The sequence below is a fragment of the Pholcus phalangioides genome, unplaced genomic scaffold, assembly GCF_987345545.1.
Source record: "Pholcus phalangioides strain wild (caught in Gottingen) unplaced genomic scaffold, Ppha-v1.0 ptg000013l_1, whole genome shotgun sequence".
NCBI lineage: Eukaryota > Metazoa > Arthropoda > Arachnida > Araneae > Pholcidae > Pholcus > Pholcus phalangioides.
The window spans coordinates 6,520,430-6,634,627 of NW_028301606.1; the positions used below are offsets into that span (position 1 = coordinate 6,520,430).

The window sequence follows — 114,198 nt, forward strand, 5'->3', positions numbered from 1 at the left end:
CTTTTTAGTTATATCTTCTCAAGTATGAAAATTAATGTCTCCTTATTACCTTATAATATTCAACTGCATAAATTCATAGTTTTTTTAAAATTAATAATGGCTCATAAATTACATTGAACAACTAGTTGCGCAACTTTAATTGTACAGGCAGACAGATAACTGAACTTAAAAAAAAATCGCAATATTTAGCGGCCATCACAATGAAAAAAAAACTCGAATTCATTTCTACATTTTTAAATTTATATTTGTTTCAATCTTTCATGAGGTGCGGGGGAAATCGCCATGTTGGTTACCTTGGATACGGTTTGTATGATATGTCCCTTCAAAGAAAGATGGAAATATCACGTGATCCAAAAAGCCTCATTTGATAGGTGGCAGCAGGGTCACATATTTTTTGTGATAGATATTTTTGCATAGAAGATAAATGCGAATAAATATTTTCTACCATTTTAAACTCAATCGCAGAATTTCTATCACTTTCGGATACTGTATAATAGGCTCATATAATGTATACATAGTTTTCGGACTTTTCATGAAAACTAAGAAGTATTTTTCTCCTCTTTTTCCGTTAATTACGTCAAGATATAATATTTTGTACCACGTCGGGCATCCGTTCGAAAAAATATAGGCCCAGTCAAAATTTTTACATAGACCGAACATGTCGGGCAATAGATTTGTCCAGCCCTGGGTTAGACCGCTCGATTGATTTTTTCATTTGGAGAATCATTCGGTGACGAGCTTGAGCTTCTGGATGTCTTCTCTTGTTGCTTATGGACTCTCATGCAAGATGACTCCTCGTGCTTGTAAAGGTAACTCTTCAGAGCGAATGCTTTACCACATCTTTCGCATAGATAAGGTTTGCTGTTCGAATGAGTCTGGATATGGGCTCGTAGATTAGATTTGTCAGCGAAGGCTTTGTGGCAAACATTACAGGAGAACGGTTTCTCACCAGTGTGGACTCTAATGTGCCCCTGCAATAGCCAGGCCCTGCTGAAACATTTTCCGCAGTACGGACACTGGCAACCTTGGCTGTGCGTACGCACGTGCATGCTGTACGCGGGCATCGACACGTATATCTTGTCGCAGTGAGGACACTTCCTGGCTTTCTTGTCCGTGACGCTGCGATGCGTCTGGCGGTGTCTGGCCAAGTTGCTGGAAGTGCTGTACCGCTTGCCGCACTCCGGACAGACGTGTATGTCGCGGCTGTGGTTCGACGGCAACACCTGAACCCCACCGGCGATCTTTTCTGTCTTTGGCCGTATCGCGGGAGTAGTTGATGGCGTTCGGATCTTTTTCAGGGTTGGGTTCTGTCGCATTAGTTGCTGGATGACGGCCATCAGATCGGCGTTTGTGTAGCAGCAACTGATTAAACATGGTTGAGATACTACCGGTGCTTGAGCTGGAGTTGTAGAAGACAGTACATACGGGATTGTAGTTGCAGAAACTGCGCACTGATTTGAAGGAGACGAAGTCCGATTGGTGTCAGTCAAATTGGTGGCATTTTTCTTCGGTGTTTCATTCGTTTCATGGGCCGGAGATTTCGGACTCGATGGTTGATACTCATTGTCATCGAAATCATCGGAGGAATCTTCATCGTTGTCGATATACAAACGTCTTTCGGCCAAAGACACTTCTCTTTCTGGACTGCTATCTGCAAGGAAATCAAAATTATCATTAAAAAATGGTTACGTTTTCATAAATTCTTCTCAGGAATAATTAAACGTAGTCCAAAATGCAGTGGCACCCCGACTTACGTCAATAATTTTTTCAATATTAACGACATAAGCCGAGGTGAATTTTTATGCTGATACAGTACACATTGTGGTAAAGGAAAACCGTAGCACACATTTTACTGGCAATCCGTAGATCATGGAAACTCACTTCCAGTTAGAAAAAGTATTTAAATAACGAGTACATTTAAGATACGCCATTCATATAGCGAGGGCTTGCATGGTTATTAAAATACAAAAAATAACTTTTTATTTGGAAACCCTGTCCTCAAAAATCCAATTTCTCTGTCTCTCCTGATGTCAAAAAAAAAAAAAAAAAAAATCCACGAAAACTTCGATATTGTCACAACAGAGTTAGACTGTATGTCTTAAGCCAAAGCCCATACATGATCAACCCATGGTCAGTGGGTCAAATGTGGCCGCGACCTCAAACTCATTTTAAAAAAAGAACTGAGCAGTGCGTACACGGATCCCTTGAGTGACTCGCGGTGTAGTTGTATATCACGTAAGTGGCCAGCGGGATATTTAAAGATCACCTAAGTGAACCGCGGCACAATTCCAGAGCACTTAAGCAGCTCGCAGCAAATTTACAGATCACTCAAGTCAAGTGTGCTGCTCAACCTTGAGGAGAGAGCTGGTCACTTTATAGGTTTGAAACGTACCGCTTAACTGATCTGAAACAGCGCCGCAGGTCACTTGAGTGATCTGTAAGTGTGCCGTGGGTCACTTTAGTGATCTGGAAATATGCCGCGGGCCGCTTGAGTGATCTGTAACTGTGTGCCGCGTGTAACTTAAGTGATATGGAATTGCATCGCGGACCGCTTAAATGCCCTCTGGAACTGTGCCACACATCATTTAAGTGATATGCACTGTAAATATGCCACGGATCACTTAGGTACAGTGGAGTACGTGGGATCGACCTTCGACCTTTTGAGTTGGCCCAAAAGGTTTGAGGGCATAAAAATTCTCTTCCCGAAATATTTTGAGTTACTCCCTTCCAAAATAATTTATATCAACAGAAATTGGTTAATATAGCATATAAAGGGCATTCTCTTTCGATATTTCCACTTTTCACCGAAATATTAATTTCTTTTTCTAATTTTTGGTTGGTTTGGAGGAGGCACGGGACCCCTGAGCACCCCCCCCCCTGCGTACCCCATTTGTTTATGTGATATGGGAATATGCTGTTGCCCACACTTAATGTTGCCCTTTTTACTACTAATGTTGCCCACTTATGCTGTTGTCCTTTTTACTACTAATGTTGCCCACTTATGCTGTTGCCCTTTTACAAAGGGGACCCCAGTATCGATTGGTGAGGGACAATGCAAGATTATGGTGTCGCAGGGAATTTTTCTCTAATAGGGTTGTTAATAAGTGGAATAGCCTACCCCCGGAGGTAGTAAATTGTAACACAATTGACACGTTTAAAATGAAATACGATAAACATGTTGGGGTAAATCGAGAAGTTATCCATTCTTAGAATAAGACAACCATAAGTATTCTTTATGGGCGTTGTATAATATTTTATCATGTGTATATATTGTTTATAATTTGTGTTAATTGCATTTTTAATTGGGTTGCTGTATTTTTGAAATATATGACATCCATATTTTTATGAGCACCTTTTTCTCAGCTACCTCGTTGGGTATTTTGCCTGTTGTGACGTTGTATTTGTATTTAAGTTATTTGAAACTGCACTGTGAGCCACTTAAGTGATTTGTAAATGTGCTGCGGGCCACTTAAATGATCTCGAATAATGCCACACATCACTGAAGTGATCTACAAGTGTGTGACGTGGATCGCATTAGTGATCTGGAAATATGCCGCAAGCCTTCTAAGTGTTCTGGAAAACAGCACTGCGAGCCACTTAAGTGATTTGTAAATGTCCTGCTGGCTCCTTAAGTGATCTGTGAATATACTGCTGGTCCCTTCAAGTGATCTGGATATGTGCTGAAGGCTCCTTAAGCGATGTAAATCTGCACCACGGGTCACTCAAATTGATCTGCGGATATGATGTGGGTTCCTTAAGTATTCTAGAAATTCCACTTTGTTCTTTGTGTTACAAAAAAAATTTTAGATTTGAAATCGTGGTCCACATCAAATGACTCGGAGGGTCATAGGGTGAGCATGTATGAGTTAATGGATCCGCGGCACATTTATAAATCACGTGACTGAACCGCGTCACGTTTTTGAAGTAATAAAGTAGTCCACACTCTCGCGAAGGTTGGGCACTCTTGCCAAAATAGGTGGTCAAAAATAAAAGCCTAAAGTTTCATTTTTCTATCGAACTAAACATTGGAAAAAAAATGTCCAGGGTGATGTTAAATGTTGTTGCTGAAATAGGAGCGACAGTGAATTAGACAAGCTTCAAGTGAGTAGAGAGGGTAAAGCAAACTATATTTTTCCGCGTGAAATTCTATCTGCCTTGTCTCATTTCGAACGATGACGATGATAATGTGATATACTCTGTCTTCTTTACATCACAACCCATTTTCTCCTTGAATTCTACGGAATTCGTGATGTTATTTTTCCCGAATTACAAGTAAGTGATAAATCATGATGAATGTCGTTCTTTACGTGTTAAACAAAAAAAAAAAAAAAGGAAATTACGAAAAATGATAATCAAAAGAATTTTTTGTCATAAAAATTTCGTGGAAAAAATATATATTTTATTTAGCACTCCTTGATTCATCGTCTTTAATGAGAATTCAATCGTTGCATCAAAAAAAAGATAAGAAAAATCATCACATATTTCACCCAATCAGAGTCGTATTTATGGGAGGCGGGCTTAGCGGGCTTATATTTCAGGGCGGCAAGTTCGAAGGTGCGGCATATTTAAGGTATGAGTGGTCAAGGAAATTGATAAAATGTCAGAAGGGCAGCAAAATTTGCATTGCCCGCAGGCGGTAAAATCAATCGAATGACCTAAGGCACGGATGCACAACTTTTTCATTCTGCAGGTCAGAAACGTGTACACAGGGTGTCCTAGTGCTAATGCGGCCTTTATCTCATCATCCGTCTGTCTTAAAGGTATGGTTTCAGTTTAAAAAATGCTCAAAAGGCGTTCATAAATTATCCTGTACCAGTTTTGAGAGTGAAAATACAGTTTTGTGCCACAAAATAAAAAATAAGATACATTTTTTTTATACGATCTATTTGTCCTTTAACTTCCAATTAGAAAGTCGTTTGCTGCCTGTATTTCCTAAGGCCAACCAGAACTGTTCCATATTTCTTAGTGGAATACAAATACAAATACAACGCCACAACAGGCAAAATGCCCAACGAGGTGGCCGATAAAAAGATGCCCATAAAAATATGGATGTCATATATTTCAAAAATATAGCAACCCAATTAAAAATGCAATTAACAAAAATTGTAAATCCATATATACACGTGATAAAATATTATACAATGCCCATAAAGAATACTTATGGTTGTCTTATTCTAAGTATGGATAGCTTCTCGATTTACCCCAACATCACCCCACTAAGATATTTAAATTCAAAAAGCGGAGAAAAGCTATGAAAGAACGGGGCAACAACTTTCAACAAGAGAGGGGGATCGTATACAAATTTAAATTTTTTATTTTGACACTGTATTTTCGTTTTCAAAACTGGTGGTATTTTTTGAACGTCTTTTGAGTATTTTTCAAATTGAAATCATAGCTCTACGATGGACGGTTGATGAGATAAAGGCTGCATTAGCACTTATAGGGCACCCTGTATATAGAGAATTATGGCCGTACGGGACATTCTCGTTAATTTTACTGTCCATACTTTTCTTTTAAAATGTCCCGTTTTTTTCCCTTATTTTCAGCAATTTTTTTTTGTTGGCTGTAATTGACTTTACATACCTTTAACATTTTTCTGGCTGTAATTGGCAACTTAACTTGCCTTTCATAACGTTTTTGGTGATATCCCGTATTTTTATGAAAGAAACGTGGTCAGCCTAGGTATTTATTGTATGAATTATTATGAACCTCTTCGCTGTCCGTATTTGACTCGTGAGCATGAGTTTGTGCAATCCTGATCTAAAGAGTTTGCAAGTATGTGAGTGACCGAAACGGTGTGCAAGCACGGATGTGTGACATATAAATCAAGGACCAGGCCAGTGAGCGATCAAAAGAGTGACTTACAAAGTGTGTGAGTTTGGGAGTGATCAGAAAAGTTTCACACAACAAGGGACTAGGTGAGTGAGCGACAAATAGAGTGGCATAGAGTCTGTGAGAGCATGAAAGTGACCAAAAGTGTGACCTAGAGAGTGTGGAAGCATCTGAGTGAACAAAACGGTGTGCAAGCTCGTAAATGAATAAAAGTCGACCCAGAGAGCATGGGACCAGGCCAGTGAGTGACTAAACGAATGACGTAAAGAGTATTCAAGTGTGTAAGTGTCCAAAACAGTGTATAAGCACGTGAGTAACCATAAGAGCGTAAGCTTTTTAAGTCATTCGTTTAGTCACTCACTGACCTGGTCCCTTGCTCTCTGGGTCGCCTTTTGGTCGCCTACAAGGGACCAGGTCAGTGAATGATCAAAAGAGTGAGCTAGAGTATGTGGAAGCATGAAAGTGAACAAGAGAATGACCTTCACAGTGTTAAAGCAGGGAACTTACCAAAACAGTGACACAGAGAGTCAGGGACCAGGTCAACGAGCGACCAAACGAGTGACCTAGGGAGTATGCAAGCATGTGAGTGACCAAAAGAATTTACACGCATGTAAATGGTCAAAAGAGTTTACACGCATATGAATGACCAAAAGAGTTTACACGCATATGAATGGCCAAAAGAGTTTACACGCATATGAATGACCAAAACAGTGGCCTAGAGAAGGATCTCTATATCTTTAAGAGATCTAAAACAACGTCCCAAGACACTTGAGTGATCTGTAAATGTACCGTGAACCAATTGAATGAAGTAAGAATGTGTGCCTTGAGCGTGCGCCATACATACAACGTATAAAAAAAATTAGGGCTATTCCGATCAATCACGATTAAAAAAAGTTTCAGTCGAGTTAATCAACTCAATTAATCCAAGATCAAAATTTTACCACTTAATTTGCGAATTCACTTGCTTCGTGTTTGACAAAATCGATTTGAGCGATTCAAATTATTTTCCTCTCTGTAGTATTTGCCGTAAGGGTGCTCTTCTTTTGATGATGGGTACGGGCAGTTCCCGCGACTAGAAAACGGTTGAACGGTCTTCACCCGGAAAGTGAAAAGACGTGGGTTCGATTCTCCTCAGGGGCACAGTTGGATTTTAATACAAATACAATACAAATACAAATACAACGCCACAACAGGCAAATTGCCCAACGAGGTGGCTGACTTAAGAACATCATGGATCCCCGAGCCATTTTTCGGAGGCCCTATCTACTACTGCTACACCACACATGCACCCCCCCCCCCCGCCGAACCCTCCAACGAATCGGTACATGCGGGGATGTGTGTGTACGTGTAATGCAACCTGACGTAAAGTTTGTTTCTGTGTAATGCTTGTTATGTGTAGTGCTGTCATCTGCCCCCAGTTTTTCTAACTATGAGTGTTATGGTTGAATGATTTACCGTTGTAGGACTGTTGCTCTCTGTGGCGAGACTTTTCAACTGGGAGATCGGCTCGCATTTGCGCCTTGACGTTGGGAACCACAGAAAACCAACATCAGCCGACCACCACTGTGGGGTTCGAACCCGGATCCTCGCATCACGAGTCCGGCACTACTTTTCTCTCTTTCCTAAATATACCTTCGCATCAGCCAGCTGTTTAAAACCTTTGTAAAGTTTTTTAGTTCATCTGTAAGATTTAATAAAAACTACAGCACCAAATATTCTGAAATTTTGCAGAAATGTTTATTCAAACACAATGGCCATAAGAGGCGAACCGCCCGACGAGGTGGCTGAAAAAAGATGCCCATAAAAAATATGGATGCCAAATGTAACCAAAGTACAGCAACTTAATGTAAAAACATATATCACGAAAGAAAAAACGAATAAATAAAAATATAATACACTGCCCATCAAAAAGACAATGGTTGTCTTATCTAACTATGGATAGCTTCTTGATTTATCCCACTGTGTATATCGTATTTCTTTTCTAAATGCATCAATTGGGTTAGTATTCATGACCCCCGAAGGGGACCTATTCCATTTATTGACAACCCTATTAAAGAAAAACTCCCAGTGACATCACAACCTGTAGTTGTCCCTTACTAACCGATACTACTTTACCGCACACCAGCTCCAGCCATATATCACCATGCAGCAATTTCCAACCAGGTGGGAAATGAAAGCTCTATCCATCGGTGGTCGCCCCCGGCTCGGTAGGTAAAGAACTTGCTTCTAACGTTCTACGTCAGGATTCGAACCCATGGACCTTGACGGTAACCTTCATAGTGGAAGACGAGCATCTTACCACGGTGCCACTTACTAACCGATACTGTCTCCCTGTCGAAGCAGTGACGGTGTATCAATAACTCGTGGTCCATCCTATCCATCCCGTTGAAAATATTAAACACTTCTATTATATCCCCCTCCCCGACACCTTCGTTCCTCCAATGTAAACATATTCAAGAAATCAAGTCTTTCTTTATAGCTAAAGCCTTGTATGAGAACAAGAACACGCGTAGCTCTTCTCTGCACCACCTCAACCAAGTCTATGTCTCTCTGTAGTTATGTGGTCTCCAAAAGCTTACAGCAGGGATGTCCAACCTTTTTCGAATCGCGAGCACTACCTGTACCCATCATCAAAAGAAGAGCACTCTTACCGCAAGTTTGACAAACCCATACATGAAATCAGGGATTTCAATCCTTCAATGCGATTTGTACCAGGTGTTTACTTGATAAAGTGCTCGCGAGCACGAAATCAGACACGAGCATCGAGCACCGTGGTGCTCGCGAGCAACGGGTTGAAGATGCCTGCCTCACGGCATACTCCAGTCCAGGGCGAACTAAGCCTCGGAAAAGCGGAAGAATGACTTTAAGAGAACGTGAAGAGACTTTTTGAGAATGAAACCGAGACATGTTAGTAAAATGAACCTTGAATTTGAACCTGTCGGTCAAATTCAAGAAAAATGTTCGTTAAAATTTTATGAATTTGTAAAGTTTAAAAAATATAAAATTTGGAAAGTTTGAATTCAACATTTTGTTTTTTGAAAATACTTCTCATAGGTCAATTATTAAATCCGATGTGCATTTCACTAACACATGTCGAGTGAGCATTTCTGCAAAATTTCACAATTTTTGGTGCAGTAGTTCCTTTTAATCTTACGTACGAGTTGAAAAACTACAATCAGGAAAATCGCGTTCAAAAGTGTTTCTTCTTGTATAAATTTACACTATAATACTTCTTCTTTATATTTCGAAAGAACAAATTAACCGATTGACTCGAAGTTTTTTGCATTTGATTTGCAACTAATTGAAATATTTTTATAGTCATTTTTGAAAAAATTTAGGAGTAGTGCACCCCCTTAATCGGCTCGGCTAATTGCAATCAAAATGGAAAGGGTTGAAGTTTTGTTTTCCCGCTTACAGGCCGATTGCTCTCAGTATAATTTCCGTCATCATTGTAGGAGATGAAGTGGATAGGGGGAGGGGGAGGGAGGAAGAATTTCAAAACTTCTTAAATGCTATTTAAGTAATCAATAATCATATATGTGCAAAAACTTATGTGCAATTTTTGGTTAAGAAATTGGAAGAGCGATCAACAATGTGCCGATACATGTGCCAGAGAAAAAAAGTTTTTACTAGCGTCCTCTGCTGACTTTCGCTCTTCCAATTTCTTAACCACAAATTTCACATAAGTTTTTGAATAATTTAATAAGTTTTTTTTGCATTAATTTCTGAATTGAAAATATAATAAAATTATTTTATCTCTTTTTTCAGAAATATTTATGTTGTAAGTTATTATTTTTTAACTACATTTATTACAGATAAACTTAATTATAGAGAAATTCTCGGTGCTGACATATATCGGTTAATAAATTTTTAATCAATTTGTTTTTATAAATAAAGTTTTTTTTTTAAAAAAATTCACGTTTCGGTTTTAAAACGTGTTGAAATTAATCAGTTTTGTTTTCTAAAGCATCATCTATTTTGACTTTGAATATCATTTCTAATTTTACACGTATTTTGACTAATTTTGTTCACTCTACTTATCGTTTCCTTTGTCCGAGAAATGAATTTTCAATAATTTGCAAAATCATCGATTAATTTGGCAAGTTGTATGTTATAAAATAATTTAACGCAGTGAAATATCGGTTGATACGGTATTTCTTCCGCCTTAATGAAATAGAATCATTAACCCCTTCTCTCTCACGCCCTCTATTTCTCGTGCCCGTGATATTTCCGGGCTCGAATGTTCAAAAGTAACGCACCGAAAAGATCAATCTATTTCTTATACCCGGAAATTTTTTTACTTCTTATTTTACATACCATATATGGCAGTACCAGACTATTTGTAATGTTATCTACTGTCCATACAAATGATGACAGGTAGATGTACAGTGCCATAGCAAAGTTGTGAAAAAACCTACAGTTGTAACAGATTACAACAAAGATATTGGAGCAGTAGATGTTTTAGACCAATATCTTGGACATTACTTTATTGCTCGAAAAAGGGGTAAGAAATATTATAAAAAAATATTTTTCATGTGCTAGATCAAACTATTTGAAATTCCTATCTTATTTACAAAAAAACAAGGTGGGGGAAAAATACCATTTGATGTTTCGTTTGTCTTTAGCAGATGAACTTATTGAAACGTATCGGTCATCAGACACCGTTCCAAAATGAGGCCGGCCAAGCTTGGAGGATAACCCTAACCGTTTGAGTGAAAGTCATTTTCTTAGACAAATACCTCCATCTGATAAGAAAAGGTAACCATCAAGATAATGCAAAGTTCGTTGTTCGAGAAGAGATGCAAACAATAAGAGATGTAAGGAAGGAAACTCTGTACAGAGTTTAAAATGAAGAGATTTCTGTATAGAGTTTAGAATTAAAAATGAATACATATATTGTTCATACACTTATTTTTATATAATTTCCTTGAATAAAAAAATAGGCACTTTTATTACGGTTTTCCTGAAAATTGTGCGATCTCCAAGGAGTTAAAAAAACTTTAAAAATTTGTTGGTTATTACAATGTACGCGTATTTCGTAGTGTTTATCTATGTATGTGTAGCGTTACCTACGTAATGTACGTATTTCGTAATGTTTATATAGCACGTATGTGTGTGCTCTATTCTATGCGAATATCTAGTTTCAGACCGATCGTCGCCAAATTTCGCATACATATACTAAACGGGACCAACTAAAAAAAAGGTGACTCTAAAGTTCGTCAGATCTCCGCAAATGCAGGGAATGGGTGAAAAACTGTTGGAACAACAATGATTAATGGGCCTCAACAATGACTTTCAGAATGTTAATTTGGTTATAACGTGATTCCCAAACGATGTGTACTAGATATGTTTACTCCTTTAAAATGGTTTATAACTTCTTGAATTCTCCCAATATAAGCAGAAAACCCGAGATTTTTGCTAGTTTATTATGTTTCAATGTAGCAACCAGTGGAAGGTACGCAGGTTGCCTTTGTAGCATAGTGGTGTAGCACGCTTATTTCCCGCAACGGCAGTTAAATTTTCTTTCCTGAATTCATCTTTGTATTAGCCAGGTGTTGAAACCTTCGTAATGATCAGCGAACAGTGACATAATCTTCAGATATAAAGAATTAATTAAAGGATGTCATTGATGTAGTGTTTACGTCATCAAAACAGCAGTGCCGTTTTGAGGCTCTAGAATCGAGCAACGAGGATATAAATTAATGAAGCTCTGGACTCAGGGGTAAAATGTCACGCCTTGTGAGGTGTCGTTTGATTCGTTTCAGGAAATTCTTCAATTATACAATGAAGAAAAAATAGAATACATGTAAAACTTGTGGTAAGAGAAAATACTCTGAAATATTTTACCTCCATAAACCTGAACATGTGGCTAATAGATGGCTTCAGAACTGTCGAAATCACACTCAAATTATATTGGCTTGTGAAAATTCCACAATGTCCAAAAAAATTGATCATGGACTTCTCAAGCATCCAAGAAGGTCAGGGTTCTCGAGGTTAGTTTAGTGCCACACACACACACACACACACACACACACACACACTAGCGACCCCAGCATGTACTACCAAATGGTGTATACGCAGTGGGAACTCATGGTTGTGGTCCTGACACGGGGGTACGACAGAAACGGTGACATGAACACATAAAAAGATTGCTACCGACTTGACGTTGAGGGGTTAGCGCACCACCCTTTCGGTGAGTGTAAAACAGGCTGCCGTTCGGAAGCGGAAATAAATTGTAGCTCCCCAGTCTAATTAGCCCTCGTGAGCAGAAAATACCCATAGTGAGACAAAAATTACCAAATGACATCCCTGCGATCATGAAAAAAAAAAGAAGCTTTAGTTCAATCTATCAGAAACATGTGAGAGAAGTTTCTATATATGATTACATTCACAGCAGCCGGAACCTGGAGGCTTTTGCTGCTCGATCCCTCCTGCCAATGAACTTTATAAGAGGGATTGAATATCCCAATAATTTATTGACGATTTTTGTCTCACCGCGTTTATTTTCTGCAACAAGGGCTAACTAGACTGGGACCTACAATTTATTGCCGATTCCGAACCGCAGTCTTTTTTACACTCACCGAGGGGTTGTTGCGCTAGCCCCTCGATATGGGACTCCCTACAGTTGCAATATTTTTCTGTGTTCATGTCGCCGTTTCTGTTGTGCCCCTGTGTCAGGAAAGTTTCTGACAATGATGAACCGGGTATCGAACTCGCGACACCTCTATACATCCTTTGGTACTTTAGGCGTGTACCTTATCTACCTGGGGTATCGAACTCGCGACACCTCTATACATCTTTCGGTACTTTAGGCGTGTACCTTATCCACATGGGCTACCACGCCCTCAATAATTCATGAACATACAATGCAACGCACGTGTTCTCTACATATGTTCTTAAAACGAAATTGAATTGTTACTTATTCACGTAAAGCTGTAATCTAAATAATCAATTGCAAAAGAATCACATGCATGAAAATGACAATATGATGTCGATAATATAAGGTGGAAAATAAAATCACCCACGAGGTAATAAAATATACACCAACTTCAAGAGATCATTTCTGAACCAGAAACGGCTTCGCGTGAAATTTTTATGTGCCAATCTCTGAGTAAGGTTGTCATCTAAGCGTGCTAAAATATACAACATCTAGCTCCAAAGCTGAAATATTAGACAAAGCAAAATACTCGCTGTCCTCGAATGAGGACAATGGGTGGGTGGTGAAAACGGGTTAATATACATCTATTTTTCAATATTTCAAATTTATTCATCCAATAAAATTTAAATTTTTTCTAATGGATCATTTAATTTCATTTGGTTGAACAAATACTTTTATAGCAATTACGTTGATAGAATATTACGATTAATAATTGAAAAATATTGAAAGGTGATAATATTCATCTTGACTCACCCTTAGACGTCCAGCTGATTTCATCATCATCCACGACGGAGCTGTACCTTTTATTGGTAATAAGGAATGCTCTAGGCATCTTCAATCAATGTTTTTTTTATCACAGTTTCTTACGGATTAACACATCTCAAAATACTTCACAAAATACGTCGATAGTACATTCACGTTTACTTGACATTGACAGATATCTCAAAATTCAAAGCGGTGAGAATCTCAATTTTCTTCATGGATCCACGGGGAATCAGTTAGTTACCATCTCGTAGGTGAACACACACACACGCGCGCGCGTTTACGACACTTATGTTGATGTTGCCAAGACAGTGGACTAAGCTAATCTGTGGAGCGTGTTGTTCCAAATAAAGAAAAGTATTATATGTATTAAAAAAACATACACACACACACATACACCGTGGGGGTATATCTCCTCGCAGAGGCTCTGGTAGGGTCGTAGACACGTGGATCGTTGCTCGCAAAATCCTCCTCCTTTTCTCTTCCTGCAGAGAATCTTTTCCAAGATTCTTTTTTATATTTCTTAATATATCTTCTTCTCTACCTTCTAGTAAACATCCACTGCCATCGACTTCCTCTCTCTCTCTCTCTTCACATTTTTATACGTATTATTTCTTCTAACAACACGTGTTGCTGATTATAATGCACGTATCAACGGGTAAGAAGTTGGCGTAACATCAAAATCCTAGAGGAAGTCGCGGATATGTGGACATATGTTACCAAATGTCATCACGGATAGTACTGCTATGAGTTTAGTGACACATGAGGAGCTCGAGGTATGTGACACATGTTGATGGTAGAAGAGAAGGATACTCTCGAAATATCGATTTCATATAAGATTTGATAACAGTTAGCAATTAATGGGCACTGACGGTGCTGTAGAATCAACTTGGAATTTAAACCACCTGAGGATTTTCAAGAACGTGATAAAATGAACATTTTAGTCGTAGGAAATTCGTGGATGGAACTCGAAGATCCGGCGTGTTGTTGACAGCCCAAGAGAGAAATCTTGAAGTTCCAATTTCATAAAAGATTTGATTTTTTGGAGTTTGATAATAGCCAATACTGGGCACCGGTGGAGCTGTAGAATCAATCAACTTGAAGCCCAAACCACCTGAGGATTTTCAATGACGTAATAAAATCAACATTTAAATCGTAGGAAGTCCCTTCCAATCATTCATGGATGAAATTGTAAGTCCGTTTGCATCAAGAAAACAAGCAATTTAATAACTATTACATCTTCAACCTCTAAAGGTCAATTTCCAATGAATATGGTTGCTGCTGTTGCTGGTTGTCACAAGGTGAGAGAGAGAGAGAGAGAATACTGCTATGAGTTTAGTGACGTATAAGGAGCTCGAGGTATGTGAGACATGCTGATGTCATAAGAGATAGAAGTCTTGAAATGTCAATTCCATAAAAGAATCGACTTTTTGGAGCTCGATAATAATCAGCAATGGATATCGATGGGGCTAGTAGAATCAACTTGAAGTCAGTCCGAATCACCGGAGGATTGATTCAATAACGTGATAAAACCAACGGAAGTTGCTTCAAATCATTCATGGACGAAACTCCAAATTCTACGTATGCATCAAGAAAACGACAGTTTAACAACTAAACATCTTCAACCTCTCAAGGGAAATTTCCAAAGAATACGGCTGGCTGCTGTTGCTGGTTGCAACAAGGCAAGAGTGAGAGTGATAGGAAAAATCTTACAAGTATTTTTCTGCTCACCGGTGGATTGCGATTTTGGGATGGCAGCCAACTTACTTAACACTACTTTTGTATATACGGAGAAGATGACGATGACTCTCTTCAAGAAAGCTACTAGAGTCAAAAACTTTTCCTCTCTCTCTCTCGGCAGATGAAGAAGAGGATGATGGGAGAGGCAAAGAATAAGATGCTTTTTTGAAGAGTGAGAGAGTCTTTGCGGACCAATAGCTGTTTTGGGAATAAGAAAGCAAGAGAGAGACAGCATTGGGATTTAAAAATAACTTTTTTTGCTAGCGAATGATGACATCTGGCACTTTGCAGGAGCCTTTAAAATCATATCGAGTTTATATATATTTTTTTTTTGCTTATCCTTCGACTACATGTTTCTTCCCTTGAGCAATAAAATTGATGTAATATAGGATTTGAAAACTTGCGACGATTGATTGAGATGAAATACCTCACTAAATTCTCATAAATATCTCGAGAAAAATCTTGAGAATGACTTGCAATTAAAAGAAACAATCGGACTCTCACTAAGTGGTTTACCACAAGTACTTCAAGGACTGCCCTTACTAGACGCGGGGCCCGGTGCGAAAATAATAGCGGGGACCCTTAGCTCCGATTTCCTTCTTCTGTGGTTGGGGAATCGAAAATATTCAGAAAATCATTAAAATTCACAATAAATGCAAGAAATAATTTCACATGAAAATTTGGACTCCCAGAATCGAAAGTTCAGAATTCCAGAATTGATAATTAAAAAAAAAGAATTAGAATATTAGAATCATTTGAAAAATAATTCCAGACATGGTGGAAATTCAGAATTTACGAAAGAAATAATTCTGGAAGATTTACTTAGGGAGGTTCGATTTAATTAGGAAGATGAGATTAGATTTAATTAGGGAGATGAGATTAGATTTAATTAGGGAGATGAGATTAGATTTAATTAGGGAGATGAGATTAGATTTAATTAGGGAGATGAGATTAGATTTAATTAGGGAGATGAGATTAGATTTAATTAGGGAGATGAGATTAGATTTAATTAGGGAGATGAGATTAGATTTAATTAGAGAGATAATTTCTAAAAATTCAGAGTTCCAGAATGATTTGTTTATGAAAATGCAGAGTTCCAGAATTATTTCTTTCTAGATTCGCACCCCAGAGCACCGCAGCAACTCCTGTTTTAAGGAATTTCTAACACATCGATGCATGCCGGAATATGCGTTTTAGGGGTATGTGTGGCCTAAACGTACTCCAGAGGTATCCAGTTCGTGTGGACAATGAGCCGATATTGCCATATGGCGATGTGGCCTGGGCATCTTTCGGTTTGACGGCCTAAACGTACTTGTGTCGTCGAAATTATGTGTAGGACTACCAGACGTCCTCCTTTTTGATGTAATTTCAAGTGTCCTCCTACATTTCGGAAAATTCTCCCTTTTGTCCTCCTCTCTCTTTTTAGGTTTCCAGAACTATTATTATTTTTATATTCCTTTGAAATATTTTTTTTTCATCTCTTCATCGATATGAGAGTTTTGTATGTGTGGTCTTTTCCAAGCGTTTTTCACACGCTTTGACGAATCGCTGTCGAAATTCCCAGAGTACAAGAACCCAAGTTGCCTCCAAGCAGAGCAGATACTATTTTAAGCACGACCCATCTTACCATAGGTCGGTGTTTCTCAACCTATAGTCCGCCGCCAGAGGTGGTCCATGACGATGGCGTGGGTGGTCCGCCGGCAGACTTGATAATTTAATTTCAACTGAATGAAACATTATTCAACCGTTGTGATTGATACAGTCGAGTCCCGTTATAACAAACTCCAAGAGACCGGAGAAATCACTTCGTTATAACGAAATTTCGTTATAAAGGAGCTCCAGGTTTTTGCATTGTTCCTATATAAACTCATCTGGGGGTACTAGAAAAGTGTTCGTTAATACGAGATTTTCGCTATAACGGTATTCGTTAAAACGGGATCCGACTGTATTAATAATTACGGTATGGGCTCAAAAAAAATATTACACCTTCATACTTACTTTCACCATAAACCATCGAGGAAAATCCGATCATAAATACGGGATATCACTAAATTTTGCCAAAATACTATTGCCTTAAATGCAATTCGATAATTATTGCTGGTAAAATTGCTGAAGAGAGATGAAGGGCTGCAACAAATCGCAGTAAAAAATGTATTTCACGAAAAAAATATTCAATTGTTGAGATTACCATATTTTATTCAGAAAAATACGTTGAATTGGGATCTTAAATAGGATAATATAGATAATATTGCCAATTGTGATAAAAAAAAAGTAGTCAGAAGTAGGCACCATATCACCAACTGTTATTATTTATTAAGATTGCTGAAAAATTGCAAAAAAAAAAAAAACGCTAAACCTGACAAATATCTGAGATGAATATTTGTATTTTTTGCCATAATAGTATAATATAATTTATATGTTATGAAAACGCTTTGTACTCACAACTTTAGTAAACATTAAAAATTCAGATAAACTGGAAAAACGGGACAAATACATAAAAAACATCGGAACAAACAAAATTACAGGAATGTCCCGTATTACAGGGACACAAGTGATCCGTCAATTTGTTTCAGACCTTTTGCTGGTCCTTGGGTACAGAAAGGTTGGGAAAAACACTGCCCTAGGTTAATATGAAAAAAACAGTCCGAAAAACAGCTCCGGAGAAAGAAAACGGCCCGAACGAACCATGAATGTCATGGTTCGCTCACCAGCAGCCATAACCTGAAGTTGTGAGGGAGAGGGTGTTACCTGCTTCCATTCAGAAATAAAGGAAATATGCAAACAACATTCAATGCTGGTTCCTACGTCAAATCGTCTCTGTGCAAAAATGTAACGCTCCCAAGAGGTAAAAGATAATATTCTCACGGGTAAAGCTTGAAGAGGCTGGTCCGCGGTTTGGATTGGACTTATATGCAAATACAAATACAAATACAACGCCACAACAGGCAAATTGCCCAACGAGGTGGCTGACTTAAGAACATCATGGATCCCCGAGCCCCTACCTACTTCTGCTACACCACACATGCACCCCCCCCCGTGGAACCCCCCAACGAATCGGTACATGCGGGAATGTGCGTGTACGTGTAGTGCAACCTGACGTAAAGTTTGTTTCTGTGTAATGCTTGTTATGTGTAGTGCTGTCATCTGCCCCCATTTTTACTAACTATGAGTGAAGTGTTATGGTTGAATGATTTACCGTTGCAGGACTGTTGCTCTCTGTGGCGAGACTTTTTAACGGGGAGATCGGCTCGCATTTGCGCCTTGAAGTTGGGAACCACAGAAAACCAACTTCAGCCGACCACCACTGTGGGGTTCGAACCCGGATCCTCGCATCACGAGTCCGGCACTATATGGCTCGGAGAAAGGTGATAAAATGTCTCAGATTGACACAAACTGCAAAATCCCTCCGGCAACCCCCACAAGCCGGCTGGAAGTACTGGAGAGTCTCGGTGGTCAGCATCAAAGAAGTAGATGGTTTGTGATTCGTAGAACAGACTCAACAAGGCCATGAAAGCTTTCAGAAATGTCAATAAAGTAACAGGACAAGGTTCTATGAAAGCCAAGGAAAACCTCTCCATGCTCCAGGCAAAGGTCACAATGCAATAAAACTGACCAAACGGTATGAACAATTCATGATAATCGAAGGGAGATTGATTGATTGTTGACCGCTCACGCCTACAGCTGTTGAATCGAAGGGAGAGATGGATCAGTTATTTTTACAACAGGAACACTATTTGGTGGTTTTTTTTGTTATGTTTTAACTTTGCCGCACCGTCAAATTGGGAAAAATTACGTCACCAAAAGTTTATGTGCAGCAAATTGCCCTGTTTTCTCAGTTTTCGAATATGGTACCCTAATTAAGTGTATTTCATGTTCTAATGGTGCTGCCATCTTTCATTCATATTTTTGAAGTGAAATATAGAAAGGGCTTGAAATTTCATGAAATGTAAGTACCGTGTCCAAGGCCTGCCCCCTGCGGAGAGACTTTCCCAATAAGAGAGACCAACTCACATTCGTTTCTCGAAGTTAGAAAACAACTTCAGTCACCTCTATATTTCAGATTTCAGCGAAGTGATATGATTGAATATTCGTACCGTTTGTAGGCCCGTTGTTCTCGGTGGCGAGACATTTTAACAGGCTCGCATTTGCTCCTCGAAGTTGGGAACCACAGACAGGACCGGACTTAGGCAGGTGCGAAGGGTGCAGTCGCACCGGACCGCTAAATTTTAGGGGCCGCAAAATGAATTGAAAACACTTTGATTACATAGAGCAAAGTAGTTTGATAAAGATACTTTGATTACATGGAGTGACTTCTTAACAAAGCAATAGCTTACAATTCGGTTCAAGATAAGGGACCCTCGAGGTCTAGGATTTTGACAACCCCCTCCCAAACCCAGAACCTGTTTCTCATAAGTGCGGGCCCTGGGCAAATATTAATTTTTTTGGTGGGGGGGGGGGCACCCTTATACATAGGTTCTTTTGAGGCAGAGGCGTGGGGAGGGATCCGTACCTACAATGCAAAATGCAGCCAATTTCAGTGGCCTAAATAATCTGTGGGCAAGTGTCCCATTTACCCATGTGTGGAAACAGGCTCTGCCCAAGCCGAGTGCACGTGTGTTTGTAGCCCCGGGCACTAGACAAAAAAGAGCACCCTAACTACGTACTGTATTTAAAACTACACGGGGGTGGCAAAATGCATGCTTGCCACAGCTAAAAGAGTATTTAGTTGTAACTTCGGGTTGTCTAGCCCTCACAGCCCTTCCATTGTGTGGTGCACTGTGTACAGTTATTGTAGACATGGCACCCACATTTTCAGCAGAGTCTCTAGCATAGGCACTGAAAACCCCTGGGGGGTCTGAGACCATTTCATTCAAGTGGGTACTTAAGGATCGGAAAAAATTATTTCGGAGGTCTGCAAAGCTGTTTTCGCACTGTGCCGCAAAACTCTTAAGCCCGTCCCTGACCACAGAAAACCAACTTCAGCCGGCCAATGTGGCGCCGGTAGGTTTCAAACCAGGGCCCTCGCGATGCGGATCTGTCACCATGACTACTCGACCACCACAGCGGCACTAGTACTTATAACCGAGTTTGACTGTATTGAGTGGGGGGAAAGGCCTAATAAAAACACATTTTTGTTTCACGTTTCACAGTGCAATTTATTTTTCGCAGGAAGAAAAGGATAAATTTCCGAAAATGGGACAAAAAGGGAAATTACAAGAACGTCTGAAGACGCTTAAATGACATGAAAATCAGGATGTATGTTAACCCTAGTTAGCGGTTGCTTAAAAATTAGTGGCTTAAATTTGCCGCATTCCCCCTTCAACACGTAAGTAGTGTGGCCATCTATCGAGATCTATAAGAAACATTTTTCTTTATCCCTCGATGGATGAAAGACATGTTAACGAAGTTGCTATTTTGTTGACAGATGGCAGCACGTATTCAAAAATTCTAAATTTTGATTTTTTTTTAAATCTGAAATTCTCTACCTGAATTTTCATTGATTCCAAAAATTATTTCTCTCAATGATTCTTAATTTTCACATCAATTTTAAAATTATTCCTTCCATTTATTTTCTAAAATCTCTTCTTTTATCAATTTTGATTCTCATTAATTCTAAAATTATACTTTATTTCCTCCAAAATGATTTCTTTCAAAACTTCTTTCATAAATTCTGAGTTTTCACTAATTCTAAAATGATAAATTTTCATTAATTCCAAATTTTCATTAATTTCAAATTTTCATTATTTCCAAAATTATAAATTTTCATTTATTTTAAAATTTTTATTATTTATTTAATTAATTCTAAAACTCTGAATTTTTATTAATTTAATTTTTTTTTTGTTTATTTCAAAATTTTCATTAACCAAATATAGTTTCTTTCAAAACTTCCGAAATTATTTTGCTCATCAATTTAGCACTTTTTTCCGACGTTTCTAAGATTATTTCTTTCATCAAAAATCAGTTCACTCCTAAATCACTTCCTTATCTCCAAATTTCCACAAAATTATTTGTGCCTTTCATATAAATTTATGTAATTCCTACCCCTACCAATTATTTGTTTAATCGGGGCTCACGAACTTGTCAATACGTCCCTGATAACACCGAACACCCTTTCCGGACTGAATATATAGTGCACCTTCTCCATATACAGTTAAACTCGGTTAGAACGACATCGAAGATTCCGGGGGTATTTTGTTGTTAGTGTCGTTACAACCAAGGTTGACGTTTTAACGACATTTTAGGTATTAAAAATATAATAAGATTCTTTCAAAGAGAGAGTAGTGTGCGTGAAGTTCTCTTGTTTTTCAGTGAAATTTCGATAGAACGATACTCTTCGGACCAGGAAAAAAATAGTGTTGAAGACGGATCATTGTTATATCGAAGAGCATAAATTTAACATTAAATTATATGCATTTCCAAACAAGACTTAAAACATTATCACTGCAGAGGGATTTATCGTTATATCTATAAATATCACCAATTCTCGGCTTAATCGCGAACTATTTCTAATACGTAGAGCCCGAAAGTTCAGGCAAAATGCCATAAATGTTTTTTTTGTTTTTTTTTGGCTATTTTCAAACTTTTTTTTGGTAAAAATGCCTTTTTTTAAGTTTTCCTGTCATAACTGCCTATTTTAACATATTTTTAAGTTTATTAGTGAATTTCAGAGGCAATAATCTATAAAACTTGAATATTCCGAGCATTGAAAACAGAAGAATTACAAATACAACGCCACAACAGGCAAATTGCCCAACGAGGTGGCTGACTTAAGAACATCATGGATCCCCGAGCCCCTACCTACTACTGCTACACCACACGTGCACCTCCCCGGAACCCCCCAACGAATCGGTACATGCGGGAATGTGCGTGTACGTGTAGTGCAACCTGACGTAAAGTTTGTTTCTGTGTAATGCTTGTTATGTGTAGTGCTGCCATCTGCCCCCAGTTTTACTAACTATGAGTGAAGTGTTATGGTTGAATGATTTACCGTTGTAGGACTGTTGCTCTCTGTGGCGAGACTTTTTAACGGGGAGATCGGCTCGCATTTGCGCCTTGAAGTTGGGAACCACAGAAAACCAACTTCAGCCGACCACCACTGTGGGGTTCGAACCCGGATCCTCGCATCACGAGTCCGGCACTATAACCACTCGACCACCACAGCGGCGTCTCTTTTTAAAATTTTCCAACTCTCTCGGTACTAATTATCATCGGAAAGCCCCACCCCTTCCAGCCTCATTTAAACGCGAATAAGTGATTTTCTCTACGGGCTCCGAGTCTGGTAATTGTGGTCCTAGAATTGACCTATAATTAGGGTCTATTGAAATTTTATTTTGGGCTTGAAATTAATTTAACTTGCATTATATAATGCAGTTATTTAAACCATAATTACAGCAGCAGAGGGACTGCTTAAATGAAAACAATTTTTCCAGCTATAGTCTTTAGATCCTTAATACCTTTTAGTTTAAAGTCATTTTTCCCCTTTTCCATAAATTATAAATGCCTTTTTTTTTTTTGCCTTAATTTCCGGGCTCTGCTTATAAGTAACTCTTGGCAAGAATTGCCATGCTCTACTGCAGTGATTGAAAATATATTTCCCGGGGAAAAATATTTGAAAACGGAATCACAGGCCCTCGGGTAAAGTGATTTTTCTCCGCCGCCATACCTCTCAAAAATGCCTGCTACTCAATTTACATACTCACTGCCGAAAATCTGACCAGTTCTCATTTTCATGAGGCCCATTTTTAGGTCCTTCATGAACTAGTCCCCCCGTCCTGCCGTGAACGAGTAAGCCCAGTGACGGCAGTGAACACGGCAAATGTGTGAGATTAATATTGATATTTATTGATATTAATATTTTAGGTCACTGTAATATAATATATAGATTAAGCAAATTATCTTCATCCCCAATTTTAGCAAGGATTGTGAATTAAAGTAAGTTTCGTTGAGGGGGGGGGGGGCTTTCTATGAGAGGGATAAATTACGAATTGTTCCGAAAACATATCTTATTATGAAAATAATGTATAATTATTAATAAATTAATTATGAGAGAGAAAGAGAGAGAGAGAGGGAGGTAAATAATACGGAAAAGCGACAAAAAATGTGCCGTTATATCTGAGTACGTCGCTTTTCATTGACGCCATGCGCGAGGTTTGCTAACATTATTCTCAGTGGGGGAGGATTATATACAGTGAAACCTCCCATAACGGACACTTTTCTGATCCCCGGGGTCCCGTGGAATACTGCTTTAATGTATAATTCTAATCCCGTTTTGGTAAATATGAAAAATCGTCAGTCATCATCCATTTTCAATCATCCGTACAGGCATCACAGCCTCTGGATGATAAATATGGTTTTTTTTAACTAATCTAAATCTCTGTATGTTGAAATGAATAAATTTGATTTGAAAAAAAAAAACTAAATTAACTGAGCATAACTATAGTTATGTTCCATACATATATTTTAAACAACTATAATTTATGGACCGCATATGGTCCAGGGTGGTGACTTTGAATGGTACAGTAATGTTGGTTTTGTTTGTGGAATACACATGTGAAGAGCCCCAACATTACAAGACAGGTAATGTTGAGATATCAATGTTTTTATCTCTTCTCTTCACACTTCTTTTAATGTAATTTAATTTTTGTTGCAAACAACGTGTAGTGCGTGCACAGATCGCGTGAGGGCAAAAATAATTCATCTGTTTAATGAAGAGAAGAAAAGTTATAATTTTTTTCATATTCATAAAAATTTCCATCTTTATTTGGGAGATATGCATAATTATGAAAGAATGACGTCACTCTCCGCTATCATACGAAGGTTTCTAACAACTATCTGTTGCGAAGATGAATTTTTGGAAAGAGAGAAAATTTAACTGCCTTTTGCGGGGAATCGAACCACCGCCCTAGACCAGCGGTTCTCAACCGGTGCTCCGTGTGCACTTCCCAGGGGCTCCGCGGCCACTCGAGAATAATAAAATAAATCAATAAATTTGATAAACAAAAAAAAGAGGCCCAAATTGTACCGCCATATAAATAATATACTAAAAAGGGCGCCGCCATAGACATTATTCACTGAAAAGGGCTCCGCGAGTCAGAAAAGGTTGAGAAACGCTGCCCTAGACCACTAGACTGCAAAGGCAACGAATCTCTCAATCTTTCCTTGGAGCTCGTGTGCCCGCTGAAAGCTGTGCACGAGCTTGGCCCGAGTCAGGTCCGGCCGTCCGTGTACGGTCCCATTCAGTGTACACGAGCTACGAGGAGAGATTGAGAGATTCGTTGCCTTTGCAGTCTAGTGGTCTAGGGCGTTGGTTCGATTCCCCGCAAAGGCAGTTGAATTTTCTCTCTTTATAAAAATTTATCTCTTCGCGACACTCCAGTTGTTAAAAATCTTCATATGCATAAATGGCCGATTAGTGTTGTAATTAGGATGTCCGTTATCGAGAGGTTGCGAGTATCACCAATATCCAAGTTATAGCTGAAGTGCCGTTAAAACCGAGGCCGTTATGACCGAGTTCAAGCTGAAACATCCGTATCATTCTCAAATAAAAATAATTCGAAATAAGGGGGGGGGGCCTTCGGGAAATGGGGCTTTTTCTTTTTGTAGACAAATCCCAGACACCTTTTTCCTTCTGGGTATTTTGTTCCTGTATAAACCTCCCCCCACCCGTAATCTAAATTGTATACGTATGTTTATTGTGCGAATCTGCCAACAATCCGGGGCAGGGGCAAGAGGAACTTAAACTTGACGGTGGCACGTGGCGAACACGTGCCCCTTATCATCTATTTGTCTCTTCTCTGTTTGTCCAGTGAAAATAGTTTATAAGAACCACCGATGAGCGATAATTTCCGGTTTGGGAGTGGGAAAAACTGAGCAAAGAGCATCAAAAACGGAGAGATAACAGAGATATGAGATAACAAAGAAAAAATATCACACGTAGAAAAAATTTCTTCAAATTTTATTTACAAAATTTATTCAAGAAAACTCTCAAAAAAGTGTTTCGATAATTGAATTTTGCGTCATTCATTGACCTAATTTCTCTGTTTTGTTGGTGACGGATTTTACATGAACTTTCAATCATGATTCATGATCATGTGTACATGGAGGTCGAATATTTCATTTCTGTACAGGCGCGGATCCCGGGTAAAATATAACAACTTGAAGATGGTAAAGGTAATATGCCATGGTGACCAAATACGGGTCGTATTTTACGGGACAGAATCATTATTTCTCGTATTGTTTTTGGCTTCAAACTCTTGTGAAGACGTATATCATGTGCTTCTCTGGATCATCATCTCTCAAAAGTGTTTCATCAATTGAATTATCCGTCATCCATTGACTCCATTTTACTGGTGGCGGATTTTACTCAAATTGTAGATCATGATTCATGATTATGTGCACATGGAGGTCGAAAAACGGTAGACTATTTCATTTCTGTACAGGTAGGAATCCAGGGTAAAATTTAGCAACTTGAATAATGACCTAATAAGCGACTCGTATTTTGCAAGATAGAAGCACGATTTCTCCCATATCGTTTTTGGCCTTTAACTTTAGTGGAGACGTATCGTGTTTCTCAGGATTCACGCCAGTGGTAAAACAATCAATCAAATTTCCAATATCAAATTTAATTCAGAAATCTAGAATAAATACAGAATTTAATGATCCAAGTGAGTAGGGGTCCCTTTTTTTACTCGGGGTCCCATTGTCTTCCCTTCAAGACATCTCTGACCTTTATGCGTCCGATTTAAATATTTCCAATTCAATATGTACAAGTAACTTCCTAGATTGGATTTCATTACCATATTGCGGTACATTCATGATAACATGAATATCAATTTCATCTCATTTAATGGAATTATTCCAATATATTATGAGCAATAATCCTCCATGAGCAGAACTATAACAAGTAAATCAAACACGGACGTCAACATACAAGAAGCGTGTAACATTCAATTTCATTTATAACAATAAAAAATCATGTAACTCTATCGAAACGTCATGATTCATGGTGTCGTAAGTCGTTCGTTTTTTCATCGATGTTCAAATTATGATACAAATAATGAGACGGTTTCTTCATGAATGTTCAGATTCATGTTGGGGCCGCAACTAAGAGGATGCAGGCATTTCTGGTGCCTCAGTTGGCCGAAGAATTCATCATTCCCTCCCTCATTCAACATCACGAGGGGCCACCGAAATGCAGGGTTCAGGTCAACACACATTAGTACCCATGATCATCATGTCCTGCATAATATCTATACGCACGATAACACTCACAAGTATACTCATTGTTACTTCTTTAAAAAACATGAATATGTCTGAGCATTATGTTAAAAAAGCTTGCTTTTGAAGCGTTAAAATACTTGTTCATCGACACTTGGTTAATAAATAAAATGAAGTTAATGTAACGCCATGTCGCCAACGATTGTTGAGGAACGAGCGATGATTTATATGTCCATCGCATGTTCATCAAATGTGCAACCATTTACATGTATATTGAGCAGATGACGAAAATGGACTCGATGATTATTCGGATGGCTTCTTTTTTTAATCCGTCTCATAGAGCTGCGTCACCACTGGCCATCCTGTAGCCGTTTCTCTCGTTCAGGGGCTCCTTTTCTGGTTGCTCTTGGGGCCTTTTCCTCTTGAAAAATCCGAGCTGAAAAAAATAAAGCCCATAATGAATGGTAATTTCATTATCAATATTATGAAATAAGATCTGAAATTGAAAATTAATTGAATTAACACTAGACTGTGTGGTGGAAGCGGTCAAAGTAGTTTTGACCGCAAAACTACTTTGACATGCGATTACACCCAAAATGAATCATCTCGGTTGTTGAGAGAAACTCCACACACACACACACACACACACGACCATGCAGAAATGGACCATCTTCTTATGGGAGCATTAATATTGAGGGAGCAGATGTTCTATCATGGTGTTTGCTCTTCTCCTGTACCCTTGTGCAATTCATAGGTATACATTTGAAGAAGCTCGTCATCGTACGCTATTCAATTCAGTTAGCGCTTCTATGGATCTTTACGTTTTTACTGTCTTGCATTCGCTGGTAAAATGTCGCACGACCGAAGGAATCGTCATTTTTCACGATTTTACCCGTGGACAGAGCTCAAGCACGGGATCTGAGATCATTCTTATCATTTTTTGTTTCTTCGCACAATAAATTCACTACAGGAGAGGGGGGGGGGTCCACACCAAATATATCTCAGCCTAAGAGTCCTGTTGGATGATGTGAGGAACCATTATTTTACCACATGTTTTCGACATGGCAAAATAAATAATTCTACAGTTGGTAAGCAAAGAAAATCTAGGTCTTGAGTACCTTGCGCACACACAAATTGAAATCGCGGACAAAGGAAATTTCTGCCAGAAATTATGAAATTTTATTGCTCCACTTGTTATAACAATGAGTGTCATTGATGTTTCCGACAAAATCAACTCATTCATTGCCCAATGCGATCGGTATCGTGAAAAGCTGTATATATTTATTTTAAATTGCTCAGGATTTGGCAGCTGTTCACGGTTTTTTTATTTCTCACATGCAATCTCTTCGCAAATTTACAAGCATATTATTCAAACCTTATCAGTGAACTATCAAGTGAAAATGAAGTCACAAATTTCAAGATCTCAAAAAATCACAGTCAAACCTCTTTTTTAAAGTAAAAAACAAGGGAGATTGGAATAGCCTTTGTTATAGCAAGTCCTTTTGTCCGAAATTTGAAAAAAATTGGTACAAGAAGAAGAGTTTTTATTGCAAAAATAAGTCAAAGAGTCTGAACAGATACTGTTTTAAGAAATTTCGGTCAAGAAAAATAATTTATGTTGATTTTTTTTCCTATTGCGGTCAAAATGACCTCTCTCCATCGTTCTAGTGTTAAAAATGTATAACTATGAGTTAGTCTTCAGTATACATTCGAGCTGTCGATAACAATTGAAAAAGTTTGCTATTCGTTTTTTTTGCTATTCGTTCCCGAAAGTACATAGCCCAGTGGTTCTGGAACTTTTGTTGGCTTCCTTGCTCTTATGAACGAATATAATCGCGGCTTCTTCACCCAAACGATTAAATTTCCGGCTCCTTTGCTACCATGATCGAATAGACTAGAGCAGTGTTTCTCAACCTGTGGTCCGCGGACCACCTCTGGCCCGCAATGATGGTATAAGTGGTCCTCAAGTAGATTTTGTAAAATTAATTCTAATAAAACTTAATTCTAACTAATGAAAAATTATTCAACAGCTGTGATATTGATTATAATTATATCCATATATCGGTTCAAAAAAATTGTTCCTTCATACTAGGGTTCAACATACATCATTGCGGAAAATGTGAGGAATTGTGATTCTACGGGATGTGATAAATACGGGGGTATCGCTAAATTTAGTCAAAAAATGTAATTTGTACAGGCAAATTGCCCAACGAGGTGGCTGACTTAAGAACATCATGGATCCCCGAGCCATTTTTTGGAGGCCCTACCTACTACTGCTACACCGCGGAACCCCCAACGAATCGGTACATGCGGGAATGTGCGTGTACGTGTAGTGAAACCTGACGTGAAGTTTTTTTGTTTCTCTGTAATGCTTGTTATGTGTAGTGCTGCCATCTGCCACCAGTTTTTCTAACTATGAGTGAAGTGTTATGATTGAATGCTTTATCTTTGTAGGACTGTTACTCTCTGTGGCGAGACTTTTTAACGGGGAGATCGGCCTGCATTTGCGCCTTGAAGTTGGGAACCACAGAAAACCAACTTCAGTCGACCACTGACCAATTGCTGAAGGGTAAGGGCAATAAAGTACTGCTAGAAAAGTATGAGTACTTTATTGCCCTATCCGGCCGAATCATATCCCGGTCCGGCGAATCCCGGGTTATGATTACCCTGAAAAAATACATAATTTCAAACTAACAAAGAGGCTTAACAAAACCGGATCTGATGTATAGTCCTCCTACCACGAGATGAGATTTGGCTACGGCACGTCATGTCACGTCAAACGATTCAGTTTTATCCTACAAGGCCAATCGTGAAAGCTCAGTCACTGATGAACTTTTCTCGATGTGCAATCGTTTTACCAAAAAAAAAAAAAAATTGAATAAAATCATCCGACGTGACGTGACATGACGCAGCGAAAATTCATCTCGTGGTCGGAGGACTATATCAAGCATTGGACCAGGAAAGAGCGGGGGGTGCCGAATTCAGCATATCTTTTGACCAATATCCAAACATTATAGATAAGGGGAATCAAAATGGATGACTGCCTCTGGCTGATATTACATTTTTGTTTCCAGTTGCGTCCCGGCAAATATACATCCATATCTGAAATATCATAGCATTACCTTCCATAGAAGCAAGGCTAAAAGAAGAAGTAGGAGAAGGCCACAGCATATGGCAAGGACAATGATCCACCAGGGGATCATGTAAGGTTGTGCTCTAATGCCCTCAACGATCACTTTGGTTGGTATCTGAAACGAGATATAAATTATATATATTACGCATAATATGTTTAAATTATTGTCAAATTGTACATTTGTTGTAAATTTATATTTTAAAACAAAAATTTCAAGAAATTAATTGTTTGATTCGATTTCGACAAATGCTCATTATAAACCATTTAAGTTAAAATATAGAATTTAATCATCGCTGGATGTGTCCAAGACCCTAATTTGTCTTGAATGAGCCTTGGGCAAAAAAAAGGACATTCTTAAATTTTTACGACTATGTTTGAAGGTGATCAGTCAGCTGATATATTTAATGTTTAAATTTGAGGCCCTGTATAGGCAGCCAACCCCTTTTTGCCCTCACACAAATCGGGCCCAGGATACAACTTATAATATAACTTGTTTGTATCTGGAGTAAAACGAAATAAAACTTTATGTAGTAAAGGCTGACACAATATTGGATGGCTTTGATTGGGACTGCGACGAGAAAAAATCTCTCTCCTATACAACATACCCATAATATCGTTAATATGCTATGTACAGTCAAGCCAAGTAAAAGCGAAGTCGCACGATAAAGCGCAAAAATATTCGTAATATCCGAAATTCGTTATATTTACGCGGGTTCGAGCAAAATATAAAACCCATGTACCGAAGCCAGTCCTCAAATTGTGCGTCGCAGTTAAGTAGTCTTGGGGACTGTCACACGCAAGCTATCAATATTGGTGTGTGTGTGTGTGTGTGTGTGCCTGTTTATGGCTTTGATGTGGTTCTTTATTAAAGTATTCAAGATCACCGCGGGTGACAAAAGTTTAAGAACCACTGCTGTAAGTGACCAGTCAAACATTTACAGACCTAACGATATAAACTAAACTGTGGTTATGTCGATCCCATCTTCATCTGAGTAGTTCTAATGAGAATGAGCAGAGCCAGAGTTATCTATAGATATATGGCGCTCACAGAACACACCCATAGCCTTTCACGAAATAGTTAGTGTTTTACATTCAGACTTTGTTTCTGAAATATAAACTTCGATTTTATGGAACTTAATCCAATGAATAAAATTCCATTGTTGCCAAAAAATTCATTATATCCGATATTTATAACTATGACAATTCGTTATAAGCAATATTTGTAACATTACTTTTGTATTGCAGGCTAAGTCGGACGGAAAAAAATTCGTTATAACCGATACTTCGTAACAGCCGAGTTTCCTATAAGTGGGCTCGACTACCGGTTCAAACACATTTTGACTTTACTGTCCAACCTAACCAGATTTCCCTGTAATTATTAGAAAAAAAACTTGCCGTGTAGACTTTATATGGCAGATAACTCGGGTCTACTCCATACGGTAGAGAAGTAATCCTTGCGACAAGCTCCGAAGACGTTTGGACTTCACTTAGTCCGAACTGAGAATTAAAAAAAATTAAAACATTTACTCGTCATACGGTAACAAAATACAGTCTATACACTAGTACAGTATTTCTCAACCTTTTTCAGCTCGTGGCCTTTTGGTCCATTTTTTTTCCTTGTAGCCCTTTCTACTTATCGATTCAAATTTAATCAAAACTAAATTTGTAATAAACGAAAGTTTTATAAATAAGATAGATCTGTGAAACCCTGGGACCCAGAAGGTGGTTGATCATATCTCCCAACAGCCGAATTAAATGGGAAAAATAGGGCTGTATGAAAATATAACGAACGATCCAACGCGCGCGGGACCTACACAATGAATCGATCCTACCGACACATCACCCTGGGCTATAGGCGCCGGAACCTGAGGGCTGAGGCTATTCGTACCCCCCCCCCCCAATAATTCATGAATATGCGAATATGCAATAAAACGCACAATTCCACCTCCTGTGTGCGGACTTGAGCCCCGTACACTGGCCGAATGATGAATTTCAGCCCCCTCAATTTTTTCTTCAATTCACCTTCTTGTAGGGGGTTATATGCATGACAGTCTCAACATCATGCGTCCTCCGGCAAAGTTATGCTTTGGTGCCCCATACTTTGCTAAAAAGTAACAGCTTACATATTTACATACATTGCATTCAAAAATCACAGTGCAGATCTCACCGTGGAGGAACCCTTTGGTTATGAGGAACCTGAGGATCATGGTCCCCACATGGGGGAGGTTGACAGGGCTCCAGCCCTGGGGCCAGGGACGATTCTCATCATTTTTTTGTCTTTTCACGCTATAAATTCACTATAAAGGGGCCCGTGAAAAGTCTGGTCTGGGAGCCTGCCAAAGGTCCCATCCTAGGGGCCCTGCTCCAGGATGTGGGGGCCATGCTGAGGATCATACTTACAGGAGCCAACGGATTGAGGTAGGCCTGGTTTTATGGACAGCTTTTTTTGGATTCTGAAAAAGTAGTCAAATTTTTCTCCCACCATATTTCACTAGAAAGCTTTATTTCTTTCATAGACATGGAATAAATGATTTATTCTTTGTGTATGATTTCTTCACAGCTCCTTATGACCCATTCACCACTTGTGGCTCCCCTTTCATCTGATTTTCACCCTTGGCCCCCCTCCCCCAAGAATATCCCAGGACCGCAAGGGGACCATATGGCCCCAGGATGAGAACCACTGCACTAGTAGATAAGAAAATATGATCTGATATAACTCACTTACGACATTGAATGCAAAATTATTACAATTTTAAATTATTACAACGAAATTGCGATGTAATCGTTATGGTGGATTCATCCACTAAGAATTCACCCGCAAAAAATTCACACAGACATTAGTTCATTTAAACGCAGTTATATTTAGATAATCAGAAAAATTCATCGACAAGAAAATTTATCGACAGGAGTTCATCACAAAAAAAAAAGTGAACTATTTTCATCGAATGAAAAAGACAGCGAGTGAGTGACCTCACTGACTCGCTCTCCTAGTCACTCACTGTCTCTGTTTCAGTCTACCGGACATTTTTTTTACTAAGTCTTTTATTCTCTCGCTCGCTCGCTGTCTCGGTCACTCATTAAAGAATGCACGCGGTGAATCAAGAAAAATTCACTGATCGGCCGGAAAATGAATCAAAAAGAACGCGTAAACCAACACTACGCCTATTGTGAATAACTGAGACAGAGGATAATTGAATGAATGAGCAAGAAAGAGACTCTCTCTACTAACGACCAAGTGATCGAGTGTCTCACTCACTGGCTTATTCTCTAGATCAGTGATTTTTGACCCAGGGCCCCATGCCCCTTGCGGTCCTAGAAGATTCTAAGAAGATAACGGATGAAAATCATGGGAAAGGGGAGCCACCACAAGTGGTTAAGAAGACCAGAGAGAGCTGTGAGAGAAGAAATGAAGCAGTGAAGCAAAATATGGTGAGGGAAAGTATGCGATTACTTTTAGAATCCAGAAAAGCTACCCTTAGAACCTGAATCATCTTAACGAATGGGCCCATCCGGGTATGAAACAGTTTCTCACGTACACAGGAGATCTACAGAATTAGATCTGGTGTGGTATAATTTTCCATACTGTACGCATGTATCGTATGTAAGCTGTTACTTTCAGCTAAGTACGGGACCCTAAACATCACTTTGCCTTGAACTCATAATGTTGAGAAGGGCCCTGCATACAATCAGTACAGAAGGGAAGCCCGCTGAGCTCTAACCCAGGGTAGGCCTAGGTAGGAGGCCATGGATGAGACGGGGAGGGTCACGAGAAGAAAATAGGGTCCAAAGGGGAGCCATGGACTGAAAAAGGCTAGAAGCAAATTTTCTAGATTACTCACTCAGTCTCTCAGTCACTCATCTATATCACTTACTCATTCTGTCTGTCACTCACTCAATTGCTCGTTTTGTCTCGGTCACTAAAACTCTAGAATGCCAGAAGTGACGAGTTGTAGTGAGTTAATTTTCCTTCAAGTCAATTCGGTTGATGAATTAATTATTTTTCGGTGAATTTTCCTGTCGGTGAACTGTACGACCGTGAATTTTTGGAACATGAGACTGATCATTATTAATCACTATTGTCTATTCTTAAATCTACAAAAATCTCAATTACCTCGTTGTAAGTTTCTCGCCATAACCTCGCACGAATAGTGAATATAACTTGTTCGCTCTTCTCCAGGTTGCTTATTGTACAGTGTATTTGAGTGCACAGGGTAGGTCCACAAGACTGCAATTTAACATTTTAGATCGATTAGACTTTAAAAGGAAAAGTGTATGATAAATAAATATTTTCGTGTATAATTCTAAATTAAATTAAATTAATTTACCAATTTATCTTGAAAAGAGCCTCCTTCGTCGATGAGGTACCTGTCTTCGCTGTCATCTGATAGAAAGATTTCCTCTCGTTTTTTCCTGATCAATTTCTTGTGCTCTTTGTTCTGGATCATGTTGAGGAAACTGTATTTTCTCATCTCTTGGACATTGATGTCGTCCTTGTGTCTTGGCGCCCTCCTTATCGTCTTCAATGAAAAAGAAAAGAAAATTAGTTTAATTCGATTTTTTTAACAGAGCCGGAGAAAGAATTCTCAGTCTAGCACAGTGGCACAGTGGTTCCCGAGCGGTTTTCATGCTCGAGGTACGCCCGGGAAATGCATAGGAGCCACTCGTACCTATTGAAATGCGTAGGCGGCTTGCGTATCACTGAAATGAGTGGTAGTTGTGTATACGCCTAGAAATGTGTAGGGTGCTTGCGTACCTACTTTTATAACTCAACTTATTTTTTTCCACCATTGCTGATTTTTTCTCGTGCCCTTTACGGAGTATGTATCTACAAACTGTACGCAAACCACAGGTTGGGAGCCCTTGCTGTGTGATTGAAATTGTCAGTAATGCAAGATATTCCATACCTGAAGTCCTAAAGGATTAACGTTTTCCGCTGGATCGCATTTAGCGTTGCCTTTGATGTCCGGTTGTTCCATCAAGTACAGGAGAGGCTTTTCGTCCAGCGTGTAAGATGGCCACAGGATGTAGACTTCAGCTTCCCGAACTGAACTTGGCCCTCTGTTTCCAACCTTTTGAAAAATTACAATACCATTATAATTATGTACAGTGAAATCTCGGTAAGTCGAATGTGCAGCGGCCGACAAAAATCTTCGCGTTATCGTTAGTTCGACTTATCGTAAATTCCGATTGCAGAATGGGGAAAAAAAGAATGATTTATTGAGATAACAGCGCTATATATTTACGAATATCGTGTAAGTAAAACATGTCAAACTACTGGAGGTGAGTAAATTCGAAAAGATAAGTTATTTTAATTTAATCATATTTAATTATTGACTAAGAAGATTTAGAAATGATTACTATAGACCAGCGGTTCTCAACCGGTGCTCCGGCCACTCGAGAATAATAAAATAAATAAATTTGATAAACAAAAAAAAGGACTAAAGGGTACCGCCATATAAATATACTAAAAAGGGCTCCTCGAGTTGAGCAGGGCTCCGCCATGCAAATTATACACTGAGAAAGGGCTCCGCGAGTCCGAAATGGTTGAGAACTGCTGCTATAGACGTACAAACTGTATTGGTCATTTTGGTCATTTTTGTCGCACCACGGTCATTTTCTCCACACGAGGGCTAATTAGACTGGGACCTACAATTTATTGCCGATTCCGAATGGCAGCTATTTGTCCCCATAAAACCCATATGATTTCATCCCATTTCAGTCTCTCTTCTCCACCTCTCGTTTGTGTTTCCTCGTGACACGCAAATACAAGCTCCTCTGAGCTGTTTATGAACTGTATCTGTTGAATTTTTCACTCCAAGATCTTTCATAATTTCATGCATGGATTTTCTTTCGCGTAAACTTGTACTGCGTTACATACCATAACTAGGTTTTGGCTTTTGGGACACACGTTAGGTCAATACACGTCAGACACTTCATTTAGACCTGCTCAAAGCAATAGCAATGCTTTTTCCAATGCTTTCTATTTCCACTTTCAAATGAATTACTCGAAGTATTTCATCGTACAAAATATGCGACGACTTTTTCAATTTTTTTTTAATATGTAATTGTATATATAACTGTTAATATGTAATGAAAACCAATCCGACCGTTTACCACTTTTGTACTATCATGTATTATGATACACCATATAGACACAATATAGACACAAAGATCACTGTATATCAAAAAATATCACTAATGTGAATCATTGTAATTTTCGGTTTCCTCTTACCTCATAGACGTGTATGACCTCGGGGCCCACATCAGATTCACGGACTTTACTAGTTGGTATTTCCTCCGACATGTTGTAGGTGACTGTACCGGGGCGAGATATCCTTTAATTAAAATATTAAAAAATAGTCAAATGATGATAATTAAAAGATCATGAATGTAAATCATGTAAATACATGACTACGAGCGTATATCGGTAATTTCAATATATTTCTACAGCGGGGAATTTTTTTTAAAGAAAAGTGGTCTACATAAAATACTGTACCAACATAATTTTTATGGTCTCTCAAACAAATCATGTGCATGTTCTGATATTACTTAACAAATTAAGTATCTTCCCATAATCCTTACCCACTGACAGCAAGTGCAACTTCAACACGAACTGGAAGCTCGATGATCTCTTCGTTATTGTACATGTTTTCTTCAAGTTCTGCATTTGTACTGGAAATAATAATTAAAGTGTTCTCAAAATGACGATGACGATACAAAAATCTGTGTAAATCTTTATGTTAATTTGTGCCATAATAATTAATGATAATTGCAAAGAAGTCATAAACATATAATTTTTAAGAAAAAAAAATTATTTTTTTTACTTTTTTGGGTACATTTGGTTAGAATCTGAATGAATAAATTGAATAGGAAATAAATTTTTTGAATCTAAATTTTTTGAATTTAAATTTAATAATTGGTTTTTTTTCATTTAATCATTGATTTTTTTTTTTTTAATTTAATGTATTGCTTAACAATTGGGCTGATTGTCAAGATTTTGTGGCATGGCTGGTTCATATGGCTCCCTTGAGTCAGTGTTTGACAAAGTCCAGGTTCAGGGTGTTGCTCCTGGATTTTGGGGCCCCAATCAAGCGGGGGGGGGGAAGGTTGTGGAATTTTTCATACTGCGCAGTCCGTACCATTTCGGTTTCATAATGACACAGAGATCCACTACTTTTGATATAGTTCAAATAATATTCGATATCCCTATTTTTTCAGCCACCTCGTTGTGCATTTTGTTTGTTGTGGCCTTTGCATTTGTATTAGAAGATTACATATTTTATTCCTTCGAGCAGTGTTGGCCAAGTTATGTAACAAAATCTTTAGTTTTTAGAAAATATTAATAATAAATGCCAAATCTATCTTAGAACAAAAAAAAAAAAAAAAAAATTCATTCAAACTTTAGTGTTACCTATACAAGATTCATCGAAAGACTGGTTATTTGTGGAGATGAAGATTACAAGGAAGAAAATTCATCACTGCCCCCACGGGGACTCGAACCCCGGTCTCTCGCTTGCCGGACGAGTGCTTTCGTCAAGCGAGAGACCGGGGTTCGAGTCCCCGTGGGGGCAGTGATGAATTTTCTTCCTTGTAATCTTCATCTCCACAAATAACCAGTCTTTCGATGAATCTTGTATTGGCAAGTGAAGAGGACGTTTCTATATGCATTTAGTGTTACCTATTGGCAACCATCTTGAAGACGAGCTCGGTGACCGTCGAAACGATTCTTGATGGCGCTAAAATAATCCTGAAGTTCAGCTATGGAGGATAATATACAAAAATAAATATCCATCTAAAAAAAAATGACAACATGATAATTTTTTTTATTGTACATACAGTAAAACCTCTCTTTTGCGGTCACCGGTGGGAGAAAGAAAATCGCTCGTGAAAGTGGAGTGACCGTTAATCAGGGGTTCAAAATGCATGCTTTTATTATACAAGGGGAAAATCATTGTTTGACCGTAAAAGGGGGCTGATCGCATCTGCGTCGGTGTCCGTTAAGAAAGGTTTTACTGTAATAATGTGATAACTAAGTAAGTTTTCATGCAGTAATTTCTTGAAGAGCTTACCGTCTTGTTTGCTGGTAAAGGATTCCCGATGTCACAGATTAGTTCATTAACACCAGTAAATTCAGGCTGGGCACCACTACAGCTGATTGGGAATCCCTAGGACATATAAAAGCCGTTTACTAAATATAGTAATTATCACAGAAGATTTTGATATACGGGAGGTATTCATATACTGTATGTTATACTGATTTGAATTTTACCAGTTTGGTCTTGTTAATGTTTACGAAATTCACGTCAAGCGGCATCGATACATAAAGCATAGATTCGAAGGCGTCCTCCCCTTTATTGTGAATCATGATCTCGAGTTCAAGTCGCTTGTGGCTTCCAATAGAGAACTGATCCATGTTCCTGTAAATTGACGAGACTTCACATGGCGGAAAAATCAAAAATACGTTCAGTAGAAAATGATATTTATGTGCACGCAAATATATGTCACGGGAGGGCTAATGCCTACTACTACTATTAAACCAGACATGCACCTCGTCCATATTCCTCTGCGAACTTCTAACGAACTGGTACATGTTGGAATGTGTGCGCGTGTAGTGAACATTCCGTGAAGTTTGTTTCTGTGTAATGTTTGTTATGCTGCCATCTGCCATCAATTTTTCTAACTATGAATAAAATGTAATGATTGAATAGTATACCGTTGTAGGCCTGTTGCTCTCTGCGGAAAGACTTTTTAACAGGGAGATTAGCTCCCATTCGTGCCTCGAAGTTGGGAACCACAGAAAACCAACTTCAGCCGACCACCACTGTGGCGACGGCGGGGCTCGAACAGACGGCTAATGTCTGAAGTATGGCCTACCGGCGTGACTTGGCCGAATTCCAAAGAATGTGAAAAGCTGGACCAGTATTTCCTAATCTTTTTTCGGTAAGCCCCCCTTCGGACCGTATGTTTTCTCCCCTCCTCCTCCTCCTCCAACATCTTATTTAGGAACCCAAACCTCATCCGGGAGCGAGACCATTACTAGTTATTGAGTTCACTTTTTGAGTAAATTTAATGTGAACAAAGGCTTAAGTAAGGTCCCTCTTTGTTTGGACCCCTGGTCTAGAGTTAAGTGAGAGTTCATTTGTGAGTGTTTTATGCAAGGTCTGAGCTTCAGGCAAAGTGATGTTCTGGAGTCCTTCAGAATTTTTTGGAGGCCCATTAGATGGATCATTATGGAAGTGAGGTCCCCAGCATAGAGCTATGTTTCCCAACTTAGAGGCGGAAATGCGAGCCGATCTCCCCGTTAATGTCTCACCGCAGAGAGCAACAGGCCTACAACAGTACAATTATTCAATCATTACATTTACTCATAGTTAGAAAAATTGGTAGCAGGTGGCAGCACTACACATAACAAGCAATGCACAAAAACAAACTTCACAATTGTTAGGTCCACAACACGTGCGCTCACATTCTGACACGTACCAATTCAATAGAAATTCCATAGAGGAGTGTGTACGAGGTGCATGTACGGTTAAGTAGCAGTAATAGCATAGAACTGTCTTAACAGCCCCATGGTCTCCCCACGCAAGTTGGGTGTTCTGGGGTCCCCTCCTTCCGGGCTGGAAATTCCAGCCTAACAACTTGCATACTATGCCTCAGAAATTCATATTACCAGACAATCAGATCTCATTATAATGGGGACTCCTTATGGATCTTTCCAGCCTGGATGGGTCTATGCGTTAAGATGACTCTAGTACTAGGGGTAGTTTGCCAGATTCTGAAACAAGTCACACTTTTTCCCACCATATCTCACTTAAAAGATTTATTTCGTCACATTTGAGTATTTTTACAGCTCTCTGTGCCCCCTCCTCCTCTCCTAGTCACCTGTCATGGCTCCCCTTCCATTTGATTTTCACCCGTGGCCCACTCAGGATTTCTCAGTACCACAAGGAGGTCATATGGCCCCAGGTTGAGTACTTGTAGTAGCATAGAGCTGTCTTAACAGCCCCATGGTCTCCCCCACTCAAGTTGGTGCTCTGGGGTCCCCTCCTTCCAGGCTGGAAATTTCAGCCTAAAAACTTGCATAAACTGAGCTATGCTACTTCTTACTTTGGCTGATCAATTCACGTATTTGTCAGGCTTCGTACATTGATCACGAAATACATAGAAAAAAATTAATTGTTCTTAGAAACGCCTATAAATTTAAATCAGTCTGGATGTCATGGGATTATCAATGACATAAATTTGAAAAACTTACGCATTAGCTATGAGTTGCAGATCTGGTATGCAAATATTATCCTTCCCGCAATTCTTTTCGATATTCAACTAGACAAAAAAAATGTATTTTCATTTGTTATAGAAATTGAATGAATATCGAATAAGCCATTAAAGGAATGATTATATGACATTATAAAAGAATTAAACCTACTTCTTTAGAAGCGAAGCTTGGGATGTTTCCATTCATGATGGGCTTCAAAACGTACCGATAAGGCTCCAAATCGATCAGTTGATACTCGGCTTTGATTTTTATTGGAGTTAGCTTATCCCTGACGCCATTCTTCAAAACAATAATATTCAGTCACTTAATTGACATGTAAATTTTCTAAAATTATATTCGTTTTAAATTAATCTATCATAAATCCAAAGTAATATTTAATATATTATATATGTTACGGTAGTTGTGATAATTCCGGTTATTATACATAATCACCAACCATTTTGGAAAGTTTCATAAATTTCCCTAAATTTATCACTTTTACTGGCGATTATGTATGATCCCCAGCTCGTATCGGTAACTATGGAAAATTGTCAATTAATTATTTAAATTTTCCTGACAATATGCTCAAACTTCAGTCAAGGATAAGATTGGTGAATTCAATCTGTAGTGTTTAGTGTTGGTTATGTTTGTACATGTTGATAAATACGAAGACCAACATGAACAAGGCCGATGAATAAAATTATTTTTCTACCTTCTTCGCACTTATTTTCAGTTTAATACAATTTTTTATGGCAAAATATGATCAGTGCACGCATCACATTCGGGAAAAACTGTCAAGTGGTTGAAATAAAGTGATATTTTTGCATAATTGCTTCCATTTTTATCAAACATTCCTACTCCATTTGGGAATTATGCGTAATCGTCTTTAAAAGTGATAAATGAAATGAAAGTTATGAATAATTGAAATAAATATGTTTTGGATTTGGTGAAAAATCAGAATAAATGAAAGAAATAATTCCAGACCTGATGAAAATTCAGAATAGAATAAATGAAAGAATACTTCCACTGATGAAATTTCAGAATTGATGAAAATTGAGAATTCCCGAAAACTCAGAATTTACGAAAGAAATCATTACCGTAAGTGCGCCTCTCCCTCACAGAATAAATACGTAGGTATACACCTGTCACATACCAATAAGGGCGGCACTGTCAGTAATTACGCACAATAACCGGCGATTGTGCATAATTAATGATATTTTCTATCACATTTACCGTAACATATTCATCACAAAATATTCATTTGAGCAAATATTGTTCACCTGTATATATATTTCACTGGTATTACAATGGCGTCTGTTTTTCTGAAGTCTTATAGTTTGGCTTTGGACCGAGTTATCGTGATTTAAGAACAGCGCTCGGGATTTTTTCTGCTCGGCATCCAGTGAAATGTTGTACGAAATATCTAAAAATAATACAGTGTAATATAAAACAAATTCATAAGTATTATTATGATGCGATTTAAACATTTTAGACTATACCGTAAACTGGACACGTGGGGTAACTTTAGGACAAGAATTATTTTCATATTAAATTATCTTGCGGACTGAGTTTTTCTGCCATCGTTAAATTCATGATCTAGAATTGTTAACAACAATTAGTAGGATGCGTTGAGGTGCTTAAATATATTCTGAGTGATGCTTCTGGTTGTTGGCGACTTATTTCTTTCATTTAGGGATTATTATAACTTTGCGAAACCTCTTACAACTTTGTGAAAATCGTGCCTCAAGAAGTTCCCAATAAGAAATTATTCAATTCATAATTTTATAATTATTAGTTTACAGAAATTATTATTTCTGCATGTTAATTTTATATGCTTGACGAGGTAACATTAGGACATAGCTGTCTAAATTCTAGTAAGTATAGAAGTGTAAAATACGGAGGAAAATTCTACCGAAGTAAAATATCTGACATGGAATTTGAAGTTATTTTTTAATTTAATTGTATGCAGAAGGAAATACTTCAAGTTGCCAAAAGAAGAGTACAACCTTTGGTGTCCTGCAATGAATTTGATTTTTTTTTAAAATTCCTATACTCCAAAAAATTAAAGGTGATTTATTTCTAGTGAACATGAAGAAATAGGTTTAATTTAATTAATTAATATTTGTACAATTTTCACACATTTTTATGTTTCAATATTACGTTGTAAATAAAGGAAGAGTTTTCAATCTTCTACAACTTCCCATTACCTGTAATTCAAGAAAAAAGTACGTTAAAAGACTTGACTAATTATAATTATAATTATTCAGGTTTGTTCAAGTTTTTTTCATTATATTGTTGAAAGAAATGCATAAAAATTAAATTTCTAGTTCTCAAATTTTGAAAGAGCAGAAAAAAACTTTACTGGGGAATTTTTTTTTAATTGTTTTTAAAAAACAAACTAAATTTACAATTTTTTCATAGTAAAATTCCTCCTGCAGAATTTACACAGACTAGTATTTGAGGAGAAACAATCTGACAAGAATACTGGTATGGTTTTCAGAGTTAAACAAAAAAGGATTATTTTAAAATACTTCAGTACAATAGAATTATATCTTTCCCTATTTGTTTCATAATAATTTTAGACAAGCGGGCATGGGGTAAGCAAGCTATGAGGGTTATATTTATATTTTCTCCCAGGAATCATCTTATTAAAAATTACAATACGGATGCCACATTCAAAATAGTGTAATACTGGGCATAAAGTTACACCAGTTTACACAGTACGGTGCATAAAAAAAATTGTATAGCTTTATTGAGCAAGTTCATAAAAGAGGATATCATAGAGGAATTGAAAATCTATTAATTACTCAAGAAACGCTTACCGACTTCAGAACTCACACCGACTCCATTATATACCATGCATAATGTTGCTTTCAAGCTGAGTATAGAGGACAATAAATATATATTATTTTTTTGGAAATTTAAAAATATTTTTAAATTATGTAAATATAAATATTTTATTTATTATATCTTACCAAGTGACTCTCGAAGTGTTTTTCCTGAGATAACACGACTTATCATCCAGACTGATAACATCTGTGCTCAGGGTCATCGTTGACGTTATATTGACCACAGGTCGAGATCTAAAATACAAAATATCGTTTTTCATATCCTATAAATCTAAGTCTATACATGGCATATAACGAGATCATATTATTAATTAAATTTCTCTTGAAATGTAATTATATTTTTACTCACTTCATAAAAACGGCTCTATCCGAATGATATGCTCCAATCAAAATATCTATAAAAAAATGAAACATAAATAGATAAATATTTCATTCATGAAAAATGAGTCATTTTATAAAAAAAATCTAGATTTTGAGGAATTTCACCAAAAAAAGTTCTTTAGAGAATATTTAAAGTAACTGTAAAGTAGTGTGTGTGTGTGTTGATCCCCGCACCCTCTTCTCTTAATTCCTTTATAACGAAATTTCATTTTAACGAAGTGATTTCTCCGGTCTCTTGTGATTTCTCCGATCACTATAACGGGATTCGACTGTATATCTCCTCCTCCGAACCATATATATATATATATATATATATATATATATACACAGATCATGGCCGCCGCTCTTGCTCAATGAAGAGATATAAGCAGGTTTTCGAAAACCTTGGCCATGCTGGAAAATGTGCGTATATGTGTTGTGAACCTAACGTGAATTTTATGTCTATGTAATACTTGTTATAGTGCTGCCATCAATTTTTCTAATTTTGAGTGAAGTGTAATAATTGAATATCTGTTCCGTTGAGGCCTATTGCTCTTTGAGGCGAGACTATTTAACGGGGACATATGTAAAATACATATCAAATCATCTGCCAGAGGTAAGTGCGATTAGTCACGTCTCATTTTAAAGTGCGTTGTCACTTTACAATGTGTTAAACAACTTTCGTGGCTTTGTTTTCAATCGAAAGTTAATAACGTTAATATGAAATTCACCGATCTTTCTCACATGCCCTATTGGGAATGCTGACAAAAGCTGTGGTATGCTTTATTTTTAGTCTCAAAAATTGTCATAATTTTGTTCTTAGGTTTTGTAACTGTAACTCAACCCAAAATGATGTTAAAATGCAAAAAATGAATGCAAGAAGCAGATGTGTTCAGACACGTGTCTCATTTGAGAGGTCATAAGTCATCCATTTAATGGCAATAAAACTCATGGCTGTATAACTGGATATACCGAATTGACCACGCGTCACAAGATAGTATCGAGGAAAGTGCCCCTGGTGACGGTTTTTTAGAACTTCCTCAAGGTATTTTTTTTGTGAAAAAAACTACGAGAAATAGAAGAAAAATATTTCGATTTTACAAGTTTTAAAGCCCTACTCAGATATTATAGGTAGCTCATGAAATTCGTTGAAATTAATACGAGAATTTTTAATTTTTCCATCGCGATAGTGCAAATGGAACTCCTATAATTTTTTTTTCATTCAAATTATCAATTAGGTTCGATATGATATACTTACTCTATTAAGATATTTAAATAAGAAAATCACAAAATTTCAGTAAATATCGCAAGGATAAACAAATATACTAACCGGGATAATCATTCCCATCAATGTCCACACCACCGGCCACAGAAAATCCAAGCGTACTCAATCCGGTATCTGAGAAGTCACTTGGAGATATGATCTAAAGAACAGTGACAAATATCCCATGAGATTCCAAAATTTGTCAAAAAGATTTATCCACAATTTTTTTTTTTCAATTTCGATGCACTCATAATTGATACTGTTATCTTTAGTTCACTTCGACAAAAATATGACAGATTAATTTTTTTTTTCAAGTAAAAATTACTGAATTTTTCGAGGTAAACTGATTCATTGAGGTAGAGATATTTATTATAGTATTATCTTGGTCTATATACGGACATACCTGTGAAGGTTTTTCTCTGACCCCTAGAGAGCTTCCATGGTAAATATACAGGAGCCCTTTCTCGTCGTGTCCAGCATATGGTGCTCCTACAGCGAAATCTGTGAATTACAAATAGAATTTTAGCTGATATGAACTCTCTATATATTTAAATTAATCAAATTTTGTACTAAAATTTTTCTCACCGTAGTTATAGTTGTTTTAGTGATTTCGGAAAATGGTCCACTCACTAGAAAACTGTGGTTCCATATTAAATAGGCTCGTAGTTTGATCTAATACAGTGTTTCCCAAAGTGGGCGATAGAACGGTCCAGAGGGGTGATAGAAGTTAGTAGTATAACATAAGATCCTATGGGTTCGCTTGAGTCGGGGCGATGAGAGAAAAAACATTCTGAAGAAGGGGGCGATTAAAAAAAAAGTTTGGGAAACTAATGATCTAATATGTATGCTTCTATGGATACATCTTAACCAGTTATCTGACCAATTAATTGACCTCTATGCTACCATGACGGAATGACACGTCATGATGACTGGTTAAAAACTGTATAAGACAAGGGTGTTCAACCTTAAGCGAGTACGGATCACTCCACTGGTGTGAAAATGTGTCGCGGGCAACTAAAGTGATCCGTGAATGGGCCCCGGATCAATTTAGTGATCTGGAATTATGCCGCTGCCGCTTAAAAGCTCTTTAACTGTGCCGAGGGTCACACAAAAGATCTGTGGGTATGCCGCGTGTCTGTGTGACTTGGGGATGAAATGGTCTAGATGAGCCGCAGGCCACTTAAGTCCTGTGGAAATGTGGCGTGGTCCGCTTGAGTGATGTGAAACTGAACCGCGGGGCGATTAAGTCCTCTGGAACTGTGCCGCAGGTCCCTGAAGTGATCTGCAAAATATGTCACGGGTCACTTGAATTATCTGTTAATGTGTGGCGGATCACTTAAGTGATATACAAATGTGCCGCCTATAGTTCAGTATTACAAAATTGGGTTTGAAGTCACGGGTCACATCAGGTGATTCCGAGGGCCATATTTGGCCATGCATCAGGGCATGCATTGAGCATGTATGGTATAAGAGAACTACTATGGGGACTTAATTTTTATTTGAATATTTTTTTTTTTTATGCTACACAAAGATTTCGATCGCAGAAGTAAACTGAAAACAAATTTCTTCAGCAATACAGTCGACGCTCGCTATAACGACCTCATTTACAATTACAACGACCATTTCATTACAATGACCGGTACGATAAGTCCCAAATGTTTTCATATAATGACTATTATATATTTTCTTTTTTCGATATAACGATCCTCCCAATATAACGCCCGTTTTCGAAGAGACGAAGGAAGTCGTTATATCGAGCGTCGACTCTATATGCGTTCTGTGTTACATAAATACCTTCAAATCCATCTAGATTAATATCTTTCAGTGAAGCCAAGGATAAACCGAAGCGGCCTTTGACGAACTCTCCATCGATATGGCTCATGTCTTCGAAATTATGCTGGAAATAATCGTAATGAAAAAATTTAGTTTCAAAAGTTATCAACGACTGAAAATAGTCACAGAAAAAATATTTGTTAAATTAAAATTAAATTACCTCAGAATTTTGATACACGACGTAAACCCGACCTTCTTCATATTGACTTTCCTTGGAATCGAAATTGGTGAAGAGAGGTGCTCCGACTATTATGTCATCCAACCTGAGGACAACATGAGAAAATATTCACCAAATAAGATAGTCACACAATCTAGAAGTGATCAGCTACTTGATATTTGTGTTACATTACGGTAAGCTAAAGGTAATAAAATATAAAAACGCAGATTTATATATAAAGAAAAAAGAAAAAGAGACTCACTTGTCACCATTAACATCCGACACGCATATGGAATAGCCAAAGTAGGAGCCGAGCTGTTCTCCTGATATGTTCCGTAGATTGTACAGAGTTGCATTATACAGAACAACCTGCGGATGAATGGAAATTTTATATTACATTCATATTACAGTGAAACCTCGATATAACGATATTCTGCGGGCCAAGTAAAAATATCGTTGTAGAGAGATCATCGTTACACCGAGAGGTGATATTGCCGTCAAATTTATGATGTTGTAGACGTCTTTTCTAAATCTGCGTTGTTAGCATAATCAGAAATCACGCTTTAAAATATTTATTAGTCACGAAAAACATTAATTATTTATTATTATTTATTATTATTATTATTCAAGAAATTCATTCAGATGCATTGCCCCTGCAAAGAAGTTTAAAGTATCGCAGTTTTGTGTCTTACAGAGGAAGTGGCGATACCAACAGCTTTATCAACATTTTCGGTGATCATGTGGTGCAATACACCAATGTTATTAAACGTTCTTGGTAGAATGAAAACAAGTGGCGAAGTTAGAATCAAATGAAAGACGATTTTGAGCGAAATGTAAAAAAATATCGTTGTAGCACTATCGAGGTGTTTAACATTAAACTATAAGCAATTCCAAGCAAGATTTGAAAAAAAAAAAAATCGTTGCAGTGCCGTCTTAAAACATTGGCCCGCCCGAACACATCCCGGAAGCCTCAAGAGAAGAAGGGCCTCACAAAAATGAGATATAGTTGAAATTTTCGAGGAGTATGCAAGCAAATTTGCCTGATGAAAAATCACTTTTCCTGGAGGTTCATGGTGCAAGCTTAGAGAGAGAGAGAATCTTCACTTTTCTGAATATCATGTAATTCTTATATATTATAATTTGATCTTACTGCAAGCCCGACGAAATTGCAAAAAAATTAGGTACTAGCCAAATTTCTTAGGAATCAAACTCTTTCTATACAAAACTATAAAAACAATCAAATTAACGCAAAATTTAATGAAAATTTTAAATCGATGAAAATTCAGAACTAAAGAAAATTTTAAACTGATGAAATAAATAATTTCAAAACTAATGAAAAGTCATAATTAATAGAAAATATTTCCATAATTGATGAAAATTCAAAATTAATAAAAGAAATAACCCCAGAATTAGTGAAAATTCAAAATTATTTCGAGAAAAAATTCCAGAATCCATGGAATGTCATAATTAATAAAAGAAATCCCACAGAATATATATTAATTCAGAATTAAAGAAAAATTCAGAATTAAAGGAAAAATTTCACAACTAACGGGAATTCAGAATTAAAGGAAAAATTTCACAACTAACGGGAATTCAGAATTAAAGGAAAAATTTCACAACTAACGGGAATTCAGAATTATTGAGAGAAACAATTCCAGAATGGATGGAAAGTCAGAATTATTAAAAGAAATAATCCAAGATGAAATTCAGAACCAATTGAAAGAAAAATCCCAGAATTGATGGAAGTTTGTAATTAATGAAAGTGGTAATTAAATAATATTGATGAAAATTCCAGAATGAAAACAGGCCCCCCCCCCCCCGTATCTCCGCCCACGTGTCCCGCTAAGAAAATACAAACGCGTAGCGTGATTATGTAACACGCTTCTGCCGACGCGAAATGGTTCAATTGGGGGTTCTCTCTCCTCTCTCTCTCTCACACACACCGTGAAGCAAAAAATACAGGCATACAGGTACACAGGTATACATAAAAAAAGCCGTTTCGACACGACGCAGTGAAGACGTGTCCCTCGCTGCACAACTGCACAGCCCTCGCGTATACACAGCTTTAAAAATAAGCTGGAAAAAAAGAGCTTAATTTTTGATTTCTTACCTTTCCGTTCAGGTTTTCTCCTCTGGGCATTCCGACTACCACATCCATACTGTTATCTCCAGTGAATTCACCAGCAGCTGAGGCATAACCTTTTTCAGAGAGAGATTCAAGTAATGTTCAACAAACATTCACACGCATGGCATATGACAGAAATCTATGGAACCATAAAATGAATATAAATACTATTATATTTACCCAAGAAACTGTCATCGTATTGTGGTTGCGATTCGTAAGTTCGGTGCTCACTCTTGTCCCTCGATAGACTTTTCGAAAAAACTTGGCCTAAAAATGTAAATATTCGAACAATGAAAATTTTCAAAATAGAGTAGACTCTCGCTGATCCGGCACATATCAAACCAGGGTGTGCCGGATAACAGAAATACCTAGATAACTGGAAGTTAATTGAAAAATAAATTTAAATAATAACTTCTGCGCGCACAGACATTCAGTGACATAGTTAGAGAAAGATATTCTCTCCTCTACTAATACAATATATAACGAAAATTGTTTCTGTAAAAAGGTATTTTATGTTTAAGAAAAGAACACATTCATCTCTGCCCTCACGGGGACTCAAAACTGGTTCTCTCGTGCATATACGTCGCCATCTGGTGGCCAACGTGTCCCTTGCGAGCTATTAGCGGAATATTGCCGCCATCCATTGCATGGAGTCATTCAGTATATGGGCTATGTACGCTTCGAAGAGGGAATGCTCTATCTGCTTTCGTAGCTCAGTGGTAGAGCACTCATCCAGCAGAGAGACCGGGGTTCGAGTCCCCGTGAGGCAAAAGATAAATTTTCTTTTCAGAAACATAAAATATATGTTCACACAGCCAGTTTTCCGTATACGGCCGACACTCGTTATAACAACCACCTTCGTTCCATTTAAAACGGGCATGTCATTATATCGAACGTTTTAAAATAACGGAGTTTAGGTTCTCGGGAAAATTGCTTATTGTAATGTAACCCGCAATAATTAACAATATATTAATAATGTTATTATTAACAATAACGTAATTTAAAAAAATACTTCATTCCGTTATAATGTTGCAATGAAAATGTATCTGGCTGAAAAAAAAAAAAAACCTCAAAATTTAAACACATAATATAGTATGGATATTGTGCTTAAGGGCCCTACACACGTTCAGTTATGCCTGCACAGTTATACCTGTACAGGCATAACTGCGCAGGCATAACCGAACGGTTCGATGCATCCACACCATTCAGTTATACCTGTGCAGGCGAAGCTTCTGGAACCGGTTCTAGGCAATCTGTGGGGATATTTTCATTCTTCGATCTCTGTCTTCGCGGTCTTTTGATCAGTTCGGATTTTTTCAGTCTATAAAGTTCGGAATTTTCTAGTATGATTTCCACAGATGATGCTTTGGGTGCAGTTGGATTGGTTATGGCACTGAAAGTTATTAACTCAAAAAAAAAAAAAAAGCGGGTAACGTGGTACAAAGATTGGTTTAAAAAAAAGGCAACAATATTCGCACGTTAAATTATTAGAGGAATTGAGATTTGCACCAAAAGATTGGCATAATTTTCTCAGAATGGATCAAGGTACCTACTCAAAGCTTTTTTTTTCAATTCCTTTCGGAAATTGCTTCGCAAACTGTTTATTTTTTTAACAACACTGTCTCTTTTCGCTAGAGGATCTATTTCTCTCATTTTCCACACCAATCTCTCATAACTATCATCTTTCTTAATTTTGTTATGGCAATCTTTAGTTTTCACCTGCCACAAGCATTTCTTATTCCTATACACTTCAATGAATTCTTCCAAACATTCGCGCTGCCCGTTTCGAAGATCGCTCGTCATTATAAACCTCGAGTCGTGAAAACTAAACTGAACTCTGAACTAAACTCTGGTGGAGTGTTGAAATCGGTGTTTCCCAAAGTAGGACTATTCAGGCTATGAATGGACACAAGGGGGTGATGGGGGGACGAGAGGAAAACATCAGTTTTCGAAAACTCAGACCATTTTACCAAGGAAGCCTTTGTAAATATGGGCCTTGGGCAAAAAAAAAAAACTAATATTGCACACAGAAATTCGTACTTATTTCATCAGAGCTAAAGTGTTTTATTCTCCCTTTGAATGTGCGCTGTACATTCCAGATGTATTGTAACTGTAAATTGATCGGTAAAAAGCCTACTGTCACAGATCAACGGGGGCTGTTTTTACTAATGAATATTGTCATTATTCGAGCCATTTCCCCCCCCCCCCCAACCCCCACAAAGATGGGATTGGGATCAGGATTCTGGTTTCAGAGCCCGAGATGATTCCAATCATTCTTTTTTCCCACGTTAAAAAATTCACTATAGTGGCGGCTCGGCAAAGAGAATAGCCTCTGTGCACTGCGGCAGGATGTGGGTGAGAAGGGGCAGGGGGGTGACGCTCAAGAGCCGCGACGCACACTTTGAGGAAGACTGCTGTAACGGAAGATGTTTGTTGAATCTACACCATATAAGTACAATAATGCATTTTGATGTTACTAAAACCTCTCATAATGACCGATTTACATGACTTCAGTAAAAGGCACTACTGCCTACTCATGCTTATCAAGAATGCTATCCATATCTACAGTGATTATGACAATACGTATAGGCAATAAAAGAGAAATTTTGGTATTACAATCGACGCCCGATATAACGACCCCTTCGTCTCGTCGAGAATGGACGTTATATTTGGAGCAAGGTCGTAGCGAGGGGGAGACTTGGGGGTGTGATCGGGCCTGATTGGGACGGTCGTTATATAAGTAAAACATAAAACATTTGGGACTTACCCTACCAGTCTTTGTCGCTAGTGAAGTTCTCATAACGAGCGTCGACTTTATCTTCGAAAACAAGCATCGTTTCTCCTCTGAATATACAGATAGGGGATACATGCTCCTTCAGCATCGTATGATAGTATTTTCTTTTCGCGATAGCGTCGATTTAAAAAAAATAATTTTTTTGACTTGAAAATTTTTACGGTAGCTTACGTAGTGTTTTTCCTTGAAAGAAAACTGCATTTTCACGCGACCTCTTACGATTAATTCAACTCAATTAGAAATTGACTTCTTTTTAAGCATAGTATTTATATTAATAGTATTACTCAATGATATAATTATATTATTAATCGTATATCTCTCTCAAAGAATTTTTCGATTGTTTTCTTACGTTTAACTAGCGTAATTTCATCTGAATTTTTTTCTTTCAATGTTTGAGCTGAAAGTTGAAATTCGTTGCAATCTGACGAGATGTGTCCAAAAAACAAATTCAATGAGATTCATTAAGAATTATGTACATGTAAAAGAAAATAATAAATTGCAGTGATTTTTGTCCTGTTGATGCTTGCTGGTGTTCGGTCAAGAAAGGAGTAGGAATCCTGCGTTAGAAATTGCAAACAATTGCAAACATTAACTGACTCGTATAAACACGTGCTTGATTTCTAAAGGAACATGTGAAAGAATACTAAAATAATCTGATGTCACGGGGCCCCTAAAATCTCCAAGAACCCTGGTTAAAAACCTCTTCTCTAAATAATCAATGAACAATTAATAGTTATAGCACATTATTTGAATATAAAGTTTGTGTGTTTCGGTGCATAATTTCGGGCAAATTTATTGAAAAGAGTGATTTCAGAAACAAAATTGCGAATTTTAACAATGGTCGAAATATTTCTAAAATTTTATTTCGATTTTTTTTATTCGATATGAAATTGCAAGAAAATATCGTGAAAATTACGCCATTAGAAATATTTCTTCTAATTAAATGGAATCCCTCTCCAAAACAAGTTATTCAGTTGTTCTATTACATTATCAGTGAAAAAAGAAGAGGGAAGAAAGAAAGACAAGGGCGAATATAAGAAAGCGGGGAAAAAACTGCGCAGTTATACCTGATGGCCCATACAAACGCTCAGTTATACCTGCGCAGGCATAACTGCACAGTTATACCGAATCGAAAAACCATTCCCTTCAGGTCGCCTGTGCAGATCAACTGACGGCCCCTACACACGCTCAGTTATGCCTGCACAGTTGGCCTGTACAGGCATAACTGCGCAGGTATAACTGAGCGTGTGTAGGGGCCTTTACGGAAGTACTGTTTATTTGTCCAAAACCCCTACATTTATTTTTCTTTACATGCAACAAAATAGAGTAATAAGTTGACTTGCTTGTATGTTTTCCCATTGAGAAATTGCGCAATGAAATTTACAGACTTAATTAATGATAAAAAATCAATCACATGAGAAAATGCCAAAAAACGGCAAGGGCTGAGTCGAGTTCGGTCGTTGTAAGGGATTGGATGACATTTAATGGTCGTTGTATGGGATAAAAAAGTAACATGTCAGAAATATTAGAATATTGGACATAAGTAGTGAGCGTTATAATGGAATGCTCGTTCTAACGAGCGTAGACTCTATATTGAATGCAGTTTCATGTTTTCCTCTCTCAGATGGGACTCCAACAAAAACCAGCCTTAAAAACATTTTATGACTGGACGAGCCGGACTACCGCACGGCCGAGAGACTCAACTGTAACCTCATAAACAAATATGATAAAATTTCAATTATGAAATTAATTAACGCGTACGGGAGGATTCATTTTATTATAAGAGCGTACATACCTTGCCAATGATAGCTTCCTACGGCTCCAACGAAAAGCCTCTCTCCATCCTGATGAAGAAAAATTAATTAATTAATTATTGTCGGATTTCCCTAATGTAATTCTGTGATTCTTATAAACACTATTTATACAAGGAATTTAAATATATTTCTATGTTGTTTGATTCAAGCCTTTGTTTTTCGAATTGTAAAAACTTTTGTAAATTGCATTTTAAGGGGAAATTCATTATTCATGTTCTTTATTCAGGATTACCATCGTCCTCATTTTTTGATGTCATTTTGAGTGTCTTCATGCGGTTTTTTTTTAATTTGTCGCTTTTTTCCTCATTTTCAGGGGAAAAAATGCGCCTTGAACGAAAAATCTGTTCATCGGTATGAGTTTATTTGATTTTTGTTTTTTTAACCCAAGTATTCCTACACTCTTTGGGGAACCCAGGCCTGTATATACTTACCATCCATTCAAAGTACTCCCCTGAAAAAAATACGTACTGAATACATATTAAATGCATCTCTGTTTTATTTAGAAAACAATTTTTGTTATTTGATGATACAGAAACGCCATCTATTATGAAAATCCGTAAAAGTCATAGCCACAAGTGCATGCATGTGTCCTCATTCAAAAGTTTCAAATTTTGTAACCAGTGATCGTGACCTCGTTGAAAAAATTTTTCAATTTGACTAATCTCACCCCACCCACTAACATATTTCGCGAAATGTGCTGCCATCTAACGGTGAAATTACGTCGTCACGTGCACTGCAATTTTTTTTCAAAAAATTATTTTGTTTGATAAAACTCAAAATCCCCAAACGCCAAAAATTGTCAAGTGGACCAAATTTGGCAAATTTGTCCCACGAATACGGGGAAATTTTCCTTGAGTTATTATCACACTGTAATAACTTTGGGGAGAGGTCTAACTTTTTCTAGTTGCGAGCACTACCTATAACCATCATCAAAAGAAGAGCACCGTTAACGAAGTTTGGCGCATGTGTGCATGAAATTGGAAACATTTTAATCTTTGAATGCGGTTTGCACAAGTTCTTTCATTTTTAAATCTATGTGGTGCTCGCGAGCACAATATCAAACTTAAGCGTGTGCCGTCTTAACGCATGTGCCCACCCGGGCACGGCCCGGGGACCTCTAGAGAGGAAGAGCCTCACACTAATTAGAAGCGGCTGAAATTTTCAAAAATTTGTTAGGTAGGGCCTTAGAAAGATCACTTGGCCCGCGGCCCCATGATGCTCTTAAGACGGCCCTGGTCTAGCCCTGTGGGGGATTCAGGGACCACCGTTGTGCTCAGGAAGGAAAATTTGGTTGAAGATGCCTGCACTAGGTCAAAGGCCGGCAGAGAGATTGTTTAAAAAATTGCTTTGGAGCAGCAGCGGTTTAAAAGTTTAATGTCTGTTAAAGTTTAATATAAGCAAGAAAAATTGAATAATGGAAGATCCAAGTCAGTGTCGCCATCTAGGTAATAAAAACCAAAGATTAATCATATTTATTTTCAGTTATTTTACACAGATGGCAGCACCAGCATAAATTTTCTTTACTGGACAAATTTCTTTACTCAAAATCGAAAAAATTAAAATTATTCTCCCAAATAATATATGTATGTATATATATATTTGATAATTATGACAAAAACATGAACATTTACTGTCATAGTTATTTACATAATCATTTGCAAGCCTTGTCAAATTATATACACGCCAACGAAAAACAAAAAATCTATCCACCAGATTTATAAAATAATTTTTTTTTTAATTTTTTGCAAAAATATGCAAAAATATTTTACATGTACAAGATATAGCATGTACTAATGAGACCCGAACAAGAATTTTTACGACATTCCCGTTACAATGATGTAAATGTGATAACCACAAGTGTCCTTCATGCCGCTATTCTAGCTAAGGTGCTAGGCGGGAGTTGGCCAGAGTTGGTGTTTGGTGAAGTAGTAGGCGGGACGAAACGAATGGTTTCATAATAACCATTACATGTAGTTTTTATTTTATATATATTCATTTTTTCCTTTAATAAATATAATCAGCCAGAGCGATTCAACCAAAACAATAAGGCCGAGGCTGATCCATAGCTGAGTCTCTCTTCAGACAAGCCCCGTTTAAACTAATCCCACATTGCTCACCAAAATAGGTTTAGAGCAAGACGACTCGGCCTGGTAGTTATATATCTATATGTGTACAGTCAAACCTCGTTAGCGCGTCACCCGGTTAACACGTCACTCCGCTTACCGGGTCACTTTATGGAAGTCCGAATTGTCCTCAGGCACAGCTAGGGCTTACTCCGTTTAACGAGTCACTCCGCTTACTAAGTCATATTTTTGCTCTCCCAAGAGTGACTCATTAACGAGGTTTGACTGTATTTGTTTTTCCTCTATTCAAGTCCTTCATGCATTTCATGTCCACAACACACGTGCTTACTCATGTTCATAGCCGGAGATAGACTTGGAAGTCTGGGGGGGGGGGGGCGCGTACGATGATGAAGATGTCAATTCATATATACATATATATATTAGATCAGTCGACTCCACCTTTGAGGTATCTCCACCCATGCTCATATTGTCGTATTCATGTTGCTCACCGAGTAAGGTGCTAAGCGAGATGACACGAGTGATCCCTAACTGTATATATTTCCCCACGCAATGTATTTCTATTTTGTATATTTTCATTAAATTCGCCGGAGCGAGTGAACTCAATCCAATAAAACTGATGCTCGCTTGTAGTCCGCAAGTTATCAAACCGATTTGCTCATCAATAAGATATTAAGCGAGATGACTCGCTCCCCCGATGGATATTTTATATTTCACAATAAGATTCTCATTTCGTTTTTTTTTTGTATCCTGTGTATATAATATGGCAAGTGTAAGATAACAGATGAGATGGGTAGTGCCGTCTTAACCCATGGGTCCACCCGGGAACGGCCTGGGGGCCTCAAGGGAAGAGGGACCTCACAGGAATTAGAAGCGGCTGAAATTTTCGAAAATTTGTTAGGTAGGGGCCTCAGGAAAATCACTTGGCCCGTTGCCCCATGATGCTCTTAAGACGGCCTTGGTCATGCCCCTCCCCCCTCCAATTGCTTTTAAAATATACCTTCATCCTAATATGTGTACATTCATCCGTCTTAACGAAACCCCGAAACTTTTCTCCAACTCCCAACCCCATCGCGTCTGAAATCACAGCAAAATTTGTTAATCGTGACAGTATCCAATTGTCCGGGGAAAATCTGTTATAAAAAGTTTTGTATGTTCCTTTTTTTTCTTTTTTGACACAAAATAAAGTGTTCCTGACTCTGCCATGAAGCTGGGTTGGAAGAGATCTCGGCAACGGGATAAATCCAGTGGCAAAGTTCTGGCGTTCATTCGTGTCATAATTATCATCTCATTCATCACTAATATTTGTCACGTCTTACATTTTTTCGCAGATTTCACTTAAATCCACTGTGATTTGCAGTTTTCGAGCAGCAACTCGTCGGCCAAGCATGTCCCACACATGCTCTATCGGATTCAAGTCAGGTAAGAATGCTGGCCATTCCATACGGGTTATATCCTCAGATTCAAGGCATTCGTTTACGATGTTTGCTCGGTGAGGACGGGCGTTGTCATCCATAAACACAAATTCTGCGCCCATGGCACCCCCTAAACAAACGTACATGTTGTTCCAGAATGTCCCGATAAATTTGGGCGTTCATGGTTCCGGTTTGAACATGCAGATCTGTTCTGGAACCCAGTATGATTCCACCACAAACGAGCAATGCTGCACCACCGTAACGGTGTCGTTCAATGATGTTGTCTTGGTGGTAACGGGTACCTGGCGTTCTCCATATGAAAGTCCGACGTGAATCAGACTGCAAGCTAAACCTGGACTCGTCGGAAAACATCACACAAGCCCATTGTGACGATGTGAACATTGCATGTTCTCTACTCCAGGCTAATCGCTGCCGACAGTGAGTTGCCGTGAGCGGAACAAATCTGACAGGCCTGCGAGCATGTAGACCAATATCTCCCAAACGTCTGTACACGGTTTGCCTTGAAACTGTGGTACCCGTGGCTGCAGATAGCTGACGAGACAGGTCGGATGCTGTGCTCCGTCTGCTTCTTTTGGCAGTTACTGCCAAATACCGGTCTTCATTCGGCGTTGTAACTCGGGGGCGACCTGTACTGTAACGTCTACTGACATTTCCGTTATCTTGGAATCGTTGCCAAAGCCTAGAGATGCCACTTTGTGCAATTCCAAGTTCCTCGGATACTTCCATCTGAGTACGCCCACATTCCAGGCGGCCGATAATTCTACCACGTAAAAAATCATCCACATGCGCCCTCTATGTCATAACTATTCGCTTATGGCACTGAGCGCCTTACAGAACTCTTGTGAACAATTTCACTTCTTTGCCACCATTCCTTCTATACCCCCCTCTTACACTCTCGTCATTGTGACGTACTATCGGCATCATCTGGTGGCTTCCTGAAATTTGCATATCATTCTTGCAGATGTGTGTGATAATTCTACAGGTGAAATTTTTACTTTAGATTTCGATTTCCGTGAGATTCTGAATTATTCTTAATTTATGGACATGAGTGTATATATATATATATATATATATTTTTTTTTTTTTGGTACAGAAAAAATTTCACATTTTTGTCGATAGATGGCTGTTTATGAAAGCAAATCACTGGAAATATGCAAATCGGACTCTAAAGCAAAGACAGGGTATTGATGGATAAAGCATTAATGGTGAAGTTGTTCTTTTTACCTCAGCCGCGCATCGACGGCTGAAACGATTGACAAACGTTACGAACGTTTCACGGACACAGAAGAGATAGAGGAAAGGAATGGGATCAATCGCTCCACCCGGACTGGCTTCCCTGGCCCTCTAGTGACAAAAATTTGAACTAATTTTTTTTTCTGTACCAAAAAAAAAAATCCCCCCTTCGTGAGAATAACTTTTTAGCATACCGCATTCAAACTTTTCAATACCTTCAATTCTTATAAATTTTTAAACAATTTACCAATTTTATGTGAAGCTAATTTTTGAAAATTTCTGTCACAAAATAACGCTATCGACAACTCTGGATGCTGAACGTCGCTTTTAAACTTTGAAGAATGGTGTTAACGCTCACTCAATTTACGAGTTATGCCACTGCATTTAACATGCATTTTATGAAGTATCACTGTGCAATAATAGTTTTGAGAGACAATATATTACCTCTGTAAGTGCAGCTGACATTCCGGCTTGACAATGTCCCATGCTATGGAAGCCCCATGTTGCTGTATATATATATATATAAAAAATTACAAAAATTAAATTTAAAAAAATTAGCAAAAATGAATAGAATAGATCAAATTCGAAATTGTTGTGCAATATGTGCCATTAACACAAATGACAGTCAATATCGTACTCATCTGAGACACATTATAAAATAAAAGAATTCATAGATAAGATAACTTATTGTAAAACAAAAAGGCTTTCATATAATCTTATTGAAGGAATATAATTGATTTTGTGGAATATTTAAATGTGTTTTTTATATGAAAAAACCGCAGATATACATTCAGTGGAAACTTCTTTCTTTTCGATATATTATGTAAATGGAAATCAAATACAGTAAAACGCGTATATGACGGTATTCATAGGGACATAGGGATCGGAGAAACGTATCGTTATACAGAAGCGTTTTTGTCAACCTTTCTAAATCCAAGAACCAGTCTGAAATAATTTGACGGACCAGTTGGATTCCGTACCAAAGGACATTCCTTTAATTTTTTTGGGTTGTCCCGATTTTTTTTATACAATAAACGCTGAAATTGTAATATTTACTAAGGCCATGAATACCAGGCGTTTTCATAACAGAAAATATATTATGATAATTATGGCAATAAATATTCATATCTCACATATTTTTTAGGTTCAACGTTTTTTTCCGAGCAAGTTTTATTAATAATTCGTGTTAGTGTCTACTTCTGGCAACGTTTCTGATCACAATTAACGATGTCCCGTATTTTAACGTATTTAAGTATCCCAGTTTAACGTTTTTTTTCCAATGAAATATGGTCATCTCATTTGAATTTTTTTCGCGTGAAATACATTCTTTTTACTGCGATTTGTAGCAGTACTTTATGATCCTTTACCATTTACCTACCCCTGAATTTAAAAAGCAATATTATTACAATAAATTATAGCAATACTATTTGTATATTATTTATTATTATTATTTATAGCAATAAAAAAAATTACAATTTTTTGACTAATTTAGTGATACGATTTTCATCGTATTCTGTAGGATCATAGTTCCTCACATTTTCCACGATGATGTATGTTGAACCATAGTATGAAGGAACAATTTTTTTGAACCGATATGGATACTATTATAATTAATCACAGCGGTTGAATAATTTTTTATTGTTAGAATTAATTTTACCAAGTCTGCTTGTGGACTGCCTATGGTCCGTTGAGAAACACTGTTGTAAAGGATTTATCGTTATAAATGTAGTATAGGGTAGACAAGAAGTCATATAGACACATTTCAAAAATTTATAACAAATCAACCTATTGACATAAAAAGGTGCAGTTTTCACCAGAATACTTTATCACACACACACATTGCCTAGAGTTTTCATTTTCATTTTTTTATAAATTTAAAAAAAATTCAAACTTCACTCACAGGTGGCGCTATAAATCTAAAAAAATTCTACGCAGCACATAAAATGTAACACAAACGGTATATTATTAATGCTTATGACGATTTTCGTTACATAAAACTATGGTATTTCGGTATGAGCGACGTTTTTTTTGTTTGATCTTCATCTAAACTGGTGAAAGAGAGGTCATATTAAAATGTGATAGTTTTATGTAATGAAAATTGTCATAAACACTAATTTCGTGATAAATCGCTGTTGATTCCGAATCTGGCATTAGTTTTGTCAGATGATTTGAAGTGAAAATTAAATTCCAATATAATACCATAAGGAACGTACAAATCACGTTGAAATATTGCGCGTTATAAATAAATAGAGTAAATTATTAGCAAAGATAATTTAGTGACTTTAGGATGATTTTGGGACGCCGATTTCGAATCTAACATTGGTTTTTGCCGAATTGGCTCTAGTGTTTGTTATAATGCATACTATGACAGCAATGTGATTTGTATGCTGCTTATGTATTACCACTAAATGTAATTTTCACTTCATCTCAAAACTAGACCCCATCTATCTGACAAAACGAATGCCAGATTCGGAATCAGCAGCACGCCCCAATGTACCCTAAAACCATTAAAATTTTCTTGAGAACATTTTTTTTGTTGTTGACCAGTGTTACACTGTTTGTGTTGTATTTTATGTCATGTCGAGTCTCGTTTTACAGCGCCACCTTCGAGTGAAAGTTGAACTTTTTTTCAATTATCAAAAATTTTGGACCAGCAGTTCACAACCTTTTTTGACTCGTGGAGCCCTATCCAGTATATAATTTCTATGACGAAACCCTGTTTGACTCGAGTAGCCCATTTTTGTACATATTTTTTATGGCAGAAGCATGTAGGTATCTTTTATTTATTTATCTATCAAATTTACTGATTTATATTGTTTTCCTCGAGTCGCCACGGAGCCCTTTTGGCTCCACGGAGCACCGGTTGAGAACCCCTGTTCTAGACCATGGTCTCCTAAACTCTTTGTTCCTTCGTCCCTTCTTTAGAAAAATTTTATTCCCCCCCCCCCCCCAGATTCAAGTAAGCCCATAGGATCCTATACTAAACCAATATCTTATACCGTCCCTTTAGACCAGCGGTTCTCAACCTTTCCTGAGCCCTTTTCAGTGAATAAATTTCTCTGGCAAAGCCCTATTTCACTCGAGGAGCCCTTTTTAGCATATTATTTATATGACGGTACCCTTTAGGCCTCTTTTTTTTTTGTTTATTTATCGAATTTATTACAAAACAGTAAGTACCAAACAAAAAAGCAATTCAATTAAACCGTGAATGAGTTTAATTTTTGTTTCTTTCTATCTTTTCTGTACACACACAGTAGTTGTTTATCATTTTCAAAAAGTAGGGAAAACTCCACACGGCGTCTTTCGAAACGGACAATAAAAATACTTCCGACATACTTATTTACCAAATTTTAATTTATTTATTTTTTCCTTTCGTAATGGAAGTGGGAGGTCTATTTTCAGTGAATAGCATGTTTTTCAACCGATGGAAAAGCGTTTACAGGATGTTTATGCAAAATATTCTAGACATTACCAGACGCTTTTATTTCTTATATGGTCAGAATGGAAAATAAGGATAAGTAACACGTTTTCTTGAAATAGACATTCCTCGAGGAAAAGTCATTTGAATAGCGTTTTGTCGAATATGATACTGATTCGTAGTTTTATCCATATACATACGTACGGGGTGATAATAAAAAAACTATCCCGACATATGGGCCCCTAACTATCATACCATTCACAGAAACTGAATGAAATTTTGGCATAAGGTATTTTGAGGTATGCGCTCAAAAATGGTATGGAAAACGACAGTGTCACTCTAACAGTTACGGTTACAGTGAGAAAATTTCGAAAATATCAAATGGCAACACCAAGTTTTTTGTATTGGAATGCGATCTCCATACTGAAAAACACTAAATAGCGTTGGAATGGCATCTGTAGCACGAAAATCCCCGGAGCTACGCAAGGAAAAAGTAAAAAAGACTTTGCAGTGCACCAGCAGAACATTAATGTTCGTTTCATTCATCCCACCGTTTCTTCGGCTGAGATCCCAGCCTGATTAGTCCTCCACAAGGTCATGTGGGAAATTTGTGAAACAATAAAATGCTTTATTTTATGCTGCTTCTCTGTCCTTATTGGTTGTCCTCACTTTTAGCCCATCTACCGCCGGTGATTTTCATGCTACAGTTGCCGTTCGAACGCTATTTAGGGTTTTTCACACTGGAGATCGCATTCCAATACAAAAAACTTGGTGTTGCCATTTGATATTTTCGAAATTTTCTCACTGTAACCGTAACTGTTAGAGTGACACTGTTGTTTTCCATATCATTCTTGAGCGCATACATCAAAATACCTTATGCCAAAATTTCATTCAGTTTCTGTGAATGGTATGATAGTTAGGGGCCCATATGTCGGGATAGTTTTTTTATAATCACCCTGTATATATATATCGTGTCGTGAAATTTCGAGAAATCTGAAATTTATTTTTCAATTGACATTTATGTCTCTTAAAGGTCATAAGTTGAAGACAACTCTGTATTGGATGCATAGATTGCCCCTTTGGGTTCCTTGTGTTCGTAACTGCCGTCAAACTCTGTTATAATGACATCTATGATTCCGATTTGTCGTTAGAACAGAGGTTAACATTTTCCAAAACCTATTTTGAGATAAAATATAATCATATGCAGTCAAATATTGTGCATGAAGTTGTGATTTTATTATGATCAGTCGAGCCCGGAAGTTCAGGCAAAATGCCATAAATGCCTTTTCTTTTGCTTATTTTCAAACTTTTTTGTAAAAATGCCTTTTTTGAATGAGTTTCCAAAATATAATTTCTCATTCATCATGTCTGAAAAAAGTTTCGAAAAACTCTGACTGTTACTTTTTTTTCAGTCCCCATTTTTCACCGGGACCTATCATTACCTCCACCACTGTATTATGATGTCACATATTTTTTCATTAAACACTAGATTTTCAGAGTTCCGTTCCTGTTCCATTATCTCACCAGAAAAGAGCCGAAAAACACCGACCAACATGACTATTATTCCCGTCATTTCTCTTTTAATGGAAACAGAAATCAACGCATGTCGTCATATTATCGCTAGACGCTCGTAAATACGTTCTACTTCAGTCAGTTCCTTAAACAACAAGTTCAAACAAAAAAAAGAAAGACGAACTGTCGTCGAAGACCACAAGAACTCTAAAAGACCACTTGACATACACGTTAGGAGTACAATATTCACGTTTGATGTAAAAGTGGTACTCTCAAGAGCACCGGAAAAAAAATAAAATACAAAAAAGTCACTCATACAAAAATCTCTCATCTTATCAGTCTCAGTGCTCAGAGAAAAAAAAATGCCACTGCCAAGAACTAATTTAGTGTATAAAAAAAATTAAAATAAATTCGGGTGGGTATTCGTAGGCGAATTATGTTACCTTACACTTTAACCAGTATCGGGCTATTCCCATTTATGGACACGTAAAGTCTCCAAGTTAAGTTGCGTAAGCTCAGTAGCATGCGGTCAAACATTATACGGTCAGTGTAGGAGCTGATATATATATGAGAATATACCGTATTAGATACGTTCCCACAGCTTTATAGAGCCGACGTGGTCCATGACAAGCTCCAACATTCATGTAATTTAAGGCTTTCCTCCATTTTTTATTGCCATCACTGGGGAGAATATTAAAATATGTATTTTTTTTTATTTCGTTCGAGATTATTCTCCGCACATTCCCTTTGTGATGTAATTCACATTTTTATGTGTTTGCGTGGGAGAAAACATCCCCAGCTTCGTTAAGGCGAAAATTATTCCCGTCGCTGTTTGCACTTCAAACACCTCAATGAATTCACGAGCACGTGCATAGTGGACCATGGGAACAATTGATGACCCTCTCATAATGAATACTGTTTTCTATACCATGATGGACTCTCTAACCTGTCTTTTACTAGAGGAATAGAGTGTGTTGCTTTTTTTTTTGCCGAATTATGTTCAAGGCTAGAAACAGCAGCAGTGAACTCGTCGTCGGTGAGGATGAAGACACCAATTTGTGCCAAAATCGTGTCCTATAAAAAGTAACTGCTCGGTGTAAGTTGAGACTTTGAACGCGACGATGTGTGAATGGATTATTTGGATAGAGCAAAAAAGAAGGAATAATATGAGAGAAGTTTACGCTTACGTGGGTGGCAACAACCTCTGTCTGTGGGCGTTTTTCCATTTGCTTGCATGGTTCATTCATTAGAATGGAAAATTTGCTACGATGAAATGGAATTATCCATACTCATCAAACTGTCTTCTTTTACGAGTGAGAGTTTTTTATTCGTGAAAATCATAAACGTGTTTATGAGTTTGAAATTTTTGAAAAAAAAAAAATCCAATATTATAAATTTTTTTGAAAATTTCACTTATTTTTGGAAGAGTTATCAGTTTTTTCAAATTTTTCTTTTTAAATTTTTAGAATTTGTTATTTTTGTGATTTTTCAAATTTTTTTTTTTGTGATTTTTCCAGTTTTGTAATTTGCAGATTTTTCATTTCTATAATTTTACTAATTTTTTGCTCATTTCTCACGATTTTCGTAATTTGTTACAATTTCTCTTTTTTTCCAATTTTAAAATGTTCTCTTTCTTTTCGAATTTTTAGTTTTTCGTAATTTTTTTTCCTGATTTAATATTATTGACGTAATTTTTCACATTATTTCTTTCCTTTTTTGTAAATTTTCACATTTTCAGTTTCTTGTAAATTTTCACATTTTCAGTTTTTTGAATTTTCACATTTTCAGTTTCTTGTAAATTTTCACATTTTCAGTTTTTTGAATTTTCACATTTTCAGTTTTTTGAATTTTCACATTTTCAGTTTCTTGTAAATTTTCACATTTTCAGTTTCTTGTAAATTTTCACATTTTCAGTTTCTTGTAAATTTTCACATTTTCAGTTTTTTGAATTTTCACATTTTCAGTTTTTTGAATTTTCACATTTTCAGTTTCTTGTAAATTTTCACATTTTCAGTTTTTTGAATTTTCTCATTTTCAGTTTTTTGAATTTTCACATTTTCAGTTTTTTGAATTTTCACATTTTCAGTTTTTTGAATTTTCACATTTTCAGTTTTTTGAATTTTCACATTTTCAGTTTCTTGTAAATTTTCACATTTTCAGTTTCTTGTAAATTTTCACATTTTCAGTTTTTTGAATTTTCTCATTTTCAGTTTTTTGAATTTTCACATTTTCAGTTTTTTGAATTTTCACATTTTCAGTTTTTTGGATTTTCACATTTTCAGTTTTTTGAATTTTCACATTTTCAGTTTTTTGGATTTTCACATTTTCAGTTTTTTGAATTTTCACATTTTCAGTTTTTTGAATTTTTACTTTTTCAATTTTTCGAATTTTTACTTTTTCAGTTTTTTGAATTTTTACTTTTTCAGTTTTTTGAATTTTTACTTTTTCAGTTTTTTGAATTTTTACTTTTTCTTTTTTTATCGAAAATTCCTATTCTTCTGAATTTCTAATTTTTGCGTTCTTGTGCGTTTTTCCATGGTGAAATTTTCATGGATTTTTACATTTTTGTGAACTTTTCATGACTTTTTTTTGTGTGTTCTTCATAGATTATATATTTCGGGAGTTCTTCATGAATTTTTATTTATTTATTCATGTAGTGAATTTTATTCTTCTTAGCTTATCATTTTTTTATTTTTCGCGATTAGCCAATTGCTATAACTTTCATGAATTTCCGTCAAAGTTTCCACAATTATTATTGAATATTCCATTTATTACTGGATTAAAACTCACGAGTTTTAAGAATTTTCATAATTTATTTATTATTATTTATTTTTTTTACATTTCCTCTCACGAATTTCTCAAACAATTTTCCAACTCAAATTCAAGGGAAACAAATAAGTACTTAAAATTCGCTAAAAAACACACGAAACCATCTTCAGTCCATATATAACCCGACAACTCAAAAGCAAAAAAAAAATTTTCACATATGAGCCAAAGAAAAGTTCATTTTTATCTTCAAAGCTAAAAATAATTTGTGCACCATTTTTTTTTTCGGTCCTTTGGCGTCATCAAGGCTTAAGGAAAATACCGAAAAACACCTGGAAGAAAAGTGCTCCGAAAACGGTTTTTTCCCGCTAATTTCATCATTTTAACTTCTTTTTCAAAAAAAAAAATCATTTTGAAAACTCACCTAATATTTTTTTTAAAGGAAAATGGCGTCATGAGTCACAAACACACGACACTCATGAGAGTGTTATAAACCCCCTAAGATTTACGTCACTTTGATGCAACGCGTGTGACGACAAACAAATATTTATATTTAGAGCGGACGAGTGAGTCTTCGTTCGTCATCTTTCGAGTTCCTCTTGCAACAGTCACTATTTTACATGGTCTCAAAGGTCTTACCTACACTTATTTTACCGTACTATCACTTCAAAACATTCAGCAGTTGGAGCAAACATTACAGCGTTGGAGTTTTTGAGATTAATTGTTAAGTAGAATTTGAGTTTTGTTATAAAATATAATTTGGGATTTTTTCTATTAAATATAGAATTTGCAATTCAATTTAAAATAGCATCTGGGATTTATAATAAAATAGAATTCCCAATTTATTATTAAATATAATTATAATTTATTATTAAATGTAATTTAAAATTTACTAATAAATAAAATTTATAATTATTTATTAAATAAAATTTATAATAAGTAATGGATGGATTTATAAGAAAATGGATATAAGTCAGGATTTATTATTAAATAGAATATTGCATTCATTATTAAACAGAATATTGCATTCATTATTAAACAGAATACTGCATTCATTATTAAACAGAATATTGCATTCATTATCAAGTAGAATATTACATTCATTATTAAGTAGAATATTACATTCATTATTAAGTAAAATATTACATTCATTATTAAGTAAAATATTACATTCATTATTAAGTAAAATATTACATTCATTATTAAGTAAAATATTACATTCATTATTAAGTAAAATATTACATTCATTATTTAATAATGAATGTAATATTCTATTTAATAATATTAAATAGAATATTACATTCATTTGAATAGAATTTTGCATTTATCAGAGCATTTATTATTAAGCAAAATTTGGCATTTGTTATTAAACATAAATTGGAATTTATTATTAAATAGAATTCGACTTTTATTATTGAATAGAATTCGACTTTTATTATTGAATAGAATTTGGCATTTATTATTTTAACAGAATTTGGCATTTATTATTAAACCGAATTTGGCATTTAATTTTAAATAGAATTTCGAATTCAATATTGAATAGGGTTTTGAATTGAGCATTAAATAAAATTTCAATGGATTTTTTTCATATGTAGGCTACTGTAATTTGCAATTCGCTCTAACGCATAACACTCGCAAAAAAATAAAATAAAATAAATAAGATATAAAATAATTAAATAAAAAAAAAAGAAATGAATGCTTGATAGAATTAAATGAATATTATAAAAAATGGAATAAAACATAAATAAAATAAAAAAAATTAATCTGAAAAATAAGCGAAGAAAAGAGAAAAATCTGAAAAATTTGCGAAGACCTCAAATAAAACAAAAAATGGAAAAAAAAAAATCGAAAAATATAGAAAAAAGTAAAAATTTCGTAAAATACGCTAATCCTAAGTTAATAATAAAAGAAAATAGTACCATGATAGCCATTAATTGATTTAAGAATTGAAGAGAAAATGCAATTGCCCTTAACACATCGGTATATTGAACCAAAATCTACATTGTAATGTAATACGTATATTGAACTTAATATTTTTTAGGAAATTTCTTCTCTTTTCACTAACGCGTTTAACATAAGAAAAATAATCTCATGATAACATGTGTTCCGTTTCCCCCCAAAAAAAGAAAAATGGCAATGAAATGTGACATGTATAAGAATAAATGTGCTTTTTTGTGTATAAATAAACGTGACTAGAAAATTTACGGTCATACTTGGTGTGCAGAGCAATGACATTGGTACTTGAAAAATAAAACTATAGAAGGAAGAGCCCGTAGTTTCGGTTTCTGAACCAACGCCTACTCGCCTCGCACAAATAACGCCCTCTTCATTTGAAATAACGTCTTCAGAATAGAATCGGATGTAATAAATTTCTTGAGACATTTCAAGAAAAATACTCAAGATGCTTTTTCCTGTCGTTTTTCTTTTTCACACTCGTAAAAAATGTGACGCGTCAAAGACCAACTGATTCATCAAGTAGTCGCCTTTGATAATACAGTACTGCATTGATTCCCATACGGTGTATTTTCGCGGAAGGGTTATATAATTTCTAGAGCCCGGATTATATGCAAATATGCGCTTATGTGAATAAGTGCATATGCAATTGCATATTTTAGCACTTTTATAGTTGGTGCATATAGTAAATGCATAAAATTAGCGAAGTTTCAGAATAAATGCACATTTTTAGCATTTTTTTATTGATTGCATTGTACTATTGTTTGCGGGACTTTTTTAATCTTTCCATTCTTCAAATTTAATCAAACTTCTTTTATTTTTCCCAGAAAATACTTTTCCATTGAGTATTGTTCATTTTAGAGAATACTTTTAGTCACTTTTAAATGCATGTGTTCTTCATTTTTTGCGCATATTTCTTAATTTTACAGCATATTTTTTCTTTTCTTTTAGGTTAGGTCATACTTCAGTGCTTTTAATATAAATTTTTTTCCATTTTTTGCATATTTCTCTTCTTATGCATTTTTTTTTCATGCATATTTATCCTTTTTAGGGAACTTTAGTATTTTTAGATGCATACTTTTTCATTTCACTTATATTTTTCAATATACGCATAATGTACTATATGTCCTTTAGGACATAATGAACAATTTTAAGGCATATTGACTTTTTTTTTCTATTTCAGGCATAATTCGGTATTTTTAAATGCATATTTTCACAATTTTTATGATTTTTTCTTTTTTTCGGCACGTTGAAATAAATGTACATTGTTTGATGGGGGTTTTTTTTTCATTTCTGGGTACATTTTTCATTTTTTTGTGTCATACTTCAAGCATTAGATAGATTTGTTTTCATTTTTCGCAAATATGTTTGATTTCATGGCATATTTAAGTAAGATTTAGCTTTTTTTAGTGCATGTTTCAGCATTTTTAGTGCATATTTTGTTACTTTTATTGCGCATATAATTCGGACTCTAATAATTACAGTAATGCCCCGAAGTTACATGATAGGTGGGACCAACGACAACTTCGCAAGACGGGATTTAATTTTTCCATAGAAATACATATAGATATCAGTTAATTAGGACCAAATTTATAAAACTGTGTAGAACACCCATCTTTTTGTTTCTTAGTATGACTGAAATACTATCAGACGCTGATCCAGGATGATGTATCGGGAGAGGTGATTTGTGTAAGTGCCTTGGACAGTCCCGTATTTTATGGGCCAGACAAATTTTCCCATATTACCCGACATTTGGGAGGGGTGATTGTTTCCAGGGCCGTAACTAGTATTTTCGTGAAACTTGGTATATAGGATATATGGACCATGGAGAAAATAAAAATTTTACAGTTGTGCTTTTCCCATGGTCCAAATACCGTATATACCAAGTTTCAATGAAATACGTCCACCCCAACGGGCGCTAACAGATCGGAATAGTGTCAGTATAATTCAAGTGACACTACTCACAATAGTTATATTGACATTACTCCGATCTATGTAGCGCCCAGGGTGATGGACGTATTTCATTGAAACTTGGTATATACGTTATTTGCACCATAAGAAAAAGATACCTGCTAATAAAAAAACTCAACTTTTTCACCTGGTGGTCAAAAACTGAACCATTTTTTATATTGAATCTTTATTTTCCCCATTGTCCATGTATCCTATATACCAAGTTTCATCAAAATACCTCCATCGGAATGGGAGCTACCTACGTCTGAGTAGTGTCAGCTTATTTATAACTACGCTGTACAGTGAAACCTCACTACAACGAAACTCGATACTCCTCCGCAACGATATTTTTGTCTTGTTTCGAAATGCTTATACTCTAATATTAAACTGCTGCCTCTCGACACAACGATAATCCCTCTACAACAATATTTTTTTTCGTTGTTCACAGAGTATCGTTATATCGAGATGTCACTGTAACTGCTTTGTTCGCGTAAAACGATTTTCTTGAATTTTGATACTCAAAACTTCTCATACAACATAAAATCAGCAAAAAAAAAAAAAAAAAATTCTATCCGACATTTATATATTCAACCGCGACAACGTTGACATACTAAAGAAAATGTCTATTCCTTATTATTTAAGAAAGGGCATAAAAGTGATGTCAATCTAAATGATAAATGGATATATTCTTCGTAGGGGTTCCGCTATATTGTAAATGCGAATTCATTTCACGAGAAATAAAATGGATGAGGAAATCTCTCGTGTAATAGAGAAAGAAAAATGTAAAAAACTTATTTCTCTTGCCATCCAGTCATCATGGCCGCACCCATTACAAAAAAATCACTATAAAGACGTCAAAAAACCATGAGGAAAAGTCTGTACCTCACAATCGTAAACTTGAATACAAAAACCCATTAAATTCAACGTGTGTCTTTTCCAAGCTCTTCTATAGAAACTTCAATGTTTCACACCGAGTTGAGCCAAATTGAAGTTTACCATGAAGCCCGTGAGCCATTAAATGATAAAGCGTTATTTGACAAGATGGTATCAGATCACAGAAGCTTGATAAAATACCAGGATGTAATACAGTTGTACATTGGGCACAGGATGTGACGACGGGTCCGAGTTAAGCAGGAACACCAAAATATTGGACTTTTTATGTATTCTGAGAAATTAATTTCTTTCATGAAATATTGTCACATAGCAAATGAGAATTGTCATCTCTTTCATGAAATAATAAATTTAGTTATTTTGATAATTTATTTCTTTCATTAATTCTGAAATTATTTTTTTCAATAATTATAAAATTGTTTTCCTCATTAATTCCGAAATTACTTCCAATAATTCTGAAGTTATTTTTACTTGAAATTCTCATTGCACACTCACAGATCGCTTGAGTAGCTGGATGCAAGCTCTCACTTGCAGATCACTTAAGAAGCTCGTGGAACACTTCAAACTCCCTGAAGTGTCCCGCAAAGCATTTCTAGATCACAAGTGAATCACGACACATTTGAAGATCACTTTAATCTGCCAAAGGAACATTTCCAGATCACTGGAGTGATCCGCAGCACACTTATAGATTACTTGAGTAGCTCGCGGAACACTTCCAGCCAGTTCAATGAAGTGGCCCATTTTCCAGTGACATTTCCAGAGAGCTCGAATGCCCGGCGGCATACTTTCGGGTCAATTGAGTGTGGTTCATGTAACATTTCCAAATCACACAATTACTCCCGGCAAATTTCCAAACCAATGAAGATGCCCGCACTCTCCAAAAGGTTGAGCACCCTCGCAATATACTATAGTAACAATCAGATTCTTATATATACAGGGTGTCCTCTGTAAGTCCTTATTCAGCCTTTATCTCTCTACCTTTCGTCATAGAGATATGGCTCTAATTTACGAAATGCTCAAAATGTGTTCGAAATCACCCTGCACCAGTTTTGGCAGTCAAAATACAGTGTGCCACAAAATTAAAAAATTAAAATTTGTATATGGACACCCTGTGTCAAAAAAACTATTAAAAATTTGTTGCTCTATCTTTTCTAAGACCAGCAAAAAAAAAAATTGTGTTTCTTAGTAAAATATTCATTGAGATATTCAAATTCAAAAATTGGAGAAAAATTGGGAAGAACAGCACATACTTACGGACAACGCTTCGTTCCCTCATTCCTGCGGTTCTTTCCCACCTTTTCTAAGATTTTTGAATTCAAATATCTCAATGATATGTCACTTACAAAAGTGGAACTTCCTTCATTGGACTTAGGATAGAAGTGCAACAACTATTACTGGGGGACCGTACAAAAATTCAGATTTTCTTATACTATCACACACTGTATTTTCCCTCTCGAAACTCGTACAGATTGGTTTTTGAATACATTTTAAGCATTTTTAAAATCGAAACCATACCTCTACAACGAACAGTTGATGTGATAAAAGCTGCATTAGAACTTAAAGCAGAGTCGTAACTGGGGTGGGGGGGGGGGGGTAGCAACTGCCCCGGACGGCAATTTTAGGCGGGAACAATGAACACCGTTATAAAATTATCGAATTTTAATGTTGTGGGGGCTGCAAAATAATGTTCACTCCGTGCGGCAAAAATCCTAGTTTTTAAGGCCCTGCTCAAAAGACGCCCTGTATATTCTCTTCACTCATAATATTCTCATCACGAATGCTAGAATAATAATGTTCTCAAGTGTATACACACTTACGGAGAATAATACTGCGCCTCATCAGGAACATTAGAATAATAATGGAATCATTTTCTTACACTGAATATCTCCATCTCTCAAGAGGGAGAAGCGAATGATCTTGTTTATTTATTTTCTTATATTATTATGCAAATTTCCAGTCTTGTATCTTCTAGGGAGATGAAAGGGACTCGGACAAAAGGTCCCTCTATGAATGCAACTTTGAAATATAGACGAAATAACCAACCGCGTAATATCTTTGTTTTGTTCTGAAGGCGTTGCCACGACTTTCGAATTTGTTATGAATTATTTTTCGGCCATGAAAGATTCAAGATAGCCTTGAAAAAAAGAATTATTATTATTATTTTCAAGTCTCCTGACATGGTGCGGATTTAAATTACAATTCATATGCATGTACAGTTTCGGTCAGTCCACTTGTTCGTGCAACAAGACAATTTGCTTCTGATTTAGGTGAGAACAAAACAATTTTTCCCCCTATTATATTCTTCCTACATTGTTCTGTAGGTTTTTTTTTTGGAGAATTTCTTTGGTATTTGAAAAGAAAAAGGCACATACTTTTGATTTATGACTTGTTCAAGGGCCATGTATTATACATGGGTGAGAAATTTTCATTACAAACGGATGGGAAGAGTGTTGAGTCGTGAAGAAACTGAAACATACGCCCTTTTTTTTTGGCTGTTTTTAGAATTCTTTCCACACAAAAATTTAAAATATTATAATTATTTTTTTTTTGGTATTATATGTAAAATGATCGCAAATGTAAAATTAATTTGTTCTAAACTCCCGAAATACGCTATTATAACTCGCGATTGGGCGATGTATCGATATATGTTGCCCGCAGCTGAGATTTGGCGATGTATTTGGCTGTCATACAGTAATCGGACCCGCAACTATAAACAAAAATTGGCTCTTCCGCCCGGAGCAACTAAAAATTTCGGCACCCCGTCCTCATAATTTTGGACGAACAAAGAGTAAACTTGACGCCCTTTCTGATCCAGCACCCGAGATATCAAACACCCCCACCCCCGTTCCCGCTGTCCCTTAGTTGCGGCCCTGGTCATAATGGTTTCTTTCATGTCGCTGGAATGAAATTGGCTCTGGTAAAACGTGTCAACATGAACACGTCTGTTTCCTGAACAACGCTCTGCATTGGACTATTTTGTATGATAATCCTTTAACACAGGATGTCCATATATTATTGAACCCCTCTATTCTCAGACTTGGACAAATTTCAATGGAACCGTGGGCGTCCAACTTGGGTTTTACTGTGTAATAAATGAAGCGATCGATTATATTATGAAAAGAAATTGTTTCCACATCGTGCGGGCATGTGAGTTCGCATCTTCTATTCATTTAAGGCAGGGATTCTTGAGCAATGTCTCACAACCCAAACTTGATCCTCTGAGACTTCCGAAAAACATCTTTCAATTATAATTACCGTAGTTAACCATAAATACACTCATGTCCATAAATTAAGGATAATTCAGAATCACACGGAAATCGAAATCTAAAGTAAAAATTTCACCTGTAGAATTATCACACACATCTGTAAGAATGATATGCAAATTTCAGGAAGCCACCAGATAATGCCAATAATACGTCACAATGACGAGAGTGTAAGAGGGGGGGTATAGAAGGAATGGTGGCAAAGAAGTAAAATTGTTCACAAGAGTTCCGTAAGGCGCTCAGTGCCATAAGCGAATAGTTATGACACAGAGGACGCATGTGGATGATTTTTTACGTGGTAGACTTATCGGCCGCCTGGAATGTGGGCGTACTCAGATGGAAGTATCCGAGGAACTTGGAATTGCCCAAAGTGTCATCTCTAGGCTTTGGCAACGATTCCAAGATAACGGAAATGTCAGTAGACGTTACAGTACAGGTCGCCCCCGAGTTACGACGCCGAATGAAGACCGGTATTTGGCAGTAACTGCCAAAAGAAGCAGACGGAGCACAGCATCCGACCTGTCTCGTCAGCTATCTGCAGCCACGGGTACCACAGTTTCAAGGCAAACCGTATACAGACGTTTGGGAGATATTGGTCTACATGCTCGCAGGCCTGTCAGATGTGTTCCGCTCACGGCAACTCACTGTCGGCAGCCTGGAGTAGAGAACATGCAATGTGGACATCGTCACAATGGGCTTGTGTGATGTTTTCCGACGAATCCAGGTTTAGCTTGCAGTCTGATTCACGTCGGACTTTCATATGGAGAACGACAGGTACCCGTTACCACCAAGACAACATCATTGAACGACACCGTTACGGTGGTGCAGCATTGATCGTTTGGGGTGGAATTATACTGGGTTTCAGAACAGATCTGCATGTTCAAACCGGAACCATGAAAGCCCAAATTTATCGTGACATCATTCTGGAACAAAATGTTTGTTAGGCATGTTTAGGCATGCACTTACGTTTGTTTAGGGGTGGCATGGGCACAGAATTTGTGTTTATGGATGACAACGCCCGTCCTCACCGAGCAAACATCGTAAACGAATGCCTTGAATCTGAGGATATAACCCGTATGGAATGGCCAGTATTCTCACCTGACTTGAATCCGATGGAGCATGTGTGGGACATGCTTGGCCGACGAGTTGCAGCCCGTCAACCACCTCGGAACTTCGGAGAGCATTGCTTGCTGAGTGGAGTGATCTTCCCCAAGATCAGATCGATAATTTGATACTCAGCATGGCTAGGCATTGTACGGACTGTATTTCATCGCATGGAAGACATACAATGTATTAACCATCATACCAACCATGTAATAGTAAGTTTTTGTAAAGGAGATATTTTTTACAATTGCTCCAGGGAGCAAAAATCGTAGTTTTTATGAATGGTATCATACATACACCATCGTTTTTGTTCTTAATCTTTTGTTTGTTAAATGGGCTTTATGAATAAGTAACGTTTGTTTTGTTTCTGAACCTTTATTTGCCGGAGCTGGCATTATTCTTAATTTATGGACATGAGTGTATTATGGTCAGCTGTGGCAATGCTAACGATCAAAGGAATCTGAATATCGATTTCTTAGTGATTCGTATATATATATGGATCGCCAATTCCGGCCAGCTTCCGAAGTGGGCAGTAACATATACACTTGGAACGCGACTTTCTCAGATTACAGTTTTTGAGCTCATCCGTAAGATTTAAAAAAAAAAAAAAAAACTACTACAAACTGCAACAAAAATTCTGAAATTTCACGGAAATGTTTATTGGACACGTGTTTGTAAAAATGTACCTATTCTACTTAATATATATTATATATTATAATTAATATACTTAGATACCTGGATATTCTTTAGAATTGTTATGAATTTTAAATTTTGAAAAAAAAATACATAAAAATATCAAAAATCTAAAAATTCTACATTTTTTAAAAAATACTTCCGATAAGTGAATTGATAAATCCTAGATCCGTTTTACTAAAACATGCCCAATAAACATTTCAGTAGGTTTTTAATCATCGGATGAGCTCAAAAACTGTAATCTGAGAAAATCGCGTTCAGTGTTTTTCTTGTATACGTTTACACTGTAATTAAATTTCTCTCTTTTATTATGAAAGAACGAATTAACCAATTTGCACTGTATTTTCAGTATTTTATTTGCAATCGGATGAAATATTTTTTGTCATTTTTGAAAATTCCACTTCAAGGGTCGTGACACTCCTTAAATCAGGGGTTCTTAACCTTTTTCAGCCGCTACCCAAAATCACCAGCATGATCAGTTTCACGACCCATGGACACCGCTTTTGGAAATTAGTGAAACCAGTCACACAATAAGTGGATTTGTAATAAGACCTTAACTGGAGTTTTACGACTCATCTAGGAAGCCCCTGCGAGTCAAGTTTGGGTCGTGACCCATGGCTCAAGAATCTCTGTCCTGTAAGTGGATTTGTATGACCCCCTCTCAGAAGCCCCTGCGAATCCAATTCGGATCGTGACCCATAGCTCAAGCCATCTCTTGCTGCAAGTGGATTTGAAAAAGAAGGCCACCCCACGAAGTTATTGACATCACTGAAGAAGGCGATCTCATCACCATTGTCATTGGATATAGCAAGCCGACGCATGCGCCATCTTTACCATTTTTTGTAGTGTATCCAATGGCTATAGCTGAGATGACCTTCAGTGACGTCACGAGCTTCTCGCGAAGGCCTTCTGCTATAGATGGTGTCAGCAGAGCCGTGTTTTGTCACATTTTGATAACAAGTGAAAAGATACGTTGTTTGAAATCGATCTTTTCCTTCCCTTTGTCTAATTCGAGATAGCGAAAGAATTATACGTATGTACAGAAAAAAGCCATAGTATTTCTTTTTCTGTGTTTAACTTTTCTCGGAGTTGGAGTTATATACAGGAGAAGCCTTTTAACGTGAACGAAAAAAGAACCTTCTTGAAGAAACGGTCATTTTTCATGTATATTTTATAGTTATTTTTTTAAATACGTATCTTGAAGCTATTTTTCTAGTAATGTATAACTAACGCGTTTCGGCGCCCCTTTTCATTTGGCACCGGTCACACTGGCCTAAGACCACCATTGCTTCAAGGGCTAGTTTTAGCCAGCGGGCCATAAGTTTGTCATGTATAGCTTTACGTTATACTTCGAGAGGTTCACAACACAAATAAAAGACAAGGGTATCGTCTGTTAGATATTCCAAAGACAAATTCGATGATACCCTACGGATGTTAATGCGGCTATGACACAGCCTACACTTTTTTTTTGGATCGCCATACCGATGATTGGTTTGAATGAATGAATGCACGTATGCTTGTCCAATTCCGGGATTCTTTCCATCGTCATACTAGCAGTCGAGGTTTAAAGGCACGAAAACTAGCATACGCAGTCTAATTTCGGCACTTTCCAGACGACAAATGTTGACTTCGTCGTGAAGTTTATATATATATGCTACTGCCAATTCTGATGGCAAACACATCCTTCAATCTTTGGGTTGATGACGATGCCACTGACAGCGATGTTCCTGCCTAATCGAAATGACTAAACAAGATTAACAAAATAAAATCAAACAATGTTATACTCACAAGGTGACCGGCAAGGTGAATATTCCTCGAAAGACCTTAACGAGTCCCTGGCAATCCAACATGTGCCAACTGGTTCACGCCTCCTGAAGTTGGACGAAAAATACACATAACGAGGAGCACATGCCTGCAAAAAAAATTTTTTTTAGATCGGTATACTTCAGACTTTCATCACCCAAGTACTAAAAACATCAAATAAAAGTCAAAAGTCTTAACAATATTAAAATATGTTTAAAACTTTCGAATATTATCATCAGAAACGTGTATTGCAGACATGTTTTTGTTTTCCCTCCCAGATAGACAATCATTAAAAAAAACGGGACGTATCTCTTCCTGGGTAAACGTCCTCATCCGAGACAAGATTATGGTTCTATTTCTGCCCTTGCCAGAACAGCAGCAGCAACAGCCTAGGATACATCGGAAATCGGTGTCAAGGTTTATGATGGCTTTGAGCCAATAAGCAGATGTATGCATCAGTTTGGCAACCGAGTCCCTCCAAGAAGAGTCCCGGTCCTCTTTTTTTGTTTTAATTCTCTTCAACCTCATCATGAGGTTCATCTGTCTATGTGCTAAAAGGTATCTCACTCCATTGAAGCATGAGCCACACGAGATAGATGCAAGGTAATCGTAGCCTTGGGAAAACAAGGTGCGCGTGGTGATAAGAGCCAAGTCCTTGGTATACGTACACTGTAAGCCTCTGTATACACAGAAGTTAAGGATCTAGGATTCGTGATTTTATTTTATCTCGTCTTTTCTTTTAAACTGTCCTGTTGATCAACTGGATGTTTGCCACCGAGAGAATGAGTGGAAGCCATGGAGAATGAAAAAAAAAAACAGTTCCGGAAGAAGGCTTTATATGTTAGTGTGGTTTTTTTCTCTTTCTTCTGGCTTGTTGACTCACTGTTCCGAAATAAAGTCATTGCTGTTCTCGAGTCATCTTCATCACTTTGCAAGAGAATGGTCGCCTTTTTGTGAAGTCGTATTCAAAAAGTGTTGGTAACATCAATCAGGATGAATGATGAGAGATTTGAGAAATAGCCATACAGTTAAAGATGGCGTCAGTTCTCACTCTTGTTTTCCTTTTGCTATCTTTTTACACGACAAGGATCGTCTTTAACTATGGTCTGTCTCGGCAAGTGTCTGTCTGTTTGCTTGACTCCTGTTTTGAAGATTCCTTCTGTGTGTGAACGAAGGTTATATATTTCGACTTGATCAACGGACGATTCACTCACAGTTATAAGTATTCGGACTTGAAAAAGGACCCGTTGCCTATACCAACATCTTGAATGTGATAAATTTCGGGTTAGAATGAGAACGTTTATCATTCTACCATGCCAACTTCATCCACAACTCTGCCATGCCAACTCCTCCTGTCCAATTGACGCAAAGGTCTAGGCCAGCGTTTATCAAATTTCTTAGAACCGGGGACCAGTAAAAAGTCTGAAAAAATCCGATAGATCATTTCAACCTATCTGGATATTGCTATAAAATTATAATTTTATTCAATTCTGATACAAGACATCTTTGTCTTTATATATTCTCTACAACTTCACAGCCCATGTTCTCAACTGGGGTTCCGCAAGAGCTTTTCAACGGTTCCGCGGTATGTTGTGAAATTTTTCTTTGATGTTACAATTAAAATAGCTCCTTCTTGTGAGGTCCTATCCAGGGCTGTCTCACCATCAGAAATCTCCGGGCAAAGTGGTGTTCTGGGACCCTGTACTTAGCAAGAAGCAACAGTAAATATATATATTTGCTTACTTACTCGCGAACATCATTGCCAAATCTCATCATGCAGGACTTCTATGGGCACGGATGACCCCGGGTCATGCCCGAATGTCGTTGAGGTGGTTCAGATTCTATGGGTTTTTTGTCACAGTTTTTTTTATGTCTCCCTTTTCACCTGATTTTCGCCCGTGGCCTCTTAGATGAATCCTACGACTGCAAGGCTGTTCTACAGCACTACGAGTATTCGTAGGTTCGACAAAACGACAGGAACGCCGACATGGAACCAAGAAAACACGAGATCTCGACTCTCGATATTTTCCAAAACTTCTTGTGATGAGTTCTGGGATTGCTAATGGGTGTTCCCATGAGAGCTGGGGCTATCTAAAAATAACCTACAATTAAAACACTAACTGCCTGACGTAAATTAAATGCAGTATGTGTGTGTGCAATGACTTTTCTTGAGTTTTTAAATCTAGATATTCACGGTAGGCATTCAGTATTTCAGACAAACAATTCAAGCCCACGCATTTACTCAAAAATAATTTCAAGCCTTAAGTAGAGACCCTTTATGGAAACTTGTGCCTACATGACAGATCTTAACGTATAAATTATGTAAATTTTTCCAACCTTACTTAAAAGCCAATAAATTCGTCTTCCCACGAATTCATGCTTTACACGACACATCATACATTACACGTATTTTACGGTGGTCATCGACAAGACATGTGACCTACCACTCGAACACGCAAACATTCTGCCTTCTCCACAAATGAACTATTCGTTAGGACATCATTTCAGATAAATTTTTTAACAATTAAATCATAAAGAAAAATTAAATAACATCAAAGACTCAATAAACATTTTAAATAAGAAAACCTGTTCTAAACTGGTTTACGGTTTCCATTCGGACCTTTAAAGAGAAAATTCCGAATGAAATATAATGGAGATTAGGCGAAACACTTTCTTCAAGTGCCTATAATAATTTCCTCAATAAATAAATACATAGAAGAGTGATTGTAATTTATTTTTTTTTTTACATAGGAGACGCTATTACTGTCCTTAATCCGTCCACTAAAACCGTGATGCATTGTCCACGTCACGGCCAAAAAACAAACGCTTTTTTATATGCTTAACGCGGTCCGTCACAAACAAGAGTCCGCAGTAGCCAAGATAAGCTGCAAAATTGATGGCTTTTGGCGGGAAAACACTTAATCACGATTCTCCTCTCTCTCTCTCTCTCTCTCTCTCTTCTCTTATATAGTATAATAATTTGCCGGCTTTCTTTGGAGACGAAACAAATCATTCGAAACACTTTGGTCTTTATTTTATTTTCCGTACAGATAAATAGAAGAGTCTATACATAAAGCAAATATTGTGTGGATCACACAGACAAGAATCTTGAATCATGGCAATCTTTGGAAGAGTCAAAACAAACTGGGGAAAAAAATACCTGCAATTTAATTTATACAGTTTTGCACAAGGTTGGAATGATAATATCTCAATTTTCTAAAGCTCCGGGGGGTTTCTAGTTCTGGATTTGAACTAGATCCAGGGGGTAAAAGGACATTTCGTCGTCGCGACCTAAATCGTATTATTGGGCCGCTGGAGAGGCCGAGGCCTGTATATTTAAAGGGAAAAAATCTTGGAAATAATTGAAGGCTTCACCATAATTTACTTTTTTTAGTTGGTGGACACACCTAAATGGGAATTGACTTCATTTTGACCTGAACGATACCAATCTTTTCTTGTCTGTTAGTCAAAACTTATTTGGTTAAAAAATAAATATGTGAACATTTTATGGTTGGATTGGCAAATATTTCGGTCGACATTATTCATTATTGACTTCATTTTTTTCATGAAAACAATTTTTATATATGTTTCTTTTTTTCCAGCTTAACTAATAGAAAAATCATGAATATAATATTGTAATTTTACAAATTTTAAAATTTCATTTTTAATTTTATAAATTTCATTTTTAATTTTATAAATTTCATTTTTAATTTTATAAATTTTTCGAATTTTTAATTTTATAAATTTTTTGAATTTTGAACTTCATAATCATAATCCACTTTCATCACAATCATCTTCCATCCATAAATTGTGAAAATTTTAACTTCAGGATTTTAAAAATATTTCTTTTTATAATTTTATAAATTTATTATTTTATTTTTTATTGTTTTTTTTTTCAACTCTTTACTTCATAAATGAAAGTTCCATTTCTAATTTCATTTTTTAAAATTTAATTTCAAATTTTATAAATTTTGGGTCCTTTCGTTGAATTTCAATGGCATGCCAGGAATTTCACGTATGATTTTTTTTAAATTCTAGAATACTCTTCCTCTTTATGACTAAATTGAACAACTTTAGTAAGACGACTGATTACTTAAACATACTTGAGATGTTTACAAAAAATTAGGCAATTTAATAATTTTCTTGTACTAATTAATATAACTATTCATTTGATCAAAATTTCTACTTGACATTAGTGAAGACTGGAATTATATAAAAAAGGCTGAGATTACCTTCTGGCTCGTGATTATGACGTAATTCCGAGTTGTACATTTTTTTGTGTCATTTTCATCGGCTCACTTTCTATTTTTTAAATATTGCTCAATATATTTTCCAAGTATTTTCTATACTTTATTTCTATTTCTATACGCCAATTATTATAACCTTGAAACAGTAGATTCAGTGAGTGCGTCCATTTTTTAGTCAGTTTTTGGGCCCTTAATATCGTAGCTTTTAGTTACTTTTCCCATTAATTATACATGCCTTTTTTAATGCCCATTTAGTCATTTTTAGTGAATTTTTGCCTGCCTATTTTGATCCAGCCTGAACTTCCGGGCTCTACAGATAACATTCCATTCGAAATTCCGCTTTTTTTCAAGTGTACGGATTGGGAGATTCCAGTACCTTTTGGCTGCTATAAGTCTTTTATTAAACTACACACACACACACACACGCACTTAGTAAATATTACTTTGATGAATTTCTTTCGAATCGGTGCATGTAAAAGAATGTGCTGTTTGGGAAACGTGATTTTTTTTTTCTGAGAAATACGTCTTGTATTCAAAAAGTGCCGCCACCTGTCTTTCGAATTCAGAAGAAATTACTCGACAGGTTGTCTTGTCTGTAGGTATAATGCTTGAATTTTAAAAATTGGTCGGTCCAATAAAGCTTTTTGATTTAAAGCCAATAAGATTTTTCTCATAAACTCTGATGAAATATCGTGTAATAAATGTCTTGTAGATAACGTAACACTCGAACTGAAATGATCAGATAAATTTCAATAATATAAAGGTAAATGATTTTTTTTCTTTCAAAACACTCACCACAACTAGGTTACTAGACTCAGAACTGCCAACAGTTGCACCAAACCACTGCCTGGATTTGTCGTCAGCTTGTAGTAACAAATTGCCTTTGTAATCGTAATTTGATCCTACAGGATGATTAAAACAATTCTAATTAAAATGTTCTCATAATGAAATTAACTTATAATGAACACACAACGAGTTTATTTTTTAATTATGGGTTCACATATCTTTTAACATTGTCAAATAGTTTCAAAACTATGTTTTATAGCAGTGTTTCTTAATCTTTTTTTGCCCGTGGCCCCCTTTGAACCCTATTTTTCTCTCGCGGCTCCCCTGTCTTACCCAGGGTTTTCGACCCTGACCTAGAAGCAAGATCCTTTATACGTATTGAATTGATTTTTTCAGTGAATTTATACTGAACGAAATTTTGCAAATAAGATTGGCTTCCAGCCCACTGGCCTAGAATTTATTGAGCTCCCCGCTAGTCCAAGTTCTATTCAGGGCCATCTCAACATTATGGGTGACTTAGGCAAAGTGATGCTATGGTAGTCCTATACTTAGCTGGAAATAAACAGCTTACATATTTCCTACTTATTTTCAAAATTTATTGTACAATACAAAATATCATAAGGTGGTGTCACTTATGGACATGAGACCCCTGGCATGACCACTCACAAGAGTGGGACTGACAGAGCTGAAGCCCGGGGGCCTGATATGGTTTTCATCGTTTTTTGTTTTTTCACTCTATGATGTGAAAAAAATCTAGGAGATGTGAAAAATCTAGTCGAGGGCCTGCGAAAACCCCATCCTAGGGAGCCTGCTTCAAAATGTAGGCGGTGAGGCCCGGGTGGATCCATCCTCTAAGATGGCCCTGGTTTTATGGTTGATTTTGTAAGAATTCCGTAAGTGTATAGTCACTTTAATATAAAAGCTTTATTTCTTCACACCTTAATTTTTCTTCTCAGCTCTCTGCAGCCCTCCAAACAACCTGTCATGGCCCTTTTCTCCATTTTCTTCCGTGGCCCCCTTGACGTATCCCAATACCACTAGGGGGCCATATGGCCCCCGTTTAAGAACCACTGCTCTATAGCAGCGTTTCCCAACCTTTAGACGTTCGCGGCACCCTCGGGAATAACATTAAAAACTTGGGGGTAACCTTCCTCGAAAATACAAAATGCAATTTACTACAACAAAAATCACCGAGTAAAAATACATCAATAAAGTTTTGTTCGATTAATCATTAATATGAAACTTTTAATTGATGCGTAGAGCACAGATACTTGAAATCAGACCTTACAGTTGGCAACGAAACACGTAAATTGTCCTCAAGGTCTTGCAGTCTATTTCTTGGCAGATGGCAGCACTACGCATAACAAGCATAACATAGAATCAAACGTCACGTTAGGTTCACAACACGTGAACGCATATTCCGGCATGAACCAATTCGTTAGAAATTCCATAGAGGAATGTGTACGAGGTGCATGTACGGTTGAGTAGTGTAGTAGTCCATTTTTTGCTTTGTATTTTGTTGTCGCCATAGCAGAGGAGGCTCGCATAAATATGATGTCGAAAAAAGGGCAAAGTGCATTATTGCTTTCTTCATTAGATTAGGGTACTAGTCTCTCAGTCAAAGCCAAAAATCTGCCAACGACGCCAGCCTCTTGGTGAACTTACCTTTGAATATGGAATCCACGCAAAGATCAATAAATTCATCTCGTTCGCAAGCAATAAAATTTATTTTCTCCGCACTATCTGCGAAATCATATGATGGAAGGAAATAGAAAGTACATATCTGTTGCATCTTGCAATCTTGATTTGCATTGACAAATGACGTCTTTCAGCTTATCCGAAGGTGATGTCACTCTACGAAGGTCTCGACAGCTGGCTGATGCGAAGATAAATCTAAGAAAGAAAATTTAACTGTTCTAGTGGGGAATCGGACCCACGTCCTCTCACTTGCCGGGTGAGCACCCAAGACCATTAAATTACAAAGCCAACGAATCCTCTCTTTCCTTAAGCTCGTGTGAGCTGAACTTTACCTTTTTTTGCAGCATATCCAATGACTATAGGTGAAATAGCCTTCTTCAGTAACGTCACGAGCTTCGCACGGAGGCTTTCTGCTATAGATGGTGTTGGCTAAACGGGGCCGTACATGGACAGCCAGACTTAACTCAGTCGAAAGCTCACATTGCTGACATTGCCAATAGATGGCGAATTATCCGATGAGTCTGTCATGCATCAGAGGAGAGCAATAATTTGACTTTAAAAAAATTTAACGTTATAAGTGTGGACTTTTCTTTCTTTTTTTTCAAACCGATCACAACTCAGGTCTATCACCATCTATGGGTGATTTACTACTTAATGAGTGGTGCCGGAAGTGTAACTGTGTTTGTACCTAACAGTCTGAGTGTATATGTAGTATTGTGTTTGTGATTTTTCAGTGCTGCCATCTATATATTTCAGAAGTGAAATGAGTGATGTGTTATGATTGAATTAATTTGTACTGTTTGTAGATCTGTTGCTCTGTGTGGCAAGACTTTTTGAAGGGGATATCGGCTTCGCGCCTTGAAGTTGGGAACCACAGAAAACCAACTTCAGCCGATCGCCACTGTGGTGACGCTGGGGTTCGAACAAGGGACCTCGCGACGCGAGTCCGTCACTACGACCACTCGACCACCCCAGCGGCTTAAGTGTGGACTTGAACTACCGGACAGAGAAAGGGAGAGATACCCACGTTAATATACTTAAGTGTGGACTGCAATATGTGGTTTTTTTTATTTATCTCCATAATATCTCGCGCCATCCCTTAGCCGATATCGCGGCACCCTAAGGGTGCCGGGGCACACCGGTTGGGAAACACTGTACTAGATCATATTATTGGGCTTTTTGACCTCGTTGAAGGATATAAGACCCTTAAGACAGGAAGACGTTTGGAACAGCGGTCAATTTACTTCGTATCCAATCAAGACAGCGATTGGCCTGACTAATTAAACACGCGCTTGTTCAGTGAATCAGTTGTGTATGATCATAAATCCTTCCGCCTCAATTCCAGTAGGATTCATGCTGATTTGACATGACTCTATAGTTGGTCTCGAAACCTCCTGTCGAGTAATGATCGAACGATCTTGTTACGAAACTGCTTTCATTAACGTTCCCTAGAAAAACATGGCGATGCGTTGCAAAAAAAAAAAAAAAATCATTAACTATCCATCCAGACAGATTTACTCTCCGCTGATAATCTAGTGTTATCGATACGTACCAGTTCGATCGAATGGTATCTCGTAGCATTCCGCTGGACTATTTTCTGTGGTACATCGAAAAACTGCACCGCCTTCCGTGACGTTAGGCTGGTTAGTCTGTGCTTTTGGCGCCCCGACGAGTGCCCTAGAAATGAAATAATTAAGAAAATAAATCAATAGAAATTTTCAAAATTTACATTGGGAAATGAATTACATTGGGAAGGGGGGGGGGCTGTAATTCGTTCTAAAAATACAGTGAAAGCACGTTATAATGACCAAGAAAATTCTGCGGACCAAGAAAAAATATCGTTGTAGAGCAGGGGCCCTTCTTCAACCTTTCAGACATGGCGGGCCAAATAAAACTTTCCCAGAAGCCCGCAGGCCACCAAGTCATATTCTCTGTTATTAAGCAGGGTTCCCCGAATTATTGAGCACTCTTTCATTTACTCTGAATTTATTTCTTTCCTTAAATTTGAGTTTTTATTTATTTTCAAATAAATTCCTTTCACTGATTAATTAATTCATTAATTGATTCGTTTTAATTAGTCATTCATTTCATTAATTGATTCGTTTTAATTAGTCATTCATTTCATTAAATCTGAAATTTGTCCGATAATTCTGAAATTATCTCTTATCATTAATTTTAAATTTCCCTTAAAATAATGAAATTATTTCTTTCAAAAACTATTAATATTTTTCATGAATTATTATTTTTAACAATACTGACTTCTTGTACTCTTAACAATTCTCACAATATGCTCTTAACTTTTCTGAAAATTGCTCTTGTTTGATCGTTTGTCTATGTCAAGTAGCTATTTTCTAAAAATGGTCGGCGGCCCACAGCAAAAATCTCGGATGGCTACATTTGGCCATGGGTTGATCGAAATCATTGGAGTATAGATATATTTCCAAACAAGACCTAAAAAAATACCGTTGTTGAGGTTATACGATGAAACCTCCCAACAACGGCCACTAACGGGACCGAGCAAACGTGGCCGTTATTTGGAAGTTACCGTTGTTGAGACGTTCAATATTTCTGAAATATAAAGATTAAATCTTTTGCTTCCTTGTAAAACGATAACAATCAACGACATTCGCAAAAGTGGCCGTTATTTGGAAATCGTTGTTCGAAAACAACCTTTTACTCGGGTGAACGTAGAAATGACTAAATAATCAATTGCGAATGCTTGCATTGCACGATCCGCGTGCTAATGCATACGCACCTTAAGCATATGACACGAAATTTCTACATCTTCCAACATGGAAATAAATTGTCAAGTCCCGGAAAAGTCGAGAAAAACATCATAAGACCATTTTTTTTCAGAAAAAAAAAAATCCCTGCATTGCTCCTAAAAAATTCAGCTGGTGACAGAATGTTTATTTGATTTGTCATGCCCTTGCCATTATACTGTAGGTGTAGGCCTACCAATTTTTTATGTCACGCAATGAAATTATGTCTCTCACATCTTACCGTTTCAGAATCATTTCCGTGTGTCATAAGACAGTTTTTTCCCCCGTTTCTGATATATTCGGAAATATTTCCGTTCGGGAGAATAAACTCAGGAATTTGGAGTTATTCTGCACGTGCTGGAGAAAAATCCGGCTCTAATCCAGAAAGATTTTAGGAGACTTGAGTTACCAGCACCTGTCGGCATATATTCAGCCCTACACACAACAAAAATATTATCATGTTCAAGGTAATAATTCTCACTAGCCATTCGGAGCCTGAAATAAATGTATCCAAGCCACCAACAAATCCTTTGAAAGGGGAAAAAATGTCAAGAATAACAGAGACACCTGCACACAAACGTCATTTATTTTTTTGTGCCATTCGTGCGGGACAATCCAGGGAAGTCAAATGCAGAGCAAAAGGTGAAACTGATCTCGCATGAGAAAGGTTGGTTCTCTTGAAATGTTATTTATTCTACCGCAAACACTAAGCAATAGCAAAAATCCACTTGTTCGCAGGTCATGCCACCTTTCAGAGAGTTTTGTTACGCACACAATGGATAAAGTGACAAGAGGTTTAAGTTTGTCTTATTTGCATACACGTCAATCCTTTCTTCTCGGCACACTGTTTGTTTTAGGAATGTCCTCCTTAAAATGAGTTGACTGAACTATAACCATCCGTAAGAAAAAAATATATTGAGTGTCATCAACCTTTTTTGAGACTTATGAAGAGAGAATATCATGCAATTATAAAATCCGTTTGTCTCCTCTATGTGGAAACACATACATCTGCAGTGACGTTACTGATACGCGCTGTATAGAGAGAGCAGTGAGGTTTCCAACATAAATCTTCTCCCTGAAACTCGCTCCTTATAATAAGGGCTGAACAACTTCCGACACCAGGAAAACCAGTATTAAATACGAGTAAACCATTTTACCCGCATTTATATGTAATGTTGTTTTTCCCTTTTTTCGAATTCGAATATCTCACCGAATATTGCACTTTGGAACGCGGAATTGTTTTGTTGGTATCATAAGAGACAGGACAATGACTTTCTAATTGAGTTTTTCGGCACATGGGTGGCCGTGTAAAAAGTTATTTTTTGTGTATTTTAATAACTATACAACATTCCCTTGCAACATGAATGACGTATCCGAGTTCTACACATTATTTAGACTTTTTCCAACTGGAAATATGCCTCTGTTATCAACGGTTCACAAGTAAAATGTCATGCGTGCTGTTACTAGGCACTCTGCATATTAGGGGTGGATCGAAAATTATAGGAAATTTTTTTTTTCGAAATTACTTTTGGCTTGGAGTAGGAAAGTTGTGTCTTGGGTGTATTAGTTTGCATAATTTTTTTTATTGAAATCCATTCATATGTTCCGGTGGCCCAAGTGCCCCATAAATAGTTAAAAACTCACACTTTTATGAAAATGTATTAAAAATTGTAAATTAATGAAATTTTTTTATAAATTTTGCACAGTATTCAGGTATTAAAGTATAAACTTATAAATAATAATTATTTTATAATAATACACGAGTATAAATTTAGAAATCAAAGCAATAAATTATAAAACTTATATATATATTAAAATAATAATATTATAAAACTATAATTCATTGCTATAGAACTTATACAATGGCTAAATTCTATTAATTTGAAGAGATTTACATATTTCTAAATGTGTTGGAATGCATTTTTGATATTAAAATGTTTGATATGACTTCTTAATTTTATCCTATTCAATAGGAAGTCATGTCTCTTCTCCATACACACTTTCCGACGCCTCAGACACTAGAGCGAATGCATTTTTCAACTGCTTGGGTATGGCATGAATATTTTCACCATTCCTTCCAACTCTCACTATACGAAATAATTTTATACATTTAATAATAAGCAATAAACGATTTTTCATCCTTTGCCTACTATTTTCCCCGTGAAATCGATTATTTAACTCTTTTTTTTTTTAAATTCAAAATTTGCATAAAAATCGATTTTTGGCAAATATTTAAGTTTAAGTGTCTTGGGGCACCGGAAGAAATTAATTGAAGTTGAAAAGATTTTGCATTTATGCTAATATATTTAAAAAACAACTTTTGCACCCCAAGCCGATTCTTTTATCCACATTTCGATTTTTCGATCCACCCTGCTGTATATGTTACTGTTGAATCCTGAAACCGGCCAGTGGCCGGTTTACCTGGCAAATCTCCGAATTTCGAGCTTTCACCGGGGATTTGGCCGGTCCATGTCTATATATAATTCCTATATAAAATTCCTATATACAGATATCCCTATTCCCTTCATATCGTTAGTGTTGCCATAGCTAATCATAATTATAAATGGACATAATTATCCCAAAAAAAAAACACCAACGTGGTGATGACTCCGCATTATAAGGGGATTGATATGTAGTGATATATAGTCCTGGACTGGAGTATGCGGTAAGGTTTTGGAGACCATACCTACAGAGGGACATAGACTTGATTGAAGGGGTGCAGAGAAGAGCTACGCGTGTCCTTATTGGCACACAGGGCTTGAGTTATGAAGAGAGACTTCATTTTTTGAATTTGTTTACATTGGATGAACGCAGGTGTCGAGGAGATATGATCGAAGCGTTCAAAATTTTCAATGGGATGGATAGGATGGACCATGAACTTTTAGTACACCGCCAATCAACCGCTTTTACAAGGGGACACCAGTATCGATTGGTAAGGGACAATGCAAGGTTATGGTGTCGCAGGGAATTTTTCTCTAATAGGGTTGTTAATAAATGGAATAGCTTACCCCCGGAGGTAGTAAATTGTAACACAATTGACACGTTTAAAAAGAAATACGATAAACATGTTGGGGTAAATCGAGAAGCTATCCATTCTTAGAATAAGACAACCATAAGTATTCTTTATGGGCATTGTATAATATTTTATCATGTGTATATATTGTTTATAATTTGTGTTAATTGCATTTTTAATGGGGTTACTGTATTTTTGAAACATATGACATCCATATTTTTATGGGCATCTTTTTATCAGCCACCTCGTTGGGCATTTTGCCTGTTGTGGCGTTGTATTTGTATTTGTATTTGTATTTGTATATAGGGGCCGGCGAAAGTCTGAAATTCGGACAGGGGCAACTGGGCCGGCCAGTTGATTTGGGACTCTGGCAGTATCATATACATTGTCTTACTCAATTTTTGTTTGAACATTAAACTTCGTGCATCTGTGGAATAAAAATTATTAAATTTTACCTGAAATTTTTCGCAGCCAACCTACGATCGAATCTCAGGGAACACTGGTTGAAAATCTTGATACAGTCAAACTCGATTATAACGATATCGAAGATCCAACGAAATTTCGTCGTTATAGCCAAGGTTCACGTTTTCAAGACCATTTTTCGATGGAAAAAATGGTGATAAATCAAAAATGGCATAATCACTGGCAAATCAAATACTTTACATAAATTTTCATGTTTTCATTTATTTATATGGTGACCAACCACAATTTCATCGAGAAAAATTTGATCGAAAAAAGGAAAGAATATTAGGAAATTTGAAAAACTAATACCGGACATCGCCGATTCTCGCTGAAAACGTTGCTACGGAAAAAGTTCTACAGTTAAGTCTGCTAAAATGTACTTTCATGAAAAAAAAATTAAGAAATGGATAAATATTTATATTCATATTTATTATGGCATAATTTATAAATTATGTAAATTACCTTCATTCTTGATTTTAATAACGATTGGGAATTAAAGCAAACTTCAATGTAAAAAAGACGGGACCTTTTTATTAATTGTCTGAAAGGGCAAAATTGCAAAGTTTTATAAGGAAATGTTTCGTGTATATAGTGGCCATGTCAATGACATTATTTTCAATGGTAGTGTTGAAAAACCAGGAGTTATGGTCTCCTTGATACCCTGAGATACCTCGGGGAGGGGGGGGGGCATGGGTGCAAATAAAATTGAAGAGGAAGTAATGGCAGGCTGCTAAGTGGGGCCACAAAGCTGCGAAGAAAAAATTCAAATGTAAAGAAATGAAGCTTCAAGTAAAGTATGTGGGGGAAAAAGTGTGCGATATATATTACTTTCAAAATGAAGCAGAACTGCCCATAGAGTCAGGGCCGTGTTAACACATGCGTCCACGGACACGGTCCGGCCTTTGAGTGCGTTGGAGGGTCCGCGATCAGGTCCTTAACTAGGATTTTTGCGCCTGGGGCAAAACATTATTGTGCCGCCCCCCACAACTTTAAAATTCAAGAATTTTTTAACGGTGTTCTTTGTTCCCACCTAAAACTGCCACCCCGCCCAAATTTTTCTGCCCTTGACAGTTGCCCCCAGTCCCGTCCCTGCTGTACTATTTTTTTCGAGAATAAGTATGTAAATTTGTATACAAGTACTCACAGGCAGGTAGGGAGTCCATGATGCTGCTAAAATGGCCGGCCCTGCATGAAAGTAGGGCCTATCCGGGCATTGTGACCCTGATCCCAATAGTAGGTGATGAGATCTGGTACCATGATTTGTGAAAGTAAGTAAATACGCATAAGCTGTTACTTCTAGCTGAAGTAAGGAGCTTCAGAACATCTTTTTACCTGAAAGCCCATGGGTTGAGACGGCACTGGATAGACCCCCTTCCCCCCCCCCCATTCCGAAAAATTACACTGGTCAACCTTACCCATGAAAATTTTTTTCAATAAAATAAATTCGCTAAAAATCAATTCAATAAGTAAGAAGGGTCTTGCTCCTTGATGGGGGGGGGGGGGGGATATGGTCCAGAAAGGGTCATAGGCGGAAGCCTTTTTCAGTCGCAACCCAAATTACCAAAATTATTAGCTTCATAACACACGAGACCGTTTGTTTTTCAAAATTGCTGAAACTAGTGCTGCTGGTCCATTCATGACAAGACTGTAAGTGGATTTGTATGACTCATCCAGGAAGCTCCTGCGAATCAAGTTTTTGTCGTGACCGATAGCTCAATAGCCTATAGCTCCAAGTGGATTGGTGTGACCCTTCTCAGAAATTCCCCCCCCCCTCGCCTCCTACGTATCCAGTATGGGTCAAGTCGCGACCATAGCTACAGTATCAAATTTCTTCAATGAAAGAGTTCAGTTTGAAAGGGGACTTCAGACCGTTCTCGGAAGACCCTGTGAATCTGAAGAATCCCTGGCTGTAAGTGGAGCTGAACGACCCATCTTGGAAGCTCCTGCGAATCAAGTTTGGATCGCGGCCTATAGCTTAAGAATCCCTAAATCCATAACTCAAGATTCCTTGGCAGTAGCCAGTGGATTTGAACGACCCATCTATCTTGGAAGCCATTCCGTAACCCAGGTTTGGGTTGCGACCAAAGCATATTAAAGACGCTTTGGTTGGGACCAATAGGTTAAGGAGCACTGCTCTATGGGAATCAATCCAAAACTGTCAATTTCTGACGTTATAGCCAAAGTGTCGTTATAACCGAGATTGCATTAGATGGTAAATTCTAGGTTTCTTGGGTAAAAACTCGCGTTATCCGTCAGAAGTACAGCATGTAATCATCAAGTACGATTCATGATACAGAGAAGAACACATTTTTGGACATGCACAGGAAGCGATAAAGAAGGAGAGGGTCCTTTTCTTTTCACGCGCCATTCTCCTAAAAATAACAGCTCATCAAATTACAGTCGGTAATGTTTGAAAGGGAAGCACTACGTACTGCATGCACACTGAGAGAGAGAGTACGATATATTATACACAAGCAGTAGCTCTTTCTTCTTTTTGCACTAAAAAAGATGAATAGAAGCGAGTTTCTGCCATCTTGTTTTAAAAACGCACGTGTTTAGGTAGCGCATAGATCTTCACCCATCCTCAGCAGATGGACAATATTTCTTTTGAGTAAAAGAAAACCGGGCAATAAAACATGAGAAAAGTCCCTGGGAAAAAAGAGGTGGCGATGTATAATGAGATATCTCTATATAATAGTAAAACACCCGACCTTTCTTCAGGCCCTAGGGCCTAGCGAAATACAAGGGTAGCCATTGTTGATTACGCAGATACTGAAGGGGACCACCATCGTGACATTTTCGAGGGAATGAAGTTCCCAAACACATTGATCTTGAAGTTAAAGATTTTGTCTGAAGGTCACGAGGTGTCGATCCGAAGATCCGAAACCTGGATTGGTCATAAGCAGTGGCGTATTTACGGGGGGGGGGGTGGTGTTTAGTAGGATATAACCCAGGGTTGCAAGTTAAAAAGAGTCGACAAATTTGAAGAATGAGTGGCCACAAGAGTGACCTAAAAAAGGAGGAATCAGGATACGTGAGTGATCAAAAGTGTGACCTAGAGCGCGTGTAACCATGTGAATGATCACAAGAGTGACCGAGAAAGCGAGGTACCAGGTTACATTGGACGAACGCAGAAGTCAGGAGGATATGATTGAAATGTTTAAAATTTTCCACGGGATGGATAGGATGGACCACGAGGCATTAATTCATCGTCAATCAACTGCTTAGACAAGGGGAACACGAATATCGATTGGTAAGGGACAATTCTATATAGGTTGTGGTGTCGCAGGGACTTTTTCACTAGTAGGGTTGTGAACAAGGGGAATAGCTTACCTCCGGGAGTAGTAAATTCTAACACAATTGACACGTTTAAAAAGTAATCTGATAAATGCGTTGAGATAAATCAAGAAGCTACCCATACTTGATAAGACAACCATAATGTTTTATGGGCAGTATATTTATATGTTATCATAATTGTTGGTTTTTTATTACTCTTATTGGGTTTCTATAGTTTTGCTATAGTTTAGATATGTATGCAACATCCATATTTTTATGGGCATCTTTTTCAGCCACCTCGTTGGGCATTTTGTCTGTTGTGGCCTTTGTATTTGTATTAGGGTCTTGAAAAGTACTGAATTCATCATAGTTAGCAACAGCAAATGAAAGAAATACGTTTGTTTCTCCCACATTACGAATGTATCTACTGTAGTAGATGCACAACTACTCGGATTATTATGCCTAAAAAATTCCATGGGAAGGGGGTTCCATACTCGAGATTTTCTGCGTATCTAACAAAAATATTCAAAGAAAAACAAACTCCATAACAAGCTTCAGAAGCCAAATAGAACGTTATAAGGGTGGGAGGGGGGGGGGGTCTAAATACCCTTAACCAAAGTGAGAACTACTGACGCGTCGAAAAGTTATCAACTGAAAATGTATTGTGCCATTAAGTACATTTCAAATCCATTATAATGTTTCACAATAAGGGATTTAGAATGAAAGAGTGGAATGTAGTAGAATGAAGGGGGTTTTTTTTTTCACATGACATGAAATAAGAAAAAATATTCAAGGGGCTAAAATTGGGGGTTCTTTTAAGTGCAAAATGTCAGTTCTCATAACCCATATCATTTATTTTTCCCACAAATTTAAAGTACAAAGAAAGATTACGTGTAGAGCCTCTCTTCCTCTCTTTTGACTTTGTCGTTTCCATTGGCACTTGTGTACCGACATAGTAGCTAGTTTCAAGTACATTCAGCAGGCTGTTATTCGCTCCCTGATGACCTCTACGTTGCCATTTTTTTGTGATTCCGGGATCCCCAAAGAAAGCCTCCACCCTTCACGAACAAAGAAGACGTCATTTCTTATCCACGAGATTCCGTTATTAGCATGTAGTACATGGTAGCTTTTCTAACTAGACACTTTAAAGAAAAAGTGCCACCACTTGTCGGAATCAAAACCACTCACTCTAGTTGCTTTTAGGGGTTTTCTGGTGGAGAAAAGATGTCTGCTGACAAGGAACCTGCGCGTATCGAAATAGGATCTCTCACTTCAGAGAGAAAGACAATGACTATGTGTCGGATTTCAAAAAGTCTTACAAGGTGTCGGGAGTCAACTTGGCATATGTACAGCAGGTACTCGTTGTTATCTTATAGCCGAGATAGTTCTCGTGAATAGACGTGAGATATGCTTGTTGATACGTCCGGCTGCAGGAGAGGACGATGGAATTTTAAGCTTGAAGGCGGTCGTGGGGATCGCATTTAGGCATGTGAACATGCGAGGCTGCATAAGTTAGCAAATTTTCATGTGGTAGTTTTGTGAAATATTTCTGAGGCAGCTTTCTTGGCCGCTAATAGTGAAATATTTGACTGCGCAGGAGCTTAAAAGGCTCTATTTAAATATCCTCGACTGGATGCATCTGTATCAAAGTTTTCGCTTGCTTCTGTAGATTAAAGGATCTGCAGGATTAATCCAATTGATCATGCAAAAATATGTGTAATATTGGCACGCCAAGTCCGCTTAACGCAAGAAAAATTCAATGAACAAATACTGTACTTCATACACCTGGATTACACAGGTTCAACCATGATTCGATATGACGCCACTTCTTATAGCGCCAGAATTACGTAAAATGAATGGTGTAGTTAAATCGGGGCTCGACTGAATATATAGCAAAATTGAAAAAAAAAAGTTAATTGAATTGGCCTGCTGCTTGTAAAATGACCGAATTAACCAGTGATTTTCCCAATCGGTTAATCGCCAAGCTTATAAAAGTGATTGTGTTGCAGAGTTAAATGAGGTGGCCCCGTCTCTATTAACGCATTTTTCTAGGGCGATGTCCGAAAGCAGAATATTTTACTTTGTTAACGAGTTCTCAGCTGACTGTATATGTTCTGTGGTAAAAACGCATATAGAAATGATCCTATGAAGTATCACATTTAAAATTCTTCAGGTAAAAATTCGCATATACAGTCGATCCCGCTTATAGCGTTCCCACTTACATGTTTCATGGACCCTCGGTGCTAATAAGACAAAGGTCAGGAACCCCCTTCTCTGAAAAGGTGAAGGCCACGGTCCCCTGTAGAATATAATATTCAGCATATATGAAAATATAAAAACAATATAAGTTAATCGTTTTCTCATGGAAGCTCATAGATCCTGGGGTCCGTGAATCTCTGGTTACGAGCTACTGAGAATGAGATATAAACGATAGCAAAGTGAAGGAAGAATCGGGTGACAAGTTTAGTAATCATTGATCTATACCAGTGTTTCCCAATTTGGGTCATATCGCCCCGCCCAGGGAGAGATGGAAGGGTCCAGGGGGTGGAAGAAGCTTTGGTATTTAATATAGGATTCTATGGATTGGCTTAAGTTGGGGGCGATGAGAATAAAAGAATTTGGAAAAGGGGGGCGATGGAACCAAAAGTTTAGAAACTATGATCTAAACTTTTGCAGATGCCTAGATCAGTGCCGTCTTAAGGCATGGACCCACCCAGGCATGGCCCGGGGGGCCTTACAAAAATGAGATCTAGTTGGAATTTTCCAGAATTTGTTTGGTAGAGCCTCCGAAAAATCAATTGGCCCGGGGGCCCATGATACTCTTAAGACGGCCCTGGCCTAGATTGAGCTTAAAAATGTGTGGAGAATTTAAAATTACTAAATTTAGTGAGTTATTTAGTGAGACATGTTAATTCCGCTATTTAAATGAGACTTTTCATCATATCTTAAGTTTAATCATGTCAAGAAAGGAAAAAAAAACACTAGCAAACATCTGATAGTCAAGTGTTAACAACGTGTGACGCGTCACACGTGGCATTCCGCATCAGTCCATCTCTGTGTATTATAAGCATGTGTGCACACACACATCTTTACATCTTATGTTGATGATGATGAGAAGGAAAAGGAGGCGTCTTTTATTCTTGAAACTTCTCTTGTTACGTGAGGCGGAAGTGACATCCTGTCTTATAATTTCACTTGGCAGCACTCTTTCGGCTCGCTTCTGCTGCCATCTTGAACATCTGGTTGGCATTTGCTTGGTGTGACACTGCTTTTATACCAGGAAATAACACAAACGTTATTTCCTAGACTCAAAAAGGTAATGATTAACACACGGCTTGAGAAGAAAACTTCGTTTCAGTATAAGCTAGAGCAGGGTTCTTCAAAGCATGGCTCCCGGGCCACGTGTGGCCCTCAAAACTTTTTGCAGTGTTCCGCTGACGAAAAAGCTTACATAGCTATAGAAATATGCTTGAAAAAAATATCCTTAATGGAGAAATACTGTATATTCCAGAACTGATGAGAGAGAAAGAAGTAATTTCAAAATTACTCAGAGAATATTTGAGAACTAATGGAGAAATAATTTCACAACTAATGGAGAAATAATTTCACAACTAATGGAGAAATAACTTCACAACTAATGGAGAAATAATTTCACAACTAATGGAGAAATAATTTCACAACTATTGAAATAAATAATTTCACAACTATTGAAATAAATAATTTCACAACTATTGAAATAAATAATTTCACAACTATTGAAATAAATAATTTCACAACTATTGAAATAAATAATTTCACAACTATTGAAATAAATAATTCCAGAATTAATGAAAAAAATGATTTTTACTTATTGAAAGAAATTATTTCAGAGTTAGTGAGAAAATGATTTCTTAATTATTGAAAGAAACGATTTTCGAATTAGGGAGAAATAATTTCAGAATTGATTTTTTTTTCAATTCTTTCTTTCCAATTCTGAAAGTATTTCACAATTCGTGATCCATAATTAATGAAAAATATTTAAAGAATTGTTTTCCTCAGCCACCTCGTTGGTCATTTTGCCTGTTGTGGCGTTGTATTTGTATAAAGATTCGTATTTAATGGAAAACTATTTCATAAATGATACAAACTAATATTTGATTAAAAAAACAATTTCTCAGGTTTATTGAAAATTCATATTTAATGAAAAAATAATTTTAGAATTAATGAAAATTAGTATTCGATAAGGTAATAATATAAGTAAGAATTAGTGAAAATTCATATTTAATGAAAAAATAACCTCAAAATAAATGTAACTTTCAAATAATGTGGGATTTTTTGCAGTGTGGGAAAAGAAAAAATGGTGGGGGAGAGAGAAAATCGCCTCAGGCCTCCGGGCTGTAGCCCTGTCAGCACCCCCCCCCCCTCCCACCCACTTTTTTTTTGATAAACATTCAAATATTTGTTTCAGTTACGTAGCCTCATTATATCAAGGGATCCGCGGAACAGCCTTACAGCTTTGCAAGGTTTCCGCGAGAACTTTCACGTTGGAAATTCCTGGTATAAACACGTAAGAGTTCTATATAACAGCGATATAACGTCCATGGGTCATCGGGGTCAGTTCAGCAATCCGACCAGCTATTACGACGCTATTGGGCCAAATCCGGGATTCGTTCGTAAACGTACACTTCGGTAATGAACGGTTTCGGTTGAAAATGATATTTAATGGAATTTTTTATAAAGTACTCGACGGACTGGACCACCCACAGCGATTCACAAACAAAATAACGGCAACATCGACTGTAAGTATTGAGTAAATGAGGACAAATAAATGGCCGCGCTCTCTTTGAACGATTGTCACAGCAATATGAAAGAAATGGAAATGAAGAATAGTTTAATGGCTGCCCGAAAATGGCGTGGTCTGGTTTCTATATCGTCTGGTCTACGAAATTATACAGCAGGAAGAGTTATAGAGAGAAGTATTATCTATCTTGAAATTGCATACAAAAATTCGTAATAGTAAGAAATTTTCATTTAACGGCCCTAAATTAATACATAAAATTCTGTGGCACACGCCTAAAAAAAGATTGCATATGCTTGTTCTTACGTGCTACTTATATGTATTCATATGAAGTGAAATTATTTCACTTACGCTTCGTTTTAGCACGGCATATTTCTTTTCACCGTGGTAGACCAAGATATATTGCGGCACACCAAATGAAAATTGCTTTTCGACCTCTAGTCCACCAAACATTGCGGCCAATTCATTTAGCTGCTTCATGTGGCATATTTCTAGATTTAATTGCTAAAAAAAATATAGTCCCAGTCAGGGCTGTAACTACAGGTTGAAGGGCAACTGCCCCGGGCAGTAAAATTTAGGGGGTGGTAGTTTTTTAGGTGGGAACAAAAGAACCATTATAAAATTATCGAATTTTAAAGTTGTGAGAGCAGCAAAATAATGTTTGCTCCGGGTGGCAAAACTCCTAGTTACGGCTTTGGTCCCAGCATTGGTTTTTCTTGCCTCAGTCCATCAGCAGGTCAAAAATTCATTTGTTCCATTTCTGCCGGTCCGTGAAATTTTTCAACTATTCTCACCAGTCCGCAAGTGTAAAAAGGTTGAAGGACGCTGCTGTATAGAGCACTCTCCTCAATAAGTTCCCACGGTGCACGTGAGGAACGGGTTGTTGATTCCCGGTCATTGGCAATCATAAAAAAAATAGCATTCACATAACAACTCAGACAAATTTATATAAATATGAAACTCTCGTTAATAACATCAGTACTTTTTGTTATGCAGATAAATTAATACGTAGCCTATGTGACTACAGCGTGGAATCGGGCACAAGCATCAAACGCTCTTACATTTCTTCCAGTGAGCATCTCCGTGCTGCTTCAATATAAATCTCGAATATATCTGAGATTTTAGGGAAAGTATCCATTATATATGTCCAAATGGTAAACCTTGGGTTTAAATAAAAGATTCAAGTCCCAGGAGCTCCACGGTCTTGTATTGCTCGGAAACGGCTTCAACCAGTCAGACAACCAGTGTCTGCCCGTTAGCTGGTCCAGCTCGGTCATGGTCATTTGTGGCCACTGAAAAATGGCTCCTATATATCCGTAACGGCTGCCTGTATCTTCTCTTAAAACCCTTTGAAGAGTAAATGATTTTACAAAATCAACCTGAAAAAGTGAAAAAAAGGTGATCCCACTGCCCTTCATAGGGTTTCAACTGCCTCCAAATAATCATGGCCACTCGCGTCCTCTCGTAAAACGAATATGATTAGAGGCTTGAAGGGGTTTTCGCCTCAAATCCATTTTTCATATTTAGTCAAGAATTGTGAAGACGCTACATATTTAGCCAAATTTTTCGAAGTCTATTTACTGGTTGAAACCATATCGAGTGACAAACTCTAAAGATGCATTCGATGTAGTGCTCAGTCATGAAAAAGACTACGAGTCTTTATTTAACACAAGGGAGCTGGTCTACTACCCAACCGGAAGCTGTAGGGGCCTCACTTGATGCATACGTTTGCTGAAGGGCTATAACGCTGATCAACGATGAAACTAAGCAGCACATCCTGTTCAACACTAAGGAAAATGCCAATAATTCATCATCCATTATCTTTAAATTTTCATCAACTTATCACATGATGCAAAAAAACAACAACTAATTTTCAACTAATGATTGTGATGACTTTGACATTCAGGGCAGAAATCACATCGCGTCAACATCGAGAGATGTGATGACTAGGGCTATACAGGATTTCTATGACTTCGAGCGTACATATCAGTAATTTTTATGTGATAGAGCATATTTTAATGATTTTAAGGCATTATTTTGAATATTTTTGTATTTTCAATGAGAAATTTCTTTTTTCCTTGACATTCCATCTTCTACTGAACGACAAGTATAAAACATATCATAAGTCATACAAAGTATCAAGTCATATAAAACATGATGAATATACACGCAGATATCTCATTCATAAAATACGGGAGAAATCGGGATTCATACGAAGTACCACTACAAACTGTCAAAAACAAATAATTTTTTCAAATGCTGTCAAAAGACTTTTTCGAACGCAAGTAATGTCGCCAATTACTGGCAGAAAACTTGGCGAAAAGGTAATCACAAACCAAATCATCACGTTTTTTTATTGGAAGAAAATTATTGGAGGAAAGTAAAGTAATCATTTACAGGCTAATTGTCAAAGGCTGTAATGTTGTCAAGTACGGACAAAAAATTGTGAAAGGCAAGTAATGTTGCCAATTACAACCAAAACAATTTGAAAAGATAAAAAGCTGTGAATTACAACCAAAATTTGTCAAAAGGCAATCACAGTTGTCAATTACAGTCAAGAAATTGTCAAAGGCAGCTAAAATTATCATCTGCCGATGAAAAATTGCTTTTAGCAGGAAATAAAGGGTATTTTGCAAGTTGCTATAGGTAAAAATGCAATTCACCGGTCATCGAAAATAATCTTAATTCATGAATTCAAAAACTGAAGTAAGCCTGATTTAAAATAAGAGAGAACTTGACACGTTTCATAAAATAGTTGGGACGGCCAAAATTACGGGAACGTCTCGTAAAATACGGGTCTTATGGTCATCCTATATAATCAAGTTTCTGTCTCACGAGCGGCAGAATAACCGCATATCTAGTCCGCAGACTAAAAAGGGGTGTACATGTGCACCCCTGATCTAAACCAGTGGTTCTCAATCTTTTTTTTGCCCATGGCCGCCCCTTTCAACCATTTCTCATTCCTGTGTTCCCCCCCCTTTTGCGACCTGTGACCGTGATTATTTCCTACACTCCTATTCCCCCCCCCCCCAGTTTTCTCGTAAGAAGATAGTTATTCATCCCTGTACTTTTTAACGTTAAAATATTTTATTTATGCGACGCACGATTTCAATTATTTGACCTTTTCACTTTGACTCCAAATCTTTAGAATCTATAGATATCATTTACAACAATAAAATTAGCGCAGTTTTTTGCAAATTGTGAAAACGCGTCGCTGAACTAGATTTGCATGCGTATTATCAACGCAGAAACCATAAACTTTAATTTGACAGATACAAAGAGACCAGGGGCGTAGCCAGAAATTTCGTTCGGGGGGGGACCACTTTCATTTTGGGGGGGGGGGGGACCAGAGTGACAGAACAATGGATTTGGCCATCTTTTTCCCTTTTTTCGGTCATTTTCTCACATTTCGGGGGGGGGGGGACCAGACCCCCAAGTCCCCCCCCTCGCTACGCCCTTGAAAGAGACACATTTAGCCGGTTATATGTGTATGTGTGCGGGCATTTCAAAGTAACCACTTTTACGTAAGAATCTGTTGTACTTTTCTAAGAAATCAGCAGACGCAGCGAATATCAAATAAATGGATTTAACCCTTTAAGGGGTTTCTTAAAATTTTCCTCATTGGCACATTGGAAATAGAATCGTGTTAAAAACCCGAGATATATCGGGGTGACCGAAATGAAGCAGATCAAGTTTGAAGCGATATCTCGTTATTCAGGGCCATCATTTCAACTTTTTCCGGGGGGGGGGGGGGGGTGGGCAAAGAGCATGTACTAAAGGTACGCATATATATATATATATACCATTTGTAGTGTATTTTCAAAAGCCAGGGGGGGGGGGGCAACGGCCTTCCCCTGCCCCCACCCCCTAAATGACGGGCATGCCGTTATTTCCGCTGTTAGGGTTAAATAGTTTGAAAAGTAACCATATATACGCCCTTTTAGAATTTTTTTCTAATGTTCGAAGCATTATTTTTGCAGAGTACCAAAAGAGCATTGAAATTATTTGGGATTCTGCAGGCCTGTTAATGGAGAAAACATGTGCACACAGTATCGGCTAAAAACTTTCGATGAGTTGCTGGTGGTGTCAATCTTAAAGGAAATCTCGATACATTAACTGCTTTGATTAAAATAAAGAAACCAATCGGCAAACTAAATGACAAGATATTTAAAATTAGTTTTTCCTGTTAAATTGAAAATAATAACATAACAACTTTGTTGTTCGAATACTTGAGATTGAAACAACAGTAATTTTATGTCAATAACAGTTTCTTAAATTATACAGCAGTATAGTTTTTTTAAAAAAAAGTTAATTTTACATGATTTTCTTTTCTCATGTATGGTTTTTATATCGCAAAGTTTAACGTGTAATTAAAACAATTGAATTCTTGTGATATTTTCATTGAGATACAGGGTGTAGATCCCACTTATAACGGGTTTTTTTTTAAAAAGTCATGAAAAACATTGTAAGCGGGAAATCTTAATTAGAATTAGTTGAGAGTTGGAACCATGGAAATAAGTGGTACTATGCGGGAAAACTACCATCACTAATTTCCTCTAAATGCAAGAAGATATTTTACGATATATACACTACTACTACTTGAACGTACATGCACGTCATACACATTCTTCTGCTGAATTTTTAAAAATCATGTACAGTATTATAAAAAAAAAAGAATTGGATTTATAAAAGTTGGATAAAAAAATTAATAACTTGATCGTTTAGAAACATTTTGATACAAAAATAAAAATTAATGAAAGTGATGAAATTATTAAAATAAATGCAGTTAAATCCAGTTTGAAACTAAAAAAAATGTAATACCAAAAAAGCGAAAAATTTGAAAACATTTTTGAAAATGTTTGAAATGACGAATTTTCAGAAATGATTAAAAATATATAATATAAGCTTAATTTGAAAAAAAAAATAAATTTTAAAGTTTAAAAAAATTATTGAAAAACAAATGCATGAAATTTTGAAAAATTGAATTGAAATTAAAAAATAAATGAAATTATAAAAAAAAGTATTAAAATGAAATTATAAAAAAAAGTATTAAAATGAAATTATAAAAAAAAGTATTAAAATGAAATTATAAAAAAAAGTATTAAAATGAAATTATAAAAAAAAGTATTAAAATGAAATCAAAATAAATATAACTTTAAAAATAAGAAAATAAATAAAATGAGTAAAAATTGGGAAAAATGACGAAATTTAAAATAAAGAATAAAATGAAAACATGAGTGAAACTCCAAAAACAAATCGAATAAAAATGGAAATCAGGGAAAAATCATTATATTGAAGTCTATTAGTATTATTGACTGATAACATAATTTGAAATAATATGCACATGCAATCCAATACTAAATAAGGCGCTGGAGCTAATAAAATCATAGTAATTTCTCGCGTATTACGCAACGTATTACCGCACATGACTAAAGTTATTACTCTGTAAAACATTTTCAGGACCGGTTCCGTTTCATCTCATTATGCATTCAGCGACGAATTAATGAAATCTCTCTCTTTTTCGCATATAACGGAATAAATCTCTGTATAACAATATCTCAGCAAACATGTTAGAAATACTAATAATGGTTATCCCTCACGTAAAGATGCTTTATGGCCGGTCCTAATATGGTTTCTCTCGTCGTTATGTTTTAAGAAAAAAGAGGCTCGATGGTGATGAATTCGTTGAGTCAGGTCCGACCCCATTATATACACACACATAAGCATCATTTTTAAAGGAAATAAAAGTTCTCGTTGATGATGAGAAGTTTTTCTTTAAGGAGATGATGATGTTAATGCTAAGAAAGAAACAAAATAAGAATTCTTGTCAGAGGAAGGTCAACAAAATGAGAAAAGGGGTCATGTTTCTTGATGAGAGAGAGATCATAGGTATGACGCCATTATTACAACTTCTATATTAATGTCATAATAAAAGAGGGCGGCCACAAAAATGAAAAATAAAGTGAAAGTTTTTTTTCTGTTTTCTTTACTTTCAAAAAATATGATGGACGACGATGGATGATACGAAAAATCCATCTCCGGCTCTTTTTGATGAATTAAAGAGTCCGTGACACGATGACAAGTTCTCAAAAAACAGTGAGGCTTTTGTTAACTATAATGCGGCTTGGAATTTTCATGAGTTTTTTCTTTTTTCTCTTTCCGTGAAAGAAAAACAATATTTAATGAATGAAATGCGTAGATTTTCGTATGGCATACATATATGGACTTGTGAGTTATTTTTCTTAATAATTTGATGGCCCGTGAGGTGTTATAATGGCCAGATCTTATGACGGTAATTTAAGTATTTCATCGTTATGTTGAATTTGATACTTTCATATTTCGTGGGTAATAATGTTTAACGTTTTGTTTTTCGTTTGAGAGTGTTGTCTGGTGTATTAAGACTTTTAAGCATTAAGACTGCTCACTTGTTCATTTTTGTTGGATATATCCAAGGCCCTCCATAAGAATAGGGCTGACAAGGATCAAGTCCTGAGGCCCGTAACGATTCTCATCATTTTTTTGTTTTTTCACGCTATAAATTCACTATAGAGGGGCCCGTGAAAAATCTGGCTTGGGGGCCCACCAAAGATCGTAGCCTAGGGGCTATGTTCAAGGATGAGGGGGGCCATGGATATATGGAAATTCAGAAATGGTCACATTTAAGCTTTTGTTTGAGATGTCATTTGTATCTGTGCAAGGCTATAAGTCAAATGCGTAATATGATTTGATATGTCCCATGGAACTGTAATATAGTCACCAGTGCCCATTTCCCTCATACACAAACGGGCCATATGGCCAGGGCCGACGAAATTAGAGAACTTTGTGCAAATTTTCCTTCCTCATCTCGATGCATTTTTGAACATAAAATTGAATAACCTGATGAAGAGATGCAAAGTAAGTAATAAATGTCATAACTAGAGCCTGGATTATATTCAAATGCTTAAGTGCATATGAAATTGCATATTTTAGCAGTTCCATAGTAACTGCATATAAATGTGTAAAATCACCGAAATTTTAGAATAAGTGAATATTTTTAGTTTTTTTTTTCTATTAATCACATTGTACTAATATGTTTTCAAAATTATCTTTAATCTTTTTATTCTTCAAATTCAATCAAATTTATTCGATTTTTTTTTCAAGGAAATGTTTCACCATTGAGTATTGTTCATTTTAGGGCATATTTTTGAGCTTCTGAATGCATGTTTTCTTCATTTTTTTAAGCATATTTTTCAGTTTCAAGTCATATTTTTGCATTTTTAAATGCACGGGTTTTTTTCTTCTTTAAAAAACTCACATTTCAGTAAAATTATAGGTAAAAAACGATGTTTCTTTCGCATTTAACGCTGTTCTTTCCCAAATTTCCTGTTTTTCGAATTCGAGAATATCTCTGTGAATATTGCACTTAGAAACATAGGATTTTTTTTGTTGGCATCAGGAGAGATAGGACAATAACTTTCTAATTATAAGTTAGTTCACGGGGTATCATATAAAAATTTAGATTTTTTTTTTATTTTGTTACACACTGTATTTTCACTCTCAAAACTGCTACATGGTAACTTTTGAACGCCTGTTGAACATTTTTTAAATTGGAATCATACCTCTACGACGGACGGTTGATGAGATAAAGGCCGTGCTAGCACTCACAGGACACTGTATATATGTATATATAAAGAGGAGGCCAAAAATTCATGTTTGCCCATTGCCCGGAGTTGGGGCAATGGGCAATTGATGAGGAACGGGCCCAGACGGTTACCCTATTTCTAGCAGAAAATCACGAGATTTAAAAAATAAACTGGTGAGACGTAAAGCATCTTACAGACATGGCCAAATTAAAGACAAGATGCATGAAAAATGTTTGCCTTTTTTGTTTTCGCGCACGCAATGCACCATTTGATAACGAGCTCAACATGAACAATGATTGCTCAGTGAGTAGAGTCATGGGGCGATTTCTTAGATTATAATATGACGCATAAAAAAGATAAAGAGATGCATTGTGTCCAGTGCTTGTACCCTGCTCATCGCATTGTCCGTCAAGAATAACCTATAGTCAAATTCTGGTATTTTGCTAATGCTGAGCTTCACGTTTAAATTGGACACAGGCTTTATCGCCGTCATGTAAAAATATACGTAGACTCAGAAAAAAAAAACTGGTGATAATTTGGATTGGTATCTGAGTTTGATGGGAATTTTTTGAAAACCAAAAATAATGGAAAAACAAAGTAAATATGACATTTCCAGAAAATAAGTTTTTGTTGAGACTGAGAACAGCAGTTTCCACATTCGTAAAGCTCATTTAGTTGATAATGACTGAAATTGTGCGAGGAAATCGGCAATAGGACGTGGCCCGTTTTCAATTTGAAAGTAAAGTACAATTCAAGAGCGTAACAACCTTCAAAAATTTCAAATTTTTCTGAATTATAAAGGAAGCAAGCAGTATAAATCAGGGATCGACAAATTTAGGTGTTAGGTCGTCACTAGAAAATCTGTCTTGGTTCCTAAATTTTTTTTATACGTAATAGCTAAATTGGAGTCAAAGGGTGGCACAAAATTTTCTAATTTTTCGACAGTCAGTCTTCCAGCCGCTATGGTGGTCGAGTGGTCATAGTGACGGACTCACATCGCGAGGATCCGGCTTAGAACCCTACCATCGCCATAATGGTGGTCGGCTGAAATTGGTTTTTCAGTGGTTCCCAACTTCGAAGCGCGAATGCAAGCCGATCTCCCGATTAAAAAGTCTCAATAAATGAGAGAAACAGGCCTACGACCTTACAATCATTCAATCATTACACTTCACTCATAGTTAGAAAAACTGATGGCAGATGGAAGCACTACATACAACAAGCATTACACAGAAACAAACTTCACGTCAGGTTTACTACACATACACACACTTTCCAACATGTACTATATCGTTAGAAATTCCGAAGAGGAATATGAACGAGGTGCATGTGTGGCTCAGTAGTTCAGTATGTCAGTCTTCCAACATAGAAAAGGGTCTGTCATGCCCTAGAAAGTCGAAGGAACATTAGTTAGGATTGTTTTCATAGGAAAAAATCATGTTTGACTCAAGAAATTTAGCCAGTGTCTAAATTGTTTTTAATCTGTCATGCCCTCCTAGTTATAAAATCAACTTAAAATAACTTATTTTCTCAAAAATCTGACAAGAATAAAGCAATGAGATTCCAGGACTTCACAGTTCAGTGCAGTGACTATCAAAGTGTGCGTTGCAGCTTCTAGGGGCGTCCCGGTGACTTGTGTATTGGTTCGTGCATGTTCGCTGTTCTAAAGTAGCCTTTTGTTAGACTACTTGAAGAGTCGAGAGTAGAGGGAGATGGAGATGCCCTAGTCCATCTCCATCTCTCTCTACCGGTGATTCTCTCAGCGGAGGACCGATTGTTAATAAAAATAAATCAGTAACTTTGAAGAATAAATGAAAAATAGGCTATCGTGGCTCCGTCATAAAAATTATATACCAAAAAGGCTTGCGAGTCAAAAAACAAGGTTGAAAATCGCTGGACTAAGGCAAGGGATCCACTGGGGACAGAAGTTTCAGAGCCAATGGTTTAGTCCAGCGTTTCCCAAAGTGGACAATATCGCCCCCCAGGAGAATGATGAAATGGTCCAGAGGGGGTGATAAAAGCTATGGGTGTAACATAGGATCCTAAGGATTTGCTTGAGTTGAGAGGCGATGAAAGAAAAAAATTTCTGAAGAAGGAGGCGACGCGGAACAAAGTTTGGGAAACTACTGTTTAGTACATGAAATCACTTCCCCAGCAAGAAATTTGACTGTTGCCTATATATTTTTTTCAATTTGCCAAGCCCTCGTCAAAGATTTGTCACCCACTCTAAAAGGATTTGATTGAGATCAATCGGTTAGGAAAGTTTGTAAGTCATGTTATTGTGTCGAACATCACGAACGAATGATAACAGTATAGTGCAGCGTTTCTCAACCTATGGTCCACGGACCTGATCCGCAATGATGGCGTAGGTGGTTCGCAAGCAGACTTGGTAAAAGTAATTCTAACTAGCAAAACTTGAATTCAACGTACATCATCGTAAAAAATGTCAAGAATCGCGATCCTACAGGATGTGATGAGGTACTGGGTATCACAAAATTTAGTCAAAAAAAACCTCAATCAATTACCTCAAATGCAATTTTCTAATTCTGCAGGGTGGGGGGGGGGGGTGAATGACTGCTAGAAATCACGGTAAAACAAAAATGTATTTCACGGGAAATAATATTCAAATTATCAGTATTTCATTGAGAAAAATAAACTTTAGCATAAACGTTAAAATAAAACTTTAAAATAAACGTTAAAAAACTTCAAAATAAACGTTAAACTTGAGTCTTAAGTGGGATAAAATACAGGACATCGCCAATTGTCCTCAAAAACGTTGCCAGAAGAAGGCACAATCACCAGTTGTTATTAAAATTACTCACAAATTGCGGAAAAAAAATTGAACCATAAAAATATGCGAGATGAATATTTATTATATGTAATTATCGTAGTATAATTTATACATATTATGAAAACACTGTGTATTCATGACCCAGAGCCCGAACTAAGATTTTTGTCGCCCCCACAACTTTAAAATTCGATAATTTTTTTAACGGTGTTCTTTGCTCCCACCTGAAAAAAAAATTGCCGCCCCCCTAAATTTTGCTGCCTGGGACAGTTGCCCCCGCCTCCCTCTAGTTCCTGCCCTGCTTTTCATGATTTTAGTAAATATTACAAAAATTCAATATTTATTATATAAAAAAATCGGAACCAAAATTAAATAAATGTCCCGTAATACGGGACACAAATGCTCCGCGCGCGCGCGTCAGATTTTTTTAGACATTCTACTAGTCCTCGAGTTTAAAAAGGTTGAGAAATGCTGGTATTGTGAATCAGTTTTCCAAGTATCTGTCGGCGAAACGGGTGCAGTGCCCATATGTAACAACTAGTCCATGAGTGCACGTGGATGATGATGATCAACACCCGCGTGGCAAGCCCTCGGCTTCGTATACGCCATATCATCGGTGGGCGTACGTAGAGAGTAGGTGAAGCTTCTCCCAATTCCTTATAATAGAACAATATTAATACATCAGTAATTGAGTGTGAAAAGGCACGAATCGTATCCATATATGAATATATGGCAAAGGAGGGGTAAAAATGACCATTACTGAAGGTGTGTTCGCACGATGACTAATTGCACCTGGATTATACGCTAACAATAGGTGGAGGAAGAGAATTGTATCACGCCACTGTAATTAGGATTGCGTGGGGTCAATCATTAACCTGTTACTCAACCAACACTAAAATTTCACTTTGATTGACCACAAAACAAAATTACAGACCAACTATCTGATCAGAAATATTCATGAGATCGATAAAATAAATTCAGATTATTGGCTCAATATTACATAGTATATGATGATGTTGAAAAGTTCAATTTTCATCGGAAAATTTTTTGATCTTTTCCCAAAAATAAAAATAAATTTAATCAGTAATATATGCAGAATTTCAGAAAATCTCTCTCTGAGTCAGAAATCTAAGGATATTTTCCGTCGAGATTGAGAAACACCAGCTACCGTGGACTACTACAGCTGGTGTTTGGTTGAGCCAGGAGCAAAATGAAACCCAATCAGATTAGATTAAAATATTAGTAAAATTAATTCAGGGCCACCCTTAACAGACGCGGGCCCGGTGCGAAAATAATAGCGGGGGCCAGGTAGATCTAAACAATTTCTTGGGCACCAAAAATGTTCAGAGCCCCGTTCACCCCAATTTTATATATATTTTGTATGTGGGGGAGGGAGGGGAGGCATCTCTCAATATTTCAGAATAGACGGAAATGCTGAGAAATATCAGTACAAAAATTTTTAATACACACAATTAAATGTAAATTGACGCACAAATTGGGAGTGATAACTCCAGAATTGGTGAAAATTCAGAATTAATGTAAGTGATAATTAAAGAACTGAATTAACGGTGGAAAAAAATGCAAAACTAATTAAAATTCAGAATAAATGCAAAAAATAATTTCAGAATTGGTGAAAATTCAGAGTAAATACGAAAAATAATTTCAGAATCTGTGAAAATTCAGAATAAATGCAAAAAATAATTTCAGAATCTGTGAAAATTCAGTATTAATGGAATTGATAATTCCAAAACCGATAGAAATTTAAAATTAATGGACGTGATGATTACAGAAGTGATGAAAATTCAGAATTAATAAAAGTGACAATTCCAGAAATGATGAAAATTCAGAATTAAGGGAAGTGATAATTCCAGAATTGATGGAAAAAATTTCAAAATTAATGCAAAAATAATTTCAGAATTGATGAAAAAAATTTCAAAATTAATGCAAAAGTAATTTCAAAATTAATGCAAAAATAATTTCAGAATTGATGCAAAAATAATTTCAAAATTAATGCAAAAATAATTTCAGAATTGATGAAAAAAATTTCAGAATTGATGAAAAAAATTTCAAAATTAATGCAAAAATAATTTCAGAATTGATGAAAAAATTTCAAAATTAATGCAAAAATAATTTCAGAATTGATGAAAAAATTTTCAAAATTAATGCAAAAATAATTTCAGAATTGGGGAAAGCGTTCAATAATTTCCCGTGAGTGTAGGGCCCCAGAAAACTCGGGGGCCCGATGCGACAGCACCAATTGCACACTACTAAGGGCGGTTCTGAATTAATTTATTAAAGGGTCATTTTGCAGGTTTGCGAGACACTTTGAGACCCTGTATAGCAGTTTTTCCTGAAACATTTTGAGACTACCGTCCAGTAAATTAGAATTAGGACGAGTACAATAAAACTATAATAATCGAGACTGCTACAATTAATAAACAATTAATTTCTATATTAATTGCACACTATCTATATGATTATTAATTAACACCACATCAATTAGCTAACTAAAATAAAAATTGCTAAATAATTATTAGACACCTTAGTCCAGCGGTCTTCAACCTTTCATAAGTGGGTGGGCAAAACTGAAACTTCCCAAGAAGCCCACGGGCCATCAACTCATGTTATTTAGTGGGGCACCCAAGTTTAAAGAGGGACAAAAATAATCGAAGAATTTTATTTATTTTGAAAGTATTTATTTATTAATTATCAATTTTTAATTAGTTTTTAAATATTGTTTTCACTATTTCTGAAAATTTTTTCGATCGGTCACTGGTTAAATTAATTAATTCCGAGATTAATTTTAAACTGAAATAACTTTATGATTATTTAGTTATTTATTTCAGTATTTCTTAAATTAATTTTCCTTCTGAATATATCTTGAAATCATTTCTTTCAGTAATTATGTAATTACTCTTTTATCGATTGTGAAATAATTTATATCAGAAATTATGAAATTATTTCTTAATTATTATTGATTTATAAGTTAACTTTTTCACTAATTCTAAATTCATTTGCTTAAAAAATTTTAAAATTACTTCTTTCATTAATCCTGAGTTTTCATCAATGTTCCGAATTATTTCATTTATTTATTCTAGAATTATTTCTTTCACTTATTCTACAATTATTTTTTCATAAATTCAGAAATATATATATATATAATTTCTTTATTCATTTTATTCTTTCTTTAATTCTAGAATTTACTGTTTTTCCAATGTTTCAACCATCTTCTGAAAATAATCGGCAGATCGACAGAAAGCTCCGAGTGCCAAATGTGGCCCGCTGGCCACGCGTTTAAGACCCCTGCCTCAATCCGTAATCTTACCGTATGATTGCTGAGAAACACTGCTCTGGGCTCTATAATAACTGCTGCATGGCCTCCATAAAAGAAGAGGTCTCATTATATGAAGGCCCCTTTATAAATCAAAAACTTGTTTTTTAATATTTACTCCATATAAATTTACAAAAGAATCAATGTAGTGGCCCGCAAATAGTCTTGGCTGGTCTAAGAAGGATCCTGTCTGTATATGAGTTTTTAAATAAGACACATTTAATAACACTATTTTTAAATAAGACATATCCATACTGCATATGATTGGTAGAATTTTTATTTCCGACAAGATCCCGGGCGTTAGTTCTGGGAAAATTTAAGTAAAACAGAAATAATAAATGTGTGTATTTTAATCCCGTTTAACGGCGACTAATATTTTGAGACCGGTGTGTCCGCACCTGCTTTAGTGCGGACCCAATTATAATGTGCGGTATTCTAAACTGGGGCTTAATAATCTGAACCCATTTCGTATAAGAAAAATTTCATATAAGATCAAATCTTTCCGTAAAAACGTCCAAAAGTTAACCTGAAAAGTAATTAAAAAGCTAACTATGTTCAGAAGTTTGTTTCATTCATGTTTTACAAATTACTAGTATTTCAATGCAAAAGCTATAAAAATTAATAAATTTTACAAATTAATTTTGAATTCCTCACATACGACCTCTTATTCCACACCCTAAATTTTTTATTTATTTTATATAAAAATGTATTCAACACCTTTTAATATGCACACGTAAAATAATTTTGATTTTTCCACAATATATAGCAATTATTATTAATACTGAAAAGCTAATAAAAAGTCAAAGTACTCACCAGGTATTTATAGGGTCCTTATATAAAGCAACAGAAAATCCAAACATGGATCCCCTGGATCCTCTGTGAACCACAGCTGTCCTAGTATCGATATTAAATCCATAATTATACTGAATCACATCCAGGACGAACACAATAAGAGTACAAGAACAACACTTTAAGAAATTCTTCTTCATATTTTCATCGATATGAATCACAACATCACAAGCCGGGCGAAGAAAATGAAACTAAAGAGAAAACACTCTATTTTTTCACACTTTAGTAGGAAATAGCTTCTTGTGTATTTCTTGAAATAAATTTCTTTTCCAACTTAATCATGGTTCGTAAATTAAAAACACGTAAACATACTCGCGAGTTATTGTTGGTTATAAAAATTTCTGAACTCGGAATAAATTTAGGATATAATTCGAGATGATTTTTTGGTTATTTTATGGAAAAATGCATGTCTTTTTTTTATTGATGGGTAATTTTCATTAAGAGTTAATTTCAAGGATATCCGAGCTGAATAGACCACCCCCAAATAGAGCTAATGAGAGATGATGGGTCTCACGTTGCCTCTGGTTTGATGCCAAGAACAAGGACCCACGGTTGTTGTTGCTCTTGATGGAGATCCAAGCAAAAGGAGAAGAATCTTGAGTCAAGAAACATCCGTTGCTGTTGTTTTTTCTTGAAGAAATTATATAAAGAAACCGTGTGAGAGAGAGAGAAGCGGTGACAAGAAAATTTGGCGATGGCGAGGAAACGTCTCATAGCCAAGGATCCTTGTATTTGGCCATTTCTTCTGTTGTCCTACCGGTGTTATTTATCTCTTTTCTGAATAGGAAGTGGCCGCTTCCTGTTTCGGAACTATCTGATAATGATAAATATTTTTGAAAGGATGTTTTTTGTAATATTACTCACATTTTTTGTTTGTTTTGTCACTTGGTTTTCTACCTGTGATGAATGAAATGATTTAGAGAGGAATCCACAAAAAAATGGTTTTGATAGGAAAAAATGTTTTTAAATTTTGTTAGAATATATCAATCAGAATATTCAATGATATAAATATATCATTGAATAATACATAATTGAATTGAATGATTTTTCTCGATTTCGTTATGTTTTTAATAAGATTTTTCTAATTCATAAAATTTTTATCTATTTTCCAACAACGTAGATAAAATTATACAGTACATCAATGAAGATTAAATTTCCACTTCACTTTGGATTAGAAATATTTTTAATTAGTTCAAATAGAAAGTGCACGAATTTTTAAATGAGTTCTTATATATAAAAGTTCTCTAAATAAATTTTTAGATAGAAATTTCGAATGAGTGTTTTCACTAATTTTAACATAAATTTCAAATGAGCTTTATACTAGTTTTAATATGAATTTCATATGTGTTTTTTGATAACTTTAATATGAGTCTCAAATGTGTTTTTTAATAATTTTAAAATAAATTTTAAATTCCCTTTCCTATTGATTTGAATGAAAATTTTAATGGATTTAAATAAAAACTCTAAATGAATTTCAACGGAAATTTTAAATTAATTTAATTAGATATATCAAACCAATTTTTCGATTAGTTTTAATTTTTAACTACCAGTCTCAATGTTTTAAATGATTTTGTTATTTTAAATAGAAATTTGAAACGAATTTTTGATAAACTGAATAAAAATTTCAACCGCGTTTTGAATTTTATTGAATGTAATTAAAAGGGTGTTTATATCTATTGTAATTTACTATAACC

At 36.6% G+C, this 114,198-nt stretch overlaps 2 protein-coding genes across 2 annotated transcripts in view; both read right to left on the minus strand.

The window, feature by feature from the left end:
* The window catches only part of LOC149078507 (uncharacterized), a 15,954-nt gene extending 851 nt beyond the window's left edge, over window positions 1–15,103 (minus strand). Inside the window, exons 1-2 of the mRNA XM_089240617.1 lie at window positions 13,244–15,103; window positions 1–1,651 (exon numbers count right to left, since the gene is read on the minus strand). The exon at window positions 1–1,651 is cut by the window's left edge and continues 851 nt beyond it. Coding sequence (XP_089096743.1) covers window positions 690–1,651; window positions 13,244–13,322 — 1,041 coding nt within the window. The 5' untranslated portion in view covers window positions 13,323–15,103 and the 3' untranslated portion in view covers window positions 1–689. The remainder of the gene's footprint in view (window positions 1,652–13,243) is intronic.
* Window positions 15,104–24,926: 9,823 nt separating this feature from the next.
* Window positions 24,927–112,955, minus strand: LOC149078508 (integrin alpha-PS2-like). The gene is made up of 30 exons (XM_089240618.1): window positions 112,469–112,955; window positions 85,180–85,304; window positions 81,939–82,045; window positions 76,882–77,005; window positions 57,988–58,049; window positions 52,775–52,823; window positions 48,366–48,452; window positions 48,171–48,259; window positions 46,323–46,429; window positions 46,064–46,166; window positions 45,865–45,967; window positions 44,474–44,571; window positions 44,137–44,230; window positions 42,796–42,841; window positions 42,573–42,680; window positions 42,420–42,475; window positions 40,878–41,020; window positions 39,769–39,897; window positions 39,598–39,665; window positions 37,612–37,759; window positions 37,412–37,507; window positions 37,021–37,100; window positions 35,925–36,014; window positions 35,575–35,677; window positions 34,247–34,411; window positions 33,668–33,859; window positions 33,454–33,567; window positions 30,738–30,839; window positions 29,332–29,457; window positions 24,927–26,645 (listed from the first exon to the last, which is right to left on the minus strand). Exons 1-30 carry the CDS (start codon window positions 112,642–112,644, stop codon window positions 26,544–26,546), a joined length of 3,192 nt encoding a protein of 1,063 aa, XP_089096744.1. The 5' UTR covers window positions 112,645–112,955; the 3' UTR covers window positions 24,927–26,543.
* Between the last annotated feature and the right edge of the window lie 1,243 nt (window positions 112,956–114,198).

Excerpts from the sequence above, each read along its gene's own strand:
- LOC149078508 (XM_089240618.1), bottom strand. The coding sequence starts at position 112,644 with ATGAAGAAGAATTTCTTAAAGTGTTGTTCTTGTACTCTTATTGTGTTC. Across the intron at positions 45,968-46,063 it reads TCGTGTATCAAAATTCTGAG|CATAATTTCGAAGACATGAG; the intron begins GTAATTTAATTT and ends GATTATTTCCAG. Across the intron at positions 37,101-37,411 it reads CTTTACCAGCAAACAAGACG|CTGAACTTCAGGATTATTTT; the intron begins GTAAGCTCTTCA and ends TATCCTCCATAG.